The 116,406-nt window shown below is 34.3% G+C and overlaps 8 protein-coding genes across 11 annotated transcripts in view; 4 read left to right on the top strand and 4 right to left on the bottom strand.

Annotated features, from left to right (window-relative positions):
• Positions 1–1,428: 1,428 nt before the first annotated feature.
• LOC147396626 (putative protein phosphatase 2C 33) lies at positions 1,429–9,291 on the bottom strand. Its single transcript, XM_086451609.1, has 5 exons — positions 8,037–9,291; positions 6,360–6,749; positions 5,433–5,550; positions 2,755–2,978; positions 1,429–1,887 (listed from the first exon to the last, which is right to left on the bottom strand). Exons 1-5 carry the CDS (start codon positions 8,289–8,291, stop codon positions 1,468–1,470), a joined length of 1,407 nt encoding a protein of 468 aa, XP_086307735.1. The 5' UTR covers positions 8,292–9,291; the 3' UTR covers positions 1,429–1,467.
• Positions 9,292–28,673: 19,382 nt separating this feature from the next.
• Positions 28,674–43,785, top strand: LOC147396625 (uncharacterized). The gene is given in 9 exon segments (XM_086451601.1): positions 28,674–28,808; positions 29,462–29,485; positions 33,795–33,900; positions 35,152–35,220; positions 37,735–38,228; positions 39,255–39,516; positions 42,090–42,177; positions 42,180–42,297; positions 43,516–43,785. Coding segments are annotated over 9 exon segments (1,236 nt in total). The 5' UTR covers positions 28,674–28,803; the 3' UTR covers positions 43,586–43,785.
• Positions 43,786–45,154: 1,369 nt separating this feature from the next.
• LOC147396624 (protein FAR1-RELATED SEQUENCE 9-like) lies at positions 45,155–50,277 on the bottom strand. Of its 3 annotated transcripts, none has more exons than XM_086451599.1 (5): positions 50,142–50,231; positions 46,491–48,806; positions 46,316–46,388; positions 46,131–46,213; positions 45,155–45,572 (listed from the first exon to the last, which is right to left on the bottom strand). In XM_086451599.1, the coding sequence occupies exons 2-3, from the start codon at positions 48,793–48,795 to the stop codon at positions 46,321–46,323; spliced, it is 2,373 nt and encodes a 790-aa protein (XP_086307725.1). In that variant the 5' UTR covers positions 48,796–48,806; positions 50,142–50,231; the 3' UTR covers positions 45,155–45,572; positions 46,131–46,213; positions 46,316–46,320. The 3 variants fall into 3 exon arrangements, with proteins under 3 accessions (XP_086307725.1, XP_086307726.1, XP_086307724.1); XM_086451600.1 differs by having other exon boundaries at positions 45,156–45,572; positions 46,149–46,213; positions 46,491–48,803; positions 50,142–50,277; XM_086451598.1 differs by having other exon boundaries at positions 45,157–45,572; positions 46,491–48,803; positions 50,142–50,277.
• A 9,300-nt stretch (positions 50,278–59,577) lies between these two features.
• LOC147396623 (isopentenyl-diphosphate Delta-isomerase I-like) lies at positions 59,578–69,072 on the top strand. The gene is made up of 6 exons (XM_086451595.1): positions 59,578–59,988; positions 65,246–65,301; positions 65,804–65,895; positions 67,744–67,846; positions 67,938–68,075; positions 68,539–69,072. Exons 1-6 carry the CDS (start codon positions 59,720–59,722, stop codon positions 68,790–68,792), a joined length of 912 nt encoding a protein of 303 aa, XP_086307721.1. The 5' UTR covers positions 59,578–59,719; the 3' UTR covers positions 68,793–69,072.
• A 152-nt stretch (positions 69,073–69,224) lies between these two features.
• On the top strand, positions 69,225–73,312 carry LOC147396622 (transmembrane protein, putative (DUF677)). Its single transcript, XM_086451594.1, has 2 exons — positions 69,225–69,856; positions 71,955–73,312. Exons 1-2 carry the CDS (start codon positions 69,829–69,831, stop codon positions 73,001–73,003), a joined length of 1,077 nt encoding a protein of 358 aa, XP_086307720.1. The 5' UTR covers positions 69,225–69,828; the 3' UTR covers positions 73,004–73,312.
• Positions 73,313–73,596: 284 nt separating this feature from the next.
• LOC147396621 (U11/U12 small nuclear ribonucleoprotein) lies at positions 73,597–95,732 on the bottom strand. 2 transcript variants are annotated; one of them, XM_086451593.1, is made up of 5 exons: positions 94,253–95,732; positions 83,667–83,781; positions 82,173–82,280; positions 81,072–81,952; positions 73,597–73,988 (listed from the first exon to the last, which is right to left on the bottom strand). In XM_086451593.1, the coding sequence occupies exons 1-4, from the start codon at positions 95,626–95,628 to the stop codon at positions 81,095–81,097; spliced, it is 2,457 nt and encodes an 818-aa protein (XP_086307719.1). In that variant the 5' UTR covers positions 95,629–95,732; the 3' UTR covers positions 73,597–73,988; positions 81,072–81,094. The 2 variants fall into 2 exon arrangements, with proteins under 2 accessions (XP_086307719.1, XP_086307718.1); XM_086451592.1 differs by having other exon boundaries at positions 73,597–80,966; positions 94,253–95,731.
• A 12,208-nt stretch (positions 95,733–107,940) lies between these two features.
• On the top strand, positions 107,941–113,948 carry LOC147396620 (Putative adipose-regulatory protein (Seipin)). Its single transcript, XM_086451586.1, has 2 exons — positions 107,941–108,516; positions 113,040–113,948. The coding sequence occupies exons 1-2, from the start codon at positions 107,950–107,952 to the stop codon at positions 113,760–113,762; spliced, it is 1,290 nt and encodes a 429-aa protein (XP_086307712.1). The 5' UTR covers positions 107,941–107,949; the 3' UTR covers positions 113,763–113,948.
• A 608-nt stretch (positions 113,949–114,556) lies between these two features.
• The window catches only part of LOC147396619 (uncharacterized), a 5,966-nt gene continuing 4,116 nt past the window's right edge, over positions 114,557–116,406 (bottom strand). Inside the window, exons 5-7 of the mRNA XM_086451587.1 lie at positions 115,459–115,569; positions 115,324–115,368; positions 114,557–114,844 (exon numbers count right to left, since the gene is read on the bottom strand). Of these exons, the coding sequence (XP_086307713.1) occupies positions 114,685–114,844; positions 115,324–115,368; positions 115,459–115,569 (316 nt within the window). The 3' untranslated portion in view covers positions 114,557–114,684. The remainder of the gene's footprint in view (positions 114,845–115,323; positions 115,369–115,458; positions 115,570–116,406) is intronic.

Genomic DNA, 116,406 nt, shown 5'->3' with positions numbered 1-116,406 from the left:
AACTTACTTTTGAGATTTAAGAGCTTGAAATGATATATTTTTTGAACAAAAATTTATATATATAAAAAAAAAAAAGATCTTTGGCTAAAGGTTGAAGCTGAGAGCGTTTAGGAAATTTTTGTTAGTCTGTGAGTGTTGGCCGAGGTTAACGGGCGTACGTAATCAGTTTGAAAAACGTGGAGAGGTATCACAATATTCAACAAAGCATGTAGAGCTATGTACAAATCACCTTTAACGATAGAAATAGAAGATGTTTTATTTTAATTATAATAATAAAATTGTTTCACCTATTCCTGTCGAATAAAAAGCCGCGTGGGACGCATGTGTTATTTAACTAGTAACATTGCTTACTTAGATAGAGATATTATACATTTTTTTTTTTTTTTTTTTGTCGTGCTGGAGTGACCACAAATTTGACCTCATATCGCACATCGAACCATAGATGCTTTTTCACTCGTATCTTGAGGAAAAGCATCTGTCGTTTTCAATCTTGAGGTCACTTCAGCATTCTTCTTTTCAGTAATGAAATTTTTTTTAAAAATAATATAAAAAATGCTTTTAGATAGGTGAACGGATTGGTCCATAGATTAATAACATTAATCATAAAGTTTTTTTTTTAAATATTATTAAAAATAATAATAAATAATAGGGTTTTATTTAATAAATAATTGGGTGATTTAGCCACACACGCACACACACACTTACTTACTTTTGGTCAGTAATGAGGAGATCAAATTGATAACTAACGTGCCCCCTTGTCCTAAATTTTGTCCCTCAAGCCAATAACCCTTAAACCTCATATTCAACCCTATCTTCTTTAGTGTATTTCTGAAAACATTACTTGTTAAGGATGACTGGTTTTGGAGAGAAAATCTCGATTGAAGAAGATTGGTTTAGAGGTTGAAGATGAAGGTTTAAAAACATAAGAGAGTCTAATATTGATGTCTAAGTAATTTTAGTAAAAACATTTAACATGAATATTTCTAAACTAATTTTTCAATTGGGGAAGGAAATTCCATTAAAGTAACTTGATAAATATCATGAATTCCAAGTTTAAAAAAAAAAAAAATTCATCCATGGAACTCAGAGGAGACCTTAAAACTCCACAATATTATTTAACATAATGAGAACAAATCATCACACACACAAAACCAAAAAAACAAAAAAAACACGGAGTTGGATTTTACAAAAATTCCAATTCTACACACCGCTTGAGAGCCAGGAGAAAGGAGGATGGATTCCCCAGACACACTAATAAAAAGCCGGGGCCACCTTTCCGATCCTAAATCAAATAACAATCCCCCCCACTCCTCCCCACTTTTCTTTTCTTTTCATTTCTGCAGAAAGGGAAACCATCAGTACACACTACTACAATGAAAAAAGAGAAATTAAGAAGAATAGCAATCATAATAATAAGATAATCCCAACCAATAATAACTCCTCCTTCACTTTCCAGCCTAGCCTCTTCTACGGAGTCAGCGAGCCTTTCTCCTCCTTTCTGGCAACAAACCTGGGTAGAGTCAGCAGTGTGTTCACACGTGCGACGCCTTCAAATAATTCCTGCTTTGAGGCTTCTTCATCATCTAGCAGAATCTCGGTACTTCGTACGGTTCCTGATCGATCCAACTCAGCTAGTCCCAATGGGACCTCCTCATCGTCGTTGTCGTCATTGTCGTCTATTGATGCTGGCTGTTCTTCAGATTTGGGATGGTTTAGATTGGACTTTAGAAAGAGACAGACCACAGCGCAGTCATCGACCTTGGAGGTTGGGTATTTCAACCTCCAGGCTCGCACGGCTGACTCCACCAGGACTCGTGATGCGGTGGACCATGTCGGAGCTGAGCCTACTATGTCAACCACTTCCTTGTTTGATAGCACATCCCATACCTGCTAAGAAACCGAGTCAAAAATGTATATATCATTGAGTGATCCAGGCTCACTTGAGCGTGATCTTACACAGCAAAGATCACCAAACACCTGTCAGTCCAACTATGATAACTGCATAATGATTGCAACTCAGAATGAATGATTTGGTGATAATAGCATTTGAAAATGACTATTCAGTATTCAGTGCTCAATGTCAATTAAAATAAACGAAAAGAAGCCAAACGTCAATCCTAAATAAAACCAAAGGCAGGTCCTGTAAATAGCTGACTCTTCTGATTAAGGGTTTGTCAAACTTTAAATGGAAGCATTATAATCGTGTCCTAAAAAACCTAGCCAAAACCTGATCCATTTATTAACCAGTAAGGGTCTTGACGAAATTAGTAAGTCAATACCTAGGTCACCTGCATTCGAGCCCATTTCAAGGAGATAGAGAATAGAAGGAACAGAGAGGAGGGCTATTGACTTTGTGTAAAATAAAGAGTGGGGAGAGAATAAGGTAGATTGAATCTTCAAAGAATACTTCTCTTCCATCTGCCTAGTTTTCCTGTTTTGGTTTTCTAGTTGTATCTTTGTCGACGACCACTTATAAAAATATGTCTTCATCTATCAAAAAAACAAAACGAAGGTACATTTTGTGTGTGTGTGTGTGTGTGTGTGTGGTGAGAGAGAGAGGACCATGGAAGAAACTAAAACAATACCATATGACATCAAAGAAATAAAGTTTTATGCATTTAGAAGAGAATTTTTCTTCAAGTAGAATTAAAGGCTAAACTATTCTTATTTAATTGTCCATTGTGAATCACAGAATTTACGTGGATAATGAACTTGAAAAGAACTAAAAGTAAGTAAAATTTTCAGTTCTCTTACCCCATCTGTAGCCAACACTATAAACTCATCCTTCTCATTGAGGCGTCGATATGAAATATCAGGCACAGAGATTAAACCATATTTCTTGAGGCAGAAATCTCCAAAAGCTCGGGCCATCGCCAGGCCAGGGGAGTCATTGTTTGGCAGCCAAACTCGAGCGACCTCCGGTTCATCCTGAAGAGCGAAAACGCGCCCTCTACATCGCTTGATCCGCTCTGCTTCCTCTAATAAGATTAAGCGGAGGAAAAAGAGTTAAAACACTTCAGAAATATTTTTTCATATTTGATACGTACTGCACAACAGCAATTTGAACATAAGATTGTAGTTGTCGCACTTAACCAAACCACATGAATCAACATTTCTTTATCTTCACTCTCATTGGTACTTCAATAAATTTTGAATAATGACATGAGATTAATCATGACATGCTTAATGTTATGATGTCACATCCTACAACGCAGGCATTGATGTGACATATAGTAACTTTACTATACCCGATTGGCCATCAAAAATTGCTGGAAAACAAATTATTCTTTTTGATAAATTCTAATATCAAGTTTAAGGCACTAACAAAGGTGAGAAGATGGAAAAAAAAAGTGGATGTAGGTAGTAAGAAAAAATAAAAAGGGGATGTGCATTGACTAAAAATATGGTTCAAGAGAAAGTTGAATGGTGGATTCATGCTGTTGAACTAATATTTGGGCTGAAATGTAGAAGATAATGATTACAATATCATATTCTTATATAATGTGTCTTGCAAGGAGATCAAATTGCATTACCTTAACAGAGGAGCTTTGATATCAGTGTCCGTTATTTGTACAGCTTATATAAGGTCACATGATCTCAACACAAAATTCATATATGAAGAAAAGAAAAAAAAAATTAATTTAACAAATAACTAAATACATGAGTCATTCATATTTGCCAGAGAAAAAAAAACGAAGTGCTTGAAAGAGTGTAAGAAATAGAAATAGGAATAGGTTTAGGCCCCTAAAAATTATACCTAACGAAGGGAATGGGAAACGAGTTGGAAATATTAGGAGAAACGAGATAGGAAATGATTTTGAAACCAAAGCAATGGGTGTCGTCTGTCCCGACTCCGGAGAACTCGCAAGTTACAAAAATACAGCATCCCCTGGTTCCCTCTCCAATGAATCTCCAACTGCCTCATTTGAAGGACTAATGGCGCTTGGCAAATTCTTATCATTTATTTATGGAAATACTTTAGCCAAAATGGGAGCCACTGCATATACATGAAATCCAAACTTTGGCTCGAACTCACTTATGTAGTACTACTGCAGGAAAAAATAGATCTAGATGCTATGGATCTAGTTACTTTGGTTTGTCTAAATCATTGTTAGTCTAAGAAATCTTTTAATAGTGCCTATACTGACCGAACAATTGTCTAGCTATAAATTAGGCCAATTGACTTTAATTCTTTATGAGATCAATCCACAACCAATCAATAAACAATGATAGTGAAGAAACCCTAGTTATCAAAAAAAAAGATAGTGAAGAATCCCTTGTTGAATAGGCATGACACATTTTTGTACCAAAATAGGCATGACATATCCATCATGTTCAACCCCACAGGCCACAATAAAGGACACAAATATGGCTGAATACTTGCATGAGTTTAGACCACTTTAGAATTCCTAGAAAGAAAAAGAAGCTCCAAAAAAAACCTGAAGTGTATAGAATATAAAATAAATTCAAATGCATCCTGATTGCAGTTTTTGGTGGGCAATGTTTCCAGTTGCATTCCTCATGTTTTTCCCACGCATGGGGAGTGTAATATTTTGTGTTTGAGTCTGAAGCCGACACATGTTTCCATGTCAAAAGAGGCACTTTATAATAGTGAGAAAGCATGTGGAGAACAATAATGAAAAATTGGAGAGAAAATCTGTTAAATATGCATAACGTGGAAAAAAAAATTATGCCACAAATTAGAAGTTAAGGTAGACGTTTGTCTCAATATAAATGATCTTGTGCATATGGATTTTATTCAATGTGTTCCAAGTTTCGAACATAGTCAAGTTGGATTTTAATCGAACTTTCAGTTTCAAGTTCCTCTTGTTAGAGTTCCCACAATTAAGAAAGCTATAATTACTCAAATTTTCAAAAGGAAGAGGAACTTGAGAAAGGATGAATGAGAAAATGATGGGAAGAAAACGAGATATACATCTCCCTATTGTATGTCTTAAAAAAAACGACCCAAGACTCTTGACGGGTGGAAAATTCTAGTGTATAAGCCTGCATCACATTTCCCAATTACATTCCAATCTATATCCCTGCTTATTTGAACTGCTCCCTATTCTCCAAACAATCACGTCACATAAATCTCCACCGTAAATATGTCATGCCTCCCAAGTCCCATCAGAACACATGATTTCTTCCTTTGGTGTACAATAATCATATTTTATCAAATTTCGTTTTCACTCTATTGGATTAAATTTTATTTCTAAATTAAAAGATTATATTTCAGGTAACTATTTGTGTTTGCGCCTGACAGCATAGCCTAATCTTTTAGGAACTCTTTAACCTTTTTAGGGCAGGTGACCAGTTGTTATTTTCAGTGGCGAAAAGTGCAGATACAGAGAACATAAGGGACGACAAAACAATAATATTTTCAGATGCATGCGAGAAATCAACCACATTAAGAGGGAAAGGAGATATACCTGGTAGATTTGGTTTGAGGTCTACAGTCAACTGAACTGCAATAAGAGAGTCATCCTGGTCCCTTGTCCCCAGTACGGCTCTTGAGTCCCCAATGTTTCCAATAATAAGATCCTGACCCTACACAACAATAGTGAAGGTATTTATGATTGACAAAACAATAAATGCAACCTAACAAAATCAAGTATAAAAATAACACTAACATTTTCCTTACCAACATAGTAAGATTTTAAGCCTTACCAAGGGTAGTTTTTCTCAAATGGATTACCACATTGGCAATCCAACACCGCAGCCCTCTAGATTCCATGGAAAAACTCAGATCCAAATATACATACATACAAACAGTGTTCGGTAGACAAACTGTAGACAAAGTATTGTCGTATATAACTAAAAAGTTCCGGAATAGGCTGATTTTTTGTGAGGTATGATCTCTATGGTGTGGAGATCATCCTCACAAAACGTCAGCCCATTCCGAAACTTCTAACCCCATGAAAAGTGGTTTACAAACTAACGGTAAAAATTGATGGTCAACAATTCTTCTACTTGTAAACTAGGGTTAGAAATTTCAGAATGGGCTCTTTTTTTAGGATTATTTCCTCACTATAGAGATCACCTCACGTAAAATTAGGCCATTCCTAAACTTTTAGCCCATATAGGACAAAACACTTTGTCTACAAATCCCGACCTTATATATATCTTTTCAACTTGATCCAAGGTTTTGAAAATGGACGGCTACCGAACTTCCACCTAACTTCCAAATTTAAAATTAAAATTCAATAGTGAAGAATAACCTTTTTTTGGAATTTTATCTTTTCAAAGTTCATAGAATTTTCTACTCTACAACCCTGAAGCATCGGATCATGGTTTTGGATGGCTACAAGTTGAGCCCAAGGACCCTTAAAGGCTGGTTGGACTCTAAAAATAATTACCTGTTTGACCATGGTAACAGCAGTTGTCCCACTGCAGAAGCAATCGATATATGGGTACATTTTCAGTTCCTTATCCATAACTTGGAAAGCCTTCAGAAATGATTCTTTCAGTGTCAGAAAGACCTCTGAGTGCTTCTCCTTTTCTTCAAGACCCATGAGGACCCCAGATTCCTCATCGGCACATAAAGAGGCAGTTTCTTCAGAGTTCATGCTTCCCATTGCGCTGCTACAGTTCTCCTTCAACGCATCGTCACTGTCTAAGTTTACTTCCCAGTGAGCACTGAGTTTCAGAGGAAGAGAGTCCCTTACTCTCCTTGCAACCATATGGCCAAATGGACCATGGCCATCAAAAACCCCACAGAAGACTGTGTCTGTTCTTGAACCGAAATTCTGGATATACAAAAACATCATTTTCTGAGGTAACTGGTTTGTTTGTATTCGTGGTATGGCAAAAACATGGGGAAAGTGATGATTCAATATTTGAAACTAAAGATGGCAGGTGATGATAACTGAAGCCAAGTTATATATTAGAATCCTCTCATCTAAAAGATTAAACCAAAAGAAAAATAAACAAAAAAGAACAGATGACTAATTCCTGTATTAGCAGAAACCCTGAAACATTGACATAAGATTACAATGCAACCTGGAAAGAAATAGTGAAAAACAGAAGCAAAACCATAACATAGAAACCTAGTAAGAAACTTAAAATGCACGAAATGATTTGCAGGAATAGCCTGAGTAACATTCTTAGGAAAGAGAAAGGAAGAGAGACAAGTTTTCATTACTTGATATCAGAATCATATTGATGAAAGCAACAGAGAAACAAAGGAAGACGTCAGGTTTGTCGACTGAAAAAAATATGTTTGATGGAAAGTCAGAAAGATACCACAGAACCCAGGGAGAAGTTTGGAAACTGCTATCAATTTATTAGCAAATGGCATTCCCAGGACTGTAAAGCAGTATCTCCTAAATATTTGAAAAATGTATCACTGTACATGACAAAGAAGACATGCCATTCATACTAAGAAGTAACAAATAATAAACAGATAATATGCTAAAACATTAAAACATCAAAACCCACGATTGAGATGTAAAGGTAAGAGAAGTAAACTACCAGCTCATATAAGTCAAAAGGTACAGTTCACCCTTTAACATTTGTTCAAATAAAAGGGCAGGGGAGCTATCTCCAATCAATCATAAAATTCTCTGAGTTTTTTGATAAATTTGGAAAAAATCACTGAATGACTAGCCAATTAAATCAGTGAATTGGCAAATTAATCAGCAATTTGCCAATTTATTGCCCAATAGAACAAAAAATTTACCCTTTAACCTCAATATTTTATCTTTTTCAACCTTTAAATCTAAAGAACAAGATGATTTTTTGGGGAAGAAACTCAAAAAATTATCATTCAAATAAACCCAAAAACTTCCTGAAATTCTCCCAAATTTTTTTGAAACTTTTCCGGATTTATCTGAATTAACCAATCTAACTCCCCTAACCCAATAATAACTTTATTAATTGGGTTGAAACTCCCCAATTCTACTAAAACTATAAGCAAAATACCATAGAAAATATACAATTTGAACATACTGAAGAACCCAATAGAAGAATTTAACATAGAAAATAATCCATACGAAATGGTAAAGATTGCACATTGAGATGAGAATGAAGCAAACCTCCCAGACGATCATGGCATCCTGGTTGGTCCCTTTCTTGCCTTGTTGAGTAAACAGCGAAGCAACTTCGCTGGCTCCATTCAAGAACATCCTACCAGGAATTCTGAGTAGTTGTTCTTCCCTTTTGGAATCAAAAGAAGAGCTATGCAACCCTTTCTTCTTCTTTGTGTTCCTCCTCTGTTTCTTGGCCCCCGTCGAGGTAGACGGAGAATAGGGGAGTGAACTCCTCCCATCCACCGTTAAGCAGGAACCCATCCTAAGGGCCCTGATAATGTTAAGTATGCACTCCAGACCAACAAGACTGTTACAGCCCCTATTTTTCAACAGATGGTTCTGTTAGAAACAAATCCAGAATTTCCCCCCTTTTGTTCTCCTAATTATCCAAAATTTCCCCCTATTCCCCCTTAAAACATTAAATCAGATCGAATCTGATCCCATTGGTTAGCAAGCTTTTAATCCATAATGCAAAGAAAGGGAGATTCTGAAGAACACTAAACCATAATCGATTCGAAAAGTCACTTTTTTATTCCCTTATTAACTGCCTTTTAGTCTCCAAAAATAGAAATTTATAAAAGCATCTATAAAGAACAGATCTGAATTCTCAAAAGTCCTCTCTTTCTTACTAATTTGAACCTCTTTTTTAACGCAGAGAAAAATCTGAAGAGAGAATCAAAATCGATTGATGAACCAATAGATTCGAGAACTGAAATTCAATCCAAGCAACTGAAATTCTGTTGAAGAATAAACTGGTGTCGATCCCAAAAACAACAAAATTCTTCAATCTCGATTCTCTACCTGTTCCCCCAATTTGTTTTCTCAAGAATTGAGCTTCAATTCTCCACCAGAGTCTCACTTACTTCAATTCTCACAGATCTTGATGTTAGCTCACGAGATCCAGCGTGGATTCTCAGCAAGAACTACTTCCCAGCCAGAAATCCACGAAAAAAAATAATAAACAAATCGAAATTAATCCTTCAACTTCAAACAGAATCGAAACACAGATTGATTAATTGGTAGAGAAAGAGAGAGAGAGCGATCAGTAATAGATTTCGCATGCAGAGAGACCTTACGACTTGCTAAAACAGGAGATCTTCAAATGGATCGATTACGGATTTCTCTGCAAATTCTCCACCATTATCGATTGCTTCCAATTCTCAGGTCGAATCGAAAATCGATACTTCGATGGATCAAAACGTCTTGTTGTTTTAGATTTTATAGAAATCAGACAGAAAGAGAGAGAGAGAAGAAGAAGAAGAAGAGCTAAATAATAACGGAGATCTCTCGCTTTCAAATCTTTGGATTCTTGACCCGATCCATCCAGATTCCATTTCCATGGCTCCGTTTTTTCTCTTTCTTTTTTATTTTATTTTATTTTAAGGTAAATTATACTTTGACCCCTGTAATTTATTATAATTCTATGCTAACCCCCTAACATTTTGACATTTACACTTACTTCCTCTTTTACATACGGTGTTAAAGTTGAGATGTTATTTTACCCTCTCAGTTTATTTATTTTTTTATAAAAAAATATTTGAATTTTAAACTATAAAAATGTTCTTGAATAAGCATTCACAAATCATAAAAAAATTCATTTTTTCACAAAAATAGTTTTGTTCATAGAAAAAAATAATATTTAAAAAAATAAAAAATAATTTTTATAGAAAAAAGAAATTCAATTTTTAACCGTTCGATTGACGACAAGTAGACGGAAGGTGGATAAGTGAACCCGTTAGATAAGTTTAAAAGAGGTAAGTGTAATTGTCAAAATATTAGGGAGTTAACAAAAAAGTATATCAAATTATAGAGGGTGAAAATATAATTTACCTTTTATTTTACTAAGGTGATTGAGACATACCCTCTATGTTTTAGTGGATATTTGAGATACCCTGTTGACATGCCCCCCTAGACTTAGAGGTCTACTCATAGTACTTAAGCTATGAAAAATAATAAACAGCCCAAAAAGGCATTAATATGTACTCAACTGATGTGGAACAGTCCAATATATGCACTTTCCACATCAGATAGTATATTAGAGGGTTTTTTTTTTTTTTTTTTAAATAGTTAGTTTAATGTGATTTTTATGAAAAATGACCTCAACTGTCTAAATCTTCAACATCTCAATCGAATACCTGTGACATTTTTTTTTATTGAAATTCATCTTTTCCATCATTTTCAATTTACACTTTACCGTATTGAAGAAAAAGCTCTTAATTTTTCTACCCATATGTTACAACCTGAAAGAGATAGACTAAACTTTTCGCACCACTAATATCTAACTATATTTAGTGTATTTATTGGAGTCGTACCATTTAATATTTTTATTTCTTGAGTTCAAATTTTACAAAAAGTGATTAGGGGGCTCAAAAAGAAAGACACCGACATCAGTGGAAGGGACGAATGGACAATCTAGAGTGAAAACGTCAAATATTGGATCATCGTGAACATCATTAGCAGAGCAATAGAATCATATGTAACGATCTCAAAGAAATATGGGTTTTAGTTTTCAACACCTTTAAGTGTATTGATTTTGTTCGTATCACCAAAATCCCATTGTCTTCTACTTCTTTCGAAATCCTATCATGTTCTTGAGGTTTGAAAGTGAAGTAGATGTAAAAATATTTATAAGATGGAAAAAAAAAATCCTTAATAACTTAGTAAGGAAAGTTTCTTGACCGCATCGCCTTGTGGCATTGAAAAACATGATTCGATACCACAAAGATGTAAAGGACGAAATTCTAAGAACTTCGAAAGAAAGATTTTGATAAAAGAAAAAAAGATTTGTTTTTTATTGTTAAATTTTAATTTAAAATTTGAGAGTTTGATAACCATCCATTTTCAACACCTTTTGATCGAGCTCAAAAAAAAAAAAAAAAAATATATATATATATATATATATATGGGGGCGGTTCAAGGGCCATCTGAGAAAACATATAAGAAACCTTTCGTTTTTCAAAATAAGGGTTAGAGGTTTTGGATTGAGCTGATTTTTTGCAAGGATGGTCACTATGATGAGAAGATCATCCTCACAAAAAATCAGCTCAATCAGAAACTTCTAAATCCATCAAAAGTGATTACAAATTAGTGATAAAAAGTGATAAAAAATCGACGGTCCACATTCTAAATCACTTTTAATAGGGTTAGAAGTTTCAGATTGAGCTGATTTTTTTTGTGGATGATCTTCCCATCATAGAGATCATCCTCACAAAAAATCAGCTCAATCCAAAACTTCTAACTCATATTTTAAAATTTTATTAAAAACGAAAGGTTTCTTACATGTTTTCTCAGATGGCCCTTGAACCTGACCCTATATATATATATATATATATAATCTAAGTTTTTCCATGAAATCTAGAAGCATGTGGTATTGGACTGCCAATGTAATAATCCACGTGGGTGAATGACATTTAGTAAGATTTGAAATCTTACTAAGTTAGTCAAGTTAGTCGGACTCTTAAAAGATTATATGAATGATTTGGGATAGAATTGTAAAGGAGTTTTTACTATATGATGGAAGCAATTGTGGCATTTAAGTCATTTTGCATTATACTATAAGATTTGATTGAGGTCAAGGGATATCTCAGATTTTCACCAAAACGTGAAGGGTATGTATATAATTTATTTTTTACAATCCGCTCTTTACTTTCTTATTATACGGTTAGGTGAAGCGTGAAGGCAATTTAATGTCAAAGTCATTACAAGTGATGAATGTCCTCGAGATTCTCTACAATATTGTCAAATCTACAGTTGAAATTTCGCTAAGCATTAATTTCTCTTTCTCTTATGGGAACATCTTTCCATCTCAGCCGTACATTCATTTTAGGCCGTCCTAGACATTTGGAACATAAAGCCTACATTCTTTTTGTGTGAATTTTGCACTAAAATGTTTCAAAGATCAGTCCTTGCATTTTCTTTTTTATTTTATTGTATTTTTTATCTCTTCTTTTCTTTACTTTCTGAACCCCCCCTCTCAAAGTGCACCCCTTAGTAAGAGATTATTGAGAAAAAAATACTTGATTGTTATGTTTTTGTTTAAAAAATATCAAAAATATTTGTTATTTTACATTGGAGATGTTGACAATGGACGACGGTGACAAAATGTCATTTCTTGGTGTGCAATGATAACTCAAGAGAATATAAGTCGTATACATCCAAAGAAAAAATAATAATTTTGATAATATATACAGGAGTTTTCTCATGCCTAGTGCACAACATCCTCTTTGGATTAAATGGGTAAAAGATAAAAAATAATAAACTTAGAAGAGTCTTATTAAAAATGGGTAGGAGAGAAAAAATAATAAAGGTGAAGGAGTGTATATTATTGAAAGACTAGTGTTCGTTTGCACCTACGTCACATGCATCGTCTTTGGAATTAGGGGTAAAAGAGAAAAATAATTTAGTTTGACAAAAAAGGTAAAAGAGAAAAGATAGTAAAATTGGGGGGATATTGTTAAAAACGAATGGGAGGAGAAAAGAAAAAATACTAAAATTGAAGGGGGTCAAGAGGAATTAGATGGATAGTGTGGACCTACTCAAAAATTATAGTTGAAGGGAATGTTTGTCCCCCATAATTGTAGATGGAGTGGGACCTATAGTTGTAATTTATTATATAAACTAAAGTTCACTCGTGCCTATAACACAAACATCCTCTTTGGGATTAAGGGGGTAAAAGTAGGAAAAAAAAAAAAAGGTAGGGGATATTATTTAAAAAAATTTGAGATTAAAAGATAAAAAATGAAAAATAATAAAGTGAGTTAAAAGAGTAAAAAAAGAAAATATAGTAAAGTTAAAATAGGTGAGTAGGAAAGGCAATAAAGTGGATCTCACAAAAACTATAATTAGATGGGATTTTTATCCTAACCGGATAAAGTGGACCCCACAATTTTGTTTTCTTATATAAAAGTTGAAGGGTGTCAAGAGGAATGAGGTGGATCATGTGGACCACGCTCCAAACCTATAGTTGGAGGGGATGTTTATCTCCTATAATTGTAGATGGAGTGGGACCTACAATTGTATTTTATTATAAAAATGGGATAAAGTTGAAAGATTTTCTTAAAAATAGGGAAAAAGATGAAAGACAATGAATGAGATTGTGTAAACTCTACTCATTTGTCTCAATCTTTATATCCCGCAAAATTGTAATTACAGACTAGTAAGATATAAAAGAGTATGACCCATCATTATATTTTATTATAAAGATATGGATAAAATGACGAAAAAATCCGTTCGACATTAAACTTCTTGTTGAAAGTTAAAAGTGTTTATCCAAAATGCATCTACAAAAAGTTAAAAGAGGAGGTTGAAATTTAAAACAAATTGTATATTTTCATCCAAGAAGCACTTCCTCACGATGGAAACACGGAAAATACTTCTGAAAAATTATCCCAAAACACTATTGTAGTTTGTACTAGCACACTCACAAATGATTATCTTCAATGTCATATCACTTTTATTATATTTGTCTATTTTTTTTATGGATGATAAAGATTTCCTATTATAATGAAAGAAGAGGTAGTATTCTTGATCCAAATTCACATTAGTGATCTTTTGTTTAATTACAAAATATCATTAAATAAAAATTTTAATATTATGTTGGCAAGTAAAAAAATGTGCAAGTTTTGAGGAATCCTTACTTACCACGCTCGTTCCCTTCCCTAGTATGAAACTATCAATTAATTGGAGTTCAAAACTTTTGAATACATGTTAGATTTAATTTGTAAAAGAAATAAATAATTATTTTATAATTTTTTCGAAAGTATTCCATTAGAAAATACCTTCATCTTCTACCCAAGAGCATCTCCAACCATGACTCAAAATTTTACTCAAATTTTAGCAAAAAAATTAAGTAAAAACTTCATTTAATATGGAGCTCCTCCAATGGAAATCTTCAGTTTTTACTCAAATCTTTTGTAAAAATTCACATCTTATCCCCAATACACATTTATTTCATTTTTCATCAAAATTTGTTTCTCCCACTTATCTTTCCTCTAGTTTCCCTCTTAATTTTTCATACCCTCTAAAAATTTCCCTCTCAATTCTCCTTTTCCTCTAAATTTTTTCCTCCCTACTCCAAAATCTATTTTCCTATCAATTTTTCCTTCCCTAATCCATTTTCCTATCAATAAAGTTATTAGAATTTCCAACATTTTACCCATTAAAATATAGAATATTATACTAATTAATTAAACAACTATTAAAATGATAGATAAAATAATGCAAGATAAAACTAAACCTAAAATATTCAAGACCTATTATTTTCATTTCAAGTAATAATTTATTGTTGAAGATATTCGTAGTAGGATCTCTGCATAGGAGTTAAGTTGATCGTGTAGTCCATCGATATGATTTTATGATCCTTATTTCTCTATTCTCTTTCATTTATCATCGTTATTTTTAATCTTACTCTGATGATCTACAATCTTTTGTTGTTCCCGTTTCATATTTTGAAGGGACATATTTACCAAAGTATCTACAAGTTTTTTTTTTTTTTTTTTTTGCTACCAAACCGTCATATTTGACTTCATTGATTGTTTTCTTCATTCATGTTTCTTTCTCGGCCTTATTACTAATGGGCCGTTTTAATTTATCTCTTAAAGACTAATGATTTATATCCAAATCTGAGTTAAAGAGATATTAAAGTACTTGGAGTTGGAGGGAGAAGAAGCTTGGATGGTAGATTTCTTGCAATGTGTTCTAGTTTCATCTCATTTATAGTATGATACATTTGTTTAGCCTCACCGATCTAAAAATAAATAGATAAAATTAACATTTAAAATTTGAAATAAATACCTTATCCACTTCTCCAATTCCACTTTGTTTTCTCATTTGCACTTGATCATAAAAACAAAAAAAATTGTTCATCGTCTTTTCAATTAAAGACCAACAATGAAATAATGAAATACTTGTTATATTTTGTTCAACATTCGATTGGAAAGAAAAGTTAATATGAATACGATCCCAAAGCACTGACATGGTTTGAGTATTACCTACAGTTGGATCTTGGGAGACGATCGACCAAGCTCTACAAAGTGCTTCATCTTTCACCACACTAAAGAATTTACCACAAATCCGTCCACTTTGAAAAATTATTTCTTCTCTATTTGATTTATCCAAATTTGGAGAATCCTCAAACATTGAATATTCATAATCCATTACTTAAAAATACAATTAACATAATAAAGAAAAGATAAAGATAAAAAAGTAAACTTATAAAATATAGAATTTCAAACTAAAATAAAATGGGAGAATGATGTGTGAGACGAGAAGTTATAAAAAAAAAAAATGTGTGAGGAGTAAAGAGTAAGGGTGTTTTATATATATAAAAAAATTATTGTTTTGTCATTGTCACTTTCTTTTATTATTTTTGGCCTCAAAAAGAGACGCTGGAGATTTGAGTTTTACTATTTGAATTAATGTTTGGGTAAAACTCAGAGAGGTAAAAAGTCGGTTTCACTCATATTTTGAATCTGAGGTACAGATGGCCTAATAATAATTATGCGACTTCATGATAGTGAAGATGGATCATATAGTTGTTATTGATTTGTGTTTTACTGAAATGATGAACGGATCGTGTTCAGATGGTTTGGATCCTCAAGTTTTGGTCCATTTTTTTAAACCATCCTACTAATTCGGAATTCGGTGTTCCTCATTTAACATTAAGCCAATTCAGATCCTGTCGTGAGCAATACCTAAAAGGCCTGTCAATGGGTCGGATCATACCCGAATTCTGATCTAATAAATAACTTTGGGTCTTGATATGGATTCCAATAAAATCTGATCTAATAAGGTTCAATATCTTATCGGATCGTTTCTAGATCAATCATATCTCAATCCGATAAATTGTAAGAAAGTATATAATTATATACTATATTTTGATTATATATGTGAAATTATTCAAATTCTGTATATCAAATCGAGGTTGACCTAATCCCGACTCAATCTGATGTTATTGGATCCTAATATTGAGATTGATAAAACCCAATCCGATAAGAGTTATAATTTTATCCAATCCTTTTCAGATTAATACCAAATCAACCTGAATCCGGATCCGAATCCAAATCCAATAGGGATTAGAGCAATATTGATTGAGGCTGACTACGTGTCGTGTCCATCATGATTTTTCTTTTTAAGATACGTATCCCCACAAAATACGGAACTATTCTTTGTTTTAACACTTTTTAAGCCCTTATCCATTGTGGATTTGAGCCCTATTCCAATCATTTATATACCATTATCCTTTTAGGATAACTATTACCTATATTTACTAAAATGCCCTCATTATTTTGTCAACGAGTCGGATCAGATCCGAAATCAGATCAAATAACTTTGGATATGAATGGAGAATTTGAGTTTCATTAGATATCCGTTTAAATAATGTATTGGATCGGTTTTGGATCAACCATGCCCTAATCCAAGAGCCTCGCTAACTCTCCCCCTGTGGACAGCACGTGGCTTCAATGTTTGGTTTTTTCCTCAATATGTGAGATACCTCCTTATGTTTTCAAGTTAAGAGATGGCCTCCTTATGTTTTTTTTTTTTTTATATATATATATATATATATATATATATATATATATATATATATATATAATAAATTAATAAAAATGAATTTAATGCTTCATCATTATCATTGTATAGGTTGTGATCATCGTCACCATCACAGATGTTCTCATCATCACCAATATCATTTTCATCATAATTATTTCCATCATCATTGTTACCACCACCACGACCTTTTTCATCATCGTCATCACTACTATCATTTAATTGTTGCAATCATCGTCATCATCATATTATTCAAAAGATCGAAGATACTGATTTTGGGAAGAAAATCAACGATCTTGATCATTTTTTATTAATATTTGAGGCCAAGGGCATGTTACCAAATTGAAAATATAGGGTGGAAAAGAAGGATGTTTGGGTCGTTTTCATTAGTCTATAAAATAATATCTAGGTCAAGGAGCATGTCACCAATTTGAAAACATTAGAGCAATTTCAATGTAAATAACCATGCAAGTTAGGCATAATTGGTAGGCATTTTATTACGGAGAGTCATTTTGCCTATTCAAGGGGTTTGCATTCCAATCGTACTATACTCTTCATAAATATTTTAATATTTTTTAAAAATTCTACACAAAAATTCAACTACAATAAAAAGACTCCCAACTGTCATCATTTTTTTTATCGCCAACAGGTAGAGAGAGAAAGCGAGAATATCACACTCTTTTTTTGCCTCTCACTCTTTCTCTCTCTCCAAAAAATTTCAAAGTAAAGAGTCTAATGCAGATGTGTTGGAGTGGCTTCAAAGACTTCTAGCATTCCAAAGTGGCAGTTGGGAAAGGATGCAGAGCCTTATTCTTTTGAAGTTGCTCTAAGGAGATGTTACATATAAAATGATCCACTCTCGTACTGTACTTGACTTGACCGGAAAGCCTAATTGATTGAGTTGAGTTAACTCGGTAACCAAGGTCAACTAGTTGAACCTAAGTATGTATATTTATATTTAGGGGATTTTTGACCCGACTAGGTAGCTAATAGAGTTGAGTTGAATTTACTCAGTAACCTAGGCCAACTTGTTGAACCTAAGTATCTATATTTCTATATAGGGGATTTTAGTAATACCCATGGCAAGATTGGTGATTGCAAAGTTAGGTTTAACCTTGACTGAAAGTCAACACATTTTTGTTGATAACAGTAAAAATTGGAGTTAATTCAAAACCCCAAACACCAATCTTGGAATTAATACAAAATTAGAGTTTTCAAACATTATTAAATCAAAATTTGAATAAGATAAAAGATTCATCATTAATTCATAAAAATAGGAATGTTGACTTCATGTCAAAGATAAACTAATCTTGCATTTTACAAGAGATAAACCCAATAACACTCATTTTGCAAGAAGTATTACTAAACTTCCCTTCTATTTAATGGGTATATAAGCTTTTAAGTTGTTTGTGAATTATTTGCATATTTTTAGTAAGAATGGCGATCTAGTCAGCTAGCCATGTATGAATGTTTCTACACAAGTATATGATGTTTTAGGAGTCGTATATTAAATATAGTTTGAAGGTCATAATAGGCCAATATTCCTCGATTTTATTTAGATTTGTGGTTCTTAAGCCCGCATGCAACATGATAAGGTGCATTGCAAAGCATTAAATAGGACAACTCTAATAAATACCATGCAATTTATTTGAAATTGTCTATTAAGTCATTTGTAGTTATGACTTTCTTTTTCTTTAGGATTACAAAACTATAATCTTATTTGATATGAAAAATATGTTAGAGGTGACAAGTCATGTTCCTCTCTCCCACCTTTTCCAAAGTCACAATCTTCAATTATTGAAAATATGTTCATATCTAATTATATTGTCTTCCTCTCGTTTCTCTTAACCTTCGATTTTAATATTTTCTAATTGGGGTTGCAATTGTTTTTATCATACATTATGAATTTGGTTTATTTAGGCGTCCATGTGAGCTCCTCCATTGTAGCATACAACTAAATTATTCTTATTGAGAGTTCTAGTAACATAAGAAGTTGGTTTTGTTCTAGGATTGTGCAGCAATCAACTCTACATCTATACAAGAGGTCGATGACGTATGAAATCAAGTGAACTTCTCCAAATTATGATATCGTCTTATCTCTTCCACTCCTTTGTCTTTGTGATAATGTGGTATTTTCTAGGATTTCTATTTTATGTTCCATGAATCTAAGGCATGGTTATTGTGGATGGATAAAATCGTCTACCATCTGAAAATGGGCACGTGATATCATTTGAAGAGAACTTTATCTTTTTAAGGAAAAATCTCAATTTAAAAGGATTCTTTTCATTTTATGTAATTACTAATTTGAATAAGGGATAATAGGGTCAATTGTAATTTAAGTAGGATTATGATTCTTTTTAGGCCTTGAGACCATTATAAAATAAGAGGAGGGAGTAAATGAGAAAGAGGGAAACCGAAGTGAAGATGTTATGTAATAAAAACTCAATTTATAGTGAAACGGCTCCCCAAGCTCATGAATGTAAGCACGTTTGTCGAATCACGTAAAAAATCCCATATGTTCTTTTTTTCATATTTTTTTTATTATTCTATGAATTTAATGATAAAATTCGAATCGAGGTCGATTCATCACAAATCAATCTCCACAGTTATCATTGTTATTGTTCTAATAACATTGACATGGAATGGTGATTTGGTCAACAGTCAATGGTGACGTAAAATGACTCTAGTCTTATTCTCCCGTTGTACATAACAAATATGCCTAGAACCCTATATGACATATGGTTTGTATCCATATATGTAGCATGGTCCGTTAGATTTGAATTCACTATTCACCATTCTAGAATTAACACATACATAATCCAAATCATGCAAGTTTCAAGTCAATTATAATGTTAACAAATTCAAAAAACAAATATTTGAAGATATCGTCGAGAAGAAAACCACATAGGCTTAATAGAATATTTGTTTCTTTTATATATATACATAATACATGATGAATGTAGCTTCGTGATTTTCGTCATTACGACGGTCACATCTACTAAAGATTGGAGTCGCCACCATTCAAGTTTGAAGTGGGTGTGAATGATCACCCGATGTACATTTTGCGGAAAGTGACATTTTTGGGTGTTAGTGACTCGCAACAGATAAAGGTTGATCAAACTTAGAGATTCGGGTAAGCGACTCGATTGGAGAAAAGGGAAGGTGTTAGGCACCCTTTTCTCCCCACCATGTGGCAGTAACCTCAAATAACTCGATCATTTTATTTTTTAAAAGAAAGTGAAAAATGTGCCACGTGGGTGCATTTGTTCCCTAAGTAGGGATTTAATTTTGGCTTGATCATAGGGTCATTTCATTGATAGAAATGACCCTTACGAACCTTTAGCCTTGGGGTCCACTCATTTAAAATAAAAATAAAGGAGAAGGAGGGGATATTAGAAGAGGGAGAAGGAGAGGATAGAGAGAGGGGGGTGTACTTCGAACCCACCTTGTACTCTTGATCTTCTTTTCTTGAATTCTCTTGAGTTCTTAGTGGAGTAGGAGAGAATATGTATGTATTTATTTTAAGGTTATAGTGAGAGTAGAGGAGAGATGAGTTGAGATTATATTTTTTTCTAGTAAGACTTGGTAACCATTTTTGGGAGGAGGGGAGGGGTATTTATAGGTGTTGGGAGAGTATTTGGGGGTATAATGGGGTGAGAAGTTGAAAAGATGGATAATGACATAGGTTTTAAAGGTGGGGGGTATGAAATTAGGAGTTGGGAGAGGGGTAATTATGTAATGAAAATAAATGGGTTGTGTTTTGATCCAAATGGTTTGGATCTTACCCAAACCATTTGGGTGGAGTGTTTGGTGAGGTGAGAAGATGGGTGTTTAAGAGGGTAGTTGGTTGATTGAGTGGTGTTTGATTTTAAGAGAATGGAGGGTGTAAGAGGGTGGTTGGGAGGTTGAAGGAGATGGTGACATGTGGCATGATGTGTGGATGTTAGAGATTTAGATTTAATTGATGGGAGAGGTTGAGTGTTTGATTTGAGAAGATGGGTGTAGGTTTATGTTGTAGAGATGGATTTATAGGAAATGATGATGGTAGATTAGGGAGAGGTATGATGAGGGTAGGTTAGGGGAGGTGTGGGTTGATGTGTTTGATTTGAGAGAATAGGGATTAGGGAGTTATGAGGGTAGGTTAGGGGAGTGTGGGTTGATGGATTTGATTTGAGAGAATAGAGATTAGGGAGTTATGAGGGTAGGTTAGGGGAGTGTGGGTTGATGGGTTTGATTTGAGAGAATATGGATTAGGGAGTTATGAGGGTAGGTTATGGGAGGGTGTGGGTTGATGTGATTTTTTTAGAGAGAAGGTGATGCGGGTAGTTAATTTTTTGGAGAAAAGTGATGGGTAGTTGGTTTGATGAGGGAGGAGAGAAGGGATGATGACATGTGTCACTTTTTGATGGTAAAAGAGTGATTGGTTGATGTGGGTTATGGTTTATGGGTTAAGGTTGTGGGTTAGATATGAATTGGATATGGGTTTGGGCTTAGAGGTATTGGACTTGGATTTTAAGAAATGTTAGGGATTTTTTGAATTGGGTTAGGGTCATTTTGGATTGGATTTTTTCGTGTGGATAGGTTTTAGGTTTTTAGATGGTGTGGGATTGGATTTAGGTTAGGGGATGATGTGAGAAATTGGTTTTTGGAGAATTGAGGGTTCGTAGGCCATTGGTGGGCTTAGGTTTTTGGATTTGGAGATGGAGCGGTGAAGGGATATAGGAGGTGGTAGGCGTCCCAAGTCTCATTTTTTTATTTTTATTGATTTTTTTTGTGATTTTTGAACTCCTTGATTTGATTAGAAATGCCACGTGTTGGCAAATCGGACTTTTTAGGCCCGTTGAAGGATTTTATCGATTTTTTTGGATATAAGTGTGGAGCGGTGAAGGTTGGGTCATCATGGGATGGGTTCGATCCCTTTGGCGGGTCCCTTAGACCATTGGGTGGTCTTGGGGGCCTTGGTTCAATGAAATTGTCAATTTTTAGTGATTCGGGCCTTTGAGGCCCGTTGGTCCATTTATTTGGAAAATCGATATTTTGAATGGGACGGGGTAAATGGGAGCATGCCAAATCCTTTTAGTGGACCTACTAACCCATTGAGAGGTGTTAGAGGTTTTGATTCTAGCGAAGATGTCATGTTTCGATGATTCGGGCCATCGAGGCCCGTTGGCCAATTTTATTGAAACATTGTTATTTTTGGGCCCTTTCGAATATGGGCCCGTTCAAATTGGGGTGTCTACAATGAAGATGGAAGATGAAGAGGTATAATCAAAATTCTCAAATATATATATATATAGGGTCGGGATCCAAAGATGCACAAATTTACTCATAAAACAACAAATCTACTCAATCGTCGGATTAAAAGATGATCTAACGGCTTATGTTATAAACTAAAGAAACATATGCACGTGTTTCTAATAAACCACTTAAAAGTTTCATTATTTGTAAATACCTCTGTAGATACGTGGATTTCGCCATTACGACGGCCACCTCTATTAAGGATTGGAGTAGCCACCATTCATTTTGTAAGTGAGTGTGAATGGTCACCCGATGCACATTTTTGAAAAATGACATTTTTGACACGTAGTGACTCGCGATGGATAAGGTACGGATTAAATCTTAAGATTCGGGGTAAGCGGCTCGGTTGGAGAAAAGGGAAAGTGTTAGGCACCCTTTTCTACCCGCCAAGTGGCGATAACCTCAACTCAACTCGGTCATTTTGATTGAAAATACAAGAATAAAAATGAAGTGCCACGTATTGATAATGTGTACCCTAAGTAGGGATTTATTTTTGGCTTAATTATAAGATCATCCAATTGAAGGGGATGATCCTTATAAATCTTTGCCTTGAGAACCATTCATCTTAAGTCTATCTAAAATAAAATAAAGAGAGGAGGGGATAATAGAAGAGGGAGGAGGAGAGGGTAGAGAGAGAGAATTGCCTTGAATCCACCTTGAAACTTCAAAGTTGTTTTTATTTTTTTCATTCTTCTTCCCCTTCTATGTCTTTTAAGGTTCTAGTACTTTATCAAAATGTAACTTTTTTTTAATATATAAAATAAGAGAGTAGAGAATAGATGATGAGAGAATTGAGAGTAGAGAGTAGAGTGATTTTTTGTGAGACTTGGTAAGAGATTTTTATAGTGAGAGTTGGGGGCCCTTGGTAAGATTTTTTTTTAGTGAGAGTGGTTAAGAGATTTTTTGTAGTGAGAGTTGTGAGCCTTTTTTTGGAAAGAGGAGGAGGGTATTTATAGATGTTGAGGGGTTATTTTAGGAATATAATGGAGTAAAGTAGGGGAGAGTAGAGAATGACATATGTTTTAAAGGTGGGGGGTATGAAATTAGGAGTTGAGAGAAGGGTAATTATGTAATGAGGGTAAATCAGTTGTGTTTTGATCCAAATGGTTTGGATATTATCCAAACCATTTGAGTGGAGTGTTTGGTGAGGTGAGATGATGGGTGTTTAAGAGGGTGGTTGATTGATTAAGTGGTGTTTGGTTTAAGAGAATGGAGGGTGTAAGAGGGTGGTTGGGAGGGTGAGGGGAATGGTGACATGTGGCAAGATGTGTGGAGGTTAGGGGTTTAGATTTTATTGATGGGAGATATTGAATGTTTGACTTGAAAGAATGGGTGTAGGTTTAGGTTGTAGAAATAGGTTTATAGGAAATGATGATGGTAGATTAGGGGGAGGTGTGGGTTGATGCGTTTGATTTGAGATAATAGGGGTTAGGGAATTATGAGGGTAGGTTAGGGGAGGGTGTGGGTTGATATATTTGATTTGAGAGAATGGAGGTTTATAGGGAGTAATGAGGGTCGGTTAGGGGAGGGTGTGGGTTGATGTGATTTTTTAAAGAAAAAGTGATGTAAATAATTAATATTTTAAAGAAAGGTGATGGGGTGGGTGATTTGATGAGGGAGGTGAGAGGGGGTGATGACATGTGTCACCTTTTGATGATAAAAGAGTGATTGGTTGATGTGGGTTGTGGTTTATGGGTTAGGGTTGTGGGTTAGATGTGAATTGGATATGGGTTTGGGCTTAGGGGCATTGAGTTTGGGTTTTAGGAATGTTATAAGTATTTTGAGATGGGGTAGGGTTTGTTTTAGGGTAGGGTTGGGTATGTTGGAAATATTTTGGAGTTTAAGTTATGTGGAGTTAAGTTTAAGTTAAGGGATAAGGTGAGAGATTGATTTTAGAGAGATGAAGGTTAGTAGGCCGTAAATGGGCTTAGAGTATTTTTGGTTTCGGCGATAGAGCGGTAAGGGTAGAGGAAATGATAGGTGTCCCAAGTCTCTTTCTTAATTTTGTTCATTTTTTTGAGGTTTTGAAAACCATTGGTTTGATCAAAATGCCCCGTGTTGACAAATCAGGCTTTTTAGGCCCATTGATGAACTTTATTGAAAATCGGGTATTTCTTGATACAAGAGTGGAGCGGTGGAGGTTGGGAAGGTGTAGGGTAGGTCAAATCCTTTTGATAGGTCCATTAAACCATTAGGAAGTCTCAGGGGCCTCGATTCGATTAAAATGTCATATTTCGATTGATTTGGGCTTTTGAGGCCCGTTGACAATTTTTATTGAAAAATCTGTATTTTGGGCCCTTTCAAGTAGGGGCCCAATCAAATTGAGGTGTCTACAACCTCCTCGCACCCATTTCATCTTCTTCGCCGTCGTTTTTCACTGTGAGGACATCATTGATGCAAGAGAACCATCCTTCCAAAGATCTCCAACAATGTTTATTACAAGATTCACTAAACTAGAGTCAAGGGACATGTGATAGTCATCATAGATATGTAGTTAGTTAGCTATCATCTCCCTGTAGTACAAGATCTTAGCTTCCTAAGAGAAAATGAGCAAAATTTGACCAACAACTCTATGACGTGAGAGCAAAATCTTTGAATCTTTTGGGGGTTTGAAGTTTGTTAGTTATTTATATCAGATTAAAACTTTAATTTCCTGTAAAACCCAGAAATCTAACCCAGATCTTAGATTTTCAGGTTCGATTGATTTTTGGATCAATCTTCATAGTATTTGTATTTATGGAAGGGGAATAACAAGTTAGAGTTTTTTGCATTCTAATGAATCTGATTTTCATTTTTATGATGTTTTGAATCATTAAATTAGTCTCTTTTTGTTTTATTAGATTTTAGATCTATTTCTTTCTCTCTAGGACTTCTAGGGCATCAATGACGTTCTCATAGTCAAGAACAGTAGTGAAGAAGATGAAATGGGTGGGGGAGGTATTTACAAATAATGAAACTTTCAAGTGATTTATTAGAAGCACGTGCACATGTTTCTCTATTTTATAACATGAACCGTTTGATCATCTTTTAGTCCAACGACTGAGTAGATTTATTACTTTATGAGTAGATTTGTGTGTCTTTAGATCCCGACCCATATATAAGCTCTAGTGACCCATGAAACTCGTGAGAAAACACATGATCTTGATCATATAAACACAAAATCCAACAGTCAAGATTCTTATCTATTCCTAAAATATAGATCAATATATATAGTGTATTATCAATTTGGTTCACCAAAACCCAATGACAAAATTCAACATATTCGAACGGTTAGGCTTGCAAATTGGGTTAGTATGTGATTCATTGTATTCATGAATCCAATATTTATGAATCATATCACAAACTAGTTCATGGTTTGGTCTAGTAGGAGTTTGTATCATGAAAATTTTGTAATGATGCTACTGATATCGGATCCATATGAAATATTGACATTTGATAGTAGAGCAATTTCAAGGAAACAAGAAAAAAAAAAAAGGTATATGTGCATTACTCATTCCACTATGGATACGAGTTAACCATACTTTCTCCAAAGGGAAATAGACAAAATGCTAGTAAGGAATATATCCGGTCGTGTCGATTTTGTCAAAGTTAGCACATGTAGTCACTAATATCATGCTATTACAAAGAGAATATGATGCAAATGACGTGATGGAGAATTGAGAATATGTCCCAAATGATGACTGAGAGTCAATAAAATTATATATGAAGTTCAACCACGTGCGAAGATTATAACCAATAGAATTATATTCATTTAATATGTGAAATTTAAAGAAAATTTAGCTTATAAATATCTCGAAGAGCTTGGAAAAAAATATCACTTTTGAGGGAGGCATATTTGAAACAACTTATAATTGATAGCAACCCGACCTAGCAATTTTTTTTCGGATGGGAAAATCAAGTCAATTTTAACATTTGGTTTTGATTAAATTCAATTTAATTTACATAATATAGATATATATGTAGTATATATAAAAGAAATTTATAGTATACTTTATACATATGAACATGTTATTTATTGGATCCCTATTGGATTGGCATATAGGTAGATCCACTATGTGAAAACTGAAATTTTTGAGGCGCCAATGCCCACAAGTTTTAGAAATCAAATTTCGATGGCCCACGGCTGTTGAAAATTTTTATGTTCCTCAATTCGATGGCTTAGAGACATCAAATTTCTCCCATCCTCAATTAATTTGATGGTTTTAGTCTGTTGAAAACAAAATTTTGACACCTTAATCCACCAAATATAGGCTTTTTCATATTGTGATCCATAACCGATTGAATAAGTTATTCAATTAAATATTTTGTTGAATAAAGTCCACATCAGCACCCAAATCCTGAATTTGATCCATCAAAGTAGATTGGATCTTGGGTTTGATATGATCCATTAACAACTCTAATCTTACCTACTTTGTGTTATTAGCCATAGACTTTTACCAACCTACCCACTTTTTTGGGGAGTGACATCTATAACACCTTTTCATCTAGCTCCTTGTAGCGTGTTTTGATGCTTCAAATAATGCCACATTGACGACGAGATAGTAAAATCACTCAATTTAAATTTAGAAGTTTATTTTAATATTAATTACTATTTAATAAAATAAATATTTATTAGATTCAATATAAAAAAATAGATTTATTTGTTTTTAAAGTTTTTCGGGTTAAATTGGATTTTTTTTTTTTTAAGTTGAAGGGTATTTTTATATTTTGTATTCTAGAGAGAGTGTGGAACTTAGGATTTTATCTCCTAAAATATAGTAGTCTCACATAGAAAAAATATAATACTCACCTTGAGGTTATATGAGATCTCTCAAATAACTAATTTAATTATGTATTTTAGATATTACATTTCACCGTTTAGGAGGCTTTTTCTATTTGCTAAATCAAACATCAAGATTTGATCTCGACTGTTGGATGATCATAGTTGGTGTAGGATTTGACAATTAGTCATTGGGGTTTGACAACAGGTCAAAATGCTTTTGACCAAGTTCCAATGGGTGTTTTCTTGGTTCATGAAAACACATCCTATGACCATCAGATCAGATCTAGAGAGATCCAAGCCATCCAATCATGACTACTGAGACAATTAATCATGATGGCTATTTGAATGTATAAAAAAAGATCTATAAACACAAATCAAGACACAATTTTCTAATCTTTCTCCAAAATACATAATTTTTAATTCCTTCTTTCTACTTTAATTTTCTGGTATTTATTCGATTGAGTTATCAAGGTAATTCTTCATTTTTACAAGACGATGGATTGTAATTAATAGATTGGGTTTATTGTATCCTAAAAACGTCTCGTTGGAAATCTTTTAGCAAACTTAAGTTTTATTTGAGTTAGGAGTGAATTATGTTTTCAAGGAAATTATCTTGTGCCTCGAGTTCAACAACTCTTGTTTTATTTTATTTTATTGTTATTGTCAGATTCAAGAACTTTCATTTAATTTTCCAACAGTTTAGAAACTTTCATGTTTTCACGTTTTAGCATATTTTATGTTTTCACGTTGGAAATGATTTTATGTTTTCACGTTTTAGTATATATTTTTTTTAATTTTCAAATCTGATATAGGCCATGAAACCCAAAGGGTTGAGGTGTTGTTTTCTTAAAACGTGACACTCTCTCAACTGTATAAAAAGTGAAGAGGATCCCTTTCAACTATTTCAAAAAAAGTTTGCTCAAAGACTTTTTGCACACAACACTCTCAGGATTGGGATAGACCAATCACATTAACCCCGCGACATCCTCAACTTACAAAACTACATTTCTTAGGCTGCATGTGTCATGCAGTGGAGAGCAAGAAACATATGAGAAAAAAGCCTATAAGCCGAAAGCCACACAACTTTTTCAACATGGGGAGAGTAAGCTTATTTTTAGTTAAGGGTAAACGTAGGTGAAAACCCATTTTTCATGCAAAAGATTTCTATTTTTCACATGTTTGATTGATTTTTGTTATGGAAAATGATTTTTTTACAATCTTTGAAAAGTCCAACAAAGTATGAATTTTATGTTTCCATCATACCCATGAAAAAAAATGAAATTCACCCATAATTTTTATCTCCTAATCTCTTAATCTCCTATCTTCTTCTTTTTCTTTTTCACCACCACCACCATCACCACCATTGGTGCATTGCTAACGTCTTCATCGTCTCCTCTAGCTGCTGCGCTATTTCCATTGGCCAAAATCCCCCTTTTCTCTTCTTCTTCTAATTCCTCCTCCCTCTATCTCTGCCTCCAACCCATTCACCTCCACCACTTCTATCTTCTTCTCTTTCTCCTCTGTCTCCACTATCGACCCCCCACCCCCCCTCTCTCTCCTCGCTTTTCTGATTAAATTTTTTTTTTCATGTCCTTTTTCTCCATTTCTTATCAAACACCTCATCTTTATTTTTCCACCCCACACATTTTCCCATGGACTTCAAAATTCATGGAAATTGGATTTCCATTCAATCAAACTGGCCCTAAGTGAATTTTCTTGATACATCAATTTTTATTCATAGTATATCAAATAGATGAATTATATATTACCCATCAAATATGATTAATTAGATACTAAAGTCATCTTCTAGCATTTCTTAAAAAAAAAAAAAAAAAGAGGGACAAATAGTGAGAGAGAGAGAGAGAGAGAGAGAACAAATTTGATTTAAAAAATTCTTATATGCAAAGTCCTTTCATTTTTGGAATTAAAATATGTTAAGAGAATTGCATAGAAGCATTCTAATAAGGTGAATTGAGATGCACCAAATAAAGAAGATCATGTAAATAAGAAAAAGGGGTGTGTTATAAGTAAAATTTGGTGTCCTAATAAAATTATCTTATTTAAAGGATTAAAAGTACTGCCTATAGTTGCTTTCTCTCTCTCTTGGTTCCTCGATCAACTCTCTCTCTTACTCTCTGTCTCTCTCGATCTCCTCGATCTTGGTTTATGAGGTAAGAATCTTTCCCACTCATCTCTTATCCAATCATTTGTTCTTCCGTACACTAGCGATCGATTTCTCCCTCTTTATCTTTTTTTTTTTAATTTTTTCACAAAAGTTTTCAATAGATCTGTTCTTATTGATTGACTTTGTGACAAAAGATCGTTTTTTTTATTAGTTATCCCCTTTGATCTGTTCTTTTTCATGGGTTCTTTGTCAATCTTTGATCTACACATGCATGTTTTGGGGTTTCATTTTTCTCGGGTCAATTAGGTTTTTTTAGTGTTAGGTAAAAAGAGGTTTTTTGTTGGTTATTCGAGATCAAAATAATCCGAAGATGATGATTTTGAGATAAAACTATATTTTTTTTTTTAAACTAAATTTTTGGATAGACACAGGTGTAATTTGAGAATTTTTATGTTATTTTGAGATAAAAATACACATCCTTTTTACTAAATTCTAGATAGACAGGTGTAATTTGAGACTTTTAATGTGATTTTGAGATAAAAAATATATCTTTTTTTTTAAACTAAATTTTAGATAGAAAGGTGTAATTTGAGTCTTTTAAGGTGATTTCGAGATTATCTATAGTAAATTTTGAATAGATATACGTGTAATTTGAGACTTTTAATGCATGATTTATTGAGAATTGGTTCCTCTGTGCAGCTCGAAGGAGAAACCCACTCTCGGGTATGTTGTGTTCTCTTTTGCTTCATTGATTTCTCCATGTATTTTTTGCCATATATTTGATGTTGAATCTATCTTTTTATGCGACCTTCATTATACTGCAAGACTTAGTTGTTCATTGAATATACTTCTAAATTTTAAGGGACTATACTTAAAAAGTATTTAATAAATTAAGAATATATTTATTTGACTTGTCCGAGTTGACTCATGATTGGTTGGGTTTTTTCAACTCAATGGATATCTGAATTGAGTTTTAGTCAGGTTTTCCAAGTTTTGCAAACATAGGTCTAGAAATATGTTACCTGGTTTGTCAGTTCACTCGGTTCAAATTAGGGTTTGTAGTTCGTGGTTAGCATTTCGCCACTCTAGAGTGAACCTGGTTTGTAGAGGGCATTTGTGCTACTCTCAGAGAAGAAGACCTAGTCAAGGGGGTATTGCATCAGTTTGAAAACACAGGAGTATCTTTGATATTGAGCAAAATTGGAGGGATATGTTGTTCTCAAAATAGGGGTATCTCTAATATTGACTAGAACCTGTATACAGATTTGCTGCTTTCCGCAACCCTATTACGAACCGAACTGTGAACCAGTTTACTTCATACCGGTTCGTGGTTTGACATAATAGGAACGAATCCGGTTATCTTGGCGATTGACTATCTTGCATCAACTGTTCTAGAATACCAATACGTATCTAAAGTGCCAACTTAGCTAAGTTAGTAAGGCATGTGGAGTGGTGTTCCCACAAAAACAAGGATAAACAATAGAAACTAGGAAGAAGTGAGTAGAAACGATGCTAGTTTGAGAACTATAAGGGAAAATATTTCTCTCTTGAGAGGAAAAGCTTTTTTTTTTTTTTTTTTTTCGAACTTTAGCAATTCCAAAAGTATAGCATAATCAAACTTGGGAGTTTTTGGCTTTTATACCTCTTACAACTAGGGGTGTCAATGGGTCGGTTCCGGTTCGGTTGCTATGATATTTGGAACCATAACTTTTATATTTTATCGGTTCCAGTTCTTGTCGGTTCCGGTTCCGGTTTTAAAATAAGTGAAACCGGAACCGAAACCATAAAAAATCACGGGTACCCATCGGTTCCGATTCTCAAGAATCGAATGAGAAAAATTATTTCAAAATCATTATAACAAAAAATTCCTTCTAAAAAATAACATATTATTTATAAAGTATCAACTTAATAATTATTTATTCCACTAAAATGATGATTTAATGACTTTTATTTTCAAATATTAAAATGTATTTACTTTACAAGTAATAAATTTAAAAAGAAATGACTCATCTTAAACTCAAATATTTAGGTTATATGAAATTTGAAGAACTTTATATCATATATGTTAATTTTAAAATATCAGATTACTTTGAATCATGTATAATGTAAAAATAAATGACAAAATAAATCGGTTCCGGGTACCCATCGGATAGAACCTAATGGTTCTAGTTCCTATCAGTTCGGTTCCATATTAGACCCGATTCTAATCGGTTCCAATAAAAAGGGAACCGGAACCGGGGTTTTCGATTTCGGTTCCGAGTAAATGGGTACTCATTGACACCCCTACTTACAACCGAAGACCAAATTACCCCCACACTTATAACTGCAACTCTACTTATTTTAATTGGATTACTCATAATACTTACTTTTACATAACAAATAATGTCCAAAATAGCTATATAGTACTTATTAAAAAAATAGCACTATATGATGGGGACATCAAATCTTGAAGAGTAGATTTTAGTTTTTATTTAGATTTATGTTTTAGGACTTTAATTTTATATTTTTTGGGCTTATTTTGATGTTTTATTGGCCCATGGTTTTAGTATAATATTTAGGGGCAATTTAATAATTTTAGTTTGTCTTTTATTTAAGTTTATTATGGTTGAAAAATTAGGAGAGAGGAAGTTACGAAATTTGGTTATTTATTGGTATTTCAGTTTGATTAGGACTCCTAGATTTATTTTCTTTATATACATTGTATTAGAGTTTATTTTTAATGAAGAAGATTTGATGAATAAAGAATGAGTTTTTTTTTATGTAGTGAAGTGAGTACTCCAGCATTCTTGGTGTGATTCCAAGGTTCTATCTTTCTATTCATTTTTTTTTTCTTTTAATCTTTATTTTTTCTTTTTATGATTTTATTTTAGTTTCTTGATTCTTGATTCTTGAGATCCATTTTATTCTACCCATCCTTTCCTTACCCTACAAACTTTTAACTCTTTTCATCTAGCCTTGTATTTTTGGTCTTTAGGATTGTGGCCACACTTGCTAAAATGGCCATACTTGCTAAAGTTCATAATTAAACTACCATATCCTACCCAAATCCTTAATCCAATCCTAAAACCAAATTCCCAAAACCCATATTTTCTTATCTTTACTCATCGTCTTGTGTCAAATTTGGTATCAGAGACTAGGTTAAGGCAACACTAATTAGCAAATCACGTTGATAAGAGATGGACTCAACAGAGATGCTCTCAGAGGAGCTGAAAAATATGTTGTCAAAACTACATTGAACGCGCCACTCTTGGGTATATTTTTGCATTGTTCGTGACCGTATTATAAAGGAAAGTGAAGAGCATAGGCAATCAAGTGATCCATGGTATGAGTTCAGACAAGAGAACTTGTGTTCCAAGTGCAATCATTTTGTACATTTTAAATCGTAGTATTTGAACATGAATAATGAAGCAAATGTGACAAAAATCCATGCATCTAAACACAAGACAAGTAATGAAGAAATCTATGAGCTTGATTTAAGCGAGATTGAGATTGACAAATGTGAGGCATCATTATTGGATCTTGAAGAAGAGTCAATGTCTGAAAAATTTGAACAATTGAAAAACAAAATTATTGAGTCGTTACATCATTTATTGCTTACACAAGTTTTGTCCCACAGAAAAGAAAAGGTAGATGATATTTGGGATAAATCAATGAGTTGCATTATGCATGGAGCATTTCAGAGTGTCAGCTTTAGTTCTTGCCAGAAAATAAGAGTTCAATGAATTTTTACTTGGTTTGATGATATATATTAAAACATGGACGGTGCATTGATTGAGAAGCAAGTTAGGATCGTATTGCACATGGATTACACAGACTTCTTTTGCTGGGGAATTACCACAATTTTATTTCACCAGTGTTGAGGGGAATTGATGGGGACATCAAATCTTGAAGAGTAGATTTTAATTTTTATTTTAAGGCTTTAATTTTATGTTTTTTGGGCTTATTTTGATGTTTTATTGGCTCATGGTCTCAGTATAATATTTAAGAGCAATTTAATAATTTTAGTTTATTTTTTATTTAAGTTTATTAGGGTGAAAAATTAGAAGAGAGAAAGTTACGAAAATTTGGTTATTTATTTGGTGTTTTAGTTTGATTAGGACTCTTAGATTTATTTTCTTTATATAGATTGCATTAGGATTTTTTTTTAATGAAGAAGATTTGATGAATAAAGAGTGAGTTTTTTCCATGAAGTAAACTGAATTCTCCACCATTCTTGATGTGATTCCAAGAAACCCTTGGTGTGATTCCAAGGTTCTATCTTTCTATCATTTCTTTTTTTTTTCGGTCTAATCTTTATTTTTTATTTTTTATGATTGTCTTTTTGTTTCTTAATTCTTGAAATCCCTTTCTTGATTCTTGATTTTTGAAATCCATTTTATTCTACCTATCCTCTCCTTACCCTACAAACTTTTAACCCGTTTCATCTAGTCTTGTATTTTTGGTCATTGGGATTGTGGTCATACTTGTAAAAGTTCATAATTAAATTACCATATCCTACTCAAATCCTAAATCAAATTCCCTAAACCCCCATATTTTCTTATCTCCCCTCATCGTCTTGCATCACTATAGTATTGGAATTTAAATCATGTAAAATAGTGAGCCTCCAAATAACACCAATAGATTCACGAGGATCTGAAAGTGCACTAAACACTTTCTCTAAAATGACAAACCAGTTGCAGCCATGAGTTATGAGTTATTTATTTATTAAGTAATTAATTTTTGAATCAGAGAAAATGTTACTTAGTTGTCATGGCAAAGTTATTTTGAAACTTCCTCTAGAAGGAGGTGCTGAGATGTCGGGTGCCTGAACTTGTTTGAGCTGACACCTAAGCTTTGTTCTTTCTATGTTGGCGGTACTAATTGATCGGAGATGAACCATGTGACTTGGCTAGGTATATAATGTATGATAGATTGGAGATTGGCTATGTCCTATCATACCTTTTTTTTTTGTTTATTGCCTATTCTCATCCAATTTTATGCTCCTAACTAGTTCACAATTGCTGTTTATTTTATTTCATTTCTGTAAATACAGTGGTACGCGGATTAAGACCCGCAAACGGAATATAGCAGCTCCTTTGGACCCTGCAACATTTGCAGATGCAGTGGTCCAGATATATCTGGATAATGCTGGTGATCTTGTAAGTTACCTATGTATATTCAATTCTGTAACCCTAGTTTAGTTCCCAGTTGTGATGAATATTCATGTTAGAATGACTTTCAATTGAAGTTGCATGGTTTCTTTACCCATTAAGGAGACCGTGCAATTAGAGCAAATCTTTGTATGGAATATCAAATTGGATGGTTTCTTTAATGGGTAAAGTGCTGATGCTGGAATGTGTCGGGTTCCAAAAACTCCAGATTTTGGTGCAACAAGTCTGTATTCCTTTTTCATGCACTGTTTAAATGAACATTTATACCACAGACTTCTAATTTTTTCCAATAGAAAGTTTCTTTGAGGCCAATGTAATTTTAGTACATTCACTTTTCGCTTTCCTATAGGCAAACTATGGTATCCCATCGTATAATTCATGGATTAAGCGCCTAAGAGAGATGAGCTTGCTTGCTGGGAAAATTAAGAAGGACAAATTTTTTTCAATAGTTTTTGTATGAAGCGGGGTCTTGATCCCAGGTCTTTGGTATCACTGCACACAGAATTTGCCACTCCAAAAAATTTTCTGATATTTTTTTTTGGATTCCACATGCTTTTAACATGTGGAATCCAATTAGTATCACTGCACACAGAATTTGCCACTCCACTGAGGTGGCATCTTATAAGAAGGGTAAAGTTAGAAATGTACACATGTAAAAATGTAGGAATCACCCCAATAGGTGATAAACTAGGTTTAGATGGTTTTGTCAGATACAACAAGGTTACAGCTCCAATTAAAATGGCTCTGCTAATTGAAAGTTCTAAAAGAGTGAGAGGAAGACCAAAAAGATCATGGATTGAGGTTGTGAGAGTGGATATATTGATCATTTTATGAAAATTATTATTTCTTCTTCATGATCTGAGTATATTGTCTAATCTATGTATCCTCTTTTCTAGGGATATGGGACTTGACAATTCATACATATGTTGATTCTGACAGAAGCCTTATCAATATAAGTGCCATTATGAATGGGCATAAACCTTGTCTTTTTAGATGATTGGCATTTGATTATTTTATTCTATCTGTAATCATGTTTGGTATGGTATCAGGTAGACTTCATTTTTAGCATGTTTAATTGGTGAGGTCCTAAACACTCACAGAAAGAATTACAAGGTCGTCCTCTGTGTGACATAAGGAGATGGTTGCTGATCATTGACCTTTGGGAGTGGTTTTGGTTTAAAACAACATTTTGTAGCTCGGTCATCTTGAAATGCTTGACCAAGGATTTGCTATTTGCAGGAACTTGTTGCTAAGAGCATCGAATCTTCAAACCTTAACTTCTCAAGATACGGTGACACTTTTTTCGAGGCAAGTATTCTTGACACATTGATAATGCTTTTTAAGCTTTTGTTTTTGGTATTTTATTTGAATTAAATCATTTCCAAATGCTTTGTATCTATTTTGCCTCTATAGTTTGTAAGATTTTTCTTTGTAATAAGTAGAGAAACTAAATTCTAGACATCTTTATTGTGTAAGTTTAAATATAAGTTTAGTGTTTTAAAGCAAATTTACTTATTAGAAAAGACAAGTTTTAATGAGAAACTTTGGATTATTTATTTCCAAATGCCAACTTAAGCGTGTGATGGATTTTAATAAAAATGATGGATTGCATAAATCATTGGTTTTATTGAATGGTGTATATGGCAGAGATTACCTTTGTTGGGCCGCCCAGGGGGGTGGGGAGTTGAAGATTCTTTTGCAATTTTTTTGGTAACTCTCGAGTGATGGTGATTTATTGCGCACTGTTTCCTGATCATCTAGAACATCAATCGGTCCTCCCTTGGTGATTAACTAACAAGCTGGTCGACATCTTAGATTTACGGCTTACAGAAGATCTTTTCTGTATAGAAATATTCCTTATTTTATAAATGAGAAGCCAATCTCTTTGGTAGTGTAAGTTGATGTAGGACTGCAATAATAACCTTGGTGCTCCAGAGATTGACAGAGAAAACAAGTATCTTTTTCAGATGGGCTCATGAGATGATGACAGCACCACCCCCCCCCCCCCCCCCCCCCCCACCCTTCTCTCTTTCCCTTTTTGATAGGTAAATTTGTGTGTACCAAGAAAGGATGTTGCCCTAGTTTTTTCTTTTGATAAATTGCTTCCTATTTGTTTAATATGTGTGGAATAGTACAGGTGTCTTTAATATGAAGAATATTTGCTCTTTGAGAGATTTGATGAGATTTAGGTGATTTGCTTGAGGGAGGTTCTTTATTTAATTTGAGAGTACGTTCTAGTATGGAATCGATGTTATTGTGGACTTGACTGAAATTTTCTTACCAAAGAATTGTGGTCAAGATCATCTAGTATTGATCAAGATTTATTAGAAGTTAGCTTATTTATCTTACCACCAAGAAGTTAGATATCGACATACTACATGTGTAGTGATCATAATTGGTCAGTTCATGCATTCATTTGAGGAGGTGAGTCTCAATTCATTCAATCATTCATTAAAGTATCTCAAGTTGTATATGGTGAGGTATTTTACCTTTTTGGAACTGACACTTGTTATCTCATCTAAATGGTGCATTAGATACTCCTCGATGAAGTGCTTTGTGTTTGGATATTGTAATATAGTAAGATGAAAGGTGGGTGGGTGTGGGTGGTGGGGAGGAGGGATTTCAAATGCCTCTAGGGACCTATTAAAAGATCTTCGCAGCGACTTAGATCATTATTCTTTGAACCAAGTGCCAGCTCCAAAACATCATTGAATGAATCTCAGGTGAAGAAATCCAGCAAAGGGTATTCCACTGATAAGTCAAAGTGATTCTTATTTTATGACTACAAAGTGTTTTTGTTTCGGTACTTCATTGGCCTATCCAATGGGGCTAAATTTGACATCTAATACTGACCATCAATCTAAAGGTTGGTGTATGAACTGTGTCAAATTGACAGACTTTTGATGGAATCCTAGGGCATTTGTGGAGACTATTTCCAGGAGTATTCTGCAATTCCTACTAACCTTGTGTGTGTGTGTGTGTGTGTTGGTGTTGGGGGGTTGAAATGCTTCTAGTGACCGTGTTATGAGAGGATTGGAAAATCTGAGCAGTAGCTCATCAGTATTCTTCAAACCACCTAGTGAGTGCTAGTTCAATAACATAGCTGAATTAGTCTCAGGTGAAGAAATCTAGCAACAGTGGTGAGTTGTGGAGTCAACTGATAGGGGGTGTTTCAAAATGTGAGAACATAGTCATCCATCTATCCAATCAAGCAATTGGGGGAGAGGAGGGGGGGGGGGGGTGACAAGGACTATCCTTTAGATGGTTTTGAGGTGTCAGAGCTGTTTTTGGGGATCTAGTTTGAAGTTGAAGGAGTGCTACCTCCTATACTTTTCTTTTCCAATAACATCCTTAGTTGTTGTCTTATAGTGATTTAGGTAAGGGGTATTTTGGTACTTTTGGAATTTAAATGTTTGTTTTTATTGAAAAGGGCAAGGGTAATTTGGTGTTTGGATATTAAATGTTTTTAAACACATAAAAATACCACTAATATTTTTGACATTTACAGAAGTGTCCTTACACAAGTACCAAAATACCCTTAACGTCCCAATGAAGATTTTTCTTCATTCTAGATTAAATAAATCTACTTGCTATTTAATATATCAAGTAATGATGTAAATTTAAAAAGTTAAGCATGTAGATGAATCTCTTTATAGCCGTCCAACTGTACATATTTTCCATGCAACTTTAAATATTTATTGAACCCTTGGAATTTTCTTTTACTAATTATACTTGACATATCACTTGACCTGCCAATTACCTTTCAGATTTTTACATATTTTCTTTTTTAGTGGATAGGTCTAATTTATTCTGTAACTACAGGTAATTTTCATAGGTGGACGGACTCAACCTGGTACAACAAAGTCTGATGAAGGGGAGCGCCACACTTACTCTGTTATAGATTGTGAGCCAAAACGTGAAGCTATTTTGCCATCTGTACTCTACATACAGAAGATCTTGCGTCGGAGGCCCTTTCTCATAAAGAATCTCGAAAATGTCATGCGAAGATTCTTGCAATCATTGGAGCTTTTTGAGGAGAATGAGAGGAAGAAACTCGCAATATTCACAGCTCTTACATTCTCTCAGAAATTATCGGGTCTTCCTCCAGAGACGGTTCTCCAGCCGCTACTCAAGGATAATCTTGTGGCCAAGGGTTTAGTGCTTTCATTCATAACTGACTTTTTCAAGGAATATCTGATCGACAACAGTCTTGATGATCTGATTTCACTTCTGAAGCGGGGTAAAATGGAGGACAATCTCCTTGACTTCTTTCCCTCCTCCAAGCGCTCCGCTGAAGGTTTCTCTGAGCATTTCACGTGGGTGTTTCTTTCAAGGATATTAATGCAATTATTATTACAGGGAATCTCTAAAAAATAATCTGATCTATCTAAATATACACATGAACTTTAGCAATGTGGGAAGCTACGATCACATACTTTATAACTTATTTATTTATGATGGTTTTTTAAAGGTTCCTTTCTTTTTAATGAATTTCTTTTACCCTTAAAAAGATTCTTTCGGTATGTTGATGTTTCACGGTGCCAAAACCCATCATGTTTGAGTGGTAGCTTGAACAGTTATCTCGGTTCTTTCCTGAGATATTTCAGCATGACTCGCTTTGAGGAACTACCAATGAGTCTCTTGGTCTGAGGAAAACTTGAATATTTCTTACAAGATAATTTAGCCTTATTTTCTGAATGGTGGTTAATAATTTGTTTATTTTATGGATTGATAACATCACTGTCATCATCTATGCCTTAATCCCAAATATTGGTGTGTGCAACATCCTATTTCACCATTCAACTGTCTTGCCCCATATATTCAAGATTTGCGTATTATGCTGTCTATAGTTTAAAGTTTTGTACTGTTTCGGTGGAACATTTTCAATTCAGCCGAGACTAGAATGAAACATTGAATGTTTCGGTCTAGACCATCTCAGTTTTCTCCTGACTTTACTGAAACATTGTCTCAAGACAAGATTTTAAATTTTAAACTTCGACATCATCTGATATTGCTCTCATATAATAGTGAATTATTGTCTTTAATGATATTTGGCCATTTGAAAATCTCCTCCAAAGTTCAATTCTTTTTTTCCCCCTTATTTCTTTTTCTCTCCAGATCATGACAGATCATGAAAAGACACTAGTATTAGTTCTCTCTTTCTTTCCGTTTTTTTTTTTTGATAAATAAAGAGGATTCCATCAATAATGGACAGAGATACAAACAACGAACACTAACCCACTCACCACAAGACCACGCGAACAATGATATACTGGTTTTGTTTCAGAGGGCTTATCTGAATTTTAAGTGAGGCTTATTCTTGTCTGATTTCTGTTGGTCAGCAAGGAAGGGTTGGTAGCTTTGGTGGAATACAATGAGAAGAAGATATTTGAGGTCAAACTTAAGGAGATGAAATCTGCTTTAACAACCCAGATAGCAGAGGAGGCTGATATATCTGAAGTCATAGAAACTGTTAAGCAGCGTGTTAAGGATGCTAATTTACCTGACATGGAGGTTGTGCGGATTTTATGGGGTGTTCTAATGGATGCTGTTCAGTGGTCAGGGAAAAATCAGCAGCAGAATGCCAATGCAGCACTTCGTCAGGTACATGTTAGGCATATTTTGCCATTTTTTCTTTCATAGAACCATCTATATATTGATATTTTTTTACTTTTTATTTAGATTCTGAACTCTAGGTTGCTGTTTTACATATTACTGCAATCTGCTTTGCAACGATTACTTTAATAAGTTTGGTTGAGCTACCATTCATTATATAATGCCACATATCCACAAGTAATGGATTTTCTTTGTTTGTGCTAACCTTGAGATGCCCATCCTTCAAACTTTTATTGTACATCACTTGTACAAATTTGGTATGTTCTTTTGGTCCAAGCAATTCTTCTTCTAGTAATTACTTTAATAAGTTTTTCACTTCTTAGTATGTACCCTTGTCAGTATAAAAAACATACATATGTAATAAACTATATACAAAGATTTAAAATTTTAAATATGCAATTCACTTGAATATTTGATGACTAAATTGTTCGGTTAAGGGCGTTCTAGTTTCACTCGCATCGCAAGGAGGTGCAAGTAAGATTGAATACTTTGTACAATCTTGTTGTGTATACTAAAACACAATTATCATTGGGTTTTTTAATATCGTCAGTCAGATAAACTGAGAATCTTAGTTGAGTGATCCTTTCACAGGCTTCCACTCATTGACTCAGAGCTTCCATAGCTACAACTATTGGTTTCCATGTGAAGGGGGTGTAATAGGACCAATCAAAGAAAACACCCTAATCTTACAACTATAAAGATCTCCAAATTTCATAATGAGCCTTGTCTAGAAGCCAACCGTACTTTTCTGAAAGACAGAACTATAAGTAAGGACTCTATTAATTAGGGTTCCCCAGATATCTAAACTTTGGCATGCCCGCCCTAAATTTGGTACCAAAAGAATTTATTGCAAATGAAGCAAAATTCCTTTCTTTTCTAGAAACTACTGAATTTCTTGATGTCAAACAAGATAGAATAATTTTTTTTATAAGATAGAATATAAGTAAAGGGTTTGCAATGGCAATTTAATAACAACAAAAGCTTCACGAGCGAAGGAAATGGCCAATTCCTTTATTGTTGATGGAGTTCTTTTACACTTTGGTATGTTGTTAGCTTGACCGTGCTGCTGTACAAACCCAACATGTCCTTATTTATTTATTTTTATTTAGGGGTTGGGGGGGGGGGGGGGGGGGGGGGGTTGTCTTGTAATGATATTGGGTTGGAAAGATACGTCGTAGCATTTAGTGTCGATGCATATGGAAATTTCATGTTTCATCAATGATATTCCAATTCTGTTTATATGCATCTTTGTCCCAACCCAAATTCTTCGTAGTTTTCTCTTTTATGTTGTCCATCACCTGATAAATGAAATTCATCATCAGATCTCCTCAGAATTGCAACAAAGGGCTTTGTGGTATTCAATGCAAGTGCCACTTTAGGGGGAAAAAAACTTATGTTTCAATATTACTGACTTTACAATTTCTCATTCTTGCTTATTGTCTTACCTAGTGATTGTCTGACAGATGAACTTTCTTTAGAATGGCTATTAAAAAATTGGTCACCTTGCCTTCTTCAATGCAAAAGAATGTGTAGGCAACTTTCTTGTATTTTCAAGCATCAAATAGATGAAATGCGAGGGGTCCAATATAGCCTATTCCACTTCTCAAATCAATTTCTATATCACCAACTTTTAGTTATCCTCATTATCTGTGTTGACTTACACTACATATTCATTCCCAATTCTCCCTTCACAAAATCTGAAAAAACAAATGAACAAATTGGTAATTCTTAATAGCATCAGATGCATCAACAAACCTCAAAAAAGAGAGATGCCCCTACAGATTGTATAATGAAAAATTTATCAAAGTTCAGTTATGGTTGTCTTTCCAATCCTGAGTGTTACTAATAATGGAATATTATGTTTATTTTATTTATTAGTGACTATTATCATGTGTACCTTATTCCCATGCTTCCATGTGAGATATTCTTACTTACTCTACTTGGTCTCTACTAACTGCTCTTAGCAAATTTCTAACAAATACAGAATGAACGTATAAATAGTAAATCCATGACAAAAAGTTGTTTTGAATGTATAGACAACGAAGAAATATAGGTAGATATGAGTTGTACAGGTGTTTACGTTTGAAGCTGAGTAAATATTTGATTAATAGAATGTGTTGGACCATCATGTTGGAAGAAATCCTAAAGCGTGACTGAATAAAAAACTGGATGAGCATTAGAGCACGATCACAATATCTCTCAAGTTGGGAAAATTGGGGAAGCTTTGATAACTTTGATAGTTCAATATGCCTAGCAAATCCGTTTCACTGTGATAAGGTATCGATGCCAATACCAGAGACAGCATGGATACTTCTATTGGTCTGTATGCTAATTCTCCCGTTTCCTATTAACCTAATTTTTATTAACTCACTGAAAATTTTCTTATTTGTCTTGTCAACTGAAATGTGCAAGTAGTATATTATAACAAGTTTTTTTTTTTTTTCCCCGTAAAGATGTTTGGTATCCACATGTGGATAGCAAACTCATGTAATAGAAGAGTGGACATTGCAGCACTCACCATGACAGATCTAATTAAAATGAGATGCTGTGGTTTTGAACAGGTGAAAACATGGGCAAAACTTTTGAGTACCTTTTGTACGAGTGGAAAGTTGGAGATAGAACTGATGTACCAGGTTCAGATCCAATGCTATGAGATGCCAAACTAATGAAGTTATTCCCCGAAATTGTGAGATCTCTCTACGACCAGGATGTGCTTGCAGAAGATACAATTCTCCTCTGGTTCCGTAAAGGAACAAACCCAAAGGGCAGGTATGCAAGTTTTTTGCTCTTATCATCCTCGAATATCAGAACAAAAGCTCTATTGATCTTTTAATCCCTTCTAATAAAGATTATTTGATAATGATTGTTAAGTAATCCTGTTCTTGCTGGTTGAAAAACTATGATACTTTACACAATCGATCAATGACAGCCCCGTGCACTACCACACTTATAGTAGTTGTGTTGTGTGCCTCACCGTCGAAAGTTTCTACCCTTTGGGTTTCATTTAGAAGGTTTGCTAGACATAGTCAGCCCATGGGATGACTTAACCACCCAACTGATCGTATTAAATTTGGAGAGATTCTATCGCCTCACCAAATTTTGCTAACGCCACCCCTATTCATACATAAATCACTAAAGCATTAGCACATCTTGTTGAGTGTATTTTTTGCTCTACTCTTAAGTTGTATAATACCCCGTTAAGCCCTGTGGCCCTCTTAGATTCATAGTTAACAGATCGGTCTTTTTGGAGTAGTTGGTTTGTTAACACATCTTGGGGTGGCGTTGGAAAAAGTTGGTGTGGAAATAGCTCTCTAGATTTGGATGGAAAGAAATTTAAGGGCGGCAATGTAAAGAAAATTTCCATCTAATTCGGACGATTAGAAATTAAAATCATGTGATTGAGCTTATTTTTTGGTCAATAATAAGATCTTATGTGGTCCTCGGATTGGACTGTAGTGGTTTATAATAATAGCTTGCCAGTTGTGTACCTAAACTATGTTTCACTGGACCATGTTAGGGTGGGGACAGTTGCCGATGCTTCTCTTTTCAATTGAGAAAAGATTCCAAGAACATAACGAATACATATCTTCTGGAATTCCCACAAAACTCACTAAATCCCTCAGGAAACGCTTTCGGTTTCCAGCAAGGAGGAGAGCTTTCTCTTATCTACTTGAAAATATTATAATCATTGTCAAAGCCTTACCCAAAAAAAAGTGGGGTTGGAGCGAAGGAAAAAAAATCTTGTTCCTACATTCGATTCTGTCTAAAGCTTCAACTTCTTTTCAATTCTAGTGTGTGCATATCCCTTCTTACCACCTCAATTCATGTTCTAAAACCTTGAACTCACACATTCCTTCTATTCGGGGTTGTAGTTGGCCTTATAGGAAAATAAATTTTCTTTTCTTTTCTTTTCTTTTCTTTTCTTGAATGTATTTTAGGGTAAAAGATTATCTAATTATTCTCCTGTTGTTGACAAAATGTTGGCAGGCAAAGCTTTGTTAAAGCACTGGAGCCATTTGTAAATTGGCTGGAGGAAGCTGAAGAAGAAGAGGAATAACAATTGAAGATGATACTATTTATATGATCTATTATGAAACTAGTGACATCTATTTCTAAATTATCAACTATATATTTACCTCCCTATCCTGTGTTGTAGTGTGCTTGCTACTCGTGCAGATTTATGATTTTAATTCGCCACATCAATGATTATGAGAATGGTCAAAGTTTTATCACTTGCAATAAACTAGTCTTTGAACAGTCTTGAATGCATGCAGTTTTGTGTGGGGGCACGTGCGCGAGCTCACGAGTATGTAATGTTCAGAGCATATTTTGTTTGTGAAAGGTTTTTTTACTATGGGGCTCACCATTATACATTTGACATGTCAGGACATGTTGGTTGCCTAGAAAGAATACCACTGCTAAATAATGTATGCGGATCTGTATTGACCAGCATTGAGATGTACAATATTAATATGTACCAAAGTAACAGAGTTGGGATTTGGTAATTATTCGGGCGGCAGGGGCTTTCAATTCAATGAATTTGGAAAAATTCAAGAAAGTTTCATAAAATAATTAGGAAAATTTGAGAGATTATACAAATTTTCATTCTTACCAAAACCGACCATCTTCAACTCTCTGGAAATCTTATCTTCTTGATGTTTGAAGGTTGAAAAAAATAAAAATTTTGAAGGTGGTGGTGGTTAAAAAAATGTTACCATATTCCATGACTATCGAGGAATTGTCGGCGAAGCATTAATTCAAAAAATTTATGACTGAAATAAACAAGGGTTAGCTCGCACTTGCTAATTTGTTGTATTTTTTTTTTTTTTCCTTCTCACTATTCTTGATTGGGTATTCTCTTTAAACTTGACTGGTCATTGGACCCCAAATAGGATCATTTGATTCTAATTTTTAGGTTTTAGGAAATGCTTTAGAGAGAGAAAAGACAATATATTTATTTTTGTTTTATTTAGAAAGAATTGCTAATGAGTCTTATGCTGCATACCTTGAGGTGTATGCGTCACATTTTAGGCTGTTTTAAGTTTCTTGTAGCAAAAACACCAACTATTATTCAATGCAAATCTCATTGCCTTATTGCATGATTTTAAGGGCCACACCTCCTCAAGGATGGTGATAACTTCAAGGTGCCTAGCATTGGCATGTCATTGCCATTACAGAAGGGGCTTGTATAGAGGCACATATGGTGCATTTGTTGGAGCCAAACATTTTCCATATTAACATATTAAGATTTTAAGCCTTACTAAGGGTCATTTTGCTCAAATGGATTACCACATCAGCAATCCAATACCACAGCACTCTTTAAGTTTCATTGGAAAAAAAACTCATTAAAAAAAAATTCAAAACTAAAAATTGATATTTAAATAACATTTTCCGAAAATTTATTTTTCAAATTTCATAGAATTTTTCCCTCTATAACCCCTAAAGCATCGGATTATATTTTCTCGATGTCACAAGATGAGTCCAAGGGTGAAATCCTTACAAACTTGGTCGGACACTTTGTTGGATCGCACTAAAGAGAGAGAAAAAGTTGGCCAATTGAGAGTTCCTAGCCATCTAATGAATCCTTTTCTTTTGGATGATCAGAAAAGAATGGGAAACAGTGAGTGAATGAAATCCTTGATAGCCTTGGTAGAAAAATTCACTAACTGATGTTAATCCAAAAAGGAAAAAAAAAATGACTTCTTTGATATTGGTGCTTCAACATAGATAAAACCCACAGAATATAATCTTGGTGCTTCAACAAATGTGAATGGTTCTGTTCAATAGAAATAGAAAACTTTCTAGATGGACAGATACCATTACTACAAACAGTAAATACTTTCTCAAATTTTTTTTTTTTCAAAAAAGGAGAAACCAGTTGGCCTTCACTGTCACTGGTTGAAGACAAAGATGATAATTAATCAAGCTTGTTCAAAACAAAAATTCACCACCCTTGGTGGGTATTCATCGCTCTCTACTGATGTCGGATTCAAACTATCTTCTTCTGCCAGAGCCGATCAAGTGCACTCATTGTCAGCATCCCCCTGTAAAACAATCATCGAATCATCATCATCATTGAAACAGATACTGAAAACATAAAAGAGTCGTGATAATCTGATTCTCTTTTTTGTATGCTCCCTTCACAGAACCGTAGATCCTTTGCTTCGGGATACACAAAACAAAGATTTATGGTTCTATGAACTGCCATGTCAGAGAGCATACAAAAAAGAGTGTTAGATTATCACGATTCAAGATAAAATTACTTTCCATCAGCTTAACTCACATATAAACAAATTATCAAACATCCCTAAGAATAAATAATTTGCTTAAGAAAAATAAAATACAAAATTGACCAAGTCCACTAATCAAAACTGTCTCAAAATTTGCAGTCAAATTGATGGTTTGATGAATAAATAACAAGCTTTTTGTTTCTAATGCTGGTGCAGAAGAACTTTATGTCGCAATGGACATATTCTGTTGTTCTTAGATTTTCAAGTACTGAGGTCTACTTGACATATCCCTATTAATACCAATAACCACTTAAAAATCACAATAAACACTTCCACAGGGAGAGACACAGAGAGTTGAAATAGAGAAAATACCATATCATCATCACGTACCAAACACCTTCAGTTTTTTTTTTTTTTTTTGATAGGCACCAAACACCTCCAGTTCAACAAATACCCTGCAAATGAAGTACGAAGGAGTCAACAAGCAACCAAATGATAAATAAGACTATAAGTTAAGAGTGTATTCAGGAGCATGAAATAAACACAAAGATATAAACCTTTTCTAATGCGAAGGAAAGGTCTTGTGATCGCTCTCCATGTCTTGTCCCAATTCTTGTATATCATCATTATCTGACACATTATTAAATAAAAAATAAGACGATCTATATGTCATAATTCATACAATATAAATGCTTTAAAGTGACTTTATCTTACAAAGAGAATTTCACTTACCCTGGATAATAGATTCAATCCTCTTTCTATTTGAATTTGTAGGACATATTCGCTTGTCGTGTCCCAATTTTTGACATAATCCACACTTTCTTTTCTTTTTCTGTTGGCTCAACTCAATACTACTTCTCAATCTACCCGTAGTATAAATCTTTTCTTTTCCCTTCTCATCCTTCCTCCTACCCTTTGTTTGCAAGATATTCGGGTCCAAAAGTAACAACCGAGATACGTTATTACTGCATTTTCCATCTGAACTTTCGGGTACAGCCATTTCTTCAAATCGAATTTCGCAAATTTGTTTGGATAGTTCATTTAAGCTATTCATGAAGATTGTGTATGCCTTCATTGAAGGTGATGCAAAACATGCCAATTTAGTAGCTTGTTGACACATATTGCCAAATCTCAATGTTTCTAACGGTTCTTTCTCATCACTTGTCATTTGTGAATCCATCAACCTAAATTTGTTAGCACCTTGTCTCCATCTTTTAAGAATAAAGTGTGGCGGTATATCATCGATGTCTAGACGGAAAAACACCTTTAGAAAATGTCGACAAAGTATTCCAACAAACTCAAATTTTCGGCATTCGCATGTACCCTCGTAACTATCTAAATTGAACTTCAGCAGAAATTCCTCGGGCTCGCCAAACTTAGTTTTCACTAAATACGTGTGATATCCATCATTGATTTCTCTTTCTTCAACTTTAAATCGGGGCACCTGGACCCATTCTTCCTTGAATTTCTCAAACATATTTCTGGTATACACTGTTGCAGCATGTTTTAGAATCAACTCGTTGTCATTGACACATCGATTCTTGTGCTCTGACTCAAAATCTTCACTTCTCTCATTTTTTACAAGTTTCTTCAATGCTTGTTCATAATTGATAACAAATTCTTTGAGATTTGTTGTCGATGTAACGAACCCATTGAAGAATGCATTAATGCTTTCGCTGCGCCAAGTGGTATTCATACCAGCGAAAAAAGTGGTTCGATTATAAACAGGCACCCAAGACTCCCGTAATTGAAACAGTTGTTGAAGCCAATCATTTCCTTCCAATCCATTCTCTAGAATCACACTCTTCCACTGCTTTTCGAACTCCTCCCCTGTGTATGTTGACCAAATACACTTCTCTATTTTACCTCTAAAACCAAAATTTTCAAAGTATTTATAAGACAACTTTTCGGCAAATTTCTTCTTAATGTGCCAAATACAGAGACGATGGCGGGTGTTGGGAAAAACTTTAGCAATCGCATTATTCATTGCTAAATCTTGATTGATAATAAATGATATTGGATGACGTCCTCCCATAGCTTGAAGCCAAATCTGAAACAACCATAAGAAGGTAGCCTCTGTCTCATCTAGAAGAAGGGCGCACCCAAATTGTACAGGCTGGTAATGGTGATTTATTCCAGTAAATGGAACAAAAGGCATATCGTACTTCTTAATCCGATAAGTTGTATCAAATGTCACTACATCACCAAAATATTCATATGTCAATCTTGACCTAGCATCCACCCAAAAAAAATTTGTTGCCTTTCCCTTGTCATCACATTGAATCGCATAAAAAAATTGAGGATTTTCGATTTGTTTTTTCCTGAAATAGTTGAGCATTGATTGTACATCTCCTCCTTCCAGCTTCTTATGCTTAACATTCCTCAAGTGACTATAACAGTCCATATCATCAAAACCAATCGGATCCCCACCAAGAATTGTTGACACTTTACCAATTTGAATATTTTCTCTTTGCAACGTTTCATTTAAATCTTTAGCTACTTTCGGGAAACAATGATTTGATCTCAACTTCATTTTCCTCGCTGATGTGATTACCTTGTGATTATGGTCATCGTTGAAAATCGACACTTTCCATTTTGAGGTCCATTTATCATCTTTTACAATGCGCATGGATGCCTCACATCCACATTTAATAGTTGAAAAACTTCTTCTACTTATCTTCTCCCCACTTTCAGTCTCAACTGTTACCGCCTCTTCTTTTGCTTTTGAGTTATATTTCCCTTGGTGTGTGCAAACATATGTTACTCCGGTCACCTCATCTGAACCTCGTCGAGCCCTAGAAGTAGTTCGAATACGAATGGAAAACCCCTCCTGATGCCCGTACTCTGCATAATACCTTTTTGCTTCCTCAATTGAATCAAAGAGCATCCCCACATACAGTGCATTTAACTTTTTAGCAGCTTTGTTGGGACTCTGACAACCAACGTATTCCCCATTATCCACTTGAATTGTAGATGATGATCCCACAGTTTCATCGATAGGCACTCTCTCACACATGTCAATGCCAATTGTATCCATGAATATAACTGCTATGATACAAATATCACATGGTCATACACTACTAAAATGAATGCAAAATGTTTCCTAGGATAACCTTCTCTATAACGGTGTCCTATCCCATTCAGGGATGTATAATCTCTCTTAAAATCAATAGTGAAGCGGTTATTTCCATTTTTCCTAAAATTTCGACAACATCTCCCCATAGTTCTCCAATTACATGACTTAGACTATGGCTAAACATGCCATCTAATCTAAGTATGTACCCAGAGAACAAGAGGAACACTCTCGAAATTTTACTTAAATGAAAACAAACACTTCTGTTATTGATTGTATTAAAGATTATTAATTCCGAAATTATCCAAAATTGGGACAAGTCAATAATCAATAGCAGACAAGTACTCCTCATCACAAAGAAGTGATGAGGCATGCAATTGTCACCCAATGATTCTTGAATGAGAGATCAAAGTTTTAATTAATGCATGTATATGCATGATGATATATACAATGAAGAATACTTGGTAAATAATGGTTCACCAAAAGAAGATAAAAGATTAAGTAATTGCAATTAAGGAACTATTAAATCTTCGTCAATTCCAAGTGTTCAGACCTAAGTTTACCTTGCCCATTGTACAGCAAAAATGATAAGTGACATCATGCTTAAAAACATTGATAGATGCTAACTAATTACAATACTTGAAACTAAATATTTACCCAGACAAGTTAAGTATATTTTTAACAGAGGAGCATTATTAAAAATGGTCAAATGTGACCTCTAGGCTCTAATGAACAAGTAAACAGACTCAATGTCAGACTACATTGTCGGTTTGACGACTTTTCAAAACTTGTGTTAATAATTCAATCCACCAACTGTTCTTCACAGGCCTAAAGTTGAAACTTGGGATTGGATCCATTCCTCAGTTTGTTGACATATTGCAATGCATCTTTGAGGTTGGGGTTGAAGTCCAGCTTATCCAAACTACATAAAAAATTAAGTAGAACTAAGAAACAGAAGTGTTTATTGTTTATGGACCTCTTCTAATGTACAAGTCTGAATGTGTTTATGTATACTTCTGTCCATTCTCCTAACTAACCAATCTCCACCAAATCATTTTTCTACAGAATCTTAACTCTAGAAAACCTAGAATCTCAACTCTTGATTATTCGATCATAAGAAATCGATGGAAAAGTTCGAATTTCAAAAAAAAAAAACAACAATAAAAACGCAACATTTGTGAGAAACAATCCGAAAAAAATTCAAAAGTGCATGAATAACTATAGATGAATGAGAGAACAGATATATATAGAGGGATAAAAGTTAGGGCTTATTCTACATTCAGTTGCAGAGTACGGATGAGAGAGATTACCTCTCCGTCAATGTCTGAAACGATCGATTGAACCTTGGAGAAGAATATCTTCGACCGGACTCTCGAAGAGAGAGAATCGAAAAGTTGGTTTGAGAGAGAGAGAGAGAAGAAAGAAGAAGGATCCGTCTATTTCTTTTCTTTCTTTTTTATTTTTTTCTTTTGTGTGCGCGTGTGGTTTTGGGCAGGGCATAAAATGGGTCGAACTTTATCCGAAATTCAAGTCATCCGAATCCGAATTTAACGGTTTCGTTACTTCAAATATATCCAATTAAAAAATGAGTCGGATGTGGGTTGATGTCCAATGACCCAGTCGGATACGAATTCAGTTCTAGATTAGACTAAATCCGAATAATATATTACTTTGAAAATTATATTTTTATGTTTTTTAAGATACCTTTCTTCTATTATTTTAATATAATATGAATTCTTATAAAATATAAAATAATTATAATGGTCAAATAGAATAGCAAAACAACTAAAAAAGAAATATAGCAAACAAATAAAAAAGTTGAACAGTTCGAAATTATTCAACCCGATCGGATCGCATCAAGTAATTCAGTCAAGCTGAATCTGGATACAGGTTTTAGCGAAAGCAAAATGGCTTGACCCATTCATGGGTAGGGATGGCAATCTTAACATGACTCGAAAATGACACAAAATTAATGAATTTAAGTCAAGCCTAATTGGGTTTGGGGCATAATAGTGTCAACCCGTCTAACACAATTATTCAATGGGTAGGATTTGAGTTAGGGGAGTCTACCCGCTTAACCTGTTTTGACACATTTAGTTATTCTGTCATTAACATGTAATTTTAAATATATTAACAATTATTTAATAAAATTTTAAATTATCCCTTTTTTACTAGAATTTCCTAGAACCTTTTCATAATATATATTTTTTTTCATTTTCTATATAATATAGAAGGTGTTTTCAGATATTTTTCAAATAATTAATAGTTAAGCTTTTAGTTTGGGAAAGAAAAAACACTTTCCTTATTAAGTTATTTGTATTTTTTTTAATATGTTTTTTCATTGTAATCTAGAGGCATGTAGTGTTTGATTCCTAATATGGTGATCCATGTAGGCAAAACAACCCTTAGTAAGATTTAAGATCTTACTAAGTAAGATTAGTATGTATATGTCATAATGAAATACACTTTGCTTAGCAAATAATAATAATAATAATGAAAAACACTTCCTAAATTAGTAAAGAAGTTTTCTGACTACATCACCTTATGACATCAAAAAACATGATCTCATACTAAATGGTTGTAAAGGATAAAATTACATGAACTTTGAAAAAAAAAATCAAAAGAAAGTTATTTTCACCATTGGACTTAGTTTATGGTCATGTGACTTTATTTTTATTAATTATATTTTATTTTTGGTGGTGGAAATGTAACTTATTTTTTCTAATAATGATTAGAATTTTATTGAACATGTTATAAATGGTTTGGGTCATGTACACCTATTTATAAATGGGTTGGATTTGGGTTTAATTTTTTGACACAATTATTAAATGGGTCAGGTTTGGTAAACTTTCATAATACCTTTACCTCAACCCAACCCGACCCGACCCATTGCCACCCCTAGTGTTGGGGGAGGATCGATACAAATTTGAAAAGTTTAACTAAAGGGTTGTTTGAAGTCGTGTTGTCACAATCTGGATTGTTGGATGTATCCAGATTCAACGACTCCAACTTGTATGCTATTTCGTTGGTCACATAATAGGCATTCAATTCCTTCCCATATATGTATAGAGTCGTGCTGGAGTGACGTTAAAATTTACAACGATTCACATATTGCCGATGTTGACGTGTGTGCATATAACCATACATCCTTTTCACTCATATCTCAATCAAAAGCATCTATGGTTTCATACACACATCCACATCAACAATGTGTGAAATGATGTAAATTTTAATGTCATTTAAGCATTTTTCATATGTATACTAGCAGATGCTTGTGCCTACGGCACAGATCATTCATTTTGGGCATGTATTCCTTACGCGTAATTAGATAACGAGTTTTAAAGCAAAACTCTAAAAATGTCTCTTAAATAAAAAATGAATACTATATTTAAATTTTCTAATCATTTAAACACGTAACTAATTATAAAATAATTAAAAAATTAAACCAAAGGCAACCAAAACCATTAATAAACAATATGATCCTTACATTTTCATGATCCCAAAAACCACATTAGATGATTTTCTTCAAGTACAAAAAATATCCTTTTATTTATATTATTCAAAATCACCTTAGGGGTTAAAAAAATTATAGATAAAAAAAAAAAAAAAAATTGTGGGTTTACATTATTTTTATTTTTATTTTTCGGATTGTTTATTATTAACTCAGTTATACTTTCACCTTGTTCCCCAGTCCTAACTAAAGCAAAACAATCATTGGTTTGATTTATTTTATGTTTTCAAGTTAAAGCTAATACTATCAGATTATGACTATTTTGCTATTGGTATTCAAGAAGCACATACCTTTTTTTGTTTTTCTTGATGGGATTGGGACAGTGGGCCTGACTAGTAAGGGCATGGCAACTAGCCTCTTAGAACACTATATCTCATCCAAATCCCCCAGGTACATGCAATACCCTACAAACCACACATGCAGGTAAGGTAAAGGTAAGTAGGGAAAACCCTTGTAGGTGGCCAAATAAAAGGGATTGAACTCAAGACCTCTCCCTTTTTGGAGGGATGCCTTGGCCATTGCGCCTAACGCTTGTTGGTTAAAGAACATACCTATTTGTTATTGAAGATATATATCAAATGAGAGATGCATGTAACTATTAGTTATAAGAGAGAGAGAGAGAGAGAGTATAACAGTTGGGATGTTATAAATTCCCCAGAGATAAGTATCCTTACGAAAATGTATAAGGAAATCTACTATTTTCTTCAAATCCCAATGGTTATGTTGATGGAAAACCTCAAGGTTAAAAAAAGTCATTTCTCACAATAGTGATGAGTATGTAAGAATGAAAAGGAAAAAACTAATCTAACAAATCTTACTTGGGAAGGCAAGGCACTTAGGCCAAAATCTAAAATTTTCAAATTTCCTCTTAGGTCCTTTGAATGAGAAGCAAAGCAATTGTAAGGACTATGGTCTAAAATGTCATTTTGATTCAATATTTCGATTTTTAAAATAAAGATTGAAACAACACCAAAACATTACGAAACATTTGCTACATTCAAAACATTAAGGTGTTGTTTGTTAAACTGAAAAAAATAAGTGCTGAATAGCATTAAGCGCTGAATTTAAGTGTTGAAAAAGTTGTTTGTTTAGATGTTGAATCATATTTGTTATACATTGCTAAAGCTGGTAAATTGTCTTTGTTACCCTTACAATCATATTATACATTGTTTGTATGTTTCAAATGCCTATTTCTTATCAAACACAATAAAATATATTATTTCTTATAAAATTAAAATACAATTCATTTTTAAATAATAAATAATACTAAAATCTTCAATTTATAAATAATAATTTCTATTTATAAAAGCCCACAAATTTCAAATTAAAAATAATAATGTCATACAAGTCACCAAAATTGAAGTCAACATTAAAATAACTTAATTTTGGATGAATTATTTTCGATGGAAATGAAGGATGTGTAATTATAAAAGCACCCTATGAATTAATAAGGGCAACCCACATCATAGCCAATTTGTTTTTTGTGTTTTTTTTTTTTGTTTTATATGGGTTAAAGTTTTTGGAATGAGCAAAATTTTAGTGAGGATGGTCTATATAGTCTAAAGATCACCCTCACCAAAAATCAGCCCATTTTGAAACTTCTAACTCGTCAAAAATAGTTTTCAAAAAAAAAAAAAAATGGACGATTTATGGTTCCTGAACTTATTTCGATAGGGTTAGAAGTTTCAGGATGTGCTGATTTTTGGTGAGGATGATCTCCTCATTATAGAGATTATCCACATCAAAAATCAACTTATTCCAAAACTTTTAACCCATATAAGACAAAATAATTTAGTCTTGGTGTGGGTTTATTAATTTGTAGGATGCTTATATACTAATGAGGAGATCATTCTCACAAAAAATCAACTCATTCCAAAACTTTTAACCCATATAAAACAAAATAATTTAGCCATGGTGTGGGTTTATTAATTTGTGGGGTGCTTATATACTTATCCATGAGATATAAGAGGTAATATCCTTTTAAGAATAAGGGTATACTTGTCCAAGCTCAAAAAAACGAAGGGCATACTTATCCGTGTCGAAAAAAGTGAAGTGTTTACCGTTTCAGCACTTTTTTTCAGCATCAAACTAGTGCTAAATTTTTTTCACTTATTTTTAGCAATAAGCGCTGAAAATATAGAGTAAACAAACGCGCTATTTTGACAAAAAGTACTGAATTTAATTTTTTTTAACAATAAACGCTGAAAAATAGCACAAACAAACATAGCCTAAATTGTTCTTTTTAAAAAATTCTTTCATAGAAGACTGTGTTCTAGGGGCATATCATTAATTTGATAACATAGGGTTTCTCAAATATTTATAAAAATATAGGGTCTTTTATCTAAATAACCCTTGTCTTCCATAGAAGACTAAATTCAAGGGCATGGGTTTGATGAGTACAACAGTTGTAGCCTTTGTTTAATTCAGAAAAGAGGGGGAAAAACACTTTGAAGAAGAAGACGAATGGGGATTTGGTAATAAATTTGACGACGTAAGTGTTACTCTGATGAATCGACGATCTCTTCCAAGTTCCTCTCTCTCTCCCTTCCTTCATTCCTTCTTCTTCTACCCCCTTTTCATTTATTTTCTTTGGTTTTCTAGAAACCATCAAAATTATGATTGTTTTCGATTTCAATCATGTTTCCTCTTGTGATTTCAAAAACCCAAAATGTTTTGTACAAAACGTTACGAAACAAACCGAGATTTTGAACCATGTTAAGGACTTCTAAAGTAAATGCACAATAGATTTCCAAGTAATTTATATTATGTAATAGGCTTCATGCCCAACAACAATAATAATCTTCCAGTCCATTTGAGAAAACATCAACCAAGTCTATAGTGGGTACACATTTTAGTAAAAATGAATAAATAAATACCAAAATGGATCTACAACTTTTTTGATAAATATTTCAAAACATTTTCGGTGTAATAATTTTTTTTTCTCGTACATGATAGTTCTGATTCTTGCCCAAAGTTAGTATCAATCTTGGTGTATCTTAAATCCCTAGATTTGTGCTTGAAATGCTGAAAGTGACTCGATATGTGTGTGCGAATCCGATTTTGAAATCGCTTCCTAGTTCTATGGTCTATGAATTGAAAATGATTCTAAATAGATAAGAAACACAAGTCTATGAAGAAATTATAGGTACGAGGATTAGAAGGTGTTAGGCATCAATCTCGCTCGACGAAAGTCGACCTCTACTATTCTCAAAGACTTACATTATGAGAACGACCTAAATTTATAATAAAGATTAAAAAAATTACCTATTTTACTTGGGTGATTGTGACGATTAATTCTCTCAAAGACTGGCAGTAAGCATTCATCATGTGAATATTCTTGATTTGTATCCGCTTCCAGATGTGTTCCCAAAGTCTGAGATGAGAATTTCTTCTTTTAAATATGACCATTTTTTTGGGGGGGGGGGGTTTTAGGGTTTTTAAGTGTTTTTATGTTGAAATCAAGGCTTAGGGATTAGGTATTGAGTTGAGACTTCATATTTAGGATTTTTGGGGAGTTATAAAGAGTTTTTGACCTCTATTTTCTAGGATTTCTCAAGATCTACGAGATTTGATGGTAAAGTCCTATTTTAAAGAGTTTTATTTATAAATTTTGAGTTAGATTAGGTTTCTTAGAGATAAAGTCTATCTCTAACTAATCTTCAAGTGGTTTAGATAAAATTTCAATTGATTTTTTAACTTACGAAGACTGAATTTTTTAAATTTTGGAGAACCCCTCATTGAAGGTTTTTTATTAAATTATTTTGAATTCTTTGAGACCCCTAGTTGAGGGTTCTTTAATTAAATGTCAGGTGGACCCCACTTGAATAAATGGATTGGCACTTGAAATTGAGCCCATGGGCTTAATTAATTGTATTTACTTATTCAAAATTTTTAATTTAATTTATTAAGAATTTAATTATTAATTTTATATTTTCGAATTTTAAAGTTGGAACATTATTATTTTGCCCTCAAAGAGGGTTTTTGCATTGGGACATCGTTTTTTGACATTTTGAGATGTTTCAAAATCAATTTTTCGTAAGGAATTCAATTAGAATATTGATTTGCATTATTTATGATTTTTTGGTGTGAAATAGGTGTGGGCATCATGAATTTGATAATTTTGACATTTTTTAAAAATTGGAGAAATAATTTATTTGGTTTTAAGTTGTTTAATGTGTTCAAAAGAGTCTTCCTAAGCGTAATATGGGTTCTAGGGTGTTTTGACGACAAAGGTATTTTGGTACTTTGGTCAATTTTTTACAAAAATTTCTTTTAGTTTTAAAATGATGATTTATATGTTTCAGGTAATATTTTCTTAGCGTAATATGGTTTCTAAGATTTAGAAGTTTTGGAATGAGCTGATTTTTGGTGAGGATGATCTCTTTACCATATAAATCATCCTCACAAAAAATCAATGCATTTCAAAACTTCTAATCTCTATTTTGAAAAATGTTTGACATAATATTTGGCTCTTTTTAGGGCCTCCGAACGCTTCCATATATATATATATATATATATATATATATATATATATATATATATATATAGAATGGTTTGGAGATACAAAATGACTTGTGCAAATCAGGACTAATGTAAATTGATTCAAACTAACACCTTTAATTGGGGTAAGAAGTTTCGGAATGGGTTCACTTTTGGTGAGGATGGTCTTCTTAATATAAAGATCATCCTCACAAAATATCAGCCAATTCTAAAACTTCTAAACCCAATTTGTAAGTTGAAGAATCAGGGATTATTAGTTTGTAAACCACTTTAGATGGTATTAGAGTTTTGGAATGGGCTAATTTTTTTTTAGGATGATCTTGTAGACACCCCATTTTTGCATCCGCCTGACTTTGTGATCTGTCACCCGATTGTTGTGGATTTCTAATGATGAGCGCAAAGAACTTGAAAACTTGTGAGAGGCCTTCTTCCTATTCTCTCTATCTTCTAATTCCACTTTCTTCTTTTTTCCTTTCAACGTGACATAGAATTACACTCGTTTAGATCACTACACCATATACTTGATTTAGTAAGCAAGCACAGTTAGGTTCGCTATACATTTTGGTAACTCGAAATTGTCTCTACACCATCATTTCCCCATTTTGTCTTTTCTCCAAGCATCCCACTCTCACATTAATTACTCCCTCAAATCTCTCATATAACTTACCCATCACCCCCACACAACTCATTCACGTCATACATCCCATCTCCAATAACCATCAAACCAAATCCCACCAATCAACCTTACATATGGCAACATCTCACCCAAGATCAAACTAACAACCTTCTACATTCTTTAGACTCTTTTAACTCTTCCATCCCCTTTGAGTTTCATATGACTAACCAACACCCCCTATGATTTATTTTTTCTTCTTAATGAATCTAGGAGTTGAACACCTATAAATTGGATGACTAAGAAGAGGAAAGGACAAAAAAAAATTATTTGGAGAATTCTTTCTCTAACTCTCTCTAATTCTCTCATCTCTCTCTCTCTAAGCTCTTCTCAAATGCATCAAGTATAGAGAGACCTTGCTATAAAAATTGATTTTGCAATAAAAAGTACATAATTCATACCTTCCTCTTGTGTGAAAACCATGGGTTTTTGGTGTGTTATTTTCCTTTTGAATATATAATTTATTTTGAGTTGATGTCATTCTCCTTAAGAGCTTGCCTATATATTTTGTTTGCTTGGACAATATTTAAAATGTTTTTTTAAGGAAAAAAGTGGGCAGAACAACTCCTTGTTTCATCACTTTGTTTAAAAAATAGAACATGTTCAATTGATTTGAATGAAGAAGAAGATTTGTTTGTCAGTTGTTTTGAACGAAGAAGATGATTTGTTTGTATGTGTGATCAATACATATAGGTTAATTAAATGTGATAGCACATAATAATGACTGTAGAAGGTAAAATAGGTATTATGCACATGGCTACATTTTTGTGGATCCCTCTTTGCTACATTTTTGTGGGGGATAAGCGTTCCCTTCAACTATGGTTGTCTTTCCTTTTCTCCTCATTCAATTGTATTATCTTTCCTCTCTCTTGCCCCATTTGATAATGTCCTTCTAACTTTATATCCTTTAACTTTACCATCTATCGTCTTTTACCTCTGTAATCCGAAGAGAATGCCTGTGTATACTGCTATGAAAATAGACTGCAAAACACCTCTTTTATATCTAGATCAAGATCGTCAGGGAGGAAACTCAACAACTTTCTATCTCGAGGCTCATAGGTTGAATACCAATAGAATAGTGAGGCAAAGTGATAATAGTATGACACTCATCCCTTTCCTTTCCCAAGCTTTATGACATAGGGGTATCTCTAATATTTACTAAAATATAAAGAACTATCTCTTAAGTCAACTCTTTTATCAGAAGTCTAGCTAAAATTCTTATTTTTAGATGAGAGAAGTTCCAATAGTCTTCCCCTTCTTAAATTGACACCTCCAAAACTTATCAATTAGTATTCAAAGTTTTCCAAATTTTCAAACCCAACTTTTGAAAATAATATATAGATAAAATATATTATTATTTTAACAATTAAATAAATGCAAGTGTGCTCTTGACTTGCTTTATAGGTTTGAATATTTAAAGTCATAAGGATTAAAAAAAATCGTAGAAATGATGAGTTTTAGGAAGAAAAATCAAGGATTTTTTACTAAATGTTGAAATATAGTAATATTCATTCATCTCATGCCAAAGATTAGGATTTTGACAAGAATCGATTTGATAACTTATCAAATGGATTTTGGATCAACCATCTCTCAATCTAATAATGTCTTTGAAATATATAAATGATGTATATTTATAAATCAGTGAGTTTGCTCTCACATCATACCTTTTAAGTCTTTATATCTCCCTTCGCATAAAGTGATTATATACTATTTAACACATATAACACATGTCTTATAACTTTCTTGTCCCATCGGTGTCAATTAGGTACCAATTCAAATCAAAACCCGATCCAATTCCATTGGATCAAGTAGTATTCCACCCACCTACCGAAATTGAGTCCGACTTTGAAGAGGTTGGGTCGGTTCAAAATTCTGGAAGAACCCTTCTCGTAATATGACACGTGGTTTTTTAATTAACGTTTTTTTTATAAAATTTAGAATTATCTCTGAAGATACCACGTGTAATGCAAAGGAGAGGTTGTATCGAAATTTTGATGAGAGAAACTACTTCAAAGTTTTTTCCCCACCTTCACTAACCTCTAAACTCTTTGACATCTTCACCAAACTTACATATCAGTCTTGAAAGTTTTTCAACATTTTCAAACCCAAATTTCCAAAAATTATTATTTTAATAATTAATACGAGCTTGAATTGAAGAAGAGGAGGAGGAGAGAGTCTTGGAATCCGAAGCTATATGTATATATATGTCGGCCATTAATCCTCTATTTAGCTTCTTCGTCTCAACCAGAACAGCAACAGCAGTTGCGAGAGCAAAGCGAGGAGGTTCTCTGTTCTTGACTTCTTCTTCTTCTTCGATCCCCAAATTCACAAATCGCTACGATCGCGGATTCTTCCGCATCTTCTCGTCTTCTTCTTCGTCACAATCCTTCGCAACCACGGATTCTACTTCGATGGGAGAAGTTACAGATTCTGCTATGGATGTTGTTCAGAAGCGTCTCATGTTCGAAGACGAGTTAGTTTCATTTTTCTTACAATTCTCTCTAATTTGTTGTTTGATTTCTTTCCTTTTGATATGATCTTTCTTCTGTTTTTATTTTTTATTTTTATTTTATTTGTGGAAATCTTAATTTTCTCTTTCAGATAATTTAATTTTTCTTTCCTATCAAATTTTTTTTTTTTTTTTTTAAATTTTTCTTGATTGATGTTTTTTTTTTTTTTTTTTGTGTTGTTGTATGTTTTTTTTTTATTGTTGTTGTATGTTGTATGTTTTCATTTTTATTGCAATTGAATAATCTATATGTTAATTCTATAGTTTTTGTTCTGTTTTTTTTTTTTTGGTCAATTATTTATCGAAATCTTAATTGCTTGAAATGTTTTGAGACTCGAATTGTAGAAAAGTGATTGACTTCATTTGATTTATTTTGGAGTTATTTCATTTTCCTGACTGATTCCTTATGTTGTTTTGTGTTTGGTTCATTGAATTTGAATCATCCATATGTAATTCCCTACTATTGCAGATTCTCTTAATGAATATCGCTCAGGTGTTTGTGTTTATTTGTATGATACAATAGTTGATTGGGGCACAATTACCATATGTTTTCTTTCATCCATGAGTGTTAGAATTCAACCCATACAAACTAATTGGGATAAGGCTTTGATGATAATGTATGAATGCTCAAAGAAATAGATGGATCCATCTCTCAAATTTAGAAATAAATTTAAACTAACAAGCTTGTAGATTTTAGATCCATGAGAATATCAACATCTATTCTCTAGGCTAAATGTGTGTATCTTTCGTCATTTGAGTTCATCGGAATCGAGCTTTTGCCTAAGCATGAATATAATTCGGTGGAATTCTTTCCTTTTCACCAATGATTACTCCTTGCTCTTGAATGGCCTTTTACCTCCCCTCTATCACCATGTGATACAATTGGCTTGCATGATTTACACCAATATGATGGGGGGACATCACTATTTATTGATGGAGGGAGAAGGCCAAGAATTTCCTTTTTATTATGCTTCATAACCCATCAATGAAGCCTTTCCAATTACAACTCTTATCTAATGCTTCGGATGAGTGATATTGTTGGGTTATGTCTTTTATTCTTGATATATGAAGAGTTGTCTTGAATTCAACCCCGATATTGGACCCATTTGGTTTGGATTTGGATCTGACCCGTTTACCTTCTTTGTATCCCTAAGTATATAAAGGGTAAGAGATGAAATCCTAAAAAGGTTAGAGAGATATACGAGAGGCAGAGAAGTTGTAACCTTGTTCTTGAACTAATTGATGAAGCACTAGTGAAAAAGAGTTAACAAACTCTTTGTCCCTTTTCTATGGTGTTAAGTATTGCTTATCTATGACGAGTTAAGGATGAACAAAAGTTCTTAATATAGTCCATAGCTTTATTAGGTGGTGTGTAATAGTCATAGAACACACTTGATGGACTTACCTATGTGAATGTGGAAGTAGAGCCGCTTCCTATGAATACTATGGGCAAGTATTATAAAGCATTCATGAAAAATCAAGATTCAACAGATGGTCAAAAAGTGTCAAACCATAAGAATTTGATCGGTCCTAGAAAGAAAGATATGTATGATATGATAGTTAACTTACACGAAAAGGGAAATGATTAAATAACTTAGTTACACCAAGTCCCTGTGAGTTCTATCTATATATACTAAATGTCTATTAAGTCCAAAAGACATCGACATTAGGTCCGGTATTTCACCTTGTATGAGCAGTGCTTCCTTTTCTTCTTACTATGAATCTGTGGGGGATTATTGTAAAATTTATAGTTTATTTATATTTCTTGAGGATAAGGTTTGAACTCAAGAAATTTCTTTATTGGGGGAAACATAAACTAAAAAGAGTTTTTTCCTTTTTTTTTCTTTTCTTGTATAAGTTGAAAGTCAAAGATTCTCTTTTTGCTTTTTAGTTATGAGAGTAGTAAAGACAACTCTTTAAATCTTTAGTCTCACATCGAATAAATACAAGAATAGTTTTCAACTTATATATGATCCCTTTCTCACTATTGTTTGAGTGTGAGAGAGAAAGAGACTGGGCCTCGCTCGCACATGGAGGCCCAAAACACTGTGGGACTGCAGCCCATTATGTTTGGGGCCAACCCGTCAGAAAACCTTAGTGCGCGTGTACGCATGCGATTGTAGTGAAAAAGATTGATACAACCAATAATCCAGCATATTTAATGACTAAGGTCATCCCACGTATCAAGTATAGGGGCAGCCTGGACTTGATAGGTGTTTGCAGTTCTTGAGGCCCTAATGGGGTGTGGAGGAAGCGGGTGGTCTTTTTTTTGGAATTGAAGCCAAGGTTGAGATTTGTTGGGTTATGTTTTCTATTTTTGATACAAGAAGAGTTGTCATGAATTCAACCCGGATATTGGACCCTTCTGGTTTGGATTTGGATCCGACCCGTTTACCTTCTTTGTAACCCTAAAAAGGTTTGGATTTGGGTTAGAAGTTTCAGAATGGGCTGATTTTTTGTGAGGGTGATCACTATGGTGAGGAGATCATCCTCACAAAAAATCAGCCCATTCCGAAACTTCTAACCCCATCAAAAGTGGTTTACAAGAATTGGATGGTCCATGACTCTTCAACTTGTAAACTCGGGTTAGAAGTTTCAGAATGGGCTGATTTTTGGTGAGGATGATCTCCTCACCAAAGAGACCATCCTCACAAAAAAATCAGCCCATTCCAAAACTTCTAACCCATATATTGAGAAATGTTTGGCACAATGTTTAGTTTTGTATTTGTCCCTTTATATATATGCATGTTAAATAGATAGAGTGTTGTTTCATATTAAAAAACCGTCATTAAGTTATCTTTTAATGAAGAAACCTCTTATATGCATGCATGTTGTTTCGCATTTATGATTATTTATTTATTTATTGGGTTGAGGAAGCCCTTCACAAGCTGTTTTCTTTAATAAGGGAGTCTCCTTATATAAATGTATGCATGTGGTTTCGATGTTATGAAACGATTATTTTCTCCATTTTGTTGTACTTTTACGGTACAGCTCAACAAAATGTCAAAGCCAGATGTGCCATAATTTCTTACTATTCTTTTCGGGAAAATTCCTATATGCACTAATGGGTATGGGCTCTAAGGTGGAATCTCCATGAGTTGACAATGTGTACCTATACCCAATGCTATAATTCGCACCATCACACCTTTTACTCCACCCCATAATCGATACTTATTGTAGTGAAAAAAATAGAAATCAATCCACTCATGCAATCACATCATTGATTCTTCCATTTTTTCTCAAATATCTTATTAAATGTCTGGTGGTTTATATCATTAGGATCAACGAAGGGTTTGCCACTATCTCAATCATTTAATTCATAACAGATTCCATAAAATGCATGTTAAAATTATTTTCCATATATAGTATATGTATAATATTGAAATAATATGCAATCAAAAACTCACCAACTGACATTTTACTTGTTTTCCCAAATATTAAAATGATAGGAGATGTGGAAATACATGGAGATGGCAATCTTGTGAAAACTCATATGATCTCTGATATTTAAAATTTCTGAACTTGTTCAAATTTTATACAAGAAAAATGATTGAATTTTTTTTTAATAAAAACTTGATTGAAAAATGTGCCCTCCCTTACTGTTAATGAGCAAAACTGGAAAAAACTTATCCAATTTTCTATCAATGTCATGGCTCAAAATTTTGTACCATTTTGGAATGTCTCGGAGAAACATTTTGGTTTTGACCGAGATCCAAATGAAACATTGACTTCGAAACATTCAATGTAAAATGTTTTGTATTGTCTTGGAATGTTTTAGTTGAGACCGTTTTGTTTTTTCTCCTAAGCGAAACATTGCATTGAAACAATATTTTAAACATTGATCAATGGTACTACTGCCTCAAATCCTTTTGAACCGCTAATTCTAGTAAAGGGTTTTCTATGTGTGCAAGCATAGTCACCAGTCGGGGTTCGGGAATAAGTTGGTAATGGGAAATTTGGAGAAACCAAGAGAAAAAAAAAAAAAACAGGTCTAGGGTTAGGGTTGTGTAATTGTTCCTACTACGTTGTATTCTCATAATATATCATCAAATTTCATATTAAACAGCAATATTACCAAATCCCATATTAATATCGTCCATACATCCACAAAAAGTAATCACAGGTCAGCAACATATTCAAGGTTTATATTGTTGAAAATATATAATAATAAAAAAATTACAATTATGAATCCAAGTTAGGATCATCAATTGAAAAAAAATCATCAAATTCAATGTTATTCTCATTTGCATCTCTCATTCTTTGATGCTTCATTGGTAAGTGGTCACCATCATCTTATCAATGTCATCTCCTCTTACTAGTGCATCATATGAGACTAGATATGGGAAGGTTGAAATTTTATCTAGGCTACCATCTCCCAGATTACTAAAACAATGCTTAAATACCTATTTTTTCCTTTTTCCTGATTTAATTGCTAAGTTCATGATTTAAGTGTGAAGTTCGTAAAAGTTGAGACTTATTAAAACGTCGTGATTAAATAATGATTTAATTGATAAAGGAAAAAATCATGATTTAATTGCAACTTGTTCAATAAGTTGCAAAATTGGATGACTATGAGTGTAAGTGCTTGTGGTGGAGGAGGAGGGAGGAGGGAGGGGGGTGATTTAAATGATAATCTTTTTTATCTCGTTATTGCAGTGTTAAAAGTTGGTTCTTTGGTGGCGGATTTTAGATTGATGGGTTATCATTTTCCATAGTGAATTTCTTTTTCTTATTATTGTTTTCATTAAACTAGGGTGTAAACTCGGTTAATAGTGGTCCAGTTATTTCTACATCTCTATTGCAAGTAATAGAAGCATCTCTTGAATTGTTTGGTGATTGATCTTTGATAGTTTTACTTATATTATGTGTCATCTTTATTTGGCTTCTTTTGGACTAATGATTTTAAATGGAATTTCGTTTTATGGGGTTGCTACCATACTAAACAACTAATACACTACTCACATTACTTTTGGTGTTTCAGTTTCTTTTTAATCGTATTTTGACTTTGTTTCGTTCCTTTGAAATCATATTTGTCCCAAATATTTTATGTACCTTGCCTTCCTCAGTATGCTGTTTTTCTTTTTGGGCATTTGCAAATTGTTCTTCCTTCAAAGCTGTAAGACTTGAATCTGTTAACTACGAGCTTCAATATTTTCCTTCTTTTATCTTCATTGCTGGATTGCATGGGATTGTTAACATTTTATACTCTGATGTTGTGCAGATGTATTTTAGTGGATGAGAATGACAATGTTGTTGGGCATGATTCTAAATACAACTGTAAGTGAGAATTTTTCATATTGGAAAGATCAGTTTGACCATTTAGACCACTTTTATCATTATCATCATCATCATAATTTTACTTGTATTGTAAAAATTAATGGGTACTTGTACCCAATGTTTAGAAAATCGAAATTTGATGTGAACTTGGTCCTTTCTCAATTGAATTCAATTGTTTGCTTTTCAAATATTAGTGACCACGTGATTATGTGGAGAAGAGGTGCAAGTTACTGATTTATGAAGAAAATCTAATTTGAATTAAATAAGGTCCAGATGAAGTAAAAAAGATTACTTTACCCAATTGATCAAAAATTGCTGATTTGATGACTGCAGTCTGATTTGAAATGGAACTGTTACACACTTCTTTACCCTAAATTTTTTTTTTTTCAGTTATTTTTGGATAATTTCTACTTCTCGTATATGATGACACTGATATGTTCTCTCCTTGATGACAACTATTTACTTGTTCTCTTCATTGCCCATCTGGTCTGCTCTTGCCCAGGTCATTTGATGGAAAAGATAGAAGCTGAAAATTTGCTGCACAGAGCGTTTAGTGTTTTTCTGTTCAACTCCAAATACGAGTTACTTCTTCAGGTATGTCAGTACTTATATATCTTGAACATGGGAAGTGTACTAGATGTCTTATTTTTGAAGTATAATAGAATACCATATTGTTATTTTCAACTTAGTCCATTTGATGGGACTGTCTGTCCAATTAAATTTGAAGGTTCTATTTGATCATATTATTTTGAATGCTCAACATTGAACTACATAAACAATTTGACCAATGCTCAATTGGGGATGTAATTATAGTATAAGTTTGTGTTTCCATCTTTCATTTATCAGTAGCCTAAGGACTATTTTATTTTCAATTATAAGCTCTTGCTGGAGCATTGAGTGAAGGTTTAGTTAAAGATTATGGGTGTGTTTATCTATAAACTAATTCAGTTATATCTGCATGTGTTGAATGTCTATTATGAAGATGGTGTTGCAATTTAGAAGGGAGGAAAAAAAAAGAACGAGAAAAGATGAGACAAATGAAGGATTTTGTGGCTGCATAGTATTAAATTTTGACATATTTCTTCGAAAAATTACCATTTCCACCAGATTTGACATCGAACGTAGCCAAGAATTTTTCTTTTTATACATTTTTTGGTGGAAATTCTATTCATTCTGCAACATACTTTGATGAATATAAATTTTGACCAAAATAATCACATTTCATGCTCAAAAATGCAAAAGTCGGAGCAAATATTTTGATAAACAGCAAAAAAAATTTGACCAAAATATTCATATTTTAAAAAATTATAAAAATCACAAAAAAATACTAATTGCTTGTAGAAAGAAATTTTAAATTACACATATTATTCATTTATAAATGAATTTTATTAGTTTGGAATCGATATATCATAGCACTTCATATAAGCATCATATACGGTTGACCATGTTCTAGTTAGTTGGGCATGTAAGTTTATTAATATGTTAAAAATGACAAAATATAATAATAAACGAATGTGATAATAATTTATTCATTTAAGCAAATTTTTAAATATTAAGGAGTATTTAGTTGGGCATCTAAGTTTATTAATACGTTAAAAATGAAAAATACAATAATACACAAATGTGATAATAACTTATTCATTTAAGCAAATTTTTACATATTAAGGAGTGTGTATTTAATTGGATATTATTATTCTCATTCCTCAATATTTTGTCATTTGCATGGAATTTATATTAATTTCCACACTAATCGAATACTTGTATGAAATATTTTCATTTTCGGGCTGACCAAAATAAACATTGAATCTAAAATTTAATCTCCTCCCGAAAGAAAGAATTCCATCCTCTAATTGTTGTAAAGGGGGATGGATAGAGGAACAAGTATGATAGGCACCCTGAGTTTACCAATCTCAGTGACCAGCTCCTAAGAGTTCCCACCCTATCTTGTGTAGATGTAAATTAATTTATCCTTGTCAACACTTCCCACAGCGTGGTTTTGTATGATAAGAAAATATAAGAATTGAGAAATCTGTGGAGTTCATTCCATTTGGTGAGAGAAATATATTGAAATGCTATCATTCCGCTTCAGGTATAAAATATTGAATTTTTTTTTTTTAAAGAGAAGCTGATATATACCAAAAATAGTTGAAAATTTTAAATAAACTAAGATCGAAAAAAGTGTCTTAGCATGTATCCAACACATTAGTATTGCAAAATGTCCTTTTTGCATATCACCAATAAGTTTAGCACCTTCATTGGAAAGCTCTACCTCATGAAATTGCTACCGCTACCTAATGAATGTCTATATAACAATAGGAAGTATGATTTATAGACAATAGATATGGACTCGTTTTCTGAACATATTTTGGTCTCATCTAAGATTTGTGCTTACTTTTGAGAGGGTCTTGATACTAACATGTTGTATACCTATTTCCTGAACAGCAACGGTCTGCAACAAAGGTAACATTCCCTTTGGTGTGGACAAACACATGTTGCAGTCATCCTCTTTATCGTGATTCTGAGCTCATAGAGGAGAACATCCTTGGTATTTATTTGTGTTTCACATTAATAAATGTCCCAACTTTCTCTTTCCACATTTGTTTTTCTCAGTAAATTTGTTAATGATTCCTGTGCAGGGGTGAGGAATGCTGCACAAAGGAAGTTGCTTGATGAACTGGGTATTCCTGCAGAAGATGTGCCAGTTGATGAGTTCATCCCTCTTGGACGCATACTATACAAGGCCCCGTCCGATGGCATATGGGGGGAGCATGAATGTAATAACAACTCAATTTTGATCTCAAAACCTAGGTTACGTACGATTGTGCAGGAAAATGGTTTTTCTCAGGAAAAATTGTTGTGTTTCTTTTTTTGGTCTGTGTGTGTGTGTGGGGGGGGTTTCAGTTGTATGATTGCACATTTGCACGCTAAGATCATTTTTCCCGATCACATGATTTTCCCATCTTGGTGGGAAAATGAATTTCTCGTTAGAGCAGGAAAATCTTAATGTTATTATCTCACAATTACCCTCACCTCCAAAACTAAAAACCCTCTTTTTGTCATTTTCCTAGGTGCAATCAAATAGTGGAAAAAACATTTTATAAGGGAATCTGTATGCTCAGGAAATTGATTTTCCCGAGAAAATGCTTTACCCTGCACAGTCATGCACACCACCCTCATTTAAGTATTTCCATTTCGAGTTATTTTAACCAGTCATTTGATCTTGTATTTAATTTGCAGTGGATTACCTACTATTCATTGTCCAAGACGTTAAATTTCATCCAAACCCCGATGAAGTTGCTGATGTTAAGTACGTCAATAGGGAGGATTTGAAAGAGTTACTGAGGAAAGCAGATGCTGGTGAAGGAGGTCTGAAGCTATCCCCTTGGTTCAGATTAGTTGTGGAAAATTTCTTGTTCAAGTGGTGGGACCATCTTGAACATGGAACACTTGAGGAAGTCACTGACATGAAAACCATCCACAAATTGACTTAGTACCCTGCAATAAGGATCGTGTTGTAGTAGGAACTTTTCTTCAATAAATCGTCGAACGAGGGTAATAGTCGCTCGGCAGGTGTGTATCCATCCTTGCACAATTTAGTGTTTTGTTTCGTTATTGAGTGAACAAAGGTTTAAAGTCTTGTTGCTATGTTAGATTGATGTGTTATAGACCGGGATTTGGGACAATAAGGGGTTCCGAGGTTCCATAAAAAAATTGTGTGGTAGCATTGCAACTGTTAGACAATCAGTCTTTGTTAATTCTTACTGTTCTCTAGTCTCAGGTTTTCTTTCTCTCAGGAACAAACTCAACTGAGTTGATTCTCTCAAGTCGTCTCGTCTGGGATGAGTCAAACCTATTAAATTGGTTTGAGGTGTATTTTAAAAGTACACATTTTTAATTAATTAATATTAATATTTACTTATACAAACTACATTAATAGTTTCCTAATTACAACAACATATTTACTTATACAAACTACATCAAACACAAACATCTACATTCTTAAAATGAATTTATTTATAATAAAAATAATACCTAAAACTAGTTGCTTGGCCGTGTTTTCAAAATATTAGTGGACGAGTCATTGAGATGGATCGTTCCATCAGAATGGATATCTCCTTTCGTTCTCTGTGACTGAGTTAACTCATCAGCGTAGGACAAGTTTTAAAACCATGGTCAAGGGAAGAGGGTGGAAAGATTGCTAATAACCTCACTTCTGTTTTTCATCTTTTGTGTGTGGCTATGCAAAAAAGCTTCCTTCAAGAAACTTCACTTAAAATGCAAGGTTTTAGAGAACATCTTTCTTTAAGTATATATTTGCAAATTTAGAGAAGTAAAAGGAAGGAAATGCCAATAGCTTATAAAGGACCTAACCATTTCCTCTCTCTCTCTCTCTCTCCTTTTCAAAGGTAGTTCTTTACCATATTTCCTCTTTTTTCTTTTTTAATTTTCTTTTCCTTCAATTTGCTCTTTTTTCAAAGAATTCAAATCAACCCAAGAATTTGGTTTGATCCTTTTTTTAGGGTGGAAATGAAGATAAAATTTTGTGCATGCACAGGTATTCGTCTCTCTCTCTCTCTCTCTCTCTCTCTCTCTCTCTCTCTAGGGTCAAGTTCAAGGGCCATATGAGAAAACATATGTAAAAACTTTCGTTTTTAATAAAATTCTAAAATATGGGTTAAAATTTTTGGATTGAGCTGATTTTTTGTGAGGATGATCTCTATGATGGGAAGATCATCCAAAAAAAAAAAAATCAGCCCAATCTGAAACTTCTAACCCCATTAAAAGTAATTTAGAATGTGGACCGTCGATTTTTTACCAATTTTTATCACTAATTTGTAAATCACTTTTAATGGATTTAGAAGTTTCTGATTGAGATTTTTTGTGAGGATGATCTTTTCATCATAGTGACCATCCATGCAAAAAATCAGCTCAATCCAAAACCTCTAACTCTTATTTTGAAAAACGAAAGTTTTTTCATATGTTTTCTCATATGGCCCTTGAACCGCCCCCATATATATATATATATATATATATATATGTGTGTGTGTGTGTGTGTGTGTGTGTGATTTTATTTGAAAGAGATTTACCAACTCATGGATAAGTTTTGTCAAAATTAGAAAATGGCATGTTTTTAGGATGATTTAGACACATGGTTTTAAAACTCATTTTGATGTCTTGTTTGAGGTCCATGAACGAGACCAAGTCGTGTTGGACAAGTTTTCCGATGCGTTTGAGTCGTCTTGTTCAACAATGAGACAAATGAATTATGGTTTTATATCTCGTCCTATATGTTTTACTTGTCTATCCATCTTGTTGGTGGACGATACTGAGATGTATCAGATGAGTTGTCTCAATCTCGAATGAGACTTAAAAACCATGTTTAGACATAAGTCCGCACATCATTTTTAGATACTCTCCGTATATTATCAAATGGATGACTTAACCTTGACCTTTTTTCTTTTCTTATTGATTGTAAAATGACTTAAATACCCCCATCTTCAACCTTTAGCTAAAAACCTTGGGTTTTCTTTCCCAAAATCAGTCATCTTATGCTAATTAGGTAAACAAACTATTTTCACATATTCAGCCTTAAGATTTTATCGATTTAAACCTTAATTATATAACAAGTATGTTTACATTACAATTTAATGGGGGTCGAGAAGGTGAAACCCTAAGTCACCATAACGAAGTGCAATTAGTAGGTTAAAATAGAAGTTATAAAAATAATTATTTTTTAAGTATTGCGTGCAACTAACAAGTAGTGGTGTGCAACTAGTCAGTCCTATTATATAAAGTTCTTCAATTTTTTTTATATAAAGTATGCATTGGAGCTTAGCTCTTCTAGAAGTTCATTACATGTATAGAAGAATAATTTTAATTTTTGAAAAAAAAAATCATTTTTTTGTACAATGATGCGAAATATTTCTCATTCTACTCTTAATAATCGGAATTGACAAGTACTCATTTTTCCTAATAGCCCTGATTCCAACTCCTATTCCACTTATTTTATAATTGGAACCAAAACCACCAAGAATCAGAACTAAAAACATATAATGAATCTTGTTCTAAGTACCTTTGAGATTCGACCCATTGATACTAGGGGTGCAACTTGGTTCGGTTTGATTCGATTTAAGGTCAAATTGGAACCGAACCAACATAGGTCGGTTCCACTAAATAAGAATCAGAATTGAATCAAAATCCATTGGAACCAAACCAACCCAAACCAAATTAAAGTCAATTTGATTTGGCTCAATTCTACGGATTGCCAATATTCTATAAATTGTAAGTAATATTTTTTAATGAAAAAATAAACATAAAATTCATACAATAAATCATAAATCTATTCATAAAAACTCATTAATTTAGCAATAAAAGATCACTAATTTATATCCTGGCTCTTAAAATAATTCATAATAATTATTATATACATATAGATTTATTTATTGCATAGGGATTCGATTCTTGATTTGGTTTGGTTCTATACAAATTTGATCTGAGAATCAAACCAAATTGATCGGTTCTTCATTTTCGTTACCCGGAATCGAACCACAACTTGTTCCAAACCACCCTAGAGCTAGCGGTTTGATTTGGTTTGGTTATCGGTTTGAACCGGAACAAGTTGCACCCCTAATTGATACTACTACCTGGTGCAGGATCTGGATCTGGATCTGAGAACTCCAAACTCTCTGCTAACATCAACATCGATGTTTGTGAAGAGTACGCGAATGCCTTTCGAACAGAATCCTACAATGAATTCTGGGCACGTGTCCTTGCCTTAACCCATAGAGATACTGCCACGTCTACATCAGTGGAGTCCACTACAGCTGCTCGGCTCCCATCCTACAGACTCTTTGCCGAGCACCTCTTGGATCCCGACCAACCAACAGTCACCAAAATCTTGAACTCGGCTAAGTTGGAAAACCACTCTCTCCTCTCCGACTACTTTTCAAATACAGCCGATGCTTCTCTCCTATGCGGCCTGTTATTGAAAGACATTGATCAAACACGTCGTTCTTACCACCTTCTCAAAACCACCCTCAACTCCCTTGAAACTACCAAATCATCACCGGAAAACCACTTTCCAGCGATCTTCAAACAACTCACCAAATTTTCTAATTCATTAAACCCATTTGCCACATCAGCTTCATCATCCCGTCGTTTTCACTCCGTTCAAGCCACGTGTGTTGGCTTGCTTAAACAGCTCAAATTGAGCTGGAAGAAAGCTCGAGCCAGGCATCGGCTCATCAAAAGCTTAAAAAGCAGCTCAGCTATAGTTCTTCTAGTCTTAACGACTTCATTAGTGGTAATTTTGACAACCCACACATTGGTGACGTTGATAGCAATGCCGGGCTTCGTAATGGCTTCGCTTAAGAAGCTGACTTCATCAAGGAGACTAACTCGGGCTTCGGCTCAGCTTGACACTGCAGTGAGAGGAACATACATATTGAACAGGGATTTGGATACTATAAGCCGGCTTGTAGGCCGATTACATGACGAGGTTGAGCACATACGAACAATGGTTCGGTTCTCACTTGAGCGACAAGATGATGGGCTCCAGCCAAGTAGAGAAGTGTGGCGCCAGCTAAAGAAAAACGACTCAAGCTTTAGCCAGCAATTGGACGACTTGGAGGAGCACTTGTACTTATGCTTCATGACTATAAATAGGGCTCGGAGCCTTGTAATGAAGGAGGTCTTGGGTTGACCCGGATCTAGTATCCAACTCCACACTAGTATTTATTTATTTACTTGGTTTTTCCATCTTAATTTTCTTAACTTTTGAATTAAATTGTTATTCTTAAAGAACCACTGGTCAGGATCTGGTTGAATTGGAACCAGTTCCAATCCAACATAGGATTAAATTTAGAATCGATCCGATACTCTTATTGAATTAGGTCCTTATCAGATCATATTTTCTTATTGGTCTCAACATTTAGATCCAATAACAATTGGATTAGTTTAAGATTTGATCAAAATATAGATTATAGATAACATCACAAAATTTATAATACCTTATATGTTTTCACAGATAATACGTAGCGGGTCACTATTCGATCCCGAACAAATCCGATAAGTTATCAAATCAGATCTTTATTTGGATACCCAAATCCTTGAACTTCCCAAGCTATCGAATCAGAAATTGGGTTTTGATTTTGAATCATTTAAATTTCAAAGCCCTAGTCATGGATTATGTTTTTCAAGCTTTGATTCCCTCTGTCGCCATTTTTGGTTATCAGACAGATTAACTAATGGGGGGTGTCAGTTCATTACGGAGTTTGAGATGCACGTAGATCAGACTGATCACTCAAGAAAGAAAAAACAATCATTGATTCAATGATTTATTGATTAATTTCCATACATGAGAAATAGTGAATCATTAACTAGAATAGAAAAATTCTTACATTGGATAATATATTATAGTTGAACAATACTAAGAACACACACACACAAAAACAAGTCACAGATTAAATATGAAACCCAACCCCAACCCAACAAGTAGGAAGATGCATGCAGGTCAGGACTAAGGAGGACTTCAATTGGGCTCCAGCAGAAACACATAAATCGTAAAGATCTATTCGTGGCACACTTAATAGAATGATTTGTTGGAAAAGTACAACATACCAAAACCCGTTGGATGATTTGTTGAAGAAACTGCCATATTCTCATAAGCAAATTCCACATTGTAGGACCTACAAAAATGAAGGAGAAAGCATGTTTGATAAAAGATGAAGCTGATCTTAAACCACATGAATCACTATTAATAAAGAAAATTAATATTGAAGGGGCTTAGGAACCCTAATGAGAGTAATCAATCTAACATTCAATAGCATATATCCCTTCATCTTTAATACAATTTCCCCTAACTTTGTAGATTCAAGACCTCTCTACTGCTTATGAGTTTGATTTGAGACATAGTAAGCATTCATTCTAGAATATTCCAAAAATATGAAACTGGACTAGTCATGTAAGACCAGCCAAGCACTAACATTCAACAAATATCAAGGTCCCATGGAAGAAATTGAACAAATAACAAATAAATAAATATGAACCACCTAAAACCTTTTTTAACGATCAAAACAAGAATAATGAACATTTTGAAACTAATGGGAAGCACCAAAAACAAAGACACTATTATATGGGCAACAACTTGGAATCGCCATTCACTATCAGATGAATGAACCCAAATCAGTTCAACAAAATAGCAAATCCAAGATGACAAATTTCTCAATATGTAAAATTATATTAAAAAGCAGGAGAATTCAGGAAAACATATATATATATATATATAACACTTCTACTAAACCAGTAAGATTCCCTCCCTCCCTAACCCGGAAGGCGTAGAAAGGAAGTTACCATCCCACCCTCAATTTTGACTACCATACCTGGAGCACTCACCTTTTTCCAAGATACCAACAGAACTCCAAGACAACAAATGTATCACAAGGTGATAAAAATCCACCAAATAAAACCACCTCATTTATTCAGAACTCGACAAACAAGAATTCGACAGTTTTCAACTCCAGATTTATAAAAGAAAACCTTAAAGAAACCAACACACCCTGGAATTAATATTCAATTAAGTGGTAAAGGAAAAAAAAAATGATTTTCTTCCATTAGTACAATTTTTTCAGTGAATTTTTTACTTCACTCAAATTCAATTTTCTTCCAATTCAGTGACTTTTTTTTTATGAATATCAACTTTCCAACTGTTTTTTTTGTTTTCCAGATAAGTTATAATTTTATACGAAAAAGGGAAAAAAATTACAAGATTGAGAAACATAATTCCCCAAATACAAATATTATACTGACACCAGCCTTTTATGAAGAATTGGCTACACCCGTAGCTTTCCTAAAACTAAGAGAAAAGAAATACATTACCACTTTTTTTTTAATAACAACTTTGAATCCATGACCTCAAAGTTGTATTGCAATTTGTCAATCAATTGAGCAATGGATCCAAGCTCAATACATGCTCAATCTTCAGCCACTACTAAGTCCTCCAATTTCCACCCGAAAAAATTGTGTTTCCTGATACCCCTTCCACTTCTAAAGGCCCCAAGAAACTTTAAACATATGATGACCTCGAAGAAGATATTAGATCACCACCTCATATGAATCCACCATCCAATGGGTCCAAAAAAAAGGATGTTGACAGAATCTTAATCTAAAATCATAAGTAGGATTCAAATCAAAAGCAGATCCATAAAGTTGTCCTTTTTGAGTTAAAAATATATAGAATAACATTCATATATATATACACACAGCGAATATGCTTAACTACATGATAAACTCATAAAAAAATAGCAAGGTTTTCTACAAACACTCACAAATAATGATACAATCTACAAAGAACATTCTTAACTCATTTCCAAAAGAAAAAAAAGCTTAAAAACAAACTCAAATCATGTTTCACATTTTTTTAATAAGCAACCAGGTTAGTAGTTAGTAATTATTGGGTGTTGAACCCAGTTTGTGGTATCAACACCCAAGACTTTACCAACTCAGGAAGCAACATTCATCATGTATCTTTAATTCATCATCAAACCAAACAAGTTTCTATATCTAATCCACAGATTATTGTTTCAAAATTGTGTGCATTGACATGCATTCTCTCATCCATGTTAGGTAATCAAGGCAAACACCAAATTCTTTTTGTAGTGTTTGAAGTTTAGGAAAAACAACAAAATAATAGGTGTTTAACGTTTACCTGATTGCCAATGCCAGGAGAAGAAACAACATTCAACCATTTTGGTTGTGTCGCTCAAATCGACTACCACAGTACCCGATCTATTAAAAAAGAACCATGTTTACAAGGAGCCAAAGCCATACAAACCACTTTAAGCTAGAGCCAAACTACAAACCTTATCCCATCTTGCACGGGGTATTAATAAAATTCCCTCTTTTATAAGTCTTAAAGAATGGTATTCTTTTTTATATGCCTTCAAGAATAGCATTCTTGGAAGCATGATTTGAATAGATTTATAACCCCCACGGATATTCACAATAAAACAAGTCCAACCACTCTGTTTGAAGAGTTTGCATATTGACCAAGAGACTATTGCCCAGATGAAGTGGTATGAGAGAAGAACATGGACTTACCTTTTACCAAAAATTGGGGGAGTGGGGAAGGACCTAATATGATCACTTGATTAGGAGCCCCAAGTTGAGGTACCAATGAGGGCTAGGATTGAGTCATGTGGCCTCCACCCAAAGTTTAAAATCTCATTTTGATGAAATTTTTTCATCAGGTGAAAAGTTGAAACAGTTTCAACTGAAACATTCTGATATTGTTCTAGTTGAAACCGAATGTTCTGTCGAAACATTCCAAAATGGCATGAACCTTTTAACAATGGCTCCACTTGCTGAAAGAAAGGACTTCAATCTAAAACTAATGACAATCATATAGCATAGCCAACCCAATCTCCCAACTTGAGACTTACATCTCACTCCTCTTCCATATTTGAGAACCCAATCCACCTATCTACAATAAGAATATCCAAATTTTCCTCACGTAAAAAATTGCATGACATCCTTCCTAAAACAAGTCTTCACATGTCAAAATACCCTTCCCTTTGACGACTCTTTTGAACAACAAATCAGGTTAGCACCAATACCAGTAAAGTTATAGTTATTATAAAAAAAACCATGTGAAATACTTAAAGTTTCCTTCCAGTGAAAACATGCACCATTTGTTAATTTCATGAGTGCATAGCAACAAAAAACTTGTGTTTTTTTTTTTTTTGAAAAAGTCTCGTTTGAAACTTCAACGATTAAAAGAATAAAAAAGCTGCCTTATTCAAGAAAGAAATGTTCTTACGTTTTAAACTCATTTTTTTACGTTTTAAACACGTTTTTTTTTATTTCTAATAATAAAACCACATTTTTTGTAGGTCTATGATTTATTTCCATAGTTTTACGGTTGTTTATGATTTGATTCATAAATGTTGTTTAATATGGGATTTTGATATTAATGTCTTGATGTTATGATAATTTTTTCAAAAGTTCCTTATTCTACTCAAAAGATTCGTTGATGGTCAAACTTATTTTAGCATCATAGAATTTATAATTATGTGGAAACATGTTATCATCCATATATATGTATATAAGGGGGGCATTTGGCTGACAATCTTAGGATGACAAAACACTGACTAAATTTTTGTCCTATGTGGCTTAAAAGTTTTGGATTGAGCTGATTTTTTGTGAGGATGATCTCTATGGTAAGGAGATCATCCTCACCAAAAATCAGCCCAATCTAAATCTTCTAACCCCATCAAAATTATTTTAGAATTGTGAACCATCAATTTTTTACCAAAAATTTGTAAACCACTTTGGATGGACTTAGAAGTTTCAGATTGGGCTGATTTTTGGTGAGGATGATATCCTCACCATAGCGATCATCCTCACAAAAAATCAGCTCAATCCGAAACTTTTAAGCCACATAGGACAAAAATTTTGTCAGCATTTTGTTAGCCGAACGCTCCCCATATTTATATATATATATATATATCAACAGTATTTTTTTTTTAATCAAAAATATATTGAAAACGTAGAATAAATATCTGATGTATTATATGTATTACATTTTTTTATAATTTCTAATATTTTATTTTTTATATTTATATCATTTTTTTCTGTTTTGTTCTCGTTTCTTTCACATTTTTTCCAAGTTTTCCCTTGCCTTTTTAAACCTGTATTCCAACTTGATGACTATGCATGAACGAATGCTCCCTCCTCATAGACTTAAGGTTTTTAATCGCATTGCAACTACGAACAATAATTACAAAGTCGGGGGTTCAAGAATAATTCAGCAAAGATAAACTTTGGTAAAAACCACAAAAGTTATCAAAGTTGGTAAGACATTGGAAAATTTAAAAGGATAAAAATATGAATTATCAAACAAGTTTTGATCTTTAAAGCCAGTACTAAACTCTATGAAACCTGTGTTTCTTCATCTTATCTCGGCCGTTTGTTGGATGGAGAGGCTCAAACGTTGTTCGAGGTTATAAATTATAGAAAATCAATATTGATCCCAAAGAAATCGGTAATGATTCGTAGGAAGCCTGTGTTTTTCCTCCCACCGAAGTAGTATATTTGATAGAAAGTCTCAAACATTGTTCAAGATTAGAAATGCTATAAAATCAGTACTAATCCCTAAGAAATTAGTACTGATATCAAGGAAATGTGCTTCTAATTAATCTCTTATGTTTGGAGGGAAAGAGATTACCCTAAGAAAATTAGTACTCATATCGCAGATTAACAAAATAGCAATTAAAGAAAACAATTTGCGTCACATGGTACAGAACATTCACCCCACCCCTATAATTACCACTTGCAAAAATGACAACCTCAAGATCCACAACTTTACTATTTACTAGGTCTCCGACAAGTCTAGCAATAGCTTGTGAAACACCAAAACATCGAGAGACCAGTTAAGCCAACAAGAAAGGATGCAAGGTCACCCCGAAACTTTTCTTTTTCTAATAAATGAAAGCAATTTTATAGAAAGAAGGACGAGATGACCTCCAAAAAGTTTATGACAATGGATTAGTTACTACCGTTACAAACCAGACGCCATCTAAAAATATCCTCAAAAAGGACATCTCTGAACTCCGTAAACAAGTTACACCAGGAAAAAAAAAAAAAGTAAAACAAAAGATACTAATGATGTCCTCATGCAAAGAGTGCTCTTTACCTTAAAAAATCCTCCAATTTCTAATATTCTGTAGACCCCAACAAAGTGTAAAGGGAACTAGCTACCACCAATTGATTTGGAATAATTGAAGGACTGAACTTGGGACACACCAATTGATTTGGAAAAGAGAGAGAGTGGTTCCAAACCTTTCAGGCAAATCACAATGAATAAGGAGATGATCCATCAATTTCCTCCTGGATTTACACATGAAAGAATAATCGACAGAGATGATACCCCTAACTAACCCCTAACTAGGAAATGATATGGTGTTAGAAGTTTATTCAAAGACATTGTCCACACAAAGAAAGCCAGTTTTGAAGGAATCCTAGGAGCCTAAATCACAAAAGCAGAAAAATTAGGATCGCCGCAACTCTCAAGGGTGAAATAAAAAAAAATACAGAAAACTTACCATTCCAAGTCCAAATCCTACAATCTTTTGCCTGATGAGCGCGATTTGAGGGATGCAATCATTGAAACATCCCCTGAATCCGAAATCCCAAACGAATCCCTTCCATCTAGAGCCATAAAACTAGATACTGGCAAACCTTTCTTAGAGGATATCAAAAATAATCTCAGAACAACCACGTGCAATGGGTGTCACTGCACCATCAGTCCTAGAACCGTGCACGATTCCATCTTCTCACCTTGAATCGAACATGCTTGTGAAACTTATAAGACAATTTACAAATACCCTTCCAAATGCTGCAAACAAAGGACAACCCCAAATCTCCCCAGCCATTTTCCCAATAAAGCTGACTTCATCAGCTTCTTCCTACCTTGAAATTGAACATACTTGTGAAACTCGGAAGACAATTCACAAATACCCTTCCAAAGCTGCAACCAAAGGACAAGCTATACATCTGTCTCTCTCATCCCAGTGGACTCACACCATACTTGACTTTTATAACTTTCCTCCACAGACAATCAAATTCAACCTCAAGTCTCCACGGCCATTACCCTTCCAAAGCTGAATTCATCAGCTTCTTCCTAAAACACTCTCTCTCTCTCTGGGAAATGCCAATCGTTGGAAATCTTAAATAGGCCTTGGTACAATTTGGCTCTATACGATATTCAATCTTATTCAACCTCAAATCTCCACAGCCATTTCCCCAACAATCGAACATACTTGTGAAACTCGGAAGACAATTTACAAATGCCCTTCCAAACGCTGCAATCAAAGGACAAGCTATTTGGCTGTCTCTGTCGTCCCATTGGCCTCTCGCGGTACTTGGCCTTAATAACTATCCCCCACAATCTTGTTCAACCCAAATCTCCACAGAAATTTCCCCAACAAAGCTAAATTCATCAGCTTCAACTCCTAAATCATGACCACCTTTCTCCATTGGAGGACAAACCAACTCACTTAACTAAATGAGATGCAGATGTAACATCTCTATATCCATTTAAGGTTGATTTTAGGTTTCAAAGTTTTATCAGGGGAAAATAGATCCATCACTTCTCAGACCATCTAGAGGGAAAGCTACAGGGTCATCTAAAACTGTCACACTAAAATTCTATTGGTGTTCGCACATTTAAAGTTGTATGAACCACCTATCTCTGCTTGACATATGCCAATTGCCAAGCAAGATGATCAAGTAATGTACTCTTCTATGTCAGCAACAGCATTCTTCAGTATAAAAGAAATAGCTAACAGATATCCAGGTGATGCATTATGTTGGACTCCACAAAAACATTACACAAAAATTATACATCTCTTCAACAAGAATTCATTTTTAAGCAAAAAAATAATAATAATAACTATTTTTCATAGTGTGTTGATACTTACAGTTGTTAGGTTTCTTTTAGATAGCGGAAAGACAAATAATGTTCAGTAAATCTTGGTAAAGAACTGATGATTCTACAAACATTCAATCTGTTACCAAAATGACAGTTCAATAACAACCAAAAGACTATTTGAGGATACAAGGAAGGATACAGATGTAGAAAATATTCCTTAAGCCTGAATTACTTCTTACTGCAAAGTTATGTCAACAAAGCAAGTCAAAAACACATTCACAAAAATAATCCGTTCCCTCAAAACAAAAGCATAATTACAGAGAAAGAGGAATAAAATACTTACCACACAGTAAAGGATTTCACTTCTTATGATGATGAGGTATGATAACACCCTTTTGCAGTGTAGTCAGTACTCTGTATTTCATCAGGATGCTCGACATCATTTGGTCTGTACACTTTGTCTGGTCTGACATACTTGCTGCCAGAAGATACATCGTCATAGTTCTCCTCATACCGACTATCTGATTCTGAAGGATCATATCTGTCCTTAAACCTATTTTGTGTCACAGACTCTGATCTCCGATTCCCATATGTTATCCCTCTGTGTCTGTCTTTACTTTCTGACATCCGATCATGCCTCCCCTCACTTAAGTCACTGGAGGGATTTGATGTAGAAGAGAAAGATCTGCTGTAATGATCTTTAGACCTGTGAGAAGAAATAGAACCATTTTTGTCATACTTGTTCCTACTCACTTCCATCTCATCTCGGCCCCTTCGATACCGATGTCGATCATGCGATCCATGACTTCTATGACTTTCTGGGCTTCTAGGTCTATATTCTCGATCTTGTTTTTCCTTCCTAACACCTCTCTGGTGATCTTCTAGAGGCCCATGACGACCATGAGATTCTCGTCTCTGCTGCTGAGTTGAATTCTTTAAGCCACTGCTCATACTTGGGTGATCTTTCAGAGGAGTATCCTTGAATTCTGTAACCATGTTATTATTGTTAAAACGTAACTGTTTCATGTAACTGTGTCCCTGCCCTTTGCTCGGTTCAGATGAGATACATTCATTTCCTTTGAACTCATCATCTGTTGTCATGCCACTAAAATAAACAGATCCAGGTGGAAACGCCGAACCCTCTGCAGACCCTTTCACAAAGCATCCAATACCACCCGCCTGCTTGATTTCCTCCATGTGCTCCTCAATTATATCCCGCATTACCTTCAAGCAAAACACAAGAAATAAAAATAACAATCATTTCTGAGAAAGGTTGATTTGGAGTTGAAGAAAAACTAGAAAGGAGCCACAAAATATGTTGCAGTGCAATTCAAATAGTTCAGTAAGGACAAACAATAAGCATCAATAGGACTTAACTTCAAAACAAAGAGAATTTTCAGCAAAACAAAATGTCTGGAATTCAATAATCAAGTTGCTTCCCTACCTCTGTTGTTGTTCGCTTCACCTTCTTGCCACGATATGACATTCTTCGTCGTTTGTAATCCCTTTCCTCCGCCAATAACTCCTCTCTTGTTTTAACCTTATTTGAGTCCTGCAAATTAATTAACACCAAAAATAGGATGAGGAGTTGAGGTAAACCACGTAACAAACAAAATATACTGTCAAACAAGAACATTTATAAGGTAGAATGCTACTAAAACATGTTAGGCTTTTAATTATAATAAAAATAAAAATAAAAGACATGTTAGGCTTTCATCTACAAAAGCATCATGTTCTACCCTATACTACATTCTCCTCCAGCAATGGATCTTAAGTTGACCAAACCTAAAAGCACCCTAAGTATTGAAAGATAAATTGAGTTTACATAACTCAATCGGGTTGACTTGGTAGAAACATGAAATACTTGGTAGAAGCAAGAGTCAGCTCAGTCAGACAGTAAATCACTTGCATACTCCTTGTTTTTCTAATAAAGCAAAATAGCTCCTTTTTTCTAATATATATATATATATATATATATATATATATATTAAAGAAATCTACAAAATTAGGAATTAGAGTTCCACATATAGAAAGAGGTTCTGTTTTCCCCACTTCATGCTAAGGAGTCCGCAACATCAGTCTCACTTTCTTGATTTGTCCAAGAAAATGATGGTCCATTCTCCAAGTAACTCCCTATTTATATGTGCAAGTAACCAAGTTCACCTTTCTATCCATCTGATACCATTGAAAAAGGATCCTTTAACCTCCAAAGGTCCTTTGGCATCATCATTAAATACTTGAAGATCTTGAAAAAGGGCTTTGATCTCCAGTAAAATTACAGCATTCAAACACACAGCCTTAGGAAAGTAAGGCATTGAGTAAAGTTTTGTGATTTATTCTCTCTCTAATTGTGGGCTATCCATGTGTCACAGCCTTGATCCCATGCTTCTGGGCCCACACTGCTCCACAAATCCTAGTAGTCCCTCGTGTTTCTTCTGAATTTCATCTTAGTAGGTCACATCATCTCGTCCTTTAACTCATCAGCTATGTAACAAGGACATTACATTTTTCTGATTTTTTCGTGTTGAACACCTATCTACACCCCATATACTCATCCGAACACATTATCGGACCCTTTACTGCGGTGCTTTTCCATTTATTAAAAAAAAAAACCCTCCTAAAACATAATGGTGCTATCCAACCTCCATGCACTAATTTATTAAGTTGTTAAACACAACCATGTTTTGGTATTGGAAATCTACTTCTGCTAAGTTACAGTGTATTGAAAGTTTTCTTTAACTTTTTCATATTCTACTTCCCTTCCATTCTTTTCCTATTTTACAAAAAACAGAAGCCAATGAGCCAAATATAGCTAAATCATCATATTGTAATACATAAGTACGATTGTGGCATGTTTGGAACACCGTCACATGTCCATGATTCAGTGTGTTACATAGGTCATCATTCACAAAAATAAACTCATGATAATTCAACATACGTGATTACGTGATCGTTGCCAAAGGAGCCCATCATGCTCAAGAATAGGTCTATAGTTAGAACGTTTCCTTCGCTCCTCATCAGCTCTCATTGTCATATATGAATGTTCAGTTAATCTACAGAACAAAGAAACTTTGTAAGATAGCAGGGAGTTGGAAGTGGATAAATAATTAGATGTTTTAAAAGGAAGTCAACAATGCATATTCAAAGTAAATGGCATTAATCATTTTTGATAGTTAGCATCATTCATTATACCAAAGAACTTTTGAAGCATCTCAAGTTAATCAAATAATGAAGTAAAATATTTACATAGAAGGCACTAGCATAAGCAAGGCTAGAACTTTTTTCCAGACTTGAAAACCATGGTATTTAAGTTCAACATATTTCTATGAAATATTCAGAAATAATTATACTTCCATGGAGACCAAGGGAAACAATACATGAATTTTTTCCATTCCCACAAATTATTTTCCTAATTTGTCTATAGGAAAATACACAAATAACTAATAAAAATAAACAACAAATGAAAATAAATAAGTAATAAAAAAGGTTTGTCTCTTACAGATATGACGTTCACTTTGAGTATCTAGGTCAAATAGGTGAGTCTCCTTGAATGGTAGATGTTACAAGGAAGAAAACAATTTGCGGCGCTGACTAGATACAAGGAATATCGTTTGGTCAGGATCAAATTTGAAAGTTCCTAACAGCTAGAAAAGGCATTGGTTGAGCAAAATCATAAAGGAACCTAGCAGATCTGGGAATGCTAGGTCCCTATGGAGGAAAGCCTCTCTGCTAGAAGAACCAAAACAGTAGAGTTGCTAGAAAATGAAAATGGAGGTTCATTAAATACACAATTTCACTTCAAAGAAAAAGGAATTGTTTCTTCACCCAGCATTGTCCCAAACAAATCTCAATCAGAAAAATTAGGATGGGGGCTTCACAATGGCAAGGAAAAATAAAGCGTCCTACTCTGCAAGATCTGATGAGTAATCATTATGCGGCAAGGCTTCAATTGGAATTATCTAGGGTGTTCAAACACTTCACTTTATTCCTGGGAGGACATAAAAAGGTCCAAAAAAAGAAGGGAGAGTTTGGTGCTCTTGAACGTATAATCGTAAGTAGAGGCAAAAAGCAATCTTTGGAAAATGTTGGAAAAACTTCCTAGAAGTTGCAAAGGTTATAAGAGCACAACCTTCTCAATCATTGGCAATGGGCCTACACGCTATTAGGTATTTTAGATGCTTGACTGAGCATCACTGAAGGTAAAAGATTTTTCACATCTGCCTTTGTTCCAACTTCATGCACTTTATACACCACGGCTTTGGTATTTTACCAGGTCTTTCACCAGCACCACCTTGTCCAGCAACATGCCATCCAGTTCTAGATCCAAATCCAGATGCAGATAAAGGGAAAAAAAAAGGATCGAGAGGCAAAGGAAGCATCCGAGTATACCATCCGCCTCCGGCGGTTCTTCCCTTTTGGCTCGGCGGAGCTGAGCTGGGTTCCACTCGGTAGGAAATGCATAGGAAGTCCACGCAGCAAACCGAGGCCCTGCATGCGCCGGACCGCCGACAAATAATAGGTACCATGGTTTTACTACTATTTCACCAAAATCATGGGACGCAAAACTTCCAACTAAGACTAATAAAAAAATTTCCTTTTATCATATTTCCCTCTCATATCCCTTCCAAAAATTTATTTTCTATCTGATAGTTGCATTGGTGCTTTTCTTTCACCCAATACACTTGTTTTCCCCTAACCTTTGCTTGCACCATGTCACATAATTAACTTCAATCAATATTAAGGGGGTCTTACCGAAAAAAAAAAAATTACTAGAGAGGTTCAGAATGGAGTACTCTCTTGGCAAAACACTTCCCTTGTTAAGTTCCAGACCAGATTTCAATAGCCCCATCTGCCAAGTTCCTGATAGCGGAATATATTATTTTGATGCCTATCAATTTTGGGAAAACTCCAAATCATTTAGTTGAAGTCGATTCAGACCACTAAAAAACTTGGATGTATATCTGAAAAGTTGCACTCTTTGTTCTTGGCCAGGAAGAGAAAGAGCATTGTGGTATCCTACTTGGAGATGGCTGCAAACACCAAAGTCCTCCAGGATTACATAGGGAACAAGGCCAATGAGAACCTTGGTGAATCCCTAGTGTCAGCCCTATCTATTGTTTGCCCTCTAGACACTTTTTAATTGGTTTGCACTATCATGAGAAGGTCATAAGCGATACACTCTAAAATCTTTGATAGGAAATTATGTGAAAGAAGCACTCATGGAAAAGTAAAGGGTTTCAATGCAAGCTCAAGAAGGTTAAGAGCTCCATGTTCAATGTCATCTGGAACTGAAAACAGGTTGATGAGGGAGGAAATAGATAAAATGATGGAGGGAAGGGATTCTCATAGCAGAATTGTGTTATGGTCATTGAACGCTATAATGCCTTATATCCATCCGGATTTCAAGCAAGGAAAAAATGGATCAAATAGCAGATCAGGAAGAGATGAGAAAGCACAACTAAAGAAAGTTAGCAAGAGAGATAAAAGGACTTGAAAGTCAGTCATTTCTAGTGGTGCAACAACCTAGATAAACTTTGGCAGGGAGAGTATCAACAATAAGGCACGAAGACCAAGATCACCAAAAAGCAACAGATGTGATACCACATAGTAATTATTCATGAGACAAAGTTAGTGGCGTGGCGAAAGCATGTGAATCAATAGATTCGAAAGGAATTGAGAGATTGTATTCAATGGAACACACAAAACCAATTTGAATCAATAGATGCAAGCTTGGAAAAGAAAGAAAAATCAGAAAAATAAATTGAAACAAGAGAAATAGCTAAATTCAAAATTTATTGAATGAATTGTTATCTCAAAATTCATATATGAAGTTCCTTATATAGATGACTTTATCATAACAACTTAGAAACCTTCTAAAATACTAAAAAGTAACTTTCTAATCTAACTATAACCTACTAACAACTTTCTAAACATATTATAACCCAATTTAGAAACTTTTAAGTACTTCTAATTATAACTTAAACAAAAAAACACGAATTTAGACAAACATAGAAACTAAAGAAGGAATAATAGTCCTAAAGTAACAATAAAATAGAAATCCTACTAGAACTAAAAAATAAAAATCATACTAGAACTAGAAAATAGAAACGAATGCTACTAGAACTAAGAAACTACTTAAGACTCTAAGTGTGTGTTTGGTAACACTTCTGAAGTTTGAATGGAGGTGGTCCACATTTAAAATTCAGACTTCAAAAGTTCTATTACCGTTTGTTTCGATTCAGATTTCAGAATTAAGAACCAAAATTCAGAAGTTTTGGTTAAGTAATGTGGGGATGCTGGATGAAACTTCTGAATTCTGAATTTGTTTTTTATTCATAAAATACCCTCCTCAAAACATTGATTTTTATCACTTATCCATTCTTTATATAAACCCTAAACCCTTAGTTTTAACTTTTCTACCTCTCCATTCTCTTCTACATCTCCATCTTTTACAACAGTGTTGTCAAGGTCTCTCCCCTTTCTCTCGTTACGTGTTCAAAAATCCTATATTTTTCACTCTAAAATTAACACAGTAAGATCTCTCTCTATCTTTGATCTACCACTTTCATCCATTAATGGACATCTATTTTTCTTCTAATATCATATGTTTTATATGTGTAATTTCGATCATATGCTTATAATTTAAAAATCTCTAGAGTTTTTTGAATGTATAGGGTTTAGGTTTTGTTGATTTTGGTGTTTCAAGAAAAAACGATTGAGATTATTAGGGTAGTTGTCTTGTTCTTGGACGACTTTTAAAACCATAGGATACTAGTGTCTATTCTAGGAATAGCTCAGAATTATCTATTCCATAGATGATGAAGAGGTGATTAGGTAGCTCACATCTCAATCCAATTGGATAGTGCTTGCACATCAAAAATTATTTTTGAATGTCGTCTATATTTTTTACCATAGGCAAACAAATGGTTCAATAGGATAATTAGGATCTGACAAATTTTCTCTTTTTTAATGAAAATTTTCAAAGAGTTTAAAAGTTATTTTTTGATACTTTTGAGGGAGGTGGTTGGGTGTGTAGCATTTCAAATGCTTAGTTATTGGGGTATTTTTGAGCATTTGAATTATTGTTTCTTCATTTCAACCTCCTTTCTTTATTGCTTCAATGAAATTTTCTCTTACAAAAATCTAATAGACTCCGAACCATTAGAAGATCCATCATATGATATAATGAAATATTCTCACCGCAAGCACCAATTGATATGATCACTTTACGTGATCAGATTGCAAGTCAACTAGAAAATGCATGACGGTTTATTGTTTGAGTATTACCTTGTTGGAATATAATTTTTCAAGTATGAATTCAATTTGAAAACAATACTTTTGGGATGTTTGATTTATTAGAAATTGAAATTAAATGTGTGGATGGTTTAATTATGCATAACATGTTATGCTTTTCAGTTAATAATTTCTTAGAATTACAAAAGGGTAATATTGTCAAAATGACCATTATGTTTTAAAATTATGTTTGTAACCAGAAAGTTTTAAAAATGATAAACAAACAACTTTTCCAGAATCAGATTTCAAAAAATAGAAATTAGACTTCAGACTTCAGAAGTGTTACCAAGCATACCCTAACTAGAATTGTAGATGTCCTACATTAAGCCCCCATTTTTGAAAAGACCTCGCTTCCGAGTTCAGCTCATATAAAGAAACTCCATCGTCAGGAAAGATGTACATGTCTTCCGGTAAGTCCACAACATAAGCATTATCGTTGATTTCTTGAGGATGCAGAGTGGACCTATCTTCTTCAACTTAATCTTGTTATAGATGCCCCTTGGAAAACCATTCCTACTAAGGTAGACCATCACCAAATCTCCTTCATAGGGTTTGAAACACTTATGCTTATACTCCAATAAACACTCTACAGTAAACAACCAATCAAGGAAAATCTTGATGTGGAGAAGGCCATTGAATTGTGGGATGTCCGTCTTAAGCCAGTATTCAAGTTAATGGATTTGGGTGGGATAAGGATCGACTTCATCCAGAAAATCAAAAATATTGTTGAATGTTGATTTTTGGTGGGTATTAGGTGTTGGAAAAAAAAAATTGGAAAGGTGTAGTAGGATGGAGAAGGGTATGGAAGAGTTGAGCAAGCATGTAGGAGTGTTGTAGAGGTGGGGCCGTAAGGTGGAGGAGTTGGAGGGTTATGTGAGGATTGCAACATGGTTGAATTAGCCCAATTGTGGGTTTGGTCGTGTGTTTTGGGGTTGGGAAAGGGGATTATTGGAAGGGTTTTGAGGAGATGGTGGCAGAGGATAGGGTTTAGGATTTAGGGTTTAAGGGAACATGTGATGCAATTTGGGTAAGATTGAAATTCTAGGCAGGATTTTGAAAATTGGTAGATTTAGTCTCACTAATTGATACCCTAGGGACTAAATTTTGAGGGGAAATGAGGGAAGAATGGTAGGAATCCTTGAAGTCTTCATCTCCAAAGATTTTCTTACATTTCTCTTTCTCAATGGAGTTGAAATTGTGCCTTGAACAAGGGACTCCAACATAACCATAATTTTGTCAATGATTTTGTCTTCAAACTTCACGATTGGGCTTCCAGTTCAGTTTTAGTGATGAGTTCTCCTCCACCAACCATGAATGTGAATCGTAGAAAAAGCTCTAATAACACTTGACATAACGGAAGTGTGTGAATCAATAGATTCAAAATGAATTGAGAGATTGTGTTCAATGGAACACATAAAACTAATTTGAATCAATAGATTCAAGCTTGGAAAAGAAGGGAAGACTAGTAAAATAAATTTAAACAAGAGAAATAGCTAAATTCAAAATTTATTGAAAGAATTGTTGTCTCAAAATTCGATGTGAAGCTCCTTATATAATCAACTTCATCATAACAACTTAGAAATCTTCTAAATACTAAAAATTAACTTTCTAATCTAACTATAGCATAATAAAAACTTTCTAAACCTATTATAACTCAATTTGGACTCTTCTAAGCACTTCTAATTATAACATAAACAAAACAAAAAAAATGAATTTAAACAAAAATAGAAAATAAACAAGGAATATTAATCCTAAAGTAACAATAAAATAGAAATCCTACCATAACTAAAAAATAGAAATCATACTAGAACTAGAAAATAGAAACAAATCCTACTAAAACTAGAAAATACAAACAAATCCCATTAGAATTAGGAAATTACTGAAAACTCTTACTAGAATTATAGATGTCCTACATCAATTAGAGAATAAAAAAAAACACAACACTGAAAAGACATTTGGAAAATGATGGATAAGGATTGGTGTTTTCCAAGTCAAGGAAAAAAAGTGGACTCACGGTCGTGTGGGGATAAGAAAGTCATTTAGGATTGGTGTCTTCCAGCTCTAAGGGAAGATAAGAAAGTCATTTAGTAGGAGCATGGTTCAAAGTTTTGACCATTTCGCAATGATTCGGTGGAACATTCTAGTTTGGGCCGTGATCAAAACGAAACATTGACATTGAAGCATTTAATGTTTGAGGAATACTTCAAGCTATCTCAAAATGTTTTAGGTTGAGAGCATTTTGATTTTGACAGAAACGTTACATCAAAACAAGATTTTAAACGCGGAGTAAGAGCATGGGGAAAGTGACCGGCTGATAGCTCATAGGTGATTACAAGAGACTACGAACGCCCAAGTGGAAAAGAATGATCCCATTTCCAAGAGGAACTAAATGATGTTGCAGATTTTGAAATGTCCTCAATGTTTGGTGGGAAATGCTAATGCCATTAAATTCTCCCATGAAAAGAAGGATGGTCCAAGATCACTAGAAGCATGAAGGATTTTAGGAATTGGGTCAACAAAAATAGTTGTATCGACTTTCCTTAGAAATGCGACAAATAAACCTGGTCCAACAATCACAAGAATCCAATTCTCTGCAAGCTAGATAGATGTGTGAACAATGGGGTAGGGAAGACTTCCTAGAAATAGTATGGACCAACTTCCAATCACATGCCATTATTGTTGGATTATGAGGGATTAGTGGGAAAACCAAGTCCTTTTCGGTTAGATAATATCTGGTTTAAATCTCACAACCAAGGTGGTTAAAAGCGTTGAGCAAGGCCTAGGCAGTGGACCCCCTCGGGGCCCAGGCGGAGCTTAAGCGATAAAAAAAATTAATGTTTCAATTTTTTTATATGTAGTAAAGGCCATACAAATAAGCGCAAAAAATAGTGTAAATGTCATTACCAAGAAAATATTAAGTTACCAACTACTAAGCAAACTTGTATGTCAACACAACTAATATGTAAGAAAAGTGAAAACAATGTAACTGCAAATATTGAAGTAATTTGATGTCGTTCATCTTTATTGTTATAATAAGATAAGGCTGAATAGGTGTTTGTTGACGCCAAAATTTGGAAGATGAAAAATGTCCACAACTTTACATCTAAGTTATTATTATCAAGGTTACCTTTGTCAAAATGAATAAAATTACGATCCCATGATCCTATAACCACATTTGTTAGTTTTTTACTTTTTTTTAAATAATAGAAATATCCTTTTATTATGTTATCTTTAAAATAACCTTAGTTAATACTTTAAATTACAACAAAGACCTTTACAATATATTAAATGATAAAAGATGAAAATATAAGATTATCTATTTAAAATTAAAAAATGGTTTTTTGAAGAAATTTTAATCATTCATAAATCCTAAGGTTTGCAATTTATGTACATTTGCACATGCTACCTACTAGTTTTTTTAATCTGTAACACCTCACAAATTAGCTAAACATTTGAGACACCATTTATATTTAAATTTGTATAAATACCCTTTAAAACACAATTTATACAAAATTATCATTTTAACCCCAATTTTTGAAACCCCGTTTTAAACGGGTAAGGCCTAGGCGCTTGGATGGTCTAGGTGGGTAAAGAGGGGCCTAGGCAGGGCATACTACATAGGCGTAGCAGAGCTCCCAACTTTGATGAAAAAGTTCAAAGAATGGTGGGACTAGTTCACACATAATGGAAGGTCTTGGGTATAGTTATGTTTGAAGCTAAAGGCCTCAAAAGGAAAGAAAAAAACTATTTTCAACTTTGGAAGGGTGGACACAACATTTGATACAATTGTTGAGGACATTGCGTAGGTAAACAAAAAAAAAAGTAAGCGGGGATCATCACTATAGAAAAAAGTTATTGAAGGACAACCTAAAAGCTAATTATCAAAAATTGGTCCAACTCATAAGAAACCAGTTGGAGACAAAATTAGAGAGTAAGATGACTCAAAAAAGTAGATAACCTCATGATGTCTTTCCATGGGGTGGCCAATGCTAGAAGATGATTTTATTTCCACATTTATTTATTTTTCAGGATAGGTAGAATGTGGGGTTTTAATCCCAGGTATGTGGTATTACAAGGTTTAAAATGTTGTCTCATTTCGGGTTGTATTGTACGAAACATTTCAGTTTTTCAACCCTACGAGATGAAACGATGTTAAAATTGAAACACTCGGTGTTTCGGATTTTCAATTCCGCTTTTGCTTGTAAACATACAGAGAAAGAAAGACAGACAGCTAGAGATATCACATACCTAGGTCGCCTAACAGAGTTTGGGCTTTGGAGGACCTCCACAGGTTGTTCTTCCCTTCCTCGTCTTCTTCTCTTCTCTTCAGTCTTCTCTTATCCCATTTCTTCTCTTTTTTTCCCAAATGGGTAAGAACAGAAACAAGAGAAGAAGAACCTACGTTTTGAAATTGACTGATGCCCTTGACCTCAGTCTCCTCTCAAAGAACAAAGGGTTTAGGAGGTCCCCTTCATATTTCAAGAAATATTTGGGAAACCCCTACATTTTCAAACTAATAAAATGCCCCTTGACTTGGGTCTTCTTTGAAAGATAATTTTTTTATGTCTCGAATGTTTCGCAAGTGTTTCAGTATCGTTTCGATTTTTGATAAAAGAGAAACATTGATACGAAACGAGATCTTAAACCATAGGTTTTACCACAGATGAACTTTACCACCCCCATTGAGGTGGCGCCTTCAATGCCAAAAGAATCTTTAACAAGTTTTCTCAACTAAACGAGTCAATGCTACAAGGAAAAAAGGGAGATTAGATGGTGGGAATATGAGACTGAAAACCTATATAAAGAATTGACTTCCTATAGACCAACCTTAGATGGTTGACCATTTGAGCATCTTACTCGATTTCTAGGTAATGGTTTTGAAACCCCATTTGAAGAAGTAGAAATCTTACTCGCAATCAAGGAATCAAATGACAATGAAGCCTCAAAGGCCTGAGGGATTTTCTCTAGTTTCCTTTAAATGCTATGGGGAGATAATAGGAAGTGACTTTTGATAGTAGTACAAGATTTCCACAATCAAGGATGGTTGGATAATCCTTCCAAAACCGCTTTCCAAATAGACAAGAAGTTGAGAACATCATGGATTTGAAACCCATCAACCTGATGACGAGTGCATATAAGATTACTATGAAACAATTGTCATCTAGAATTAGAAAAGCCATTTGTTCTATAAAAAAAATTCATTTGTTCTTTCATGCCCCAAGAAGAAGGGGCTTTTGTAAGGAATGGATGGTGGTCTAGTTGCCAATGAATAAATTAATCTTGGAAGTAAGGAAAAGACTCTGGTGTGGTTTATAACTTGGAGAAAGCATATGACCATGTTAAGCATGGTTTGCCAGACTCTCTCTTGGGAAGAATGGGTTTCGATCTAAAATACAGATGTTGGATTCGAAAATGTGTCTTTGGTCTCATACATGGTGTTGGTCACTGGATTTCCAATCGGTTACTTTAGAAGCCCTTGGGACCTTACAACAAAAAGACACCCCGCACCCCACCCCACTTCCTCTTCATTATAGTGGAGGAGATACTTGGTAAATGATACTAAGCACAATGAATATTTGGTCTACTGTGGGGATTTAAGATAGAGAATCACAATGTTAGTATCTCCCATTTCTGAAAATGTTTTGATTTGTGAAAGCTAGAAACTGATTCCTGATCATGTCTTTAACACTCGCTGAAAGGATGCAATCTTAAAAATTTGAGGTATTTAACAACAGCCACCAGTCAGGACCAAACCATCAGATAGTAATATATATTGGCAGTAATACTTAAAAAATTTAGAGGCAAGTGACAAGATGTTACCGCTCCAATAGTGAAAGTGGGATTTGAACCCAGGTCGGTGGTGGTACTAACAAGAAGAGGTTAGTGGCATGATTTTCTGCTGAGGCCCCTAAGGAGACAAATTAAAGTATAAACTTGTGCATATGCACACATGTTCAAGTTCCAATATGATTTTCAAAACCATTAAATCTGACAGACATAGAACACACTATCCATTTGCAAGTACCAGCTGTGATGATTCGAATATAAATAACAGTAAATATATGCATGATCACTAAACAAACAGATATACGACAGATTATCTCCCACAAGTAGATAAAGGGCTATAAATTCATGTTATTTGTTCATATATCTAAGAGAGAATCAGACAATCCTAAAACAGAACAAACATGCAGGCAAAGAAAATAAATGTGAGAACTAGAGGAGGCATACAGCTGAGATTTGGAAAGCGACCCAACAAGCCGTAAACCCTTGATTTTTTCCTCGAGCAAGGATCGTTCATGCAATGCAGCAACTGCCGCTGCAACTTGTGACACAAAAACTACGCCACTCCCATTCATATTTGATCCAACGAACTCACAGCCCATATTACTATCACTGAGATCTAAATTTCCATACCCTTCTTTTGAAGCATTGGATCCTTCACTTGCTTCCGTCTTTTTCTGCTCTAAAGGAAATAATAATAAACTGGAAGCAACATTTAATATACAATTCTTAAGCATATTAACAGAAAAGAACTTCCCATTTGCCTCCCCATACAAAACAGAAAGTTGTGACGCCAACCAAGTCACAACTTCAAATAAAATTGGACATTTGAATCTTAAAGACATAGGATTCAGATCCCCATCCCCCTCATTCGAGTCTCTACTCAGAAGAAAATTTCTAGAACGATAAGCTTCCTGTGAAATTGCTTTCAAACAGAGCTTCAACAGTAGAAATATGTGATCCCTCATATGCACATCAATCAGAATACCATAATTAGGCGAATTCGAAATTATCCATTTTAGTGAATCTGATTCTTCAACCATTTGTAAGCACAAAACCACTCGAAGAACCTTTATCGAATATAAATACGGATAATCATTCCATAACTCAATTTCACTTTTCAAAGCCAATAAATCTGAGGGAAGAATCCCAAAACACTCTTTCGGAAAAACCCTAGTTTCTCTAATACTACTACAGATGAAATTAGCACACTGGGCAGATAAAACACCTGGAAGTGTAAATGTCCTTTTAGTACTATCTTGCTCAGAAGAACAAACAACACCAGGGCAATCCCTGTAAAAGAAATTTGACTCAAAATCTCCATAATCATCGATTGAAAAGCAGAGATCAGCATCAGATTCTGGGAGAGATTGAACGAAACGGTTTTCTTTCCGCAATTCATCTTCGGATTTAAGAGAATTGGGATAATGGAGAGATTCAAGAATGCCGAGATCAATAATTCGAGGGGATGAAGGGCAACAGAGGGAATGATGAAATAGGGATTCTGGTGGCATTTGGTGGCGAGAATCGAAAGGGCAAGAACAGAAATCTCCATTAGGTTTGGGGCGATTTTCAGAATGGAGAAGATTGGAGATGGAGTTTATGGTTTTGTTGGCGAGATCGATCACGTCTTTCAATATTGAAAACGTGGAGAGGAGATCGGGATTTGAAGGAGGAACTGAGATGAGAGAAGAGGAAGGTTTGGGAGGAAGAGATTGAGGGTTTGGGGGAAGAGAGTAAGAGAAATTAGGGTTAGGGTAAGCGTTTGAATTTGGGGGAAAATAAGTGGAAGAAGGATTGAAGTATGGATTCGGAGGATTCATGGCGATTGGCGACTGAGCTGAGGAGAGAGTAAGGAACGAGAGATGCTTTGAAATTTGAACAAAAGGTTTTAAACTTTTAATCTGGGGGAGAGTGGGTTGAGTTGAGACCTGAGACCAAACTTTTACTTATTACATTCCATTTTAAACATTATAAAGCCCTGGCTCAAAGAGAGCTGCTGCTATTGGTACCCATTTTTACTTATTACACCCTAATTACTGTAAACTATTTGTCATACTCTAATTAAAGATGAAAACACACTTTTCAAACGTTTGCAAAGATTTGGCTTAACTTATAATTTCAACACTACAAACCATTATAACAGTCTGTACAAATAATTTAAGCAGTTGTTTACAATTATTATTTGGCTCATACAAAATCATCAATCTAAAAAAATAGAAATCTAGCAACAAAAAAAGAGAGATCTTTCACATTATTCTCAATTTTTTTAAATTGGAGTGAAATAAGTAGAAATTAGGGCGCCAATAGCAACTCTCAGTTTAAATTATTATTTCAACATCACAAAAATTATAGGGTAAAGTTGTATTACCCCTTGTAAGATAGGTGAAATTACCAGTAAATTCATTGATTATGAAAGTGACGAAGAATTCACTTGAAATGCATGATTTGGGAATAAAAATGAACAATGTACTAAATCGAAATTTGGACATAACTTGCATGAGTTTTGGGAAAATCAACCCCAAAAAAAGTTATTTTATTGGCAACCCCAGCTTTTACTTATACTCAATTATTCACTCATTTGCTTCATTTTTAATTGGGTGTAGTAAGTAAAGGTAGGAGTGTCAATAGCAGTTCTCTTATTTTTAAAGGTATTTTAGAAATGCTCCCCTATAAAATTGGTGATATTAGATTTAACCCCTTGCAAAATGCAAGATTAGGCTTATCCCCCTTGATTGTAAGTTAATGTTGTTTTTTCTTGATGATTTAATAGTGAAATTTCAATATTTTCCATTTTTTATTTTGTAATTAAAGTGTTTAAAAAGCATTTTTTTAGAAAAAATCATCAAGAAAACGCGATGTTGACTTACGATCAAAGGGTAAGTCTAATCTTACATTTTGCAAAGGGGTAAAAGCTAATATCACCAATTTTATTGGCGGTATTTCTAAAATACCCTATCTTTACTGTTATAATGCAATAAGGCGGATCAGAAGTGGTTGGATACCATATAATGTAAAACACAGGAAAATGTTGTATTTACATTGATTTATGGAGCTTTGCGGTATACCAAGCAAGGCCTTAGATTTTTATTTAGGATTTTATGTGAGCCTGATTCCCATTGTAAACAATCGTTGAAGTTGCTTGAATGTGTCATAATGCTTTGTAATGTTGAAGTAATAACTTGAACAAACTTTTGTGATGTTTTGAATGATGTGTTTTAATCTTTAATTAGGGTGTGATAAATAATTTAAGAACAGGTCTGTTAACTTGTACCCTTAATACACATTGGAAATAAGCATTAAAGGGTATTTTTGATGTATAAAAAACTTTTGAGGGTATTTTTTTGGGGTATTTAATGCACTTAAATGAGTGCCCATATGGCACATGTTAACAAAAAAAAAACACTTTAAGAGGTTGGGGTATAATGAATAATATATGAGGTGTCCATAGTAGTTTTCTTTTAAAATTATAGAAATGTCTTTTTTTTTTCACTATGTAATCTTAAATATTCTCTAACTAATGCTTCAAAATTAAAAATAAGGTCTTATATATTTATTTAAAAAGAAATTTAAATAAGGGTAGGATCAAGAGCCAACGTGTTTCGTCTTATATAGGTTAGAAGTTTGGGGATGGCCTAAGTTTTGTATGTATGATCTCTATAGAGACCCCAATTTGAAGGGGACCCACTTGAAAATGGCTCAAACAAGTCATATTTTTGTGAAAAAAAACATCAACAAACCTAAGGGTCAAATCTTCAAAATGCAGTATTTTTATTATAATCAAAGGTCTTAAGGGTCTCAATAATCCTATAGACCCACAATAAGACTTATCTAAACCCCTTCATTTTTCTCAACCTATCATCATTCTAACAATAACCTAATCAAGTCCAACTTAACCTATAAGCCCAATGGACCTAAAACATTACCAATCTTAAGCCCAAGCCTTTACTTTAGCCCAAATCCATACCCATGTCCATGATCATAACCAATCATGATTCATATAATCAATGATCATTAATGAGGGACACTGGTCACCACCACAACCCATCTCCCAAAATCATTCTACCCAACCTCATTATCACCTTTAAAAGTTACACAATCCATATCACAACTCACACCCTATGTCATAACCTAACCCCATCACATTTTCCTCAAAACACTTCATAAGTCACTCCATACCCCAATTTCTTTAATCAACTTACCTAACCCACTCACCTCATACCATTGGACACATGTTACCATCTCCTCCACCCTTCTAAAATATCTACAATTACCCCATTAACACAGTCATTCTTTCAACTAACACTCACACCCATTAACCTCACCTAACACTCAACTCATATGAGTGAAAGATCTAATTCATTTGAGTCTAAACACAACCCATTTGAATAATTTACCACTTTTACCATTTACCAACCTTAAATCTCAATCAAAATCCTCTAAATCTCAAGTCATTAACTTACATCTTCTATCTTAAACCATCCTACCCCTAAAAGTAACCTTCAACTCCTATAAAAATCCTTCTCACCCTTTGAAAAACACATACTTAAATCATTTTTCTCGAGTCTGTTACTATCTTTCATTTTCTATCTTTGACCATCCTACCCCTAAATTTCTCTCTCACCTCTCTCAATCCCTTTAAAGAACCTCTCAACTCACAACTTCAATACCCACGACTATCAATCCCAAAGTTCATCCCTTTCAAATCTTCACATTATAAACATCTCAATCCATATCAATCTCTACACTAAAATAATTTCTACTTAATCCTTAATGTCTCAACACTTCAAGATCAAGATCAAAAGGACCCCTTCGAGGATTAAGAAGAAAATCCAAAAAAAGAAGAAGAATAAAAAAAAGGAAAGAAAGATAAAGTAAACACTTCAAGTTGGGTTTAAAGTAGGATTTTCATTTTAAGTCCCCCTCTCCATATACCTCTCCTATCTCCCCCCCTCATTTCCTTAACTTTTGTTTTAGAAAGCCATGGTATGTAATGAATACTCTCCCCTACCTCCTATAGATCGGACTTCGATTCAGTCGAAAGTGTAGAGGTTGCAACTACTTTTAAAAAATGTTTTAAACCCTCAAACACTTGGTGCATATACTACCACAAGACTTGTTTTGAGTCTCAAGGTAATTGGGCCTCTCTTCATTCAATGAGAGTGAGTCCACAATCGAGAAGTTGACATTTTTCAAAACTTGTTCCTTCAAGGAAAAAATATGAAAGGATCTATTTTCTTAATGAGATGACCCTCACGTTTTAGGTTGATATCAAAAATCCCTCGCATTTGAGGGCACAAAACCGTTGTTTAATCGAATTTTTTATTTTTTTTTATTTCATTAAAATGATCGCGTTGTTAAGATTACCATCATTTGATGAAAAGAGACAGGTGCCTAACACATTCCTCTCTCTCTCTAATCGAACCCTTACCTAGATCTTAGGTAGATCGATGTCCTAATCCGTAAAAGAGTTATTACGATGCCAAAACGACAACTTTTTCTATAAAAAATATTATGGATGACCAGTCACACCATTTTCTAAAAAAGAATGGTGGCAACTTCGAATCCATGTAGAAGTGATATTCAGATTCGAAAATCATGTATTTGCAATCTCTACGGTGGGAAGATCGTCCTTGCAAAAAATCAGTCCATTCTAAAACTTATAATCTCAATAAAAAATGGTTTACAAAAAAAAATTGACAGTTCATAATTCTTCAACTTGTAAATTAGGGTTAAAAGTTTCAGAATGAGTTGATTTTTTGTGAGGATGATCTATTTAAAACTTCTAAGCTATATAAGACAAAACATATTGGCCATCTAATTGACTCTTGCCTCTTTATCCTAATCTTTAAATATAATAGGAGATAAAATATTTTAAATTAGGTGTATTACTTGAAACACTTTTTTTTACTCGTCAAATATTTGAGTTGAGATAATGAGAATATTTAGGAAATTAAGTTCTTTTAAAAAAATTAACGACAAAGGGGTTAGAAACTAGAATTTTCTTTTGAAAGATATATCATATACTGAGAGTCTGAGACACTTCAAAATTCATTCAAAGACATGAAAACTCAGTAGTGTTTAGAGATAATTGATTAAGTTTATAAATGTATCCCATGGTTTTTGCTTTAAATTCGATTTGTTTCGATCCAAATATCCATCAAAGTGAATCAACTCAAATCAGTCAAATAAATATATTAAATTTATCAATAAATAATGATATTATTCTTTGGGTGATTTACCAAAACTTGCACTAAAATTTGGAAAAATCTCATTTCAATGTACTATTCATTTTACTTTTAAAACTGGTAATTTCTAAATTTAAAATGACTAAGCTACTGAGATGGAAATTTTCTCAAAATTTTTAATTACTAAGAGAATTTCCTTCCTTTTTTTATTTTTCCAACAAAATATATATAAGGTTTTTTTACCAAAACATAGGTTGAAAATAAGAAAATATCCATTTCAATGCATTATTCATTTTATAACTCAAAGCGAATAAGGTTTTTTAGAAACGGTCATGTAGACCTTGTTGCACCCTAAAGTGAGGTAGATATAGAGAATTCGAGTAGAAGAGGAAGAGAGAGAGTTATAGAGTAAAAGAGAGAAATCATAGCCCCTTGGCCCAACCCTTCCCATAATGGCTTCACGTCCTTTTTATATGGAGAGAAAGGTAAGAGAGATATCCAGTGGTTATTCTTGTCGTCTCTCTTTTTCTCAAGGCGTTTGTGGCCTATCCCTTCTAGATATGAGGTAAGATCATGTCAGTGTAGTAGTTGTGATTTGTCTTTTTAAAGTCCGAGGTAGAGTCATGATCAAGGTCTAGAAAGTTGTTTCTAGAGCCTTAATTACATAGACTTTATCATTAAATCAAATACTAAACCTTCTAATTGTATAGTTCATTGTTAGTCCATAATAATTCTTGTTGTCAATTTAATTATGTAATTCAGAACTAATTACTGTTATTTACGTGTAATAGGAATTATTCGCAAAGTTTCAAAATGAATCAGGAAAATTTGAAGTTACCACTATAATCCAAGATCCAAAACAAGACCGTTAACCAAAATTCGAGTCAATTGACCAAATCTTTACCGCGACGCCATAGTCAACGACAGTGGCGAGGTCAACAAAGAAAGTCAAGCTTCAAAATTTGTATTGAAACTTGGCGGTTGAAAGACATTCGTATTGAAATAGGACTTTGGTATTTTTATAATCACGAAATGTTTCGAAACCCTAATTATCCAAGAAACCCTAATCTGGTTTCTTTATAAATAGAAGACTAAACTAAAGGACAATGCATCTTCGAGATCTCCAATCTCCCTCGGAGGGATCTCTCATCTTCTTGGAGATCAACTTCTCTCTTTTTATTCTTTTAGTTTTAGGTTTTTATTTTTTATTTCTTAGTCTTATGAAATTTGTAAGGACCTCTACTGATTTCATGTCAAAAAGTAATAAAGATAATTTCTTTCTCTCATCTCTTTTTCTTTTCATATTTTCTTTACTTTATTATTCTTGCGATGACTATTGGTTAAATCTTTGTTAGATCAATTGAGGAAGCCTGAGCAAGATTTATCAGTGTTTTACTGTTCTCGTAATGACTTAATAGTTTTATTGAAATAACGTAAGTATTTATTATTAGGTTCAATATTAAATATTTTCAAAATTTTGATGGTATTTTTCTTTGATAAGTTCAAGAAGAACCATGCTTTACAGAGGATAGTTAATGTTTATCTAATAATCTCGACATAAATTATTACATACTTTGGATCTCGTTTTTATTATAATTGTTCAATCTTCTGATCCACAAATATTAGGTTTGTTTAGTGGATCAAGATAAAAAGAGAATTAAAATTCATTGATAAAGCTTGTGAAGGTGGATCCAATTGACCTACACTTCTGTTTCGTATTTTTAAGTTTTTATTTTAGTAGTTTATTTTAGATAAATCTCTCTCAAAAATTATTTTTAATATATTACATAAACTTGAATTGGATTGAAAAAAAAAATACTTTAGATTAACGTTGTCTATGTGGTTTAACCCTTGCTTGTCAAGTTTTTTTTTTTGTTCTTTATTTTATCTACAGCTCGAACAAATCACACTTTAGCATTTATTTCATACGACCTATCTCATTGGATGTGAGTTAAAGTCAAACCCTTGGCAATGTCAGGGGTCTGCTAATGAGGCGTCGTCAGGATCCTACAACATATTAGGGTCCCTGGTATATGGGGCTTGGCGCCTTTTATTTATAGATAGTCTTATGAGGACACTATGCTCAAGGTGTCAGGTTGTTTCTATATTTGTACCCCCATTCTTGAACCCTTTGATGACGACACGTGGCGTTTAATCACTCCTATCTGCAATAGTCCCTTACGCATCGTGTGAGTTTGCCCAAGGCTCTTTATGGTCACATGGAGCATATCCTGAAATCTTTTGATGATCACTTGTGGTTAATTAGAACAACATATGACGCCATTTATGAATCTACGTGGCTTATTTCAATGCCATGGGCACGCTCCATAAGTGATATTAACAAAATGTTTCATGGTTTGTGCAAGGGAACATGTAGTACCTTATTGGTTTGTGCAAGGGAATATGTGGAGCCTTTTTGGTTTGTGCACGACGACAACAAAGTATGACGCCTACACATGTGCCATTGTCAATAATTTTAGGTGAGAAGAGGTGAGAGAACATGGCACTCCTTAACTCTCATTGCGCCTCATGTGATGTCTGTAACAACATATTTTTTGGAGTTGCGAAGAGGCGCACAATGCCTTTGAATTGTTTTATATATGATATAATTTTTGTAAAATATTAGGTGGGGCATGATGCTTCTAAATAAGACACGCGTTGTCCTTTTGAGTTGTGAGGAGGTGCACGACACCTTTGAATAAGACACGTGTGGTCTCATTACGTTGTGAAGAGGTGCACGACACCTTCGAATAAGACATGTGTGGCCATTGAGTTGTGAGGAGGTGCACAATGCCTTTAAATATAATACACACTATGTATTAAGTATGTAAGGAAGCACATAACACCATAGTTTTAGATATACATGGGGTATTTACTTTATGAAATGTTTATGTACTAAAATATTGAGCTCCAGTCCCCAAATAAAAGCTTGGGTTTATATGAGCAATCTTAATATTTTACTTCAAAAGATAAGTGTGACGCCCAAAATTCTTAGCGCATAGATATGACTTACAACACCTTATGTATGTAGCCTTAGAATTTGATGAGACATTACTATTATAGATGCGTGATTTTCGATTACAAGTACCACATCTACTAAGGTTTGGAGTCACCACCATTCATATTGTAAGTAAGTGTAAATGGTCACCCGGAATATACATTTTTAAAATAATACCATTTTTGGCGTTTAGTGACTCGATGGATAAGATACCAATCTAACCTTGAAATCGATGTAAACGGCTCGATTGGAGAAAAGGAAATGTGTTAGGCACATTTTTCTCCCCGCCAAGTAGCGATAACCTCAACACAACTCGATCATTTTGATTAAAATGTAAAACAAAGAAAAATGTCACGTGTCAGTGACTTGTACCCTAAGTAGGGATTCATATTCGGCCTTAGCTTGTAATGATCATCTCATCTCATCTCATCGAAGGAGATGATCCTAGAGGGCATTAGTCTTGAACACAACCGATGTTTGAAAAGTGTTGGCTAAGGTCCTGGATCCATTCTCATGGGTTGAGAAGGACCCGAATTCTAATTGCCTCAAAACAGTTTAGGGATTAAAACCAATTTTGTTTTAAAAAGGATTACAACCCTTATAATTTCGATCGAACCGAAATCCAATCTACTGGAGATAAAGGAGGGGGAGCATTACATCCTAGAAGCTTTCTAAAATAATAAAAAAAAGGGAGGGGGATAGTAGAAAAGGGATATAGAGAGAGGAGAGAGAGAGGGGGTGTATTTCTTTGAACCCACCTTGAAGTTTCAAAGTTGTTTTTCTTTTCTTCATTCTTCTTCTTCTTCTTCTTCTTCTATGTCTTATTGAGTTGAGTCATTAGTAACTTATGATAATGTAAATTTTTTAGAGTATATGAGAGTAGTAGAAGAAGACAGTTTAGAGAAGATTTTTTTTTTGTATGAGACTTGGTAGGGGAGAATTGGCCTTTTTGGAAGGAGATGTGGGATATTTATAGGTGTTGAGAGAATATTTTAGGGATATAATAGGGTGAATTATTAGGAGAGTAGAGAATGACATAGATTTTAAAAGTGAGGGATATGAAATTTATGGTTGGAATGAGGGTAATTATGTAATGAAGGTAAGTGGGTTGTATTTTGATCCAAATGGTTTGGATCTTACCCAATCCATTTGGGTAGAGTGTTTGGTGAAATGAGATGAGTGATGTGAGATAAAGAGAATGGGGGTGTAACGAGTTAGGTATTAGATTATGTGTTAAGTTGGTTGAAGAGGTGGGGTGCTTAGATTAAGAGAATGGATTGTGTAATGGGTTAGGTGTTTGGATTTTTGGGAAGGTTAAGGGGATGATGACATGTGGCAAAAAAGAATGAAAGATGGGTTGATTAGATGAGTTGATTGGGGAGAAGGAGTGTTAGATTGGTGATGAAAGATATGGGTTTTGTTTGTGAGAATGATTTTGTAAGAAATGATGAGGGGAGGTGTGGGATGTGATATGAATTGGTAAAGTGTTTAGAGAAAGGTGATGGGTTAGGGTGTAAGGGATATGGGTTGTGATGGGTGTGGTTGGTTGTGTTAGAGAAGGGTGATGGGAGTAGGTAGTTAAAGGGTATGGGTTGAGGTGTTTTTTTTTAGAAAAGTGATGTGGATAGATAGATGATTAGAGAAAGGTGATAAAGGTAGGTAGTTTGATGAAGGAGATGATAAAGGAGGATGACATGTGTCATCTTTTATATAAAAAAAAAGGGTGATTGATTGATGTGGGTTGTGGGTTATGGATTTGGGCTTTGGAGTATTGGGCTTGGGTTTTAGAAAGGGTTTTGGATTTTAGGAATTGATTAGGGTCATTTTGGATTGGATTTTTGATAATAGGTATGTTTTAGGTTTTTAGGTGATGTGGGATTAAATTTAGGTAAGAGGGTTAAGGTGAGAAATGCATTTTGTGAGTGTTGAGGGTTCATGGGCTTAGGATAATTTAATTTGGGAGCAAAGTGGTGAAGGTTATGGAGAGTGATAGGTATCCCAAGTCTCATTTTACATTTATTTATCTTTTTAAGGATTTTAGGGATCATCGAATTGATCAAAATGCCACGTGCTGGCAAATTGGGCTTTTTATGCTCGTTGGCGACTTTTATTGAAAATCGAGTATTTTTGGTATTGGAAGCGGAGCGGTGAAGGTGGAGGTACATCAATTCTTTTTTGTAGGTCTTTTAGACCCTTAAGGGGTCTTAAGAACCTTGGTCCAATCAAAATGTCATTTTTTCATGATTTGAGCCTTTGAGGCCCGTTGGTAAATTTTGTTGAAAAATCGGTATTTTTGGACCCTTTCGAATAGGGGCTCATTCAAATTGGGGTGTCTACAACTATTAACTTCTATAAGTATCATAAGTTACACCAAGAATGGGACCTACTTGATAGACGAGAGGCATGGCATTTCTTTCCTCCAACCTTTCAACCATGAAGAACATCTTTAGTTGCAAAGACCATTTCTTTGATCATGCTTCTTTTACTCGATTTGACAAACCTTTTTTCCAAACACAATTGAAAGTTTTTCCTATGAAGGCGATGCGAGTGACATGATTCATCATCCATCTTCAACAATATACTTCCCCTTTGCTTGCAACGAATTCTCCACTTCGCAAATGAACTTAGTCTCATATGCCTATCTTTCTGACTTTATGGGGAGAGTTGGTAGCCGCCTCTTTGAATGATAATTGCAAATCCAAATTGCCAGATTGTGTGGGTTTGGTTGATGCCTTGACTACGTCAAGGAAATTGAAAGTTGAACGAGATACTAAGGGTTTGTTAATGTTAATGTCGCGTTGGACTAGTCAGAGTCATCTTGTAGATGGATTGGTTGAAGGCCTCCCGTCTTCGAAACACATCATCAATTTTGTAAACAAGCGTGCCAAAAATGACTACCCTCGACGTGCTAATTTCACCGATTGGATCCATCATTTTTGCGTTTTTTTATACCAAAGATGGTTTCATACAAGGATCCAGTTGGAATGATCCCTACAACATTGCTGCTTTGTTGGAGCTTTGGTGTTTCGTCATATGATCGAGTATTATCCTTCCGAGACCGCCATGCCGGCGATGCACATCTCCCCCAATCGCATATCTTCAAAAGATTCATAGCAATCTATTGCATTATTCCTGAATCGCCTTACATACGCGTTGAGATTCTCATCACTATTCTGTTGAAGTCGATCAAGGTCCGCCAATGCCACCTGTTCGCATACATGAAAGAATTTATGATGGAAATTGTTCTCGAGATGCCTCTAGGTAGGCATTTATCCTGCTACTAAATTGTTGCATCACATGTATGCTAGACCCGTTAGTATTTTGAGAATTCCATGTGCCATAGATCATTGTTGCTTCATGTTCTTCGAAAAACTCTAAGAAACGGTATATGTGCTCCAGCGCATTACCTTTCCCATCATACAAAGGGAATGTGGGCATATGACATATCCTTTGGGTAAGGTTTGTACTATATAAAGCTACGGAATATGGCGGATGATGTTCATACATGTCTCTTTCTTTAGAGTTCTACTCCTTATCAAGTCATCAACAATCACATAACTAGATAGTTTGTCGACTTGATGAATTAGGACTTCCAGTTCTATGTTCAAAGTTGCTCGCACAACCTCTAGTGATGTGGTTACTTTAATTGGTGGTTGTCGTGTGAAAGAGTTGAAGGCATCTTATGGCTCAACCACTTTATCATGTGTTGGTAATTCGTTTGGCAACTCTTGATCCGATTTGCCCATGTGTTGTAATCTTTGCTAAAATTTCCATTTTTTTTTGCAAACCCGCGAAGGATTTCCCCAAATGGCTCCATAACCGCTAAAATTGCCATGTGACTTTCTTCTGGAGGCATCGACGTGACACTTGTGTTCAATGTTTGGTCACGTACTTCTTTTTGAATAGTTTCTTCATTAACTTTTCCTTCACGTGATGGTCTTGATTGGCTTCTAGTCCTCATTTTGTCGCATTATGTCTAGTTTTTCCCCAGTGGAATTGCCAAATGTAATTCAAAGTGCATAAGGTCTTTTATATTAATTAAATCAGAGATATTACAAAGACTTCAAGGCCCCACTAAGCCTACTGCAAATGTGTAGACCTTGTTGCACCCAAAGTGAGGTAGATACAAAGAGTTCGAGTAGAAGAGGAAGGGAAAGAGTTATGGAGTAAAAGGGAGAAATCATAGCCCCTGGGTCCAACCCCTCCCATAATGGATTTGCATCCTTTTTATATTGAGAGAAGGGTAGGAGAGATATCCAGTGGTTATTCCTTGTCGACTTTTTTTTTCTGTCAAATCGTTTATGGCATGTCCCTTCTAGATATGAGGTAAGATTATATGAGTGTAGCAGTTGTGACTTGTCTCTTTCAAGTCCGAAGTAGAGTCACACTTCAACATTTACTTCATACGACCTATCTCATTAGATGTGAAGGGGTTTGCTAATGACGGCATCGCTAGGCTCCTATGACATGTTAGGTTCCATGGCATATGGGGCTTGGCCCCTTCTATTTATAGATCATCCTATGAGGACACTATGCTCAAGGTGTCAGGTTTCTATATTTAATTTGTACCCCCATTCTCCCCCTTGATGGCATCGTCATCACTCCTATCTATATATTTTAATTCCAAAATTGCCAATTTTTGAAAATTTACCATTTTCAGTCTCTAAAATAAAACAGTAAATATTTTCCCAACTTCAAAAAAAAAGTTTTTTTTTCAAAATTTTAATAATAATATATATTTATTTTTTGCTTTTGCATCAAAACCGTCCAAGTTTCAATCCGACCCAGTATCTTTTTTCGAGTTGCCTCGGCCAAGTGAGAGACTTGACTCAGCCGAGTTTTCGAATCACTTGCCTAATTTTACAATGTCAGAGTTTAAACATCACGTGTCAGCTATTCACACAGCCTTGTCGCCACTTCTCATGCATGCCCACTGACATCTTCACTTCGTCTCCTAAATGCCCCAAAACCAGCACAAACAAAGAAAAACCATGGAAGCCCATTTTAGCAGACCACGCCGGCGCACGTTAGCAACCACCCCTCCTCCTCCTCCTCCTCATGTTGAGGACGACGACCTCCTCATACTAAAACCAGTCGCATGGTTCATAAACTGCTTCTTCTCCCTCTCTTCACCCGTATCCCTCAACCGTATTGATGAGCACACAGACATGGCTTCAAGCCATGTCGCAGAAGGTGTTGGTGGTCTCTTATTTCGAAAACTCGGGTTCGGGTTTATTGGTGCGGTTAATATGTTTTGTGTTCTTGTTGGTTTAATGGTTGTTTCTGTAATATTCGGAGTTGGGTTGGTTCGGTTATGGGTGGAAGAACCCATTTTTGTTGAAGAACCATTGCATTTCGATTACACCAATGTTCATCCGACTGCAGTTTTCTCAATGGGTAGTGGGTTAGAAGGGATGATGATGAAGAAGAAGAAGAGAATGGTTCCAATGGGTCATACTATATATGTTTCTCTTGTGCTGGTGATGCCAGAGTCTGATTATAACCAACAGATTGGTATCTTTCAGGTACAAATACAATGTCGTCTCTTTGAACTATTTATTCTGGATTTATCTAAGAAAATATATCCGACCCGACCCGGACCATTCATGATTTGGGTTCGATATCCACCCTCACCGGACGCCAGCTTCGGTTCCAATTCTCAAATTAATGAAACCGGAATTGAAACTCCTTAAATGATTCCGGTTGTTGGTTTCTATTGGATTTTACTGGTTTGCGTTCACAATCGGTTCGGTTTGGTTCCATGAGATCCAATTGTGATCGGTCCCAATAGAATGGGATCCAAAACCGGGCCGGTTCTGGTTAAATGGGTACCCTTGGCTAATTGTGTGCCCATAATTCTTCAAGTTAATCATGCATCATACTTGTTTTCTTGTTCTATAGCACCATATAATTTTGAAATAGATGATGTTGGTTAGTTTTCAAAATCTATAAATCAAAGCTCTTGTCAACAAAGCATTATGCACATTTAGAATTATTTATGATTATATACTTATCAAAAATACTCTAATGCTCAAGTTAGAAAGTAATCTAGCAATCTATTTTTAGCAAAATTTGGATGAATCCCTTATGTTAGTTCTTCTATTATTTATCTTTAACAAGTTTATTTATTCTTGGGGCTTCACTAATTAGGTTTATACACAGCATTTTACATGATTTTTTTCCTTGATGTCATTCAATATCTATTAATTGATTTTCTATGATATTAGGATGAAGATTATAAAATAGAGTCATGATAAATGTATGTGCCAAAACATATGCAGTCTATATGCGACTGACATGGCAAAGGCACAAAACCATAGACGAATGTCTTGTCTTAACATTCTTAATTGACAAGCAGAACGTAAGCATCCTGTGAAAATACGAAATAATAAAGATAACACAATCACACAAAATACAAAGATTTACGTAATTCGACAATATGCCTATGTCCAAGGATCAGATCAAGAACAATCACTATTTTTTGTTGAGTTTTACAGTCTTAGAGATCTCTAATTTTATAAAACAAGAGATGTCAAAACATGTAAATCTCCCCAAAATAAAAAACCCTTAAGAAAATATTATATGATTACCCTTTTTGTATCCCTCAAAAATTTGGGACCCCCGACAAGGGCACTTCCCCCTGCACCCCCGCAACTCTATGTAACACAACATAATACAAGACATTCATTCACACAACACATCCAATATTACAAAAACTAGTCTCACCCATTTAATTCACAGCCATGCTTGAACTTATTGTTGGGTTGAACTTTCTCTTGAGTAGTCTTCATCATCAACCGCCCAACTATGCCCACTCCCCAACAAATTAAGTATCTCTATATTAAGTTGTTCATGTAAGATCTAGATTATTATATGTTCATACCTTATATCAGCAGATTTACTTTTTATCTTTTAGCAAGTCTATTTATTATTGGGATTCTCCATTAGTGGGGATCAATCACCATGGTTTGCATAATTTTTATCACTTTCTATATCTGTAAAATGATTTTCGCTTTGGATCATTCGACGTAATTGTCAATGATATTCCAATTGACTTCTGCAAACGGGTTCATGCTACACATCTTATCATTCATATCAAGACCTCAAGTCAAGGTACTACAAGTAATTCCTTTCCCATCGGTGACATTGTGGACAAAAGTTAACTTGGTAATTGATGCAAGACAAAGGGAACAACCTGTTAAGAAAAATAGAAACAATGGAGAACGAAAAAGAAAGAAACAAGATGCTGTCACACACAGAAACACAAGGATTTTACGTGATTCCCTCAAAATTGAGGTATGTCCATGGATCACACCGATTCCACTATGAAGAGAAACCTTGGAGTTACAAATTACACCCTTTCACCGAAAAAAGAAATATTTACCCTAGGAAAAATAACTAAGGTTGCACATAATACCTTGGGCAAATTTCCTTCCTCTAGATGCTCGATTGACAAACACTGTGTTAAATGATGAACAATTGACTGGTGTATAAACTAAGAGTTGATTGATTAGGCAGCTGGACTTGCTCGCAACTGTGGAAAGGATCAAACACTACATTCCCAAGGATAAATCTCTCAACTCTAGAATCCACCAATAGAATTGCTTTAAAGAATAAATTATTCAAAAGCTCCCCTTCATTCTTTCATTGCATTCAATGTATATAAAGAAAGCCTTACATGACAAGGACACCCAAATATACTCAGGGACACTTTAGGTAATTTTAAAAAATACATGGGGTAATTAGGGAATGAACAACTCAACAACTAGAAACTCAAGGCCATAATAAATGGTTCAACTCTAGAGCCTTTTTTTTTTTTTTTTTTTTTCTTTCCTTATCTTGGGTATCCCCACTCTTCAGGTGAGACTAATCCCACTATCACATGCACCAATCCCTCGGAAAAGTCCTACATCCAACTGGTTGAGTCGAGGGTCAACCAGACCCTGGAGGTGTCCCCAAGGAATTCATTGCTTCGTGTGTTTCAAACACTTGGCCCACCCTTCCTAAGGAGTTATCAATTGCTCGGCTTGTCACTAGCTATACCGTAATAAATTATTTAATTCTTAAATTAAACTACAATAAATGGTTCACGATTCAACATTGACTAAAAACACTCTGATAAAACCTCTAATTAGCCTTCAAGGTGCTGAAAATTGTAGGAGAATATGATGAGACGCTTTCCTACACAACTTAAACTCCCAAAAGAACCTAAAATGGTCTTGTTGCTAGACTTAAGGTTTGGCCCATTCTAAGGGTTCTAATATTTTAAATGGTTTGGTCCACGATTGGCATTTAACTCCATACCAAATGGTGGTTATACACGGTAGTACTAGAAGTAGGGACATAAATGGGTCAGTTCCAGCTCAGATATCAAATTATCGATGTAACCAGAGCATAGGACCTATTATGTAAGATGGTTTCAGTTTCTATTAGCTCAGGTCAAATATGTAGACATGGATGTAGCATAGTCGTTTCAATTTTTGTTGGTTATCAGCTAATGGGATAATATTAACATTTTTCTTATGAAAAGTTCAGCATAACCAATGTTCCATTTGTCAGAAACAATGACCAATGAAAGATAAGTTTTAGTCAAATGTAAACAAGTAACGTATTATTGACTTAGATGCTCAAGCCTAAACTTGAAGTTACCTAAGACGTGGGTGTGTATTGATCATTAGATATATCTTTAGGATGCATTGACACCTGATAAGAGTCTTGAACAAAGTGATTTGATGTGTACATGCGTGTGTGCATGTATGTCGTTTGTATAAACACACCATTTGTCAAGTGACATGTGAGCCTGCATAAATTGGACATGATCATGAGTATGTTATGTGATCCACCTTTAAAGTTATAGTCCTTGTTTCAGATCTTTGATGATTTAGAGGGAAAAACAAAGCATATGACCCTGCCATAGGTTGAGGGTGAGTCGCCTATGCATTTTTCCTTTCAAGTATCAGAGTTTGGAGGAGGCATATCGATCATAGCTTAATAATTTGATATTTCAAATATTCTCACTTTTATTTGTCAAAATGGGTAAAGTCGAATAAGGTGTAGTCATGCAGAGGAAGAACAAAGAATCACTTCACTTACATAACATAGCTTACGCTTACCAGTCTACTAAAATAGGGGCGACAGAGAACACTCTCTTCAAAGAAGTGGGTTGCGCTTCACCACAGGCACTAAATGGGCGGAAAAATGGAGAAAGCTCCTCAACAAACTACTGAATAGTAGGGGAAGCTCATCCCTCGCTTCTTCCCTTGCTTGTGCTTAGTCCCACTCTTCCTTCTTCTGCTTCTTCTGCTAGCTATATTCTTTCTTCTCCTTCTGCTATTACTTATTCGTCTTATTCTTACTTAATAATAACTATTGCATTTACTCCTAACTCTTGGTATTCTTTATTCTCTGCTACTGATTCAAAGTGTAATACTGTAAAAAGTAACAAGAATACAGCATACTTTGGTTCCCTCTAAGTCTTCCTTTCGCTTGCCTAATTGCTTTGTTGCCTTTGTGCCAGGGTTCATAAGGATCATACATGTTTCCTAGGGATCAGTAGAGATTTCACCGGGATACATTATTTTTTGGAATCCCTTGGAATATCCTTCCATCTCAGCTGTTTGTTTGATTGAGAGGTTCAAACGACGTTCAGAGCTACTATTGTCCTTGTATATAAGATTGATACTAACAAGTATTTAGTGGGTCACCTCACGTGTCTCCCCAAGTATAAAGAAACTGAAGGAAATTGAGGAGAAAATATTTAAGCCTAATTTTCCCCCCTGTTATCTGGACATTTATCTTAATTTATGCAAGTAAATGCATGATCAAAAGTTTTGTAGTGGTATCCTCATTTTTTATGGATTGAATTTTTCTCGAAGCCCCATCGAATTTCCCTCATAATTTGTCTCCAATTCTAAGAATTGATTGCTAACTATAATTATGATAAAAAAAATAAAAATAAAACAAGCATGTTTGGCTTAATGTGTGCCTTTGTTGCATTCTTTGATCGATTAAAATTCAGTATTCACCAATTTAGTTATGCATTTATCAGGTTTCGGCCGAGGTTATATCGACCAAAGGAAACGTTATAGCAAAGTCGAGCCAGCCGTGCATGTTACGCTTTGAAAGCCTCCCAGTCCACTTAATGCATACATTTGTTAAGGGGATACCTCTCCTACTAGGAATTTCAGGTGAAACCCAAAAGATAACTGTTAATATTTTGAAGCACAGAGAGGGGTATGAAGCGACTGATGCAATTCAAGCAAAATTACAACCGAGGGCTGGAACTTCAGCTCTACCACAGCTATACTCAGCCGAGATCCTTGTAATTTCTAAGCTCCCTTGGACAAAAGAAATAGTTTACTCTTGGAAATGGACATTTTACGTGTGGACTTCATTGTACGTTTACTTAACACTCTTGATCATTCTTGGATGCTGTTTTCCACGTTTTCTCTTCCCAACAAGGGCAATGGGCGTCGGTGTACATAATCAGAGAAATCAGGCTACGAAAGGAGTTAAGGATCGGCAAACTAGAGCGAGAGAGAATAGAGATGTATCAGACTTTTTGAGGAAAAGGCCACGGAATGGACATAAGAAGAAGACAGTAGTTCGAAAAGAAGTTTTATCAGAAGAAGTTGGTTCCTCTGATTCGAGTGTTACCATTACAAGGGAAGAAGTGAGCACTGTTGCTTTGGGTGTGAGAAGCGAGATCGTTGAAGATTTTGAGGGGTTCACAGATGTAGAGTCAGTTTGCTTGAGTAGTTCAGTTGATTGAGCTGATATTTTGTAAGATCTCAGAATTTTTTTTTTTTTTTTTGTTGTTTCATTGCTAAGTCATAGTTTTAGAGCGTAAGAACTAGACTCTACTTGAATTCCCATCAAGTCTAATAGACTGTTTTCTTTTGCCAAAGAAGTGAACATTGTATTAATATAAGAAAATTACAAGAATTCAGGGCGTGTACTTGGGTAATTGCAGTTTTGATAATCTGAAATTAGGGAGGTTCATAAACTCCAATAAATCTTCTTTTAACAATTGAAGGAAGATATTATATTAGGGAGTCCACAATTGAAGTTTCTTAAAACCTTCTATATCTCCCTCATCCGATATTCTATTTACGATGAATATGAAAATATATTAGGAGCAATGAAAATCAATGAAGAATCTGAGTTGCAAGTTTGATGCCATTATTCGTCGATGCATCGAAGAATTTCAAGAAAGCAGTAGCTAGACCTCTCTCACCACCCAAATGTGGGTTTCCAATGCATGAACCATCTATGTTAAACTTCAATCAACCAGACCCTGATTGTAACCATCTAACATTGGGAATTTTTGGACATCTCACACTTATAATGGGATATTTAAGTCTTATATCGATCAAATTTTCACGGGCACCTATTCTTTTCTGTGGTTTGGGCAGAATATGCAATTCCGGCCATGCATTTATCAAATATATGTAGCTCTTGATATTCTCTCTTCAGGGTTATCCCACAGCAAAGTTCCTTAAAATGTGAGCTCATGAGATCAAATAAATAACATCATAACCAGTAGGCAGTTCTCAAGGATGAAAATGTCAAATTTGATTAATTTTATTGATTGCTTTTCAAAATAATTATGCCCTTTTTTTCACAAATTCTTGGCAATGAGATTCAGGTGATTGGTTAACAATCTTCCTAGAAAGAAACAAAAATTCCGACGACTACAATGCGATTGCTTGAGGGTAGCATTCACTAACCTCCATATGCAAATCCCTCCATGCGTGTTTGCATTTTTCCAACTTTGTGAGCATGCGAGTTAGAAATGCTTCTGCCCATGCCTCATTCTTTCCTCCCATGCTCAGATCGTAAGGCACTGAGAAGCTGTTCAAGCATAATAGGGAATGTAGGCTAATTAGATTATACATCTATGAAAATTTTAAAGCATTAACAATTCTATTCTATAAAAAATTAATCAGTAATGGAAATTTAATAACGAGGGGAAAACCCCGCAAAAGGTTAAGCATCTCCATAAATTCTACAAAATCCTCAAAACGGATCCATCAAACTCAAAAAAGAAGAATGGAAAGATATAGCAGACCTAACAAGTGTCATCATGTGTCTTTATATGTACTTGAGGCTGTATATACTATATAATACAAATGACATACACATATATCTGTGCATATATGCATACATTCCAATTGCGTATTCATACCATCTCGGTATGTCTCAGGCAAGAGATAACGGTTTTGTTCAAATGCAGATATTTCTCCCCAGTTATTAATTTTAATTCAACATGATATCACTTCAAAACATAAAAGGAAAGAGCACCAATCCATCAGCATAAAAAGGAACATCACCTCATTAGTTCTTCTTGTTGAGTTCCATTACTAGATATACCATTTCTGCAAGAATTAGTCATTGAAATGCTCTTAGTTCCAGACTTGATGAACACTATGAGCCACTTTTAAAGTAATAATAAGGAACTAACAAACCTGCATATTGAAATCTTGAAGAGGTGAAGCGATTTGGTGGACAGATTGTAAATGGCATCCGTAATATGCTCCTTACCAAACAAGTACACTACTGGATAACCAAGAAGCCATCTGAAAACCAACAAAATAAAGGAAATTTTTACATTTCATATTTTGAGAAAATATTCAAAAAATAATAATAATAAAAGCTTACAACCTCACTCTGAACTCATGGACTGCCAAGTTATCAATCCACACCATTCAGTTGGTGTGGTTCTAGGACCCTTGGTTGTGGGAGAATTCCTTTATGGAACTGTTCCCAATTCTCTATTCATTGATAGACCTCAAAGGGCACATTTTGAGGGGATTTTATGAAGGGTGAAGTGAGAGTAAGATACTGGATCTTAGGTTTGAGAAGGAATCTCAATGACCATGAATGTTTTGTTCCAGTCTCGGCTGAAATTGGAATGCCTCGGATGAAACATTCTAAAGCGGTACGAAACTTTAAAACATGGCAATAGGAGGACGTAGAGAATAAACCCATTAGTCCGGATCGAAATGATTGAGAAGAGAAATAGAACCGGGTATAAAACCATTGACAAGAAAATGCTTAATCGGATCACAGAATTCCATTTGAATGAAATGTGGTTGAAGCTAGTCCAATGATGCAGGTAAATGATTCTTAGCTAAATTAACAATAATTAATTCATAGAAGTGCAAAAACAGATAAAACATTTACATAGATCTCACTAAAGAGAGTTGATGAAAATGACATGAAACAATAAGAAGCATCAGACTTTGCACAAGCATGGCATTGCACCATACAAATGGGTCATCACATCCAAGGTTTAAAATCTTGTACCCACTGCCACAAAATTTGGCAAATTTCTCCAAAAAATCAGAAAAATTCTCCGAATAACTGATCAGCCAATTAAATGGGCAAATCAACAAATTAATTGGCATGTTACC

Source organism: Akebia trifoliata, chromosome 8 (genome assembly GCF_017979445.1).
Source record: "Akebia trifoliata isolate Shusen 1 chromosome 8, ASM1797944v1, whole genome shotgun sequence".
In the NCBI taxonomy this organism is placed as follows: Eukaryota; Viridiplantae; Streptophyta; class Magnoliopsida; order Ranunculales; family Lardizabalaceae; genus Akebia; species Akebia trifoliata.
Note: the sequence above shows the minus strand (reverse complement) of the source record. Positions and strands in the feature narration are given on the sequence as shown.

Excerpts from the sequence above, each read along its gene's own strand:
- LOC147396626 (XM_086451609.1), bottom strand. The coding sequence starts at position 8,291 with ATGGGTTCCTGCTTAACGGTGGATGGGAGGAGTTCACTCCCCTATTCT. Across the intron at positions 2,979-5,432 it reads CCTCAAACCAAATCTACCAG|AGGAAGCAGAGCGGATCAAG; the intron begins GTATATCTCCTT and ends TAATCTTATTAG. Across the intron at positions 1,888-2,754 it reads TAGTGTTGGCTACAGATGGG|GTATGGGATGTGCTATCAAA; the intron begins GTAAGAGAACTG and ends GTTTCTTAGCAG.
- LOC147396624 (XM_086451600.1), bottom strand. The coding sequence starts at position 48,795 with ATGGATACAATTGGCATTGACATGTGTGAGAGAGTGCCTATCGATGAA. Across the intron at positions 46,389-46,490 it reads GATTGAATCTATTATCCAGG|ATAATGATGATATACAAGAA; the intron begins GTAAGTGAAATT and ends ATAATGTGTCAG.
- LOC147396623 (XM_086451595.1), top strand. The coding sequence starts at position 59,720 with ATGTCGGCCATTAATCCTCTATTTAGCTTCTTCGTCTCAACCAGAACA. Across the intron at positions 65,302-65,803 it reads GCATGATTCTAAATACAACT|GTCATTTGATGGAAAAGATA; the intron begins GTAAGTGAGAAT and ends GCTCTTGCCCAG. Across the intron at positions 65,896-67,743 it reads AATACGAGTTACTTCTTCAG|CAACGGTCTGCAACAAAGGT; the intron begins GTATGTCAGTAC and ends TTTCCTGAACAG.
- LOC147396622 (XM_086451594.1), top strand. The coding sequence starts at position 69,829 with ATGAAGATAAAATTTTGTGCATGCACAG. Across the intron at positions 69,857-71,954 it reads AAAATTTTGTGCATGCACAG|GATCTGGATCTGGATCTGAG; the intron begins GTATTCGTCTCT and ends TACCTGGTGCAG.
- LOC147396621 (XM_086451593.1), bottom strand. The coding sequence starts at position 95,628 with ATGAATCCTCCGAATCCATACTTCAATCCTTCTTCCACTTATTTTCCC. Across the intron at positions 83,782-94,252 it reads TCGCTTTCCAAATCTCAGCT|ATTAACTGAACATTCATATA; the intron begins GTATGCCTCCTC and ends TTTGTTCTGTAG. Across the intron at positions 81,953-82,172 it reads TGAAGCGAACAACAACAGAG|GTAATGCGGGATATAATTGA; the intron begins GTAGGGAAGCAA and ends TTTTGCTTGAAG.
- LOC147396620 (XM_086451586.1), top strand. The coding sequence starts at position 107,950 with ATGCCCCAAAACCAGCACAAACAAAGAAAAACCATGGAAGCCCATTTT. Across the intron at positions 108,517-113,039 it reads AACAGATTGGTATCTTTCAG|GTTTCGGCCGAGGTTATATC; the intron begins GTACAAATACAA and ends TGCATTTATCAG.